This window comes from Colias eurytheme, chromosome 11 (assembly GCF_061535395.1).
Source record: "Colias eurytheme isolate Ceu_HAF_F1 chromosome 11, ilColEury1 Martin Lab GWU primary, whole genome shotgun sequence".
In the NCBI taxonomy this organism is placed as follows: Eukaryota; Metazoa; Arthropoda; class Insecta; order Lepidoptera; family Pieridae; genus Colias; species Colias eurytheme.
The window spans coordinates 11,033,455-11,177,633 of NC_142990.1; the positions used below are offsets into that span (position 1 = coordinate 11,033,455).

Here is a 144,179-nt window from a genome sequence, read left to right on the forward strand (position 1 = left end):
AGCCGGGGCGGGTCGCTAGTAAATTATATACCAAAACCTTTCTCTTGAATCACTCTATCTATTAAAAAAAACCGCGTCAAAATCCGTTGCGTAGTTTTAAAGTTTTAAGCATACATACCTATGGACAGAGAAAGCGACTTTGTTTTATGCTATGTAGTAAAACAAAACTCATAACTAGTATTTGGTATAATATTGAAGTTTATGTCCAGAGTTTATTTGCGAATTGCTATATTGATTCAAAAATGAAGGACACAAAAGAACAGAGACTAATATAGTCAAAATGATTAGCAAGTGCACGTGATAATAATCTAGAGTCTAGACTCGGAATTTGCCAGTTATAGAAGAGAAGTCAAAGACTTCCATCACTCACGCAGTACATTATCTAATGAAAATTTTAAATTAGATATCTTAATCTTAACATAATATTATAATATTTATATATTAAAGCTGAAGAGTTTGTTTGTTTGTTTGTTTGTTTGAACGCGCTAATCTCAAGAACTACTGGTCCGATTTGAAAAATTCTTTCGGTGTTAGATAGCCCATTTATCGAGGAAGGTTATAGGCTATATATCATCACGCTACGACCAACAGGAGTGGAGCCACGGGGGTGAAACCGCGCAGAGCAGCTAGTAATATATAAATCTCGTGTCACAATGTTTGTGCTCAATGGACTCCTAAACCACTAAACCGATTATAATAAAATTAAAAACACCATGTGCAGTTCGATCCAACTTGAGAGATAGGATAGTTTAAACATACGGAGGTACCACGGGAGAAGCCGGGGCGGACCGCTAGTATCTTATATTTTGTTTTATTCCTAATTCTTAAAATAATAAGATCAGCTTAAAGGCTTTGTTTCGACCCTGAAACTGTTTTTTTTCTCAACTGGCACTTATGACTTATATCTAGGTACTCGGTGGTTAGAGACGCCATGGATAAAGGTGCAAAACGACCCATGTAAATAATTATTGCTAAAAAATATGAGACACTTGAAATTAGATTTTAGACAGACAGAAAAACCTGTTAATCCTGATTATTATAAAATAATACATTATATTACGTATAGTCTGTCCACTATAAGAATTGCGCTTTTTGACAGCTCGACGGGTCATACCAGAAGTGATGTCCATTGTGATGTCGATTGTGATACCATTTCAATTATAAATTCAAAATATTATCATAAAATCGAATTAGGTACGTAAATAATAATTACAACGTAAACGTACTAATAAGATATGTGATAATAAGACCGCATATCTATGCATTTTATGTTAAAACTAAACTAAACTAATATTTTATTATAATTTATTGGTTTCTATCTTACAATTTGGTTGTCTTTATGTTTAAATTATATAACTTATTAGAAGAGTTTTTCTGTATCGGATATATTTTACAGAGTATTTCTATCGATTATTATAATCTATTGACCCATCATTGAATAATTCTGTGTAGACATCACTAAGTGGGCGGGGCCTGTCCATGAAGTACAATATTTATTTGTATGACATTTTAACATAGACAATACAATCCTTCATAGGCGTGGCCGTGGATGTGGGCGTGGAGCTGTCAAAAAGCAAATAATAAATAATATAATGGACAGAGTATAGATGAATTTTTAGAACGTTTAGATAAACTGCCATCTATAATAGTTATGTTGCAACTGCATTATTACATCAGAGTTGTATTTGTTAGTAGTTCATGTAATATTCGGTAGATGTCGTTAAATTCAAACTAAAATAATTCATGAATATGATGAGTCTTCCATAGTATGCGACGATTATTTAATTTTAATGAGTTGCTAATAATAAATCTACATTGTAATTTTACGTTGAAAATAAATCCATGATATTTAAATACTCATTGTTTTTTTTTCATTTTATATATTATGTATATAAAAATATATTTATAAGAAACTAGCGGTCCGCCCCGGCTTCGCCCGTGGTACATGTTTACGTTTTCTCTACATAAGAACCATCCTCGTACTTCAAGGAATATAATAAAAAAAGAATTATCGAAATCGGTTCAGCCGTTCTCGAGTTATGCGCTTACCAACACATTTTGCGATTCATTTTTATATATAAGATTTTAGGAAGTAAGTACAAAAAATAGCAATGAAACAGGTATTTTTTTATACTTTTGTAAATATTTAAATTGATAAACTAATTTCTTAAAACTGACTTATTTCAATGAAAACATATATAAATAGATAGATTTATTTTATCTTTTAAAAAACTTTTTGACAAATTTTCCGATTCGAAAATCGTACATTCACAAGGACAAGTTGGTTTTGAAGTGTTTATTTTCTATGTGAAGTATAGACTGAATTTTAATTCAAGGGTACACGTGACTTTATTAGTTTCATTCCGCGTCTTTGCTTGTAAAAGTAGTTTATAATCTTCTGGTATAAAACACTACAAACGTCCATTATTATTTTTATCAGGAGTAGATAAACACACACATAAGTAACTTTCGTTTATTAATAATTTTAGTTACTTACTTTCTCATTTTTCTAAATACTTATTAAAAAAATGGATCAATGTTTTTCAATATCTATAAAGTAACTATATTTGTATTTAAATTAAGTTTATTTGTAAAAGTTAATCAAGACGTATTGCAACTTAGAAGTAAATCAAATAATTTGAATTTTGTTTGGAAAATAAAAATAATATCATAACCTCATCATACCACTATTTTTGTACGACGTTCGTCAATGCTATATTTACATATTAATAAATTATAATATATTATGTTGGTTTAACCTCCTGGGGCCTGCGGTCATATATATATTACATAGACAATAAAAAAATATTTCAACGCCATCTTTTGCGTATATGCGGGAATAATACCTCAAATCGATGTAGTGGTATGTCATCCACTATTCTAAACGGTTTTTGGTTTTATAAGTGACAGTGATTTGAAGTATTCTCATTTCGAAATTGACGGTGGCTGTGCGGCGGCAAACACGTGGTCAGTAATCTTACATTTCTAGTGGAACCATTCGTATATTGCAGTATATCTTTGTTTATCTAATGATAATAGATATTATTTCTGCAACCGCAATAGTTATTTTGTAAGATAAATCTAAAACTTGTGAAAAATATGAATGTTTTCTTTTATGTCATACTGGTAAGACATTTGGTCTCAATTCTTGCCAAATTGGTATTGGTTACTAGGGCCCCATGTATTACCTATATGACATTCTTTAGTTTATGTTACAGATTTTATTATAATTTTCAAGGATTATAAGATACTGAGATCTACCAACACCTGGATGAGTCAAATATTGACCTATATGATGGACCTATGGAGTTTCTGGCCGGTTCTTCTCCATAGATACTGCTTTCCGAATCGGTGGTAAATGTTAATACTATTGTGACGATTCAAAATTGCTTTTAGAAGAAGTCTAATTGAATAAATAAATGTTTGAGATGAAGATAATCCCCCAAATGACACCGATGAAGCCGCCCAAATACCAGAAAATGATTCTTCTTCCATTCGTCCAATGAGTATGAGTCATTTCAGAACAGAATCGTCACTATGTATGTCATCTTCAGATGTTGGGAGACCATCTCGGGGACGCACATGACGTGGACCAAGCATAAGAGGAGGCTGACCGAGAGGATGGATTACAATTAAGACCTAGGGGTGGACGTGGCAATATAAATACACCGCCGCGCCGGTGCAAAATACTTGAACTGGTCGTTTCTCACCCTTAAAAATACCACCCAACCACCAATCTTTGAACCAAGGTACAAAAAATAGATACAGAACAATGGATAGAATAATAAATATTTAGATTCAAGTTTAAAAATATATAATAACTAAAAAAACATGTAGTTTTTCTTCATTTTCATAAACTTATTACACTTGGAACTGGGACCCCCTGTAATATATACATGACATAAAGAAAATCCAAGTTTTCCACGAAAGATTTTTTTTCCCATTTTTTTGAATATCTATAATTGCATTAGAACAGATACAGCTAATTTTTATTAAAAAAGAAAGAAAAAAAAATCCTGGGTCTCAGGAGGTTAAGCCCAAAATTCGTCATTGCATATCTACCATCACTATAATATCACGTCATTATAAATTATAAACGAATCTTGTTGTGTCTGTCTGTATGTTCGCGATACCCTCAAAAAGTAGGTACTGAACGGATTTTCATACGGTTTCCAACAATTTGACAATGTAAGGACATAAAGGTATTCGTTACTAGCTTTCCGCCCGCGGCTTCGCCGGCATTGTCTAAAACCTAATAAATTATATACTAAAACTTTCCTCTTGAATATTTCTATCTATTAAAAAAACTGCATGAAAATCCGTTGTATAGTTTTAAATATCTAAGCATATATACATGTTTTTTGAAGAATTGAAAGCTCTACATAATATAATGTGCTTTTATAGAAAATACTGTAAAAAATAACCTTTACTTTTTTTAATATTATATCAAAATATCATAGATAAGGTTTGTTCCTCTTTAGTAAAATAATTACCGTAGTGGAATCATTTAAAAAATTGCTTTTTATATATTGTATTAATTAATATTTAATATGAATTATGAAATATGTACGCAAGAGTTTAGTATCCGGGTGTTTGTAACTACACGAGCGTGAAAACTTTAATTATGTTTATCGGACTAAACTAGCTGCACTTCGCGGTTTCACACCCATGGATCCGCTCATATTGCTCTTAGCGTGATGGTAATAATAATAAACCACGTTTAAATAGCCTTCCTCGATAAATGGGCTATCTATCACCGAAAGAATTTCTCAATCGGACCAGTAGTTCCTGAGATTAGCGCGTTCAAACAAACAAACAAACTCGTCAGCTTTATAATATTAGTATAGATTAGAGTTAGACTACGTTTAAATTTCCTCAGACAACAGACAAAACCGCAATAAAAAGCTAGTGATGATATAAATATTAATAAACCATCGTATTCCAACTTATTACGTATATACAATTCATTGACCATTATTTAAATTGCAAATGCAGAATAATCAATAATAAAATGTATGACTCTTTTACACTCGGGTGTGGCCCGATTTAAAGCGATTAGAAAAATATCGCGAGATATTTATAACAATTAACAATGCAAAATTAATTCTATTAACAATATTAATATAAAGACTGTGTAAGCAAGAATATTTTGTTTATAATATGAAGTAGGGTTTCATATTATTATAAAAAAACTAATAACTTTTACCAACTTTCCATCTCTGTGAAAGAAATAATGCAAAATAAAACTGTATATTACTTTATTTTATTTTAAATCGATTCTGTTGTACTTTAAGAGTAATTCTGTTGTACTTTTGTCAATTTACTATTCTTTTAAAAATAAAAGGAGCGAGTGAAAAGCGAAAAAATGAATGAACATGCTATACAGGCTGTAAATAGAGACATAGAGACCAAATCGTAGAGTAGGTACCTACGCATTTAATGTCAATGGTCTATAATTCAAACCGCGGTTACTCAAGCCACACAACTAATTAAATAATGAATTTCTTCAATAATTTTTAAAATATTTTATTAAGATGTAAGACCGTGTGTTGTCGCCGAACAATATGGACGTCAATGAAACGAAAATCTATAAATACCAATGGGACAAAGGTGAGTTATAATTATATCTAATTTTAGATTTTGGCGGGAATTTCTTCTGCTAAAAAAAAGATACTATGCATTTAACACTGGAAGTCTGAATGAAATGTTCAATTTGAAAGATTATTACAAAAAAATAAAAATGTTCTAGACACATAAGTCGATACTTATTAATTATTAAAGTAAACACCAAATGACATGCATTTTAGTGCTGTTTTTAATAAGACATTTTTTTAAATTAGATAAATAAATTTAAAGTTTTTATGGCTTTAATTATTCTTTCCTATACTTTTGTGAATATATATATTATATTTATACATATCTTTATATTATATTCTTACATATTATATTTATGCTCTGCCCTATCCCTCTCCTCTAACTAATTTCCTTGCGTACTCCGGTTGTCTGGAAGAAATCGCTATTTAGCGATAAGACCGCCATTTGTTTTAATTTATAATTAGATTAAGTTCATATTTATGTTATCTAAGAGCAATAAAGGATAAATAAATAAATAAAATGAATAAAGACTGAAATATGGTAGTTGTAAATCAGAAAAATTAAAATTTTCTTTATGTAGGTACTATGACCCTGTTTACCTACTGTCCCCAAAATACAAAACAACAGAAACCTTATGAGGTATTTATAATGCTTAAAACAAATTACATTTTTAATATAGATAAAAATACCAAAATATAAAATTTACAATCCATAATAATATTATAAATGCGAAAGTAACTCTGTCTGTCTGTCTGTTACTCAATCACGCCTAAACTACTGAATCAATTTTCATGAAATTTGGTATGGAGATATTTTCATACCCGAGGAAGGACATAGGCTACTTTTTATCCCTAGAAAATGACGCAATCCCGGAAGTCCCACGGGAACGGGAACTATGCGGGTTTTTCTCTAACTGCGCGGGCGAAGCCGCGGGCGGAAAGCTAGTCCGCAATAAAGCAGAATAAAAATGGAATTTTAAAATATTTTTAAGATGGCAGATACAGAGAGAAATTTTATTTACTTTAATGTTAGTTGTTACGATTCATCATACTAGTTACCTAACTATATAGTTTGAAATAATTTAAGATTTTACTTCTATAATTTAATTGATTTTTTATCTCATCTTTATGCCAATATAGTTATTATTTTTAACCATGATCCAACAAAGGAGATTCAGAAAACGATAAAGTAATAAACCACTTAAAATAGTATCTACTGAACCATCAATTTCAATTATTGTTATTTGAAAGCTTCTTATGTTCTGATAAGTACCAAATTAACTTCAAAATTATTCTTATCATCCATAAAAATATATTTATACAAAAATGTATAACGTGGACACTGGACAGACAGGTGGACAATGTACCTACCTAATTATAAAGGTTAAGAATTTCCAATTTTAAATGTAAATTATTATTTAGATTTGAATACTTACTACTTGACTTATTGGATTTATTTATGATCTGACTGACGGAATTAAACAATTGCCAAATTATATAACACTAACTGTCCCTGTAAACTTATACATATGTACATTGTACAGTGTACACGCTAAAATCAATAAGAGCGGCGTAATGCAGTTGAAACCGCGGGCCACACTTAGAGAATAAATAAAAATTTGTGAAGTATTCATTGCAAATTGCGGAATGCGGTCTACTAAAAATATAATAATACCCGAGATAATGTGACACAACAACCCTCATTTTGAAAGTAATTATCGTAAATAGGATGAATAATTATTGTTCTCTGTCTCTAGCTTTATTATTGCGAATGTAAAAATTAATTTAGAGAATGACATGGTAGTCCAGTCTGTGGGGAAATGTAAAAACCTCTGCTCTACAAAAGGTGGCGTAGAAAATGTTTTGAAACAATATTTTTTAGGTATGAAAGGTTAATAAAAATCCAAGTTTTCGACCTTGACGGACCCAGGCGCTAGCCGCCATCTTGAATTAAAGGTGCTAAAATTTGGTATAAATAACTTCTCAATTGTTATTAAATCACAAAAGTGTCTATGAGGGGTTCAAAGAAGACAAAATTACCTACATTTTTTGCATACATGATTATTCTCGTCTTCGTTACTACAAGAACTATTGTATAACACAAAAGTAATGAACAGTGAATTAATTTTGCACGCCTCATAAGCGAAGCGTTGAGGTGGGTACTACTGTCACTTCGCGCAAAACATCTGATTTTTCAAACTTAAAATGTCTTTATGTATCATACATTGCACTTGTAAGATAATACATACACACACATATTAAGAAAAAACATTATTTTTAACGTTCATGATATTTTTGATGTCATTTTTGTTATTTAAACTAGTTAAAAAACAGTTTAAAAAAGTTCTGTCTTGGACGTCCGTGTGTCTGTATGTGCGGATCCTTTTTCTTGTTAACACGATAGCGACCGAAATACTTTACTAATCGAGTCTTTTTTTTTCTCTTACGCTTGAGTATGCTCAGGAATAGAACCCTTTCATTTTTCAGGGTCTGATTCGATGTGGTTTAATTGTTATTAAATAAACAAAAATAATAATTAATAAATAGTTATTAAAAAAAATTATGAGGCGTGCACTTTTGGATTTTCCAAATTATTTCACCTTACGCCGATGTGAATGTAGCGAAATGGCCAAGCCACATATTTTGACTAACGTGTAGAGTTTGTGAAGTTAGGCCTTGTAGAGTTAGGGCGTGTAGTGTTAGAAGCTTGGCTCTACATGAGATCTGATAACTTTTTGACAGTGCGAGTCATATGGGCTCGTCTTGGCAACATTTGACATGAAAATGTTTTTGGTGGGATCTTATTTACGTTTTCAAACCTCAACTCAATTTACAAGTAAAGTAAAACAAATTTTCTACACTATTGAAAATGATTTTTTATTATTATTTTCAGGCAATGGCGTCGACAATTGGTTCCTCATGGGGTCTCCCATACCCGTGATGACGATCATGATCTCGTATTGGCTCTTTGTATTGAAACTAGGACCTATGTATATGAAGAACAGATCCCCTTACCCCCTTATTAATATATTGGGGGTATATAATGTGATTCAAGTAATGATCTCTTTCCTTATATGTTATCAAGTGAGTGAACATTTTTATGATTAGGTTTATTTAATGGGTCCTCTTCACAATGGGCAGCGTTGGGCCAACAAATGCTCGTCGATGTTTGCCGCCAATACGGCGATTATGAATAAACAACTACATTCATGGCCGAGAAAAGACTAGGCTCTCTACACTATCGTGATTGCCTATACTCTCCCAACGCTGCCCATAGTGAAGAGGGTCCATAATTATAGCTGTTTTTATATATGACAGTTTTAAATATTTTCAAATCAAGCGCATACATCAAGAAAAATAAACAAGCACAATAAAAGTTTCAGTTTATATAAAGAATCGTAATGTCGAATGGAAAAATCGACACTGTATGGATGCCAAAAGACACCAACTCATCTACTTATATGAATTTGAAAATTTCTTATTGACTCTTACTGTATATTAATAATTCCACTTTGGTGGAAAACCCTATAAAATAATACAGCATGCAAAAAAAATAGAAACGTGAAATTATTGAAGTGTAAACTGCATACCTAATAATCACTTATAATACCACAAGAGCTTCAAAATTATCGGGTATTTTCCGATAGGTTCGTTGCAAACAAATGAAGGAGTCAAGTTTTTAGTCAAGGTTAAAAAATGACGAGCGCGAAGCGCGAGTGATTTTTCCTGAAAAACTTGACGACTTTATTTGTTTGCAGGGAACCTTGAGGGAAATGCCAGATAATTTTGAAGCTCGTGTGGTATTCGGGAGATTATTTTTCCGTCCCAAATGTCGGCCAATAATTTCACAATTGAATTGAACCTGTCAGTTTGACGTCAATGACCAGAGAAAATTTTCAAAAAATTATCAGTATAATACCATGTAGGTTGTACCACGTGACGTCGAATGGTGCAATTCTATTGGTCGATATTTGGGTCGGAAAAATAATCACTGTCAATTTTTCGTTTTCAGGGAACAACATTTTTGTGGAATACTGGAGTATTGCAGACTGAATGTATAATGGAGAAGGCAGATTTAAAGAAAACTGTGAGTTTACTGTTATTACTACATACTTAGCATAAAACAAAATCTCTTCCCGCTGTCTGTTTGTCCCTATGAATGATATCTTTAAAATAACAGTAAGTAGTAACAGACGTAACAGGCAGTAGGACTAAATTCGTAGTAGCAATGCAAAAAGTGATATTGTGTCAAATGTCCTTTTTACAACCGTAGTTTTGTACCTACCTATATTTAATCACAATATGCGTCAAATAATTCATAGCTTGTAGAATTCTAGTATTACTGGATTGCTGCCTAAATAATTAAATATTCATTAAGTTATGAACAAAGAAAATTAGGATAGCAAATAAATTTTAAACAGTACAAAGTTCAATAATTAAGTATTTACATTAAAATCAAGGTCTAAAATTTAGGTAGAATATAAATCATAATCAAATACAAGCACGGCCTTATTATGAATTATTAGGTACTAGCTTTCCGCCCGCGGCTTCGCCCGCGTTTTCAAAGAAAAACCCGTTCCCGTAGGATTTCCGGGATAAAACCTATCCTATGTCCTTTCTCGGGTATTAAAATATCTCCATACCAAATTTCATGCAAATTGGTTCAGTAGTTCAGGCGTGATTGAGTAACAGACAGACAGACAGACAGAGTTACTTTCGCATTTATAATATTAGTATGGATTATTATTAATATTCAATGTAAAATTGTGCTGCCTGAACTTTTAATATTTTATTTCATTACCTATTATTAAGCATTTCAACTAAGCAAGTTACATGGTATAATTAATTCCAATTGTTATCTTAACCTTTGTGAAAAACGTAAACGCTGTTCAAAGTGATATCTGTTAGAATTGATACTAAAGAAAGATTCGATTTTTTGTTAATTTTATAAGTCAAAAACTACCTACTCGATAGACTAAAAATTATCTTATCATTGTAGATTTATCATGCTTTAATTTTTCAGAATCAGGCTATATTTTATCAAACCTTTTCTTATTCCAGGCTACAATAGGCACATACACATACTTCCTGGCAAAAATAACAGAACTCCTCGACACGATATTCTTCATACTCCGCAAGAAGTACAACCAAGCGAGCTTCCTTCACATATACCATCATTCCTTTACCGTTCTGAGCACCTGGGCAATATTGAAGTATGAACCTAATGTAAATGCGGTTGTCTTCTTGGGGACTATCAATTCGTACGTCCATATTGTTATGTATGCGTATTATGGGCTGTCTGCATATCCAGAACTAGCGAAGTATCTATGGTGGAAGAAGTATATCACTAAAATGCAATTGGTAAGTTATTTGGAATTTAAAATGTTTCAAGAAATAAAAGGTTTCCCGGAAAAGATGGCTTAGAGCCACGCTGATATTTGTACCTACAATTCATTTTGATATAATATTGATAAGTTTATGATTGTAGAACTTAGAGTATATAATATACTAGCGGTCCGCCCCGGCTTCGCCCGTGGTACATATTTCGCAATAAAAAGTAGCCTATGTCCTTTCTCGGGTATCAAAATATCTCCATACCAAATTTCATGCAAATTGGTTCAGTAGTTTAGGCGTGATTGAGTAACAGACAGACAGACAGAGTTACTTTCGCATTTATAATATTAGTATGGATTAGTACTAGCGGTCCGTCCGGCTTTGCCCGTGGTACCTACATAAACTATCCTATCTCTCAAGTTGGATCGAACTGCACATGGTGTGCGAATTTTATTATAATCGGAGTCCATTGAGGACAACCATTGTGACACGAGATTTATATGTAATAAGAAGATGAAGAATAAAAATAATAAATAAATAAAAGTCTGTCTGTCTGCAAACCAATGTAATGTACAGAACTTGTCATGGCTTTTCTTCATTACCACAACGCGTGGGGGTCATAAAGCATTTCAGAAACGACACCAATTGCTCTTTGCGATCTTTCTGTGATTGTTACCAAGCGGCATAAGCGTTTTAATTTAATAAGCCATAACACTAAATTCGTTATGCATCTTACTGTGACCACGCGTTGTGAGCTATTTATTCGAATTAAATATAGATTTAGATTAGATATATATTTATCTTCTCATTAAGAATTATTTTTCATCTTTATATTTTTCTTATTTCTTTACAGGTGCAATTCGTCCTAATTTTAGCGCACTTTTTAACCGAGTACAAGCTAGCCAAATGTAAACCCTCCTACGTAGTTACAACTCTTGTGTGTGGAAATTTATTATTATTTGTTTATTTATTCACTGATTTCTACATGAAGACGTACAAGAATCAATCTGAAGAAAATAATAATAAGTGCTCAAAGAAAGTAGATTAGCGTATTATTAGATTTAAGAAAACATCGCTTTAATATTATACATTTTATTTATTTTGAATTTGTTTTATTTCCCAGGAAAGCTTTATTTCATTTATCCTATTATATTGATCCTTCAGAACCTTCTTAGAAATAAAAAGCAAGAAATATTCATTCGCTTACTCAAAAATACACTAAACATCATACATACAGTCGTCATACATTTTTATTTAAAAAATTGGACGAATTAGAAAAACATATAATCCATATTCTTTATGGTACAGCGGTTAACTCGTCAGCGTAGAACCGAATCCTGGGTTCAAATTTAAGTTGAGACGAGGAAAAAAAACGTCTCGGTCTGGCAGGACGCAAGGCGGATCACCAAGTAGTAGGTCCCTAAATAAATCAGTGTCCTACTAGGACACACTATACTTTACTATGTTCTACCTACCGTTAAGAAAGATTTGTCTGCAAAATTATAACGCTCCAAATATCACTAGTTCTCATCATCATCATCATTCCAGCCTTTCAAGACGTCCACTGCAGGACATAGGTCTCCCCCAAAGATTTCCATAACGACCGATCACCACCGGCCTGACTCCAGCGGCTCCCCGCCGCTGTAGTAGTAATTATACTATAGTAGGGGAGCCCAAGAGGGGATTTTGGGATTTACTCGAGCGCGTCAGATTACTATAAGGGACGGTAAGTACCTTAGCTATTCATTAGTACCTCTAGTCAATATGAGCAGTTATGGTTGGTGGGTGCGCTCAGGGGCCCCGCTGGAAATTTTGAATAATCCATAATTCCCTAAGGTTGAGCTCTAATCGTCAGATTAGCGAAATGGGGACTTCTTATATTGTAATTAACCCCCCCATATATTAATCTGATGCGCTCGAATAATATTACTTTAATTTTTTTCCCTTTCTTCATAGCGATTAAATCGCACTTAAATATTCAGATTAATGTATATTTTATTTCAGTGACGTCCTGGAGCATGCAAAATATCAATATCTAACGCGATTGAGTATTTCCAAGCCAATTTTTTTCTTTTTTAACAAAAAAAAAATCAAGAAACACTTCCCCACCGCTAAAAGTTAAAACATTATAGGAACTTTTTTCTCGCTATGGTCTAATCTACCAATTCTAATAGGTTCCCGTGACGCTCGAGTAAATCCACATTTAGCATCATGGGCTACTACTACTACCTAATTAATTATTTACATTGATGATTTTGCGAATTTCGCTTGTTATTCGTCATTACATAAATCGGCTAGTGTAATCATTTATTTTTGTAGCATAGGTGACAGTCGTAGGTCAAAATAATTATCAGTGAATTTTCTATTAAGTCCATGGTTCACATCCATTTATATAATAATTTTTAAATAGGTAAACATTATGACCCTTGCCTTGCTATTTTTTTATAATTTAACTTTCCGATTTTATATATTACTAAGCTCGGTAGAGTCTAGAGATGAAGATAATATTATATGTATTAATAGAAGTTCTACCGATTCTAAAAGCCACGTTTGGTAGTATCTACTACCTACTATAGAGGCGTTCATTTAAATTAATAAGGATAACAAGTATGCGTCAATTAATGTTGATTGACAATTATAATTTCAAGAGAAACGCAATGGCTCTAGCTCTACCACTGAGCTCTACTATATCACTACATAGTATAAAACAAAGTCGCTTTCTCTGTCCCTATGTCCCTATGTATGCTTAAATCTTTAAAAATACGCAACGGATTTTGATGCGGTTTTTTTAATAGATAGAGTGATTCAAGAGGAAGGTTTTAGTATATAATTTATTATGTTTTAGACAAAGCGGGCGAAGCCGCGGGCGGAAAGCTAGTTTTATATAAATTCTTTAATTAAAATATACGTTTAGTGACATGACTATTATTATATTTTTAAAGTGAAACTTTTATTACATCGTCTCAAACTTTTTGGTCTGTGTAGCGCATGTCGCGTGTATCGCGGCTGCCGAGTAGGTATACCTACTCGGCAGCCGACCGTCACGCGACATGCGCTACACAAAGCAGTGTTCGGAACCGTTCGAACAGTTTCACTTTTACCGTGGTTTCATAAAACCACACAACATTTTTTTCTTCAGTCAATCTAAAATGACGCCATTCATATTTAATTTTAGCGACATCTATTGGTATTAACTCTGTATTACTTATATAAATGCCATAAATGCGAACTATAATACAAATTTGATTTACTATACAAACCTAGATGGCACTTTATGGAAAAATGCTTATGTGATAGAGTATAATTTTTTATATGTATATTTATAAAATTAGTGTTTGATTGATTGACGTAGCACTGCAGTTTTATCTTTAGGCATTACAGTTAGTGAAATTAGAATTAGGTATCCATTTAATCATTCATCATTTATAGATAAGATTTTTTTTAAACACTGAAATAAAATCCAACATAAATACTTGGTTGCGTGAAAATTTACGTTTTTTAACAATATGATCCCAATAAGCGTGTTTTTCTTATTCTTTTTTAATAAAGATTTTGCCATGATTCAAAGTAGTGTATTTTATTCTAATGTCTATTTTACATAGAGGGTAGGGTAATTACTATTCATAATGACTTATAATTACACACCTATAGGTAGATAATATTCCTATACTTTGTTGCCGTTGTCCAGTTTATGTAAGGCCAAAATACCGCTCATTTGTAACAGGGGATCGTAAAACAAAAACAAATTAACTTTGCCAACCGTGGTTGGATAGTCTTGACACAAAACATTTAAATTGAACGTTAGAAGTCGCTAATTTACATGAAAGTATTTATTTCAAGCGACTAAAACATGCTAAAATATCTTTGAAGTGAGAAGCTTTTGAATATCAATGATTATCTGTGTGAAAAGCCGTCATAGGCTTTTGTGCTACCAGACTACCATCCAACTCTATGGCAAATTTTCACAGAAATATGTTCAGTAGTTTTTGAGTGATTATGTTACATACCTACGTATTACATCTTTCCATCCTATGCCTTACATTTAGATATTAAAATATATTATACTATTACACCATTGCCTACTTTGGATCTTTCCTGCTAGGACAATAGACGGTGAAATACATGGTAATAACTTGTATTGAAAATTACTTGATAATATGAGATTAATAATATAACAAACAAGACGGCTAGAGGCAAAGCAGCGGGTAATAGTATGTTGTTTCTGCGTTATATTATTTGAACTAAAATCATTTAACAAAGCTGACGAAACAGAATAGAAGAGACACAAACAAAATTAATTACACGAAAATGTCAGTAATCTAACAACAAAATGTCAAAAGTTGATGCATTATTAAGTTCGTAGTAAAAACGAACAAATGTTTTTGCAAATATTTCGGTAATAATTTGTTAAAAGCTAAGCTTTTTAGAATTTTTTTTTAAACTTGCAACAGTGAAGATAAGACAAAAATAAATAATTTGAACATTTTTATTACACGCTTTATATATTAGCTTCACCTGTATGTTTGTAACCGACTTCTTTGGGCGCGATTTTGACCCACTTTAAACGGCCAGATTTCGTTCAAACTTTGTAGATTTATTTAGGACCGATGACAATACAGTATTTTGATAAAATAAATAATAGTTAAAAAAAAAAATAAAAAAACACGCGTTTTATAGAAAACCGAACTAAAAGCGTGTTTTTTAGTTTTTTTAAACTATTATTATTATTTATTCTTCTAAATCCTGATCCTTTATCTTTAAAAACGTCGAAATTTTAAAGGATACAGTGTTTTTCCATTTATTATCTCTATAACTCTATATTTTAATCTTTATTATATCACACTAATAGTTAATGAAAAATTCCTCTCCCACGTAATACAATTAATAAGGAATTAAAAACATATCAATATCAGTTACCTAATTAATTTATAGTACTTATATTGATACTAGTGGTCCGCCCCGGCTTCGCCCGTGGTACATATTTCGCAATAAAAGGTAGCCTATATTCTCGGGTATCAAAATATCTCCATACCAAATTTCATGCAAATTGGTTCAGTAGTTTCGGCGTGATTGAGTAACAGACAGACAGACAGAGTTACTTTCGCATTTATAATATTAGTATGGATTGATTGTGATAATAATATATAACATCCAATTTGTACTAATATTAGGAATGCCTGTCTTTAAGTTTTTTAATAAAATACAAAGAAAAATTCATATTGAGTTGTATTGGGTTTAAACAAATAAATAGAACAACTTTGTCTTTCCAAAATTGATAATCGCATAATATTAAAACTTAATGTATATTTCGGTTATTAATTATTATGCTCTACCAAAAATACTTAAGTAAATATTTTGGTTCATTTCTGTGATTGTTCATATCTTATAATAAACACGATAGAAAACTGGTTTTCATAATTTAACAGTGCAAGGAATACGCATATCCACAGTCCACACCAACATTTAATAAATACGCAATTTCTCATGCGGTTTTCACCTGCATGCAGTTTCAATCCCAAATTTCCCTATCCTATAGACACGATCTAGTTTATACCCAACTTCACATAGAAATGTGACAAAATATCATTAAAAAGGTTATAATTATGCGCATTTATTTCTTTTGAAACATCGTGTTAGCCGTGAAAACAAGTCTGACTTGACACAATTGCTAAATCGCAAAACAACTGAATCTGTGAGCCTATTGGGGGAAAGGTGCACTAAAGCCCTTGAAAATATTACATATTATTGTATGCATTGGCACATTTTTTGCGAACTACTTGCAATTCTTAAACATGTTTGTTCCGGTGCATCGTTAGTAAGGTAAACACCTACTATTGTTAGAGGCTAGCGCGCAAGAGCAACTTTTGTCTCCGCAACTATTTTGTCTCTCCCATCAACTCTATGGGCTGATAAAAAAGTCTCCCGCGCACTTTCTTACTAGCTAGCTCTTATATTATAATATATAATATACTAGCGGTCCGCCCCGGCTTCGCCCGTGTAATATTTAGGTTTCCTCTCCATAAGAACCATCCTCGTACTTCAAGGAATATAATAAAAGAAGAATTATCGAAATCGGTCCACCCGTTCACGCGTGATGCCGTGACCAAGGAAAACGGGTTTATTTTTATATAATACGTATACATATAGATAGATTATTATCTGTGATCATATATTATAATTGCAAAATACTTTTTTCATTCACGCTTTCGGCTAAACGACAACTCCGATTTCGATGAGATTTGGAATGAAAATATTGGAGAACAAACATTAGCTTTAACTTTGTTGTTGATTTCGATCCCTAAAAGTCTGTAATTAACTATGAAGGAAGTTTTTGCCCGTCGTTTTATCCGTGGTAAAACAGACAAAACAGGGAGGTGATACAAGTAGGTCACCTCTATTGAACTAAAAAATGAGAAAAGTTTAGTTTAGTATACTACTAGCTTTCCGCCCGCGGTTTCGCTTTGTCTAAAACATAATAAATTATATACTAAAACCTTCCTCTTGAATCACTCTATCTATTAAAAAAACCGCATCAAAATCCGTTGCGTAGTTTTAAAGATTTAAGCATACATAGGGACATAGGGACATAGAAAGCGACTTTGTTTTATACTATGTAGCGATTTATAATGACGAAATCATTCTCAATGCATTAAATAATACTATTTATTTACGTAATTAGTTCACGGATAATATACTTAAATCAATTTTAAGATATATCTTCCACATGGAGAGTTCAAAATCCTTTTTTTTTTTTTTTTTTTTTTTTATAGTGGGGAAATCTTCCAAAGATACCCACGGCCCCCGGGGAAGGAGCCGTGGGTTATGTCGGATTCTTACCGACTAAAACCCCACTGTGTTCCGTCGAGCCGCTTTAATGATGGGGCCGCGGGTATTTGTTGGAATTCTTCCGCGACAGAGTTCAAAATCCTACTATGTAACAATCATATCAAGTGCAACACCACTTGCATTTATTTGCATATTTTAAATCTTGGAAACCTGCAATTACCTCTTTCATTATAACCATCTTATTTAGGTAAGACTTAAGATATCTAATTTGGTACCTCTTCACAGTCTAATTGTTATTTGCAAGAGTAATTTCAAATCGGATTATAGAATTTAATTTCTATTGTAGTAGGCACTATATTTCACTAGCTGTGCCCCGGGGTTTCACCCACATTGCTGCGTTCCTGTTGGTCTTACGGTGATAATATATAGTTTATAACCTCTCTCGATCAATGGGCTATCTTACACCGAAATAATTTTTCAAATCGGACCAGTAGTTCCTGAGATTAGCGCGTTCAAACAAACAAACTCTTCATCTTTTTAATATTATAGTATAGATTGACATAATGAATCTAAACGAAGGCCAACGCATTTAATATGTCGCAAAAGATACCTATATATAACAAATATAACCTCTATGTTTGTTTTTGCTCCAGTTAATTCTGCGGAAATATGTCCTTGACAATTTCATTCTGCATACATGCAATGTATGTATTTTTGAAGTGAAACTTATTAGGCGCTTTGAGAGTAAAATTTCAAGGTCGCGTCATGACAATGGTGTCACGTCATTGAGTTAGGTGACGATTTTGGTACCAGTTGGATCTTGCCAAACGAAAGTTACCTACATGATATTAATTAAAAACGTAATAAATTGATTGCATTAGCATTCAAATTCAAATTATTGTTAAAATAATTTATGTTTATTATGTAATGCATTTGTTAATTTGCGTTTTAGAACGAAATTGTTAAGTGTTTTTGCATATAATCCTGCATTGGAACTGGCTCTAAGCTTCCTGTATAAACAAGATACATAATATATAATTAATTATTAATCTAAACAAACAAGGAAAAATCTTAAATAATGGTTGCGACGTAAAAGAAAGACATACAAACTAATTTACTTTCGAATTTATATTAATACTAGCTTTCCGCCCGCGGCTTCGCCCGCTTTGTCTAAAACATAATAAATTATAATATACTAAAACCTTCCTCTTGAATTACTCTATCTATTAAAAAAACCGCATCAAAATCCGTTGCGTAGTTTTACAGATTTAAGCATACATAGGGACATAGGGAAAGAGAAAGCGACTTTGTTTTATACTATGTAGTGATTACTAGCTTTCCGCATACATACACAAGATATAGGGATATAGGGAGAGAGAAAGCGACTTTGTTTTAAAGTTTTAAGTTGTGGTGACTAGCTGTGCCGCGCGGTTTCACCTGCGGACGAACCCACAATATGATGTACTTTTAGTCATGACGTGTTATTCTAATGTATAGCCTACAATACTGTAAATTTTCATCTAATTCCGTTCAGTACTGTCGTGAAAGTGTAATAAACACACATACATCCATCCACAAAAATTGTCGTATATGTAATAAAATTTGTAGGATTAAAAAGGATAATACCCATAAAAAGCCGAGAGTCATATTTCTTTAATAGTAATATTATAATAGTACTAGGTTTCCGCCCGCGGCTTCGCCCGCGTAGTCAAAGAAAAACCCGCATAGTTCCCGTTCCCGTGGAATTTCCAGGATCGCGTCATTTTCCCGGGATAAAAAGTAGCCTATGTCCTTTCTCCTGTATCAAAATATCTCCATACCAAATTTCATGAAAATTGGTTCAGTAGTGATTGAGTAACAGACAGACAGACAGAGTTAATTTCGCATTTATAATATAATAAGTATATAAGTATAATATTATTATGTACATATATATATATAAGTATAAGTATGGATTGATTGTCAAAGTTCACTGACCCGTTGGCTTTTATGAAATGTTTATTAACGACCGTGCACTTTATACCGAATTATAAGTTCAGAGGAATTTCCGTTTCCGTTATGAATCTTGAACTATATAATTGAAATATCATCTTACTTCCTACAAGCTTACTAAAGAATGTAAATTTTGTTTACATCTTTGTCACTCATTCACCTAAAAACCGCACCTAACTCAGGCCCCGGAATCACAGACACAATAGAAAATCTATTGTGTCGTGGACCGATCGGGCCGTTCGGGGCTCAATCGGTTAAGGATACAAACTTTTATCATTTTGAAAAACTTACACAAAATTAAGAGTAGAGCAATTAAAAATATATAAATAACATTAATTACTTACTTATATAATATTTATAAAATAAATATTTTTCATGTAAACTTTTACAAGAGTTTTCGAATAGCCATTTACTTAAAACTATCGTTTCTTCGGAAGGATCTTTCTAAAGATTTTTGGTCGGGATCATCTGTTGGATTAGACAGATCCTTGCATAGACGTCGATAAATTAGAATTAATCATTGATTTTTCTAATTTTTTACATCACTACATAGTATAAAACAAAGTCGCTTTCTCTGTCCCTATGTTGTATGCTTAAATCTTTAAAACTACGCAACGGATTTTGATGCGGTTTTTTTAAATAGATAGAGTGATTCAAGAGGAAGGTTTTAGTATATAATTTATTTGGTTTTAGACAAAGCGGGCGAAGCCGCGGGCGGTAAGCAAGTGTAATTATAATATTTACATTTCATATGCAATTACATACATTTCCAAAAAAACTCAATTTCTAAGTTTAATTATGATTTATAGTTTTCAATAATTACAAACATATACTACTTACTTAATTGTAATCCATTGGATTTTATATTCTGTAATGAACTAATGACGTCAGCTCAAGGCTACTTCTGAAAAAATATTATATACACTATAGGTCCGCCCCGGCTTCGCCCGTGGGGCCGTGGTACTTATTTCGCAATAAAACGTAGCCTATGTCCTTTCTCGGGTATCAAAATATCTCCATACCAATTTTCATGCAAATTGGTTCAGTAGTTTAGGCGTGATTGAGTAACAGACAGACAGACAGAGTTACTTTCGCATTTATAATATTAGTATGGATTTTCATTTTAAACTAAATAGCCCTTGGATTATGGACGATTACAAAAAATATTTAAATGAATATACATTTTTACGGATTGATGGTTTTTATTAAACAAGAAAACAAAAAGCAAAAGGCCTTTATTGTGAACTTATTCTATGCAATTATGTTTTTGTAATGTATAGATTAAAATGCTTATGTAGTTGTACTGTGTACATTTACAATAAAAGTAAATGAGGAATTTACTTTTTTTTAAATCACTGCCATTATAGTAAAACCTTATCCTTTTTAACAGATAATAATATCTTCACTAATATTATAAAGAGGAAAACTTTGTTTGTTTGATTGTAATGAATAGGCTCATAAACTACTGGACCGATTTTAAAAATTCTTTCACCATTCGAAAGCTTCATTATCCAAAGGATAGGTTTTATCCCGGAAATTCCACGGGAACGGGAACTATGTGAGTTTTTCTTTGAAACCGCGGGCGGAGCCGCCGGCGGAAAGCTAGTATTATAATACTCTTGTCTTTGCTTCGATCCTCGGCTAAATAAATCCAACCTTGTAGTAAGATGACCCTAGTCATTGGTTTTTTAATTCAATAACAGAATCCCATAATTCATAGTTTGGGAATATTCAAAGAGTATGAAATAGAGCCATCAATGCGTCATCATCATCATCATCAGCCCATATACGTTCCCACTGCTGGGACACGGGCCTTCTATGAGGGTACAGGCCATAATCCACCACGCTGGCCTAGTGCGGGTTGGCGGTATCAATGCTTTATTATATTATCACAGAGATTGACCGCCGATTGAAATTGAATAAAAACTATTTTATCAATAATGAAAGGTAGTCCAAGTTAAGCAAAAATTTGTGAATATCCGCTGTGCTGAACTCTTTGATTAATAGTCATAATTAATATTTTATTAAAAGCAAGCTCAGTGCCTGTGAGTAATATCAAAATACCACTGTAATAGTTAGCTATTTATTATGGGCTCTCTTCACAATGTAGCGTTGGGCGACCGGCAATCGCTATAGTGTAGACTGTAGAGGGCCTAAATGTCTATGATCGGCCGTCATTGTTAATTTTTTTTCCTAAACTAATCGCCGTAATGGCGGCAAACATCAACAAAAAATTTTGTTGGGTCAACGCCGCCCATTGTGAAAAGTGCCTATTATCAAATTACACCCTCAGCATCCTCGTGCGTAGACTTCAATCTAGTTACTCTTTTTGCCATCTTTTAGCTGCCATTCTCAAAGACCGACAACACTATCTACAATGCCCGTGACTTTTTGTGATATATTTTATACTAGTTCTCCACCCGTGGTATCCCCTGCGTTGTCTAAAACTTGACAAATTATATAAGTACTAAAACCTTCCTAGATTACTGCTCTATGTATAAAAAACGCATCAAAATCTGTTTCGTAATTTAAAAGATCAGCATAGTGTTGGGACAGACAGCGACTTTGGTTTATGCTATGTAGTGATTATTAGTCGCTCTCCGTAAAGGTCCCAATTCACACAATCAATTGTCCGATCACACTATCGATAAACAATTACAACACGAGTGACGTATCCATGACATACGTATGAATTGTCAGCTTATTATGTTATGTTCGTGCGCGCAGGTTGCATTAAGATATCGAGCGCGCGCGCAGCCCCACGGAGGCTCTTGTCGTTCTTGCTTTGTGCCGCAGTGAAGTCAGTGTTTTCATTTGGATTATAAGATGAATGGTGAGTTGAGAGTATCCATAATGAATATAAAATCGAATGAGTTTAGGGATTCAAGAGATTTAAATAGAAAATAAACGAAGTTACGTGTACATTGATAATAAATTTTATTACTATTTGCATAATAAAAAATGTACACAAGGAGTTACGAACGTGTTGTTTTTATCTAGTATGGAAACAATAAAAAGAACAAATCAAATAAATCAAAATAAAAAATCATTTATTGAACAATTTGTGGGTTAGGTACAAACATGTCACATTTGGACCCCAAACTAGGACAGCCTGTATTTTGGGGTCCTTCCTAAATGACTCAATAATAACAGAACTATAGCATAATAATATAATAACTTAAATAATGATTTAGGTAATTTACATAAGGAAAGGTTTAAGTTCTGAAATGCAAAGGATTTTTGCATTGCATTTTAGCTACTTTAACGTTATTAATTAAATTATTTATTAACTATGGCGTACAATAAAGTAAAATACTATTTGGATTACAAAAAATATTTTCAAATAACTGGTAAAATTAAAAAAAATTGCATTGAATCGAATGCCGTAATCACTGCTTTCTTTATTTTAACCGATTTTTTGCAAAAACGACAAAAGTTCAGAGTTCGTACCTTTTTTTTTAATTTTTTTTATTGACTAAGCTTCTTATTATAATTGCATATTACCAATATTAATTTGAAAGTGTTTCGCATGTAATTAATACGTTATTATTAGAGGGAATTTAAATTATTGACCATATTTCATTAAATAGGTTTATATTATTTTTTCTGCTTTATTCTTTATCACGGACTGACCTAAATTAAATATTATTAGTTATAAATAAAATGCTGCATTTTGCATTCAATTAATCAAGTAAAATCATCTCATTTTAATTTTATATTGACACTTGACAGTCAAGTACGAACTTAAAATATGCAATATACTTTTTCTTAATTTTTAAATATTGACTTATTAGTTTATTCTCAATTTCATTTCATGTATTATTTATGGTTTTAGTAACTATAATATATTTACATAAATGTTGATATTGAAAAAAAAAACATGTGATCTGTCCCTGTTCATCTATATTGTATAAAACTCAAAGGTGACTGATATAGTGATCTATCAACGCTCAGCCCAAACCACTGGACGTATCGGGCTGAAATTTGGCATGCAGGTAGATGTTAGGACGTAGGCATCCGCTAAGAAAGGATTTCCCGAAATTCTTGCGGGAACGGGGAAAAACGGAGATGCACGTACAAAGTCGTGGGCGGAAGCTAGTTTTACAATATAAAATACATGGAACACTCTTAATATATATTTCAGGGACTTCTATTATTAAGATCCAGGGTAGATAATAATATTAAAAAATAATTGGTAGTTTTACGAAATATCTTCTTTAATATACGGAACCTATATAATATAAATATAAATATATATAAATATAAATATAATATAAATAATAAATAATATAATAAATAATAAATATATTATAAAGGCGAAAGTTTGTAACGATGTATGGATGTATGGATGTTTGTTACTCTTTCACGTTAAAACTACTGAACCGATTACAATGAAATTTAGCACACATATAGAGGGTAACTTGGATTAACACATAGGATAGGTTTTATCCCGGAAATCCCACGGGAACGGGAACTATGCGGGTTTTCCTTTGAAAACGCGGACGAAGCCGCGGGCGGAAATCTAGTAATATAATATAACATAACATTTATATTTAAACAGAACACACACAAGTGAATGAAAAATTTAACAAAAGTTTTTATTGAATAAAATTCAGCTTGAACATTATGTCGGTTAATACAATTAAAGAAACTGCAAAAAATACAATAATTACTTAAAATGTACGGTTAATGTAAAATATAATAAAGATTAAACATGATTTTATGGAAAAATGTGTTTTATGGAAAAAACTAACAAAGATAATATTATGTTTCGGTTTCATTAAATTTATCTTTTTGTTTACAATGCTTTTTTTCATTGTTTTTTTACGATGCACGTAAAAATCGTAAAAAATGGTTGCTATATCTATACCAATATTATAAAGCTGAAGAGTTTGTTTGTTTGTTTGAACGCGCTAATCTCAGGAACTAATGGTCCGATTTGAAAAATTCTTTCGGTGTTAGATAGCCCATTTATCGAGGAAGGTTATTATAGGCTATATATCATCACGCTAAGACCAACAGGACCGGAGCCACGCGGGTGAAACCGCGGAGCGCAGATAGTTTATGATATAATTAAAAACCATCATAAAAACATGCAATTATATCAAATACTCTTATTTTTTGTAATAATCAGAAGAGAATATGCTCCTGAATAAAAAATAATAGCTTCATTCTTTTTTATTTCAATTTTGTTTATGCATATTCATTTAAAATATAAATTTATAATAAAACGTACTTTGTACATTATAATGTGGAAATATTTAATTATATGTAAGCGAATAAAACTTACTAAAAATACAAATTATGAAAACTGTCTTAATTTTAATAACTGACCGGTTGACTGACCGGTTGGCTTGGTTGGTAGTAGCCCTGCCTTCAAAGCCAGAGGTCGTGGGTTCGATTCCCACCCGGGGCAAATATTTGTGTGATGAACATAGATGTTTGCTCTGTGTCTGGGTGTTAATTATCTATATAAGTATTTAATTAAAATTATATATATATGTATGTTTATCAGCCATCTGGTTTCCATAACACAAGCGAAAGCTTAGTATGGGATCAGATCGTGCCGTGTGTGAAAATTGTCCTGAAATATTTATTTATTTATTTATTAAATAAGCGATATTAGTCCTTGCTGTCTCGGGTTAGTTAATAATTACCAAAAAAGTATGGCATCTGTAAGTACTACGTAATAGGCAATGTAGTTTACGTGTGTTTTAAGATTTTTATAACTTTTGTCATATTATTATATTAGATATTAAAATATGTAAATTTAAAACATAACATTTGTATTAAGCGACTATATTATAATGAGATAAAACTACACTGTCTGGTCATGATGTTAAAAATGGCTTGTTATTAAAGACTTAAGTATACAGTACATTAGCACATTAGAATGCTTGGAAGGATTCAACATTATTAATAAAACTTATAAACAATGCAGTTTTAAAGATTTAAACAAACATAGAGAAAGCGGGAAGAGACTTTGTCTGATACTATGTAATGATATAATAATATTATGAAGGATGGCAGCTATCTATACTAATATTATAAAGCTGAAGAGTTTGTTTGTTTGTTTGAACGCGCTTATCTCAGGAACTACTGGTCCGATTTGAAAAATCCTTTCGGAGTTAAATAGCCCATTTATCGAGAAGGCTAAAGGTATATATATCATCACGCTAAGACCAACAGGAGCGGAGCAATGCGGGTAAAACCACAGGGCATAGCATATGTAATATTTATGACAATTCTAAGATATTTCTAGATCTAGATTCCTGTGCGTTAATTATTTGATGATTAATTGAAAGTATTTATGTTCCTATAAATTAATATAAATTGGATAAACCATAGCAGGTCATTAATTTTCATTAGTACTTATTATTTCCTTGTATTTTAATGATTTGATATGAATAATTAAGTGCATTAACATTATTAATTATTAAATATAAATTCCTTAATAATTTATATTTAGAACTGTTCTCTTTCATATACAATATAATGTATATTGTAATAAATAAATATATAAATAAATATTTCAGGACAATTTTCACACACGGCACAATCTGATCCCATACTAAAGTTTCGCTTGTGTTCTGGAAACCAGATGGCTGATAAACATACATATATAATTTTTAATTTAATATTTATATAGATAATTAACACCCAGACACAGAGCAATCATCTTTGTTCATCACACAAATATTTGCCCCGGGTGGGAATCGAACCCGCGACCTCTGGCTTGGAAGACAGGGCCACTACCAACCAAGCCAACCGGTCAGTCGTAATACATACAGTGGTGGTCACATAATTAAAGACACCCCCGAATTGACCATAAAAGATTTACATTAGGAAGTACAATTATCTGAAAAAGGTATTTAATCTAGTATTATTTTTATTAAACCATACAAGACAATATGTTCTTTAAAATGAGGGACAAAAAATAGTTATATTCCTTGTTAGTTTCGACACTTGCTCTCTGTGGGAATGTAACACAAACTTTGTTAACGTACGTGTAGCTGGCCACTTAATTAAAGACAAAAGAAATGAGTTATTATTTTTATAAATAAAAAGAAACGGCATTGTGCTTTACTTCGTTTTGTCGCGTAATTTCATAAATCGTTGACACTCTAATTTTTTTGGGTATTTTTAACTTTTAAAATTAAAATTCATACGTTTAATAGTTTTAATATCAATTATTATGGTTAAAAACAAGAGTTGCGACTCGTCCACAAGAAAAAATATTTTTAACTTCCATGATACTTAAACTGTTCCAAGGATATGGTTATGAATGCTATAAAACATGTCAAGATGTTCCACACGACCGAAAACGTACTCAGAAAAGCAAAACCAAGTGAAACTACTCGGCCGAAAGATTCAAAAATGGTGTTGTTGGCTAAAACGATCCATTTAAAGGGTCGGAACTGATACAGTTCAGAGTTGTATGGTGCAGCAGGCTTGAAGGGGGTGTCTGCAAGGACAATTAGACGGAGACTGTGTGAGGAAAACTTGCACTGAAGAGTAGGTATCTCGGAAAGTACCACTTTTGAAAAAACAAAATGTGAAGGCAAGATTTCACTTTGCTACAAAATACGAACACTGGACTGAACGAGAATGGAACATGTGCTGTTTTGGCATGAAACTAAGATTAATATGTTTAATTCTGTCAGAAAACAATATGTAAGACGCCATCTCAATAAGGAAATGGATCCAAGATACTCTAAAAAGTAGTCATACATGGGGGTGGAAATATCAAAGTGTGGCGCTGTTTTTCTGGACTTGGTGTTGGACCTATCAAAAAGACAGAAGGCAACATGGATAAATTCCAGTACAAGTATATTTTAGAGCAATCCATGCTGCCCTATGCAGATGAAAATTTACCTGTTGTTTGGACTTTTAAACACGATAATAATCCTAAGCACACAGCAAAAGTAGTGAAGTGCTCGTTAAGGAACCAATCTGTAACTGTTTTGGATTGGCCCCCCTACAGTCCGGATTCAAATCCGATCGAAAACTTATGAAATCAAGAAAGAAAGAAGTCGCGGCAAAGCGATCATCAAACGTCGACTACCTTTGCAAAGCATTTTCGAAGAATGGAACCAATTTAGTGATGCAACTTGAACAAAATTAGTTGCTTCAATGCCCAAGAGATGTAAACCGTCATTACTGCCAAAGAATATGCAACCAAATATTGAAAAGTGTAAAAATGTTTTGTAAATACGTCAGGTATTTTGTGTTGTAAAAATAATCTCATTAAAATAATAATTTTTTATATTTCTTATAAGCGAGTCTAATGTCTTTAATTATATGGCCAGACCTTTGCTAGGTTAAAACTGCTAGTAGTAAGGATGAACCGAATAAAATCTAACAAACCGACAAGTTTTGTAGATAAAATTTAATTTAGCATTAGACAACACATACATGAATATTTTAAAATTATTTAACAAGTTCCAATGGTAGTGTAAAAAAAAATTTTGAGAGAAGTGTCTTGGGTAGTATAAAATGTTCTTAGTGTCTTTAATTATGTGACCACCACTGTATATATAAAAAATGATATAAAATATATGGTGATATAAAATGTTATCAAACTAGTTTATAATGGATTTCTTCTTCTGAAACATTAAAATATTATATTTCATATAAAATTACCAGTACCTATTTTAATACTTTTCTATCCTCACATACTAATTTATGTCTTCCCAGAGATGCTACTACTATTTTTTAATTATCTAGGTACAATTATCTAGATAAATATAAAAAAAGTATAGCTACTTTCAAAAGTTACTAAATAAAATTGCACAAATATACCTCAATTCAATTCTACTTCTTTAAATCTGCACATAAAATTCCATATTCAAACACTATCAAACCCTTTTAACTCTTAAAAAAACTGTGTGCGTGTACTAGTGTACACGTAAGAAGTGAAACTTCTTTATAACCTTATTTTTCAAAAAATAATTTACTATATGCAACTTTACAGAAATACGAATCACGCGTGGTAGGGATAAGAAAAAGATGGCGCGTAACGGAAAAATGTCACGCGTAACGAGAAAATGTTACACTAAATTTTTTTCCAACCCCGATAAAGAAGTTTCACTTCAAAAATCGTGTCCTATAAAGCGTATCGGTAAACATATCTACATGTAATTCAAGCCCTATCTCCGATTTCGGCTTAAGCCATAGTTCATACCGCTCGTTCAGACCGCCTCCTTGGTACAGTGGTTGACGCGTGAGCGTAGAACCGAGGGTCCTGGGTTCGATTCCCGGTGGAGACGAAGAAAAAAAAATGTCTCGGTCTGGTAGGACACAGAAGGCTGATCACCTACTTGTCCCTAAAGAAAATCGATCAGTGAAACAGATGTATGCATAATGCATCTGCCCCTTACCCCACTACGGGGATACGGGACTCCACACATAGTTCATAAGATTATTTACACTTTCCTTTACAATTCATACCAGTAAGACACGGTCAGTGTATTAGGGTTAGTTGAAGGTAATTCAGGGCTAGAGAACAGGTCAATGGATATAATGTACTGGATAGAGCACATGCGATTGTGTGTCGGGTTGAGCGAAATACACTTAAACTGTCGCAGTTCTTTCTGATTTTATAAGGTTTTAATATGGATGTTTAAAAAGATTTAAATATATAATATAATAATATAATAATAATAATATAATAATATAATAATGTATCATATATACGATGTTAAAATATATCACATGCAGACGGCGATTAATAATTGATTAATTATAATTTCATATTTTATTCTATGTTGAAATCTTATTTATCTTCAAAGTCTAATTTACTATCTCACCCATCTAGGTGATGCAAGTAATCATCTGATTACTTGCATTATAACTAAACAAAACAATAAAAAACTAAAAAAAACGTTATTAATATGAAATCCAACTAAATCCAATAATAATCAAATTATCGTAGAGCATGACACGATTTTTTTAATAAAAATATTTTACTTGCTCCTTCTAGTTCATTACGTGATCTTTGACGATCAGCTGTCGTTAGGACAACTGACAAGTAGGTAAGTAGGCTTTCATGCTTCATAACCATTGTACCTTTATTGGAAACGTTAGAAAAGGAATATCTGTTAGAAAGGCTTTCGCTTGTTTCCGCCCGCGGCTTCGCCCGCGTTTTCAAAGAAAAACCCGTTCCCGTAGGATTTCCGGGATAAAACCTATCCTATGTCCTTTCTCGGGTATCAAAATATCTCTATACCAAATTTCATGCAAATTGGTTCAGTAGTTAAGGCGTGATTGAGTAACAGACAGACAGACAGAGTTACTTTCGCATTTATAATATTAAGTATGGATGTAGATACATAATATACAGGGTGACTGGTAATTCGACGTGATCCTTCAAAGGAGTTATACTAGAGGTCATTTGCAACAAATTAAGTCCAGCTAACCAGGGGTCAAAAGTGGATGGTTATTGAGCTATGATCCTTTTCTTTTTGAGGTGATGCAAGTTTTGGGCAAGTTTTTTTTAAAACTACTCGCTCATTCTTCGGCTTTCAAAAAAACATCAATTGAATGTTAACAGTGTAGTAGTTTTTTTATTATAATTAATTGTTTTTGGCAAAAAGGCAGAAAATTTTCATATCAAATTCCGTCATAGCTCAATAACCATCCATTTTTGAGCCCTGGCTAACTGGACTTAATTTGTTGCAAATGACCTCTAGTATAACCCCTTTGAAGGATCACGTCAAATTACCTGCAGTCACCCTGTATAATAAATTCTCGTGTCACAATGATATTTACCATACTCCTCCGAAACTACTGGATAGATAGATTCTCATGAAATTTTGTCTGTCTATTGGGTAGATTTGAGAATCGACCAACATCTATTTTTTCATTTCTCATAAAATGTAATGTTAGGAAAATTAATTTTAACAAAATTATTTGTAGTTTAAAATAATATTATCCTTATTTAACTGAATACCTAAAAGTGGTCAATTACGTGATTGTTTTTATTCTGTTGCTACATTACTTTGTATGTGTGTGAGAGATTGTATGTATGTGTAGCTATACGCCTGGATGAATGTTGTTGCAATATTGTAATTAAATATAATATTATAATGTAGGTAAGTATCACGTACACTAACATGGGTAATATACGAGGAATTTTTATCACAAATTGTGTGCAAATAAATTTAAATCTTTCCTTTTAAACTCAAAAATCGCCCAGTTGTATATATTTTTTTTTAACAAAAAACTAAATACCACCCTCAAATTTTCGAAACTTAACCAATTTTAAATATGAATAGGTACATATGGCAGGCTTTCAAATAAAAAAAGATTTATCAAAATCGATTCACCCAGTCAAAAGTGCTGAGGTAATAGAGCAACAAAAACATAAAAAGAGCGTGTGTGACGAACACACGTGTTAGAAGTGAAACTTCTTTTGCAAGATTCAAGGATACCAAAAACGTCGCCTTACTCCATGACCTGACGGGATTGCCATGACGCGACCTTTATTCGACTGTTTTTCTAAAGTGAAAAATTAAGAACCTCCTCCTTTTTTTTGTCGATTAACAGTGATGTTTAAAACAAGGAAGAAAAATGTTAAAATATGCATATTATATACTGCGCAGTGAATTATCCTATTTGCAATAATACCGATATTTATTATATCATAGTCATACGGAAGATGGTTCTACTATGTTTATATAATACGGTTGATCGGATGTGAAGAACCTTTATTTTTCCACTACCTATTATAATTGAGCTATGACGCATTTAAAATCTAGACTAGTGTTATGTTACTATTGTTTACATCTCGTTTGATTTTTCTTACAAATAGTAGGTATAAATCTTATCTTATCTTATCTTAATCTTAATACTATAATAAAGGCGAAAGTTTGTATGGATGTATGGATGTATGGATGTATGGATGTATGGATGTTTGTTACTCTTTCACGTAAAAACTACTGAACCGATTACAATGAAATTTAGCACACATATAGAGGGTAACTTGGATTAACACATAGGATAGGTTTTATCCCGGAAATCCCACGGGAACGGGAACTATGCGTGTTTTCCTTTGAAAACGCGGGCGAAGCCGCGGGCGGAAATCTAGTAATAAATATTTCAAGACAATTTTCACGCACACACCACGATCTGATCCCATACTAAGCTTTCGCTTGTCAATATAACTTAATATGTAACTTATATCTAACTACATAACATAAACCATTTCGAACATGCAACGATAAGGAAAAATCCTTTAAAAAATCAAGTGTGTCCATAACAATACTCATATAAAAGCACTGTATTCTTTATAATAAGAAAGAAGCCTTGAGATATAGTGTTTCGTAAAAATATGACCTAGAACTTTGCCGATGAAATTGTCGTAAGTTTTTTAATAGTTATTCAGATATATGCGTGATTCATATTGCGTAAAGTCTCATCTGCTGACTATTGCTTGTATATTTACTAGCTGTACCTCGCGGTTTTACCCGCATTGCTCCGCTCCTATTTGTCTTAGTTTGATGATATATTATAGCCTATTATAGCCTCACCGAAATAATTTTTCAAATCGGATCAGTAGTTCCTGAGATTAGCGCGTTCAAACAAACAAACTCTTCAGCTTTATAATATTAGTATAGATGTACCTAGGTGTTTTTTTTACATGCTTTTATTAGCTATACTTGTATGTTTGTGTATAACAGACTCTCCTAGACTCGATTTTGACCTTTTTAAATAGACAGATTTAATTCAAACTTTGTACAATTATTATCAACTAGCGGTCCGCCCCGGCTTCGCCCGTGGTACATGTTTACGTTTTCTCTACATAAGAACCATCCTCGTACTTCAAGGAATATAATAAAAAAAGAATTATCGAAATCGGTTCAGCCGTTCTCGAGTTATGCGCTTACCAACACATTTTGCGATTCATTTTTATATATAAAGAAGATGATCTGTGACAATACAATAATTTCGTGAATTGGTTCGCTTAAACCAGTTGCAAAAAAAAAAGAACAAGCAGGTTTTTTTAGCCTAAGTATCTATATAATATTTTAGTACCTTTCATCTTATTCGTCCATTTATTTAAAACCGAAAGTGAAATGCAAATTTATTCACACCGGTTTAAAAAATTCCGTAGATTTTATTAGGAAGTAGATACAAAAATGCAAGTTAATTTATTGAGGTATAGTATAGTTGAAATGATAATTGTTTAATTTAATAAATCATTGCTTTTGTGGTTTGTTACTTATTGAATTAAATGCGATATAGTATGATTATTTTTATTGATTTTTTATTTAGATTATTATTTGATGATTTTATTTGTTTTTTGGGATTTTATTCTTCTCGTAGACAATTTATCAAGTTTAAGATGTCGGAATGCTTACACTCAATACACATATTATACAGGAACTTAAATAACTTAAACTTTAACAACAAATAATTATGCATGACTTCACCTTTAGTCATATAGGTACGGCATTTCAATCAAGCATTTCATCATTTACTTGAATATAAACAAAATCATATGATAATGAAAAAAAAAACAAGAAATGTTTCATTTCGCTCAAAATGCCCAAACTCTTTAAATGTTAAATGGTACCAAGGACTATTGATAAGTGGACCAAGGTGTTCACCGCTTGGTTTCGTAAAAATTAAATTGCGTAAATATTTACATGAAGTTATTAAAATAAACACAGATAGCAAATAATTAAAGTTTTATCCATAACTAGCTGTGCTCCGCGGTTTTACCCGCTGTGTTACGCTCCTGTTGGTCTTAGCGTGATATATTGCCTATAGCCACACTATAGCCTTACTCGATAAATGGGCTATCTAACACCGAAAGAAGTTTCAAATCGGACAAGTAGTTCCTGAGATTAGCGCGTTCAAACAAACAAACAAACTCTTCAGCTTTGTATAGATGTTTTGCGTAAGTTACATAGCCTCTATGAGCCTGCGTATTTTATACGCGTGAGACTTTGAAAACTATATTTTTTTTTGGTAATGTTATCTTTTGGTATTTGGTACGTTTTGTTCTTTTTAATTTGAGACTGAGGTATTATCATTAATTATTTAAAGCTAGTTTTAATAGTTTAAAAAATTTCAAGACAATGAAATTTTTTATGTGTTGAAATCATTCTCATGATGAGATAAGACATTATTTTCTAGCATGGTTGGAAGCTACAGCTAATGTTAATCTATACTAATATTATAAAGAGGAAAGGTTTGTAATTATATATGTATGGTTTTCACTTTTCACGCATAAACTACTGGACCGATTTCAAAAATTCTTTCACCATTAGAAAGCTGCGTCTTCACTGAGCAACATAGGCTACATTTCATTTTCAAAAAAATTAGAGATCCTTACTAAAAATGCAATAATGTAACCCAAGGTGTAAAAAATTCCTTATTAAAAATTGAGTCATCGCGTGCGTCATTAATTATTCCTTGAAGTACGAGGATGGTTCTTATGAAAATAAAAGTAAACATGTAGGTACCACGGGCGAAGCCGGGGCGGACCGCTAGCACAATAATATAATATAATATACAGGTTATAGCTAATAACCAAAGTATGTAATTTATATATAGGATTGAGATAGTTCTAACTTCTATCGAGGCTTATATAATTATGTACAAATCTGTTCAGTTATTTAGAAGTTCTCGATCTATACTTGGTTATATTTATCATATAAGTTTATAGTATGATATTAATTTTTTATGAAACGTTTTACAACGTTGGTCACGTTCCTATATAAAGTGTAGAGCCATCATGTACATACGATTAAGTATGTTTCAGTAAATGGATTGAAATCTATTTCATGGAAGGATTGTCTTTTCGGAAAAGCCCATGCCTTACTAATTGATATATCTATACTAATATTATAAAGCTGAAGAGATTGTTTGTTTGTTTGAACGCGCTAATCTCGGGAACTACTGGTCCGATTTGAATAATTCTTTCGGTATTAGATAGCTCATTTATCGAGGAAGGCCATAGGCTATATATCATCACGCTACGACCTACAGGAGTGGAGTGGGTGAAACCGCGCGGAGCAGCTAGTTAATAATAATTGATGAATTAGTTTCCAATGGAAAAGTCCGGTGTTTCATCCATTACGTCTTAATTTTTACCGTCTTACCCATCTTTAACCGTGGGAAATTTATATTTACCGTACTTATTAGTCATAATTGATTCTCGGTTAGTGATTATATTATGACATTCCTTATAAACTGGTACATTATTTACCCTACAACTGATAAATTTAATTAGACCATCACTACATAATATAAAAAAGTCCCTGTCGATGTATACCCGTCAATATATGTATGCTTAAATCTTTAAAACTGCGCAACGGACTTTGATGCGGTTTTTTTTAACCCTAGATTACTACCCTTCGTCGATTCGACGACGCGTCACCAAAAAAATCGCTATAACTTTTAGGCGCGCGACCGTATGGTTTTCTAACTTCAGCTAATCTCAGCCGACCCATTGCTCTTGCGATGGACGGTAGTGCTTTGTGTGTGGAAGGTCCACACGCGCTGTACCAGCAACCATGGCTCGTCACATCGACGAAGGTTAGTATTAACGTAACTTTTCGTACTATTTAGTTAAGTTAAAATTATGTTATTTTATCTTTTATAATGGTGCCTATTATTTTATTTTTTAGATACGATTCATGTGTTATTATTAGAAGTCGAAAGCGATGAGGAAAATTCATCTGCGAGAGAGCCTGAAGACCATTTTGAGGCTGATGAGGCATGAAATGGAGTGGGTGATGATGAAGTTTCTATTGTAAATAAAGAGAAATTTCCAGATCAAGATTATGAGGCATGTAGTAATACATCTGCCCACGTGACATTGAAGACAAAAAACGTAGCACTTCAGCTGACCCAAGTGATTTGATTATAAGACCATCACGTACCATTCTTCTTGGGAAAGATAAACACATATCGTCACCACAATAGTCAAGGTCACAAAGCAGAAGGCCTTCAAGGAACATAGAAACATAACACGAGGGCCTGTACGGTTTTTTCAAGATATTTTAGATCCTCTTCCATGTTTTTCAGGTATAATTACTGATGACATTACTGATACTCTGCGGGACTCAATCACATAAATTTTAAACATGCCAGAAAGAAGTAATATGAATGTTATAAATGAGACTGAGCAAAGTAATGATGCTTATGTCCCTCCACAGCAAAATAAAAGAAACATAAATATGCTATATGTCCCACCGCAAAGCAAAGGTAGACTAAAAATAGGTGCACTAAGTGCAAAAAATCGTTGTGTGCGGAACACAAACTTGATGTGTGTCACAAATGTTTTAGATCCTAAGCTATTATCAAAATTATATTTTTTATTAATTTTTCAGATATTATTTTTACAATTAAAAGTTTATTTCGAGCAATTTAGTGGTATATATTATGTGTACGAATTTTTCAAAAATTTTAAGAACTTTCATAAAGCATGTAAACTATGATCTCATTTTGATGACTGTTTGAATAAAAAATATGGTAATATAAGTATTTTAATATTTTTATATGTAGATTAATACATTGTCCTTAAAATAAAAACATAACTACAAATATATTGTTTTAATTAAACCCCTTAATCCCCTCCAATAAAAAGCGTAGTCGAAGCGACGAAGGTTAGTATTAAACGGTGAAAAATAAGGTTAGTGTTCTAGGGTTAATAAAAAGAGCGAATCTCGATGAAGGTTTAAGTTACAACAATTATATAATCGAGTAAGTTTTACAGAAAGTGGGTGAAGCCGCGGGCGGAAAGCTAGTACTTATAATAAAATACATAGTTACTACGGAAAATTTTAAAATATAATGAATGAAACTTCTTTAAGGTCGTATAAGATATTAATCCGTTAAAAACGTTTGATTTCTAAATCCATACGTATGAAGAAACGTATAAATTTTTCATTAACTGCGTAAGAAAAATGTACTCTACTTTAATGAGGCAATCGCCCATTGTTTTATTATTTTCTCACTGTTCCGAATTACCACATGGCGTGATTGACATATATACAAGGCGATATAAGATAATATGCATCTATGGCTTCATATTGAATCCATACTAATATTATAAATGCGAAAGTAACTCTGTCTGTCTGTCTGTTTGTTACTCAATCACGCCTTAACTACTGAACCAATTTTCATGAAATTTGGTACTTATAGAGATATTTTGATACCCGAGAAAGGACATAGGATAGGTTTTATCCCAGAAATCCTACGGGAACAGGTTTATCTTTGAAAACGCGGGCGAAGCCGCGGGCGGAAAGCTAGTAATAATATAATTAACTAGCTGTTGCCCGCAGCTTCGCCTGCATGGAAAAGATAAATTTTCATGGTACAAACTTCCATCACCTATTTTATCCCCTTGGGGGTAGAATTCTTTGTTAGCGGATGCCTACTTCCTAACATCTACCTGAATGCCTAGCCCGTGCGTCCATGCATCCAGTGGTTTGGGATGTGCGTAGTGATCTCACTATGTCAATTGTCAGTCAGTCACCTTTGAGTTATATAGATGATAGTTATTTAGATGATATTAAAATACGATTTTATATTGATTATCACCCGTATCTGACATTGTAAGATTGAAGTTGATAACATAGGTACTGAACTTGTATTGTGATTGTAATAAGTACTTCTAATACAAAGAATACTGAGTTTTGAACAATGAAAATTCGATAAGTGATAACGATTTTTGCACAGGATTTTTTATATCAAACAGAATAAAGTGTGAGTTGATACCACGAGAAATTTAGTTCAAACGAAGGTTCAAAGGTTACTTACTATCCAGAATGTCATATATAAATAAATAAATACCTAAATATTTCAGGAGATTTTTAACACACGGCACCATCTGATCCCATACTAAGGTTTCGCTTGTGTTATAGAAACCAGATGGCTGAGAAGCATACTTATATAATTTTAAATAAATGCTTATATAGATAATATTAACACCCAGACACAGAGCAAACATTCATCACACTAATATAAATTTGCCCTGGGTGGGAATCAAACCCACGACCTCTGGCTTGGAAGCCTGGAAGGAAGGATCACTACCAACCAAGCCTACCGGCCGGCAATTAGTATCCTTATAAAACATGTAAATAAACAAGCATAGATATTATAAAGAATATAGTTATTACAAAAGCTCGCGTCTGTCGCATCTCTTTAGTTATTTAGATGAAGTAGGCCACTTGCGAACTCTATAATATGACTCCAATAATCTTCTTATCTTATATATGAAAATGAATCGCAAAATGTGTTGGTAAGCGCATAACTCGAGAACGGCTGAACCGATTTCGATAATTCTTTTTTTATTATATTCCTTTAAGTACGAGGATGGTTTTTATGTAGAGAAAACGTAAATATGTACCACGGGCGAAGCCGGGGCGGACCGCTAGTCACTATCACTACATAGTATAAAACAAAGTCGCTTTCCCTGTCCCTATGTCCCTATGTCCCTATGTCCCTTTGTACGCTTAAATCTTTGAAACTACGCAACGGATTTTGATGCGGTTTTTTTTAATAGATAGAGTGATTCAAGAGGAAGGTTTATATGTATAATAACATCCATGAAATAGTGGAGAAGTACTGTTATTTTTGAGGTTTCTAATGTGATGTCGTAAAAAATTACATTTTTTCCGCTTATATTGCAAACGCAGGCTGAACCCTACGAGTTTTATCAAAATAATGTACTAAGTATTATACACATTGAAAAGGTCTACAGAAAAGTCCGCGATGGTATATGTCTATCTCTTATGGATAACCCACAATAACATTTTTTTGTCATTTACTTTTTACGACAAATAATAGCTAATTTTCGAAGCGATTTTCACCAATACAGCATTAATCCTTAACCAATTAAATACCTTGAATACATTGTTCATTTAATATAGATCTATATGGCCCTTTACACCGTATGATTTAAGTGAATATTTTCGAAGATATTACAGATTTAAAAATTGCGGGACGTAGCATTTGCGGCGGTACCGGCCGGCCGGGCCGCTATGTTTTTATATACAACGTTCACAGTTTTTCTGTAGTGTATTATTTTAGTATCAGCATTGCTGATTGCACCCGTGCGAAGCCGGGGCGGGTCGCTAGTAATTGAATAAATTGAAATTATTGAATAAGTAAAAGTATTATTAAATTACTGGAATATTGTTCTAACTCACACACAGAAGCTCTAAACCTGTTTACAATCGTTCACTATCGTAACAATGCAAATTTTCCATAAAAAATGTTTAATTATTCGCAAGGGTAATTTCTCAATCCATAGAAAGGTTTAAACTTTAAAGTAAACACGGTTTACGTAATGTTAACCTTGAGAGTGTTATGATGCACTCTGACGGTGAAAGCAGGCGTGCGTAAATCGGTGTCAGGTTCACTGTTAAGTTTTAATGGCATGTGTATTCTTAATTAGTTTTAAAAGTGTGTTGTCGATCTGATCAAAACAGTTTCTTTTAATTCATTTGTTACCTATGCATTATTTTTTTTTAATATGAGCATTTTGCGCTGTTTCTCTATATCTTAATATATATATAAATCTCGTGTCACAATGTTTGTCCTCAATGGACTCCTAAACCACATAACCGATTATAATAAAATTCGCACACCATGTGCAGTTCGATCCAACTTGAGAGATAGGATAGTTTAAACATGTAGGTACCACGGGCGAAGCCGGGGCGGACCACTAGTGTAAGTATAAAGCTTGCCGAATTTTATACTCCCCCCTAAGAGTTATTTTCGTAAGAAGGGGTAGGTACAAAGTTTTTGGATATCGAATTTTGTAACGGACGAGCCTCTAGAGTCTAGCCTGAGGTAAAGAGGTCTTTAACATCTCCATTTTCCTATATTAATAACCTAGACCTATAGACCGATTTAAAATGATTTTACGTATTCAGAAATCATATATTACCGTAGCATGTGTTTGCAACCTAATGTGTCATTATCATACATTACATTTCAGTTTTTATACTGTAACATAGGAAAAAACAAAGGTGTTTTGCTGATTAAATATCGTGCAATAGGCCCAATAAACAATGGACCATTAACTCTGAGGCCAGTGGCTCATGCATAATATTTTATCAGAGAATTTGTTTAAATACGTCGTGTCGCAATATGCAAGGTCAGTACACCGTCGATGACCATTTGGGTGTTTTGATTATTTTTAACGCGCCTTTATTAGCTTCACCTGTTTGTACTAGCTTTCCGACCGCGGCTTCGCCCGCGTTTCTAAAGAAAAACCCGCGTATAAACGGAGAGATTTAATTCAAACTTTAAACACTCAAGGTTCGGTGGCAATACAATAAATTTATGAGCTTAAGCGGTTAATTTTTAACTGTATTAATTAGGCATTAATTTTGTGAGCCACTTCCAGAAAACTAAGAAATAATTATTGTACTTATTGTGAAATTTTTAATGAAATACAATGGAAAGGAAATAGTTGGAATTAGTTACTTTTCACAATCAATCAAAATGATTTAATTTTAATTCAATTTTTCTTTTCAATCATTTCAATGCACATTTGTTTATAGTTTTTATTGTCCAATGTGCCTTGTAGTTGTTAAGGCATGTCTTAAAATGAATTAAAAAGTCCAATTTTCATGGTCTATACCATTTCTTATTAATAGTTTTATTAAAAGTTTTTTAACATAAAACTCTCTTTATTCAATGCATATTTTGTCTAACCACGCGTTACTTAATTCACAAATCACAACAATTCATAATTACCATCGATTAGTATTTTTAGACACTTTTACCAAAAGGCTAAGGCTATAAAAATAGATGTACGTTGACCTCCATTGCAAATCTGCAAGTCATTATATCTTTGCATCATTATCATAGTATTTCGATACACAACACAGTCTGAATGACTCTAATTTGACAATTGACCAGTAGTTTTAAAGATAACTCGTGCATTGACCTACATTTTTCACATTTCTTTTGCAACTCAAAGTTAGATCTTGCTTAAACACTCAAGTAACTGTAGTATTTAAGTGTAAATTAACTTTGCATGCTGATTTAATAAAGTAACGTTGAAGAAAAATAATAGTGGTTCTTAATGTACCTATTAACTTTATCTGTAACTTTACAGAAACATTATGAACCGCTTTAGTTCAGTGGGTGACTCGTGAGCGTAGAATCGAGGGGGCCCTGGGTTCGATACCCGGTGGAAGAAAAAATTTTCTCGGTCTGACAGGACACCCAAGGCTGATCATCTAGGTACTTGTCTCAGAAGAAAATCGATCAGTGAAACATATGTATGAATAATTACCCCATTTGGGGACCTGGGACTTTTACTTACTTTGCAGAAGAATTTTGCCTAATGACGCACCCACGAATGTATATAATACAATTAAATATATTTGTTAATACATATTGACCAAGCATATATCGAAAATATTCAAGGGTAATGACATTGACTGTACCATTGAGTTAAGTAACTAGGCCTTGTGATATTACGTTAGTTTCGAGTCCCCAGTAGGTGCGAAATCCGAAAGACCGTGACATGCAGAAATCAAAGCAAATAATGTGGGAACGATTAGAATCTTTGGCATTCTGAGTAGTTACACTATGAATGTATTTGATTATAGTAAATATTGGATTATCTTTTCGCGAACTGACAAAACGGGCGCAGCTATAAGTTAAGACTTTTTCGAATTTTCCCTGTAATTGCCTGTTTCTTTTTTCTATAAGAATCTTTTAGGGATTAATATGGAAAATAGGAAAAATATACATGAAAATATAATAATTTTGTTCGTTGATAATTGGCCTACCACAGGAACTAGGAATTTCTTTTTATAGGTAAGTAAAAAAGAAGCATGGACTATTTAATAGCTCGTCTGGTAGGAATTTATCACACTCACACTTTTTATTATTTATTCTGGTATTGTTAATTTTCATAAAAATAATAATTTTATTTATTTTCGTTAATTACTTGTAAGATTGTAAGAATTTAGGGTGTTTCACTTAAAGTGAGATAAAAAAACAATCATAAAATCCTATATTAGGTATAAAGAATGTAGAAAAATTAAAATAAATTATTAGAACTCGTTACACAAGACTATTAAATAATAATAATCAATTAATAGTCAGCGCTTTATGAATGATCTCGAAATACATGTGTGTGGAAATATTTACATAAATAATACGTGTTTGTAAACAATGACGGTATAATTGTTTCTTATGGTTTGATATGTGAATTACTCTTCTCAAGGTTGCTTGAAAGATCATGGTATATTTTGCATTTTTATTAGAATAAACATTTACAATCGACTTCAAAAAAAAATCAATATTTTTTTTAACTTTTTGGGTTTGTTACCTCAGAACCAATGAACAAATTTTGATGATTCTTTATTATTTGAAAGTTGTGCCTTCCGGTTGGTTCAATTTTAACTTTTGTTCTGTTCGACAATCGAAGCGGTTAAGTTTTTTGTGCAAATAATAATTATTACTTAATAATACAATACTAATCATAATTTAAAAAGCTTGCTGCATCTTATTGTATTTATTTACTCATTATTAATAGGTACCATATTATTTTTGTATAACAACCTCCTATGCGACTTACCATAATGCTTTACAATATTCGGTCGGATTATACACAGTTTGTAAATAATCTTTCCATATTCGTCGGATTATAATAATAAATGCATTTGTTAAAAGCAGCTGCAGTCTTTGTTGTATTTGCAAGATTTTGTTGATAAATTTTGTTTTAGACACATGTGACAGGCAACCTGTGTTAATGAAATCAAAGGCAATGCTATGTTGAAATTTAAAAACCATTCTGAAGACAAGTTATTATAAAACCATATTATTAGGTTTTTTATGGCATGTATATGCTTATAGTTATAAAAAAACAGGAGATATTTTTAGGGGATCAAATAATATTTTCCCCTTTTTATTTCCTGCAATATTATCGGTATCAGTTTCATCAGTTATTTAGTTCATATTAACTCGATAATTTTATAATCTAAATTAAATAACAATACCTACTAGAATAATTCTTATTCATCCTCATTTACCTTGAGATTTACTTATAAAGGCAATTAATTAATGTTAACAATACGGTCACTAACCTTTTATAGGTAACGGAATGTAGACTATGATACAATATTAATCAATAGTATTGATAATAATGATTCGTTCGAAAGATGATCTTCTGGATTTTTTTTTTTTTTTTTTTACACAAATCGACCTAGTCCCACAGTAAGCTCAATTAAGGCTTGTGTTGTGGGTACTAGGCGAAGATAAATATAATATTTAATAAATACATATATATATATATATATATATATAAACACCCAGACCCAAGAACAAATAATTGAGTTCATCACACAAATATTTGCCCTGACCGGGGATCGAACCCGGGACCGTCGGCTCAGTAGGCAGTTACTTACCACTGCGCCAACCGCGTCGTCGAAAATATAATAATATTCTGAAAAACATTGCATATTTAAAGATTCTGTATAAGTGATCAATTGTTATTAAACATTTTTCAAATCACAACGAAACTGGCATGTTCTTAATTAAAAGTTCGACGACATGTGACAATTCGACTTGGCCAGCGTGGTGGATTATGGCCTGTACCCTCATAGGAGGCCCGTGTCCCAGCAGTGGGAACAAATATGAGTTGACTATGTTCAAGATCGTGCATTTGTTTTTTATTTATCTTTTACAAGTTAGATAGGTTAGGCATATTTAGTGCTATGACATATATGCATAACATAAACAAATAATTAATTCTTTTTATTTTAGAGCTAGGGATGTCTTAGTAAATAAGTAAAAGAACTATTATGATTCACACATGCATCTCAATCTAGGATTTTACTCATTGTTAATAATACTGAGTGAACAATAGGCTCGTTGTATGTATTTATGTCATAATGCAAGCCTGTACTGAGTAGGATCCAAGTGATACTTAACTTTGAAGTGGAATTCCTGATTGTGCCTTCATGATGCAATAATTGTATATTTTGCAAGGAAAAGCTGTATACAAAGGACATTAAAATTTTGGATTTTAATGATAGCCATTTCTGGCTCTTATACACTTTGCAATGATTATTATCTTTAATAAATAGGTTTCGAAATATATTTCCCTAAAATCGTTTGATGGCTCGTAATAAAGATAGACGTTTTTAAGCTATTAGGCCGCCAAATTGTACATTTATTTTAACTTTTAATTAAGTTACCTATCGTTTCTGTAAATGTTGTTTTGTGTGCATAAAGTCTTTTCTATTCTATTCTATTCTAAAGTTTAAAAAAATAAGGTAATTATGAAAAAATATTGAGAACTTTACGGGTCATCGATCCCTTAGGTCATGCACCTAATCTAATTCGACCAGATTTTCGGGTAACTACTTTTTTATTTTTAATGCCAAAATCCTGACTAAAAATAGTTTCATGTTTATTTTTGTATCAAACCGGTGTAATATTATAAATGAGAATCTTATAAAGCGGGATAAATTAAACCTGTATCGATACCGATATCTATAGAAAATAAAACAAAAGCGTTTGAAACGTGAGGTCACAAAAAATTCAAGTTTCATTAATAAATTAAATAGGTCCTTTTTATGGATTTTAGACGCACGCGATGACAGAATTTTTTTTTAAGGAATTTTTTACACCTTAGGTTATACTTATTGTTGCATTTTTGGTAATGTTCTAAAATTTTTTTGAAAATGCAATATAACCTATGTTGCTCAGTGAAGATGCAGCTTTCTAATGGTGAAATAATTTTTGAAATCGGTCCAGTAGTTTATGCGTGAAAACCATACATACAATTTAAACATAATTTAATTTTAAATTATTATAGATTATAGAATTATAGACTTATTTGAAACCGTACTTACCTGTTGTATTGAGTAAGAACTCTTTACTTTGCGCATTTATATTCTTGTAGGTGTTTTTAATAGCTCCATATATTTTGTTTCAAATTATCAAGCCTTCGACACATTGTGTGTTTTCATAATACCACTTAGAATAATATACATAAGAAATTTCGTAAAACTTACTTGTTAAAACTAAAATACACATAACATTATATAATTTGTAGAAGTACTTCACGACGAATAATATTATTACAGTATTTATTAAAATTAACGGTCGTTTATTACCAAAAGGCATGCAATTCGTTTTAAATTTTAATCATTATCAGACACTAGCTGTGCCGCGCGGTTTCACCCGCGTGGCCCCACTCCTGTTGGTCTTAGCGTGATGATATTTATAGCACAGACTAATAATAATATACTACGTATACAAATTATAGCCTATAGCCTTCGTCGATAAATGGGCTATCTAACACCGAAAGAATTTTTCAAATCGGACAAGTAGTTCCCGAGATTAGCGCGTTCAAACAAACATACAAACAACCTCTTCAGCTTTATAATATTAAGTAAGTATAGATAATTAATTTACCACGTGGATTCATTCAAGCTGCATGATCTATTTATGTATATTATATGTAATTTATAAAATCATGAATCCATACTAATATTATAAATGCGAAAGTAACTCTGTCTGTCTGTCTGTTACTCAATCACGCCTTAACTAATTTGCATGAAATTTGGTATAGAGATATTTTGATACCCGCGAAAGGACATAGGATAGGTTTTACCCCGGAAATCCCACGGGAACGGGAACTATGCGGGTTTTTCTTTGACTGCGCGGGCGAAGCCGCGGGCGGTAAGCTAGTCTCAAATACTTTTTAATTTGTAGTCCAACCACACATTAAGTTACTACTCCACTATCATTTACAGAGTAAAAAAAAACAGTGAAAAATCAGTAAATACTTTAATTAAAGAATAAAAACAACGGTATACTCATAATCCACTACTGCATAATTAATCTATAAAAAATTAAAAAGTTGTTCTTGCATCACGACACGACTCCGACACGACTTTCTGTTTTCGGACTTCCGAACGACCTTGCATGCGTGGTGCGGACTAGGCGTGGGTCCATCGAATCTCATTTTGGTATGCGATAATTACCGGATCGACTTTGACACGTATAATATGTGGGTTATTCGGCCGGTTTGTTTTTGGTTCAATGTATTGTATCGTATTATTATCTTGTTATATGATGCTGTATATCGTTATTAAGAATAACTTTTCAATCTTATTTCTAATACAGATACAGTTTTACGCTGTCTTGTTGTTGAATTATACTAGCTGTGCTCCGCGGTTTCACCTGCAATGCTCCGCTCCTGTTGGTCTTAGCTAGATGACATAGGTAATATAGCATATAGCCTTCCTCGATAAATGGGCTATCTAACACCGAAATAATTTTTCAAATGTTCCTGAGATTAACGCGTTCAAACAAACAAACTCTTCAGCTTTATAATATTAGTACAAATTATCTTTGATTAATATTTATTAAATGCCTGAAAATTACTATGTGGATATATAATCAAGCAATATATAACATTTTTCGGCTTTTAGAGATGGAATACAGTATAATAATATAAAAATACGTATACAGGGTGTCCCACTATTGGTATACTAAGCGCGAAGGGACTTGTAGTTTTGCATACACTGATCACGTAAAAAATATTTAAACAACAAAATTACGTCAAAAATTTTTTGCGAAATTTTTCCTGAAAATCCATGTTTTCTTCTCTAGCTTCGCGCAACCGGCGTAAACCGCTTCTCTAATGTGAGCATTTTGTCTATGAAAACATAATCTTAAACGATAGCTCACGTGCTGGTGGCAAAGTTGGGCGGGTTGCTTGTTATGGGTGTACACATAGAGTTTTAAGAATTCGTCTATTTGACAAAAAAAAAGCGCCTGAAATTTTATAAGTATTTTTTACGTACTCAGCGTATGCAGAACAGCTATAACCTCCTTGGGGCTTAGTATACCGTTGCTGGGACACCCTGTATAATCAAGCAATATATAACATTTTTCGGCTTTTAGAGATGGAATACAGTATAATAATATTATGTTATTTCAATAATATAATATTTCACTAATCATATTTCAAAGCTACATTAAATAAGGTTAAAATATTACGAAGCTTTATCAACTGTGGCTTGATATTTAATTTTGTAATCCTAATTGACAGGTACTTTGGTAATGACAGCTTTAAATAATAGTCCTTATAATAATAGCCTTATTCAAACTGGACTTGATCTGTAAAAAACGATATAATTTTATTAGTTACTTAATTTTGTACATAAATAGCGTTTTTTTTAAGCGACACATTTTTTTAAGCGAGTAAAACTCTAATTCGAAATATGCAACAAAAAAAAACAGTAAAAAAAGTTAATAATAAATACCTAAATAAATAAATCGTTGCAACTGTAATAATATAAATCATTTTCAAAGTAATTTTTTCGTTTAGTTATATTTTCAATTACAAATTTTATTTACTTATTTTGTTCTCATAAATAAAGATAACAATAATAGGATAAACGGTTGTTTTGTTTATCTCAAAAAACATATTTTATTTTCAGAAAATAAATAACGAACTGTGAGAATTATACTATTTTTTTTTGTTTTTTTTTTAAATGTTTGTTTTAATTATATTTAACAATGCAATCCGATTAACATTTAAGTATGTTTAAAAATAAAACTCAGTTTTAATCTCATGTATTTTACTTCCAAAAACGTAATAACTTAATAAGAAATTACTTTAAAAATCATAAAATATATCAAAACTTATATTTTTATATCCTAGTCATTTAATCTCTCTTTACTCACCTCAATCTAGTATCTAATCTGTGTCTCAATATTTAAAACAATAATCATCTCCATTCGTATATATTTTTATAGTTTTTATAGCCTCTACGTAAAACCGCAAGAAATTAATTACTCAATAATAATTAGACTCATCAAATAAACGACATAATATTCAAAGAATGTGAAACAGTGCAAAAGGAACCGTCTCTTGAAGGCTAATTATTTCACAATAACACCAAATTACTTGTGCGTTTAAAATATTTTTGAACGTCAGTTTTCGACAACGCGACGGTGGCGCGCGGCGCGTTCTTTTTTTTCTGACGTCCGAAAAAGCGCGCGAAAGTTTTTGATTGGTTCGTGTTTTTTTTTAATTATTCGAGGCTTAAGTGTTATTGTTATTGCATCGGTATGTCATAATTAATTATTTAATATAATAAATTACTTAATATTAATTACACAAATAAAATATGATTTATTTAATTTAATTCAGGATTATATTATTTGTAATTCATCTAACATTTTGAATAATATTGTGTTATTGAACAAACGTGATCACTGACCTCTAGGAGTGAAAGTTATATAAGATTTTGGGTTTGAATGCATGTTGTTTGTCAATAGGATTAACAAAGCTCACGTTGTGTTGGCACGTTTATTTCCGAACGAATAAGTTCTGCAGACGAAAATAATTATAATAGCGGGATACTATACGAATAGTTTCTAAATATAAATTAATTAAATATTGTTTATAGTGAATAATATTGACGCAATTATACAAATACGAATTTAGTGTTTTTATGTAATTAGTTTGATTTTATAATATGTAAATAGTTTATTTTAACTTGCAGTACTAATGACTACCTATTATTGGGTATATAGTATTTTTCAAGGGATTTAATAAAATCATTTTAATATTTATATTTGTGTAAGTATTGAAATATTAAGAATGATACCTGCTGTGAAAGTGCCCTCCGTTAAAATTTATATATTTACTAGCGGTCCGCCCCGGCTTCGCCCGTGGTACATAATAATATGAAAAATAGATGTTGGCCGATTCTCAGACTTACCCGATATGCACAGAAAATTTCATGAGAATCGGTCTAGCCGTTTTGGAGGAGTATGATATACCTAACTAACATTGTGACACGGAAATTTTATACCTTTTTATTACGGTGAATTAACATTACATATAAATTTTGTTTGTTTCAGGCGCGAGTGCGAACACCAACATGTCGATCGTAGATTCTTATAGAAGATTCATGGAGAGGAACAGTGGTAAGTTATATTCTATTCATAACAAATCAGAATAATGAAATATGCTTCATCATTTTTAACTTAAGACACAGGTTTAATATTAGACGTATGTCTGGTCTTAATTGTATGTACCTACTTCGGTTTATTCAATCGTTTTTTTTTTATGTCAGAGCAAGCAAAGGAGCAGATGGGCCACCTGATGTTAAGATGTTATGGTTTGGACGGAAGATAATTATAGTATACAAGTTGATGTGTTTTGAGTTACTGTAATAAATACTATAACATTACCATAAAACAATATTCTTTTACGTATGTTTTATAAGCCAAAGGTCGAGTTGCGTAAAGCTCGTTCCGAAGCTTGCAATAATTCTTTAGAGTATTTTTAGGTGAAAATTTTTCAACTCAGGTATTACCTACTTGGTTCATCGCATGCACATACTTATTTCTGGAGTGGCCCGTTTTAGTGTTGGTACACCATTCATTTGTTAGACTTTACTGTTATTTTATAAGACAAAATATACTTTAAATCTAATCAATACCGGACAAGGTCTTAGAATGTAAATTAAAACAATCCCAAATAATTGAAATAATGGTAGAGTATAATAGAAAATAATGATTCACGAAGCGAAGTCACGAGGCTTGCAACATAGTTGTTATGACTGATTGAAATACGAATTTAATCCAGTAACCTAACCTAACCTTACAAATTATATACTAAAACCTTCCTCGATAAACACTTTATCTATTAAAAAAAACCTACTCAAATTATATTGCGTAGTTTTAAAGTTTTAAGCCATGTAAGCATACAAAGGAAAGACAGTGACAGTGACTTAGTTTCATACCACCTATTTGGTGAGTTGGTGACTAGCTATGCCGCGCGGTTTCACCCGCGGACGAACACTTATATTATGTTATTCTGATGTACATATAAATCCTATAAAATCTGTTCAAACCCAAAATTGCAAACCGTTGTTGTTTACTATTGATTAAGTCTGTAGGCTATAATATTTTATAATAAATAACGATTTTGAAAGGTAATAACATCTGTTAGTGTTACAACATTTTAACTCTAAACGTCTGGATCGATTTTATGGCAATTATTGATGGATTTATCGAGTACCTACCAGAATTACTACTAAATTATCGGTTGGAAGACTTACCTGGACATTCTAAAACGGTTGGAACACTTTACTGGACATTCCTAGAATCCAACTCGGTTATAGGTTTATCTAAAAGTACCTACCTGTGAAGAACTATGAACACTTCTTTAAAATTACCTATATAATAAACGGCTTTTAATTCGCCCCCATTCTAAAAATATGAAGCTAACCTATTTATACAAGTTTCCATTCCTATTTATTACACTTGAACAGCTGAACTAGGTTTGTTAATTTCAAAGGATCTTATGAAAGAAAAAAAAAGAAAGTCGAGTGCTAGTATAAGGTAAATGAAAACTAAGTCAGCGGAGATGTCTTTATTTTTCAATTTATTAAAGGCTAGTCACCTACCTGCTGCAGGGGCAATATTATTCTAAATAATAATATTATCGGTTGTACGGCAGTTGGAGCAATTTCAGCTGTTCTCTAAATTGCCCCTGCTTGCCTACACACATCATAATTAAGGATTCCAATATTGCTCCTGCTGCAGGTACCTTAGTGTGTACCTTACCTTAGCTTACCTTAGCCGGGTTTAGGGAGTACCTATTAGGACAAAATTAAAAACAAGAAAAAATTCAAGAATGATTAAACCATCATTTTTACCATGAGTAAAAAATTATAATCGGTTGCAGCATCTTTCTTAAACAAATAGTTTATGAGATGTAAATATTTCTCCATAGTTTAACTTGTGTTCACGAAGCGACACCTCAACTATTTACTAAACACTTATTCATGGTGTTTCAAATATATTTACAGTATACTCAAATTCCTCTTAAACATTATGTCAGAGATTTTACTTGATTTCTGTAGGGGCAATATCGGATATCAAATTCAATAAAATTATTATAAAGCCCTTGTAAATTGACAAGCTTGAAATCACAGAAATAATATAAAATCATAATACCTTGATTAAAAAAAAAATATTTTGTGTTCATTTTTTTTTTAACAGTGAACTGCGGATTTTTTTCTTCTTTATGTATCCTTACCATTATCTTGATATTTTTGTTTTTGAGTGATTTTGATTAGTAAGTAAAGTGGTAACGCATATAAGTACAATTGCAATAATATTTTAATTTTTTTAAACTGGCTACTCACCTACAAGTCCTTGTACCTGCTGCAGGGGCAACATTGAAACAATCTTGGTTGCACGGCGCGCTACGGCCGCGCCGGTCAGAACAATTTCAGCTGTTCTCTAAATTGCCTATGCTTGCCTACACACATATCAATTAAGGAGCAAATTGAGGGTGTAATTCCAATATTGCCCCTGCTGCAGGTACCTATGTGAGTAGCCGGTTTTAGGGAGTACTAAAACTACTACTAGGACAAAATTATACAATAAATATTATAAAAGTTGTGGTCATCTGCGACAAATGTAATTATTAACCCAACATGTGACGCTCGTACATTTACATAGATACTTATGTTATTTATAGAATGGAGGAAAACAGAAATTTAATTTTAAACATTGTATTTAGCACCAATTAGTTATTTATTATTATTAATAATACTATATTAAATAATATTCGCTCGACTCACCTTATCTGAATATGATATTTCTCGACTCTATGAATAATTTATAATTACAAAGTAATTATTATAATAACATCTTTATTTTATTTGTTATTTTTGGATACGCAGTACGCACATATTGTTTATCCGATCTGCAAAAAAGACGGAGGTATTGTACCAAAACGGAATTTTGTTGTAATATGAGGGAGCTATTTTTTATGTTTAATTTATAATTACGAGAATAAACCATTTTTTTTTCATTCATAATAAACATTGCCCTTGAAATGTATTATATATACTTTTTTCGCCCGCTTTGTCTAAAACCTAATAAATTATACACTAAAACCTTCCTCTTGAATCACTCTATCTATTAAAAAAAACCGCATCAAAATCCGTTGCGTAAGTAGTTTTAAACATTTAAGTATACAAAGGTCACTCTATCTATTAAAAAAAACCACATCATAATCCGTTGCGTAGGTAGTTTTAAAGATTTAAGCATACAAAGAGACAAAGGGACAGAGAAAGCGACTTTGTTTTACCCATACTATGTTATAGAGAAGTAGTTGCCCCGGCAGACGGTTTTCTGCCCTATTGCCCCCTCTTCATGTTTTCTATCCGCACCTTCCTTGTACGAAAACGTAAAAAACTCTAAAGTTCTATGCTTACTAACATATTATTTTGGCGATTCATTTTTATTATAAAGATAAACTTATTTGTTATAAAAATATACGTTGTTTATAAAAGTCATCTATCACCAGAGAATTGTTTAGGCATGCATTATGTACATACTTACATACATCTCATATGTAATGTATTATGCTTGCAAATACAATGCAACAATGCAGACATAAATATTCAAGCAAAGGTTTTAAGTAAGATTAAACTTAGTTATTATTATTTTTTAACAAAATATAACTAAATCAGCTTTAAGTTAGAATTTAAATGGGACCACATGGTAGGCACTAACTATCAAATAAAAAAAGAATTATCAAAATCGGTTCAATCAATCAAAAGTTCTAAAAAACCAAAAAAAATAGACTCGAATTGAGTAGGTATTTATTTTTAAATCAGTTGAAAAATGAACCTATACAGGGAAAGATAATCCATAATGTACGATACAATCTTTATCTATTATTTATATTTACTTATTTAATACATAAAGGTTGAAATTTGTAACTTGCCAATAATTAAACAATCGAGAAAAACCCACGCCCAAAAATAGTTGTTTATTATTTTTAAAAGCTTATGTAATAAATATTATGTTTATTTATCTTGAATCATAACCTGTTTTACTAAAATTACATTTTTGTTTGTAGATAATATAATAAACTGACATATGCAATTTTCCGTTTTCCTTATTGTGTTTGAAATGAAAAACACATTAAAAGACAATGACCTTTGCATAAAAAATATATAATGAGTTTAAATGTCGGCTAATTGATAACTATTGATTGGATTATTAATACTAGTTGTGCCCCGCGGTTTTACCCGCAGTGCTCCGCTCCTGTTGGTTTTAGCGTGATGATATATAGCTTCTTCTTCTGATATATTATAGTCTTCCTCGATAAATGGGCTATCTAACACCGAAAGAATTTTTCAAATTTTATTTTTATTTTATTTACAAAAAAGGACCAATAGTTGCCGAGATTAGCGCGTTCAAACAAACAAACAAACTCTTCAGTTTAACGTAAAGTTCAGTTTAAATATTTTAACGTTCAAATCCGTATAGAATAATTTATTGAAATTATGAATTCATAGGCATTAAATGAATAATAATAGTTTTTGTTTACGACAGGATTTTTTTTGCTCTACTAAAATTGAGTGGATGTTTTCTCGTAAAATTATTAACGGATTTTCCTGAAATTTAGAATGCAGATAGATTATGAAATAACTAAGTCTTTTGTTAGTAACATATAACTATAGTATTTATATCAAATGATAGGTTTTCAAAATATCTTGGAAAAATAAAAATGTTTTCAGGAAGTTCAGATTTATACGATTCGAATTCGTACCGTGGTATTGCCCATCTTTTATGTACAATACCAGTTAGCACCAAATACTAAACTATTTGCAATAGTTTAACATCTATATTTTCGTCACTGAAAACACTGAGTTGATTTTCAGACAGGACTAAAAGGCCGGGTAACTCCCGAAGGCCCCATTTCTGAGATGATTGGAAACCCACTGTATTTCAACTTGACAAAATATCATGTAATATACGTTAATTAAACAAACTTATAGATTTTCACACTACACTAATGTTTTCTTAATCGATTATCAGTTAACTTATTCGTAAAGATCCGGAGTCAATAAACCCACTCAAAATATATAATATATAAATACTAGCTTTCCGCGGTTTCGCCCGCGTTTTCAAGGAAAATCCGCATAGTTCCCGTTCCCGTGGGATTTTCGGGATAAAACCTATCCTATATGTTAATCCAAGTTACCCTCTATATGTGTGCTTAGTTTCATTGTAATCGGTTCTGTAGTATTTGCGTGAAAGAGTAACAAACACACTTATACATCCTCACAAACTTTCGCATTAAAAACGAGTTGACACAACTTTAGCAACGGGATGATATAATACATAACCTTTTAACATAAAATATAATAAATTTAATCGTTTGTCTTTTTTTAACTGAGATCGAATTTTCTAGCCGAATAGGTTCCGTGTACAAAAGTTCCATTCTATTGTGTTTTAAAAACAAGTTTGGAAATTTACGACTATAAAACAGAATTTAATTTTGATTTATCTATCGTTTATTTGGCTGTTAACGTTAATGAATGTCCGTAAAATTATAGGTAGGTACCTAGTATAATAGAAACAAAATATATTTTAAATTATAAACGAATAGATTGCTTGCTCCAGATTCGAACACAAGACTATATTATCGCATAGTATAATTATATAAAACAAAGTGGCTTTCTCTGTCCCTATGTCCCTTTGTATGATTAAATTTATTCTTTAAAACTACGGAACGGATTTTGATGCGTTTTTTAAATAGATAGAGTGATTCAAAAGGAAGTTTTTAGTATATAATTTATTAGGTTTGAGACAAAGCGGGCGAATCCGCGGGCGGTGTGCTAGTTAGTTAATATATTTCTAAAATAGCACTTCGGTGATTGAATACATCAAAAATGATTAATTTGTTGTCTTTTATCAAAACTGCATTCTTGTTTACTCCTATTAACCTAGTTTCGAGAGAAACAGACGAAGTTTAAGTAACACCTAAGTTTTCTGAAAATTTATCATTTTCTACACAATTTTCTCAACCATTTTGCAAGGACATTTGCCAACTTGATAATTTATAAGAAGTATTCAGGAATATAACAAAAAAATATTCATTTTGAAGTGATTATTTTTCTTTGATTTCTTTCCATTTAATTATTTTTATGTTAAGGTAACTTTTAAGTTTTAAATGTATTCTCATTTAAAAGTTTAACTTAAAAATTTTTAAACCTATGTGAATAATTTTCCTGTAGATTTTCTTTACAACAAATTATCTTTATCGTAATATCAAGTTAATACTGTTTTTCTTCGTGTACAACAGATTATCGTATACATGCTAAGAAAACATATCCCCATATAAAACACATTTTAACATGAAGGTTAGTTCCAAGGTTTTTGAAATTATGGGATTTGGTAACCGATGTTGCAAGTTCGAAATAATATATCGATTTATATTTATATTGCTTATAAATTATTATTTTAATAGTTATTGCGATGTTTTTATCTATAAATTTTTAATATCTTTGGATTTATGTAGTTGTGAATTGATTGTTTTTTGTTCAGTTTTAAGAATGTATTTTTTATTTAAGTGCCTATGAAATGTGGCATGAATGTATTTTTTATACCCAAAGTATAATAATATTATGTATGTATGCTGTAAATAGACATCATAGAGTCGTTAATTAACCTAATAAATAGTGTTTTTAACCCAAAAATTGCTATAAAAGCTAAGATTTTTTTCTGTATTTATGAAGGCAAAAAATTTGTTTTGATCCATGTTAAATAATTTAATTTGGAGCATTCACTTCACGATAAAGAAGAATTTGTACAATTCCATTAAATTGCTATGATAATGTCGTTAAAATTGAATTAATTGAGAAGTGTCTCAATAATAACCAAGTAATTAGCAGGACGATTAATGTATAGTGTGAATTTTGTTTATACATATAAGTATACAAATTTTAATTGATAATTTAAAAAGACAAATATACGTATACAAAAAAATCTAAACATAATATTCTGAATTGAGTATAGTTTCAAGTTAATATTATAAATTAGGAAAATGCATTCACATATCCTTCTTCCTTTTAATAAATGTAGGTATTAAAAACTTGTAATTAATACATATTTATATTTCACGATTACATGAGAACAAATCTAAGAAAATGCCTTACTATCTACGTGCTAAGAATCAAATATTTAATGACATCAAAGTTGACTGATCTGAGGTGAGAATAAACACGTAAATGTGGCTTTACCTTTGAAAAACCTTTACACAGGTACATACATTTTGTATACTAAGACTAAAAATATTGTTGAAAATACACTCCGTTGAAAATTAATATCCTATACGACTAGACCACGTTACACTTGCATGGTATACCTACTAAACATAAGTACACTATACATAAGTATTCTACGTATTAATTCAAACAATTTTTGTGTGAAATTGAAGTTTGAATTTAAATTGAATGAAAGATGCTATTTTATGTGAAGGACTTAGAAAATTTTCGCGTGGTATAATATAGTTAAACGTAAGATATTTGATTATACAGGGTGTCCCACTGTTGGTATACTAAGCTCAAAGGAGGTTATAGTTTTGCATACGCTGAGTACGTAAAAATACTTATAAAATTCCAGACGTATTTTTTTTCAAATAGATAAAGTCTTAAAACTCTTGGTGTACAGTGTACAGTGTACACCCCTATCAAGCGACCCGCCCAGCTTTGCCACCAGCACGTGAGCTATCGTTTAAGATTATGTTTTCAATTTTCATAGACAAAATGCTCACATTAGCGAAGCGATATATGCCGGCTGCGCGAAGCCAGAGAAGAAAACATGTTTTTTCAGGAGAAATTTAGCAAAAAAAATTTTGACGTAATTTTGTTGTTTAAGTATTTTTTTCATGATCAGTGTATGCAAAACTACAAGTCCCTTCGCGCTTAGTAGGTATACCAAAAGTGGGACACCCTGTATAGTAAGATATGTTTATCGGCAATGTATAGATACTATAATATAATTTGTAAGAAGTAAAACTTGTTACACTTACATTTGTTTCTATTATGGATTTTCTTGATAACACGTAATACGATATGAGGAAATACCTACCTCAGATAAATATACATACCAATGTAATCTTTGCATTTTACTAAGATTATACCATTATTACTAGCTAGCAATAGAGTAATATTATATTGAAATAATTCATGATGTTTCATTTTTCCCTTTTAATTTTATCCCTTTTGTTGTAATCTAGCCTGCTGAACTTACTTACTTACTTCACCGGCGCAACAACCCAAAGAGGATCTTGGCCTCCGACACCAAAAGTTTCCAGGTTTCGCGCCTTAGCGCCCTGGTGTTGAGGTCTTCTACTTGAAAGATGTCCAGCCCCCCTATGCAAGTGGCTTTCTGTTAGCGTAGCGTTCAGTAGAATAGACTACGAATGTATGAGATTGACGTAAGCTGTAGATACGCGTCAATCTCATACATTCGTAGTCTATTCTATTGAACGCTACGCTAACAGACAGCAACTTGCATAGGGGGGCAGATCTTTTTGGACTTCGTCTCTCCAACAGTGACGAGGTCGGCCGACGGGTCGCCTACCGATCGGCTTGCTCATGTACACCCTCTTCGCAGCGCGATCGTTTGGCATCCTGAACTATACTAATAATTATAAAAAGCATAGCAAAGCTGTATATAAGAGATGTCTGAATATAATTTCAAGCACTATTTGAATAGATTAGCAAGTCCAAAAAGTTTTCATGAATTCATTATTTAATGTCATTTGTGATAAATTGAATATTTTAATTACTTTATCTATTCCTTTCTTGACATTTATTTTAATCTGCAGGAAATAAATTTTGTTTGTGTCGTCGTGTGACGTCGTAGTCTTTTGGTTCCGAACCTCAAAAGGAAAAAAACGGAACCCTTAAATGATCACTTTGTTGTCCATCTGTCTGACAGGCAACACCCTTTTTCCCAGTAACGCGTGGAGGTAGAAAGCTGAAATTGATATCGAATTATTCTGTCTATATAGTTCCTTGATGTTGTGAACAAATAAAACTTATAAGCCAACGCAATCAAACGATTTAGCTGCCGTTTATGCTGCAAATTATCGCAAATTTCGACATTCGCAAGGGAATCAAAACCTACATTGTACTTCCCGTGAACACAGAATCTCAAATTTGGTAAGCACAGATAGAGAAAAATTATTAAAAAATATACCTATTTTAGAGTTATAACATAGTAAAAAGTATGTTTTGTTCGGAGCCCTCGGTGCGCGAGACTGACTCGCACTTTGCCGGTTTTATTTTTTTTTATTTAAAAATGCTGAATCAATCGTAAATTATGTTAATTAACTATTGTGCATGATGTAACCTTTTATTTATTTTGTGTTTGCTTTTTTCGCATAAATAGATTCAATATTGATTCGATGGTCTTTCTTTTGTCTCTGCTAATCCAATAAAATCTTGAGCTAGGTACTTATATAATTAAAAAATGTTTCCAATGCACTTTCCTCTGTTCTACAATTTACAAAAAAGTTTTCATAAAACACGCTTTTTTTACATAGATAAGTATTGTATTATTACATCTTAATCTTAATACTATTATAAATGTGAAAGTTTGTATGGATGTTTGTTACTCTTTCACGTGAAAACTACTCAACCGACTACAATGAAATTTAGCACACATATAGAGGGTAACTTGGATTAACACATAGGATAGGTTTTATCCCGGAAATCCCACGGGAACGGGAACTATGCGGGTTTTCTTTTGAAAACGCGGGCGAAGCCGCGGGCGGAAATCTAGTACTTACATATAAATGTTATAAAATATGTAATTCAATACTTCGCACAAAATTTAGGTTCTGCCTATTGTAAGTCTTGGCTTAAATTTTCCATAGAATTTGCGTTTTAAATCCCTTAATTTATAAAACTTACATAATGATAGAAAAATAATTGTGTTAACCGGTTTTATTACCGGTTTGGTGATGTTTCTGGACTATTCTATTATTGTTTCTACAGATTATAAATAATTAAATATAATACCAGTTTTGAAATATTTTTACAAAATACTATAGTAATAAACAACTTTGACTTACAAAATCGCAGGTCATAAATTTTAACGGCTCGATGCATATTCAAAAATAATTAACTTCGATTCGATTATGAATGCAAAAAATTGAAGTAAAAATAAATTTTGTTAAGAAAAATATATTCATAAGCAAGGAAATACCATTGAAAAATGACTACGACGTAAAAAAGCGTTTGAAAAGGTCCTGATTTGCATATTCAAAAATAGACTTTAATAGATAGTACGAAAATCCAATTTAGTATAACAGAACGAGATAGAAATAATATTATTGTAGTTCATAGTTAATTGGTCGTTACGTATTCTACGATACAATGCACTTTAGTATCTTTGCGTATCGAATGTAAATTATTTATAAGTACCTTTATATTGTAATGGTAACACCGTTGTATAGCTGTGATTTTTATGATAAAGGAAGTAAATATCGCACATCTCACAAAATGATTAACATACTGTTGTATATTTTATTAATATCAAAAAAAAAGTATGAAGTCCCATGTGTTTTTTTTTATTATAGAGGGAAAAAATACTGTTAAGTATCTCAGGTCAAGATCTGCGACCTGGTATGTCGGTCTCGATCATGGTCTCATACGGGGGACGTATAGCATTGCTGCTTTTCTAACGTATTTTCTATGCCGTCAAGCTTTTCGCATCCGTTCTTTCTTTCGTAGGTCTTTCAGAACCTCCGTTGCATAAGCACTCGTTGCTTCCCACGATTCTTTGTTTGACAACATCACTCCGATTCGAAGTCCCATGTGTGGTAAGGGGCAGATGCATTATACATCTGTTTCACTGATCGATTTTCTTTAGGGACAAGTAGGTGATCAGCCTTCTGTGTCCTGCCAGACCGAGACATTTTTTTTCTTCGTTTCCACCGGTACACATAGACTTTTAAGAAATCATCTATTTCAGAAAAAAATGCGTCTGTAATTTTATAAGTATTTTTTACGTACTCAGCGTATGCAATATTATAACCTCCTTTGAGCTTAGTATACGAACAGTGGGACACCCTGTATAGTCTGTGGCATAGATAAAGTGATATTTGCATAATCGTGTAACAATGTATAAAAAACATATTATACATGGCAATTGTAACAGACGCCTATAGAATCGGAAAGATCTAGAATATAGGTTATTAATCAATTATCTCACACGTCAATTTCATTGTTTCAAAGAATCTGAAAACAAATTAACTTGCATTATTATAATTGCGACTCAACATTTACAAGACGTAGAATAATATATATTGTACATTATTCTTTATTATGTAGGTATATAGCTATTACCTAAATACATAAGGATTAGTCTACGAATGTTTGTAGTGGTTGAACGAAAAATAACAATTGTGGTAACGATTTCCATTTAAACTATATAAATATTTATAATATAAATATTATGACCATTGCACATTGGCATCAATTTTTATTTGAAATTCGCGGGTATGCTGTGCATTCCTTCATAAAGTAAAAATATGTTGAGATCTCAAAAATGAATTTATTCTTATTGCCTTTACTTTGTTACAATATACATACATCTTAATCTTATCTTAATCTTAATCTTAATCTTAATACTATTATAAAGGCGAAAGTTTGTAAGGATGTATGGATGTATGGATGTATGGATGTATGGATGTATGGATGTTTGTTACTCTTTCACGTAAAAACTACTGAACCGATTACAATGAAATTTAGCACACATATAGAGGGTAACTTGGATTAACACATAGGATAGGTTTTATCCCGGAAATCCCACGGGAACGGGAACTATGCGGGTTTTCCTTTGAAAACGCGGGCGAAGCCGCGGGCGGAAATCTAGTAATTAAATAAACGACCAGCGACCAGCGAGTACAACAAACTCCAAGCATGTTTTATATACAATATTTTTTCTACGCCATTATTTTTTAACATTCCAACAAGAATTTAAATTAATTTAGTTCTGTAAGCATATCTCACAATACATAATACTTATTTATTATACAAAATATTGCATAACTTCGCAATAATTTTTCATTAAACATTATTTATTCAAGTATGAATAAAACCATATACTTCGATCAGACAATGTACTAATTTATGTACATTGACACAGTGAGAGATGAAGTAAGCGTTAATCTATAGAATAACACGTGGATAACCAACATTGTAGTATAATATTTGTGGCAAATAGGTTTTTTACGACATGTGCGATATCCTTATGAGAGACATGACTTTGTTGGCCAAAATGTACACTTCTTGAAATACAAGGAAAAAAACTAAAAAAGGTTGAAAAGGTTAAGGTACTATAATTATTGAGGAATAAAAACACATTTGTAAATTATGGACTTTGACACAGGATCAGCCCGAACTATCTCGAACGATCTCTACGAATGTATCATGTATGAGATTGACGTAACCTGTAGATACGTTTATCTACAGCCTACGTCAATCTCATACATTCGTAGTCTATTCTATTGAACGCTACGCTAACAGAAAGCCACTTGACTAGGGGGGCTGAAATTGCAAACGACGTTTTTAAGCTATTGCCTTTTAAGGCTATTGCATAGCTTCTATCGCGGACCTTGAGCGCGGGGACCGAATCCAGAAATTCCGCAACGAAAAGCCTCACGCTCCCCACTCCGACGGGCACGGGGTGTGCCGTGTGGCTTGAAGGCATAGCATGCAATAGCTTTACCGCGGCAGTCCCCGAGTGCCACACGTCTTTTTTATCAAGGATATGTGTTATCAAGGATATGTTGAATGACTAGCTCGTTCATTGAATGACGACATTTGACGACAATCAAATAGCAGATTCAACCAGATGACTGCGACATGTATTTACATTGTACTTACACGTACATAATATATTTGAGAGACGAAGTACCTAATGTACGATAATTTTAAAACTATTTTATATTTGTAAAAGGCATGAATTATCACATAGCTTCTTTATATTTTATTTTAAAATGCATTTGATATGTTGTACTAAAAAATGTTGTCTGTAAAGTCGGTTTACTGACGATAGTTGAACGTGACAACGTCCGATTGTGCTTCTTTGTCGCTCGTTCTGCGCTCGCACTTGCACTCCAAGCCACATGGAACACCTCAGGGTGAGGTAACGCCGCATGAGTCATGTTTTTTCGTGCGTGCAGCCGGCTCTATCGAATTATAAGACGTTGTCACGTCAAAAACATAAAGATCATAGTTGATAACCTAGTAAAACTTCAAAAAAAAAAGCGATCCGCCATGACATTTAACACGTCTACCCATTATATCGTTTGTGTCGATAATAAATGTAATAATTATTGTGAGCTAACCTTTTCGGTGGAAAATACTGTTTTTATTCTACATATTTTTTATGAATTTTGCCCCGAAACTACTTTAACGATTTGTAAAATTCAACAGAAGGTTACCTACATTATTCTTCAGTGACTTAGGCTATATTTTATATTGATAGTATCCCGGTTCAATCCAGACAGAGGCCGTCGTTATAAACAGATTTACATCGAATGTATAATCATCATGATTTTAAAAGAGCAATAACGGGGTTTCTTGCCAGTTCTCCGTAAAAACTGCTTTCCGAATCGGTGGTAAATGCTACAACTATGAAAGTGCTTCTAGAAGAAGTCTCATTTATAAATGTTTGAATTTGAGTATTTAACTGAATGTTTTGTTTCAGATCCTCGCACAGAAAACTGGTGGTTAATGTCGGGACCAGGGCCTCTCATCACATTGCTAGCGACATACTTGTACTTCTGTACGTCCGTGGGCCCTCGGTACATGCGAGATAGGAAACCTTATTCATTGAAGAACACGATTGTCGTGTATAATGTGTCGCAGATTCTGATGAGCATCTTCTTGGTTTATGAGGTAAGGTCTATATGTTTTTAGCTCTAATATGGTCTGGTTATGGTGTATTAGCAGTAATGTTGGGACTATCGGATTTTAAGAACATTTCCTTCTTCAGCAATCTTAACAGGCTCATAATTTTATATTAATATATTGAGAAATGTTATTTACTGTGATGCTGTATGATTACAAATAAATAAAAACGCTATGCTCAACAACTTAGGGTTTAAAGTTACTAATGTTTGTACGCCTAACAGTTCATTTAAATATATAATCAAATCATTGGATCATTTCATCTTTAATAAGAATAATATTGTAATTATATTATATGGGGACAGTTTAAATATAAATAATAAGGATATTGATGTAGGATTTAAAAAAATGTTAGATATTAGTAGTAAGACTAAATGTAAATTTATGTTGTGTACCTTGCCATACCTACCTGGTTTAACACAAGAACAAAATAGATTAATTCATAATATGAATTTAAAATTGTATAACCTAACAAATCATCATCGTGATGCATTTATTTTATTTGACATTAACTTATGTATTAAATCTTTTACTTTGACAAAGAATACAGTGTATCTGCCATCTAGATATAAGCGTGAACTTGCTATGCTAATAGCATATAATATTAACCAGTCTGGTACATGTTCGGTATCAGACCATCAATCTACTATAATTTTATGTAGTAGTAATTATATACATCAACCTAGATTAAGTGTAGACAGACAATCTAGCCCTAAGCTAGATTTAAACTAGTATATAAGACAACAGCTAAGCAGTCTTTTTCCATTGTGCATCAAAATATTCAAGGCTTGGCTAGCAAATTGTTAGAAATAGAATTGTTTCTGAATGATAACAATATTAAAATATTTTGTGTAACAGAACATTGGCTTAAACAATGTCAGTCGTTAGTAAATATTGAAAATTACAAATTAAAAAGTATATACTTTAGGACACAGGCTATTCACGGAGGTTCTGTTATTTTTGTACATGATAGTGTAAAATGTAAAGAACGAACTGACATTGTTAGTCTTTCTGTAGAACGGACCATTGAACTGTCCTGTGTGGAGCTGGAGCGTTATATTATTGTTTGCGTTTATAGACCCCCTTCCAGTGACTATAATATGTTTGAGACAGTCATGGAAGAAATATTAAAGCGTCTAAGCAGGAGTAAAAAAAAAGTTATAGTATGTGGTGATTTTAATATTGATTTACTTTTACAAACACAAACGGCTACACGAATTGTTAATTTATTTCAGTCATTTAATCTATATAAACTTTTTAACGAACCCACACGAATTACACCTACTTCTGCAACCTGTATTGATAATATATACTGTGACTGCATCTGTTTAGAGAAAAATATTCTCAATACATTGACTTCGGATCACTGTGGCCAGAGGGTAGTTTTTGAATGGGATTGCATACCTACATTTAAAAGGATTAATGTTAGGCCTATAACTAAAAAAGGCATTAATAAATTTAGAGATAATATTAATAAAAACCTGCCCGTACTGAATGATCAATCCTGTCATAATAATCCTTGTGAAATGTTTAAAAATCTTTTTAATTTAGTGCATAATGAATTTGAAAAAATATTTAAAGTTAAATCTTTAAATATTACCAAGGATTTACCATTTAGTAAATGGGCGACACCTAGCATACATAGGTGTAGGATCGTTCTTTATGAGTTATATGGTATGAAGCAATATAATAAAGACCCATCTTTTCTTAACTATGTTAGAAATTACTCAAAAACTTTTAAAATTGTTTGTTTTACTGCGAAGCGTCTGTATATCAGAGATAAAATACGCGACTCGGATAATAAAGTTAAAACAGTTTGGTCTATTATTAATGGTGAAATGGGTAAAAGCAAATCAAGTAATACCATAAAACTTGTTAATAATGGCATGGTTATTGACAAAAATGTTGATGTTGCGCTTGCATTTGAAGATTTCTTTAGTAGTGTCCCTGCTAGCATTACTAATAATTTAAATTCGTCTTCAGCACTTGCAGAGACCTTTTTGAGGGACCATGTTGCGGGGTGCAGCACATTATTTGAATTGCGACACGTAACTGCTAATGATATTGTTACAGCCTTTAAGACACTAAATTTAAAAAATACTTGTGATCTCTGGGGAATGTCCGTAAATTTAGTTAATAATATAATAGAAAATATTGCGAAAAATTTAGCTTTCATATTTAATAAGTGTTGTGACTATGGTACATTTCCTAATTTACTAAAGCTTAGTAAAGTTATACCTCTATTTAAGAAGGGCGATCAAGAAGACTGTAACAATTATAGACCTATCTCTATTTTACCAACATTAAGTAAGGTATTCGAGAAGTTAATATTAAACCAATTGAGTAGTCATTTTGCATCTAATAATTTACTGCACACCAAACAGTTTGGTTTCACAAAGGGACGCTCAACCACAGATGCTGGAGTTGCACTTCTAACACATATATATAAGGCATGGGAAAACTCAAAAAATGCTCTAGGGATATTTTGTGACCTCTCCAAGGCATTTGACTGCGTTGAACATTGTACTTTGTTACGTAAACTTAATCACTATGGAATTAAAGGAAAAGCCCAGAACCTCATAGCGTCATACCTGCATGATAGAATACAGACTATAGTTGTTAATGGAGAACGTTCTAGCGGTGCGTCAATTAACATTGGTGTTCCACAGTGGTCAATTTTAGGTCCCTTCTTGTTCTTGGTATATATCAATGATCTTCCCTATTATTTGCAGGATAGGTGTGAAATAGTTCTGTTTGCAGATGATACCTCATTAATTTTTAATGTGGATAGGCATGACCCAAATGTTGACGAAGTGAACAGTGCTCTTTTACACATATCTGAATTTAGTTTTTAGTTTACTGCCAATAATTTATTATTAAATGCCAAAAAAACCACTTGTGTTGAATTTTTACTTCCTAATGTAAAAAAGTTGAACAGAGGTATTACCTTGAACGGGGAGGTATTGCATCCTACTGAGTCTACTGTATTTCTAGGGTTAACATTGGACGAGAAACTACAGTGGGGAGCCCATGTCAACACCGCTGCAGGTAAGCTTAGTTCTGCTGCATATGCAGTCCGAAAAATCAGGCATCTCACCGATGAAGATACGGCTAGATTGGTTTATTTCAGCTACTTTCATAGCATTATGTCCTATGGAATTCTACTGTGGGGCAGGGCTGCAGATATAGAAACTATATTTATCTTACAGAAAAGAGCCGTTCGCTCTATATATAATTTACGTGCTCGGGACTCACTAAGAGATCATTTTAAGAATACTGGTATCCTTACTGTACCATCACAGTATATATTTAATAATATTTTGCATGTACACAAAAGCTCTGACTTACACACAAGAGTAGGAGATAGACACGATTATGGCACAAGGAACAGGAATAGAATTGAAATGCCATTTTTCCGATTAGCTAAAGTTAAAAATTCATTTATGGGTCAAGGTATACGCTTATACAATAGAATTCCTCACAATATTAAAGAGTTTAGTAGTTCTAAATTTAAAACTTACATAAAAAATGTACTAGTTCAGAGAGCGTACTACAGTATTCAGGAATATATGGATGATAAAGACCCATGGAGGGTTGTCGCGTAAAAACCACAGGACAGTTCTTTGGCATATTATGTAGTTAGATATAAGTTACATATTATGTAAATTTATTGACATTATTTTAAAAGAGCAACTATGGAGTTTCTTGCCGATTCTTCTCCATAGATACTGCTTTCCGAATCGGTGGTAAATGTTAAAAATACTATGTAATGACGATTCGAAAGTGCTACTAAATAGTAGTCTAATTGAATAAATGAATGTTTGAGTTTGAGTTTGAGTTTGAAAAAAAGACGTGTGGCACTCGGGGCCTGCCGCGGGTGCTATTGCACGCTATGCATTCAAGCCATACCTCCGTGTCCGTCGGAGTGGGGAGCGTGCGGTTTTTTCGTTACGGAATTTCTGGATTCGGTCCCCGCGCTCAAGGCCCGCGATAGAAGCTATGCAATAGCTTAATAAAAAGCAATTCTCATAGGTATGTGAGATGAATTTTAATGAATTTTTTTTCAATGATATTCAGATGAATTTTCTTCTATTGTTATGGTGGCAGTGCACATGTGGCCAACGTGTTGGGCCAACGGGTTGGGCCAACGTGTAGAGAGCTTCTTGGCGGTATGTTGGCTTCATTAGCCTAGTTGGCGCCAATATTGGCAGGCCAACCGAATGTTGTCGGTTTTTTGTGCACATCAAAGGATCTTGGCGCGCTCCGCAAACAGCGTTCACACGTTGGCGCCGATGTGGACAAGCAATGAGGTTTTACAATTCGTAGAATTGTATCCACATGAAGGAATAATTTGGAATCCACGGCATGAACTACTTACACAAAAATAAAAACCATATGACTCAATAAATTAGATGTTTTATTTTCTATTTATTATATTATTCTAGATGTTTTTCTTATCTCACTTTCATACAATGAGATAAAAAATGAATATATTTATAAAATGAGTAAAATAGTATTAATAAGTTACTTGTTCTTAAAAATTAAATAACAATATAGGTACAATGAGCATAATTTTGATCATATTGTGCTTTATTACATAAATAATATTATCATTTAATATAATAATATTATAATCTTTAAAGTTTCGTTTTATAGGTAGTTAATATTAAATTAAATGTAAAATGTACACATTTTAAACATTTGAAAAAATCTAAACATAATAATGTTTTATTTATACAGAAATAAAAAAAGGACAATAGAGATTGGAAAATGGTATCATCGTAGACGGCAGAGTACACTCATTATTATTGGTGCACATGTAAGTACGTAATAATTAAACGCACTGTATAAATAAATTGCCGCGGCTGCAAGAACTTCTACGGACTACGTCCATCTTTGAAGCGCCAATGCAGAATGATCAGTACGCCAATGTGTGAACAGGAACCTTGATATACTTCATTTTTTCCCAACACGTTGGCCCAACGCCTTGGCCCCATGTGTACTGCCGCTATTAGAGTTTGGATCAGAAAAGAATGGCTGGTAAGGGAGTTGGAAGAATAGATAGAATTTAAGGTTTTTGTTTAGATTCGTTTTAATATTTTGCGCGCCTATTTGATATTATATTATAATATATATTTTTTCATTTAACTTAAAATAATGTAAGAATGTAAATTGTAGATTTAAATTACACGCGTAACAACGTAGTAATGTTCGTTATGGTATAAGTATTTTTTGTGTTACATAATAATATAATAATTTTTTTATATCCGTATGTAAAGATCGTTAAATTATTATTATATTTTTCTGGATATGCTCGTGTAAACATTTTTTTTAATTATTTTTGTTAAGTATGGATCATGAAAAAAATTTTGACAAAAAGTTGTTATATAAAAATTAAAAAGGCATACTTAGATGTGTTATAAAAGTTTTATATGCTAATTTAATTTATTTAATTAAGAATGAATTACAGGACCTATTTAATTATATTTAGAATTACTGTGAATTACTTTTCGTATTGCATAAATTACAAATAAATTAAAAATTCAAATCAGATTATGTTGAAATAAAATGATAAAAAGCTATTTTTAAACTTGTACATTTATTTACATAGCATCACTACATAGTATAAAACAAAGTCGCTTTCCCTGTCCCTATGTCCCTATGTCCCTATGTCCCTTTGTACGCTTAAATCTTTGAAACTACGCAACGGATTTTGATGCGGTTTTTTTTAATAGATAGAGTGATTCAAGAGGAAGGTTTATATGTATAATAAGATCCATTAAGTAGTGGAGAAGTACTGTTATTTTTGAGGTTTCTAATGTGATGTCGTAAAAAATTTCATTTATTCCGCTTACATTGCAAACGCAGGCTGAACCCTACGAGTTTTATCAAAATAATGTACTAAGTATTATACACATTGAAAAGGTCTACAGAAAAGTCCGCGATGGTATATGTCTATCTCTTATGGATAACCCACAATAACTTTTTTTTGTCATTTACTTTTTACGACAAATAATGGCTAATTTTCGAAGCGATTTTAACCAATACAGCATTAATCCTTAACCAATTAAATACCATGGATACATTGTTCATTTAATATAGATCTATATGGCCCTTTACACCGTATGATTTAAGTGAATATTTTCGAAGATATTACAGATTTAAAAATTGCAGGACGTAGCGTTTGCGGCCGCCCGGCTATGTATTTTATACCCGTGCGATGCCGGAGGCCGGAGCGGGCCGCTTTATTTTTATACCTATACAACGTTCACAATTTTTCTGTAGTGTATTTAGTATCAGCATTGCACCCGTGCGAAGCCGGGGCGGGTCGCTAGTATTATATAAAGATGAAAGAGTTAATATTAAGAAGATAATTCATATAGTTCCAAAAAAACTAATAAATGAATAGCACGCTTAAAATCATGATTATTGTCAATCTTTGGTAAGTATATAACTCGGGCAAGTTAACTTGACACTTGAAAAATGGTCCTGTCCCTTTCACTCTATTCTATTATCACGTGAGAGTGAAAGAGACGGGTATAGGTAGCCGGTGTTAAGTTGACTCGCGCGGGTTGTACAAAGTATGAATTAAAACTCTCGGTTTAAATATGGTCAAAATCGAATCTAAAGAAGTCAGTTACATACAAATATAGGTACATGTGAAGTAAAAAAAGCGTTTTAGTGTCGCTTACGTATTATGGAAATTTACTAAAGTACTGGCAAAATTTGCGCATTTTACAAATGGCGCATTGACCGAAATCTGTGTCCTTTGACATTTGGTTTTTTTAACAGTCATAAAATATAACATTTAACGGTTATAATGGAATATGAACTTTAAACTAAATGCATAAAGCAGTTATTACAATGCACTAGCCAATCCTGACATTCGCATAGCATTATAATAATTTATACTGTTGTATGTCCGTGATTTACAGATTCGGTTTCCTTTTTTATTGTTTTATGTGTTAGGTACTGGCTGCGCTCCGCGGTTTCACCCGCGTGGCTCCTCTCCTGTTGGTCTTAGCGTGATTATATACATATAGCCTAACTCGATGAATGGGCTATCTAACACCGAAAGAATTTTTCAAATCGGACCAGTAGTTCCCGAGATTAGCGCGTTCATACAAACAAACAAACTCTTCAGCTTTATAATATTAGTATAGATTAACAAAAAATCTTATTTCTTTTACAGGGTTTAGTATCGGGTTGGTGGAATGACTATAATTTCTCATGTCAGCCCGTCGATTATTCAGATAGCCCGAAAGCAAGAAGGGTAAGTTTATTTTTCCAAAATATAAAATTTTAAAGAAAATTTAAAATATTTTAACATACAATTTAAAAACTTTGGGGTTGAACAAACGGTAGAAAATTCATGTATGTTAAGTATTGAATGATAATTGGAAAAGAAAAAAAATACGTTTAAATTGGTAATTCTACCATGAGTAGATTATATTTAGTCGTTTGGGTTGCCTGGAAGAAATCGCTGTCAACGATAAGGCCGCCCTCTGTATATTGTTGAATAGGTCATTGTTTTTTATCCTATATGGTGTACAATAAACAATTTTTCATTTATTCATTCATTATTTAGAACTGTTTTGTCAGTCAGTTACAAACAAAAAAATGAGGGTAGTTGATTTCATCACCAAGGCAATATTGCACATTATCGATATGTGCTTGTGCTTATGAAATACTTCCACAGTTAAAAAATTATAAGGATTACTCTGATTTGAATTAAAAGCATTATTTAAATCGTGTTTTTTACTGCTCTAAGTATTAATGGTATCATGAGTTATTTATTCGGCCATTAAACTGAACAAAGAAAAAACGCGAAGATAATATTATTTCGTTAATTCCTTGCTCATTTCTTGCTACACAATACACATTAAGCCAAATGTTCACTGTAGCTAATCGAATCGAAAAAAATTAAAATTTTATTTCATAGACCGTATGTTACATGTGTGTGTGTGTTTGTTACTCTTTCACGCAAATACTACTGAACCGATTACAATGAAATTATACATACATATAGACATACATATAGCATACATATAGAGGGTAACTTGGATTAACAAATAGGATAGGTTTTATCCCGGAGATCACACAGGAACGGGAACTATGCGGGTTTTCCTTTGAAATCGCAGGCGAAGCTGCGGGCGGAAATCTAGTTTTATAATATTTGTAGCTTTCCGCCCACAGCTTTGCCTGCGTTGTAAAAAGAAATCCCGCATATTTACGTTCTCGTGAGATGTCCAGGATATATAAAGATTCTAAATATAACTATTCTATGTTCTTTCTCGGGTCTCAAACTGTATTTGCACCAAATTTCATCCAAATCGGTTCAGTGGTTGAGGTGTGAAGAAGAGGGAAACAGACAGAGTTACTTTCCCTTTTATAATTTTAGTTAGGATTATGCTTTACGAGAAAACAAAAATATTAACTTTGCATAATCTATATTATATCAAACTCAAAGGTGACTGATATAGTGATCTATCAACGCACAGCCCAAACCACTGGATGTATCGGGCTGAAATTTGGCATGCAGGTAGATGTTAGGACGTAGGCATCCGCTAAGAAAGGATTTCCCGAAATTCTTGCGGGAACGGGGAAAAACGGGGATGCACGTACAAAGTCGTGGGCGGAAGCTAGTAAAAAATAAACTATGATTAACGTTTACACATACGTTATTAAATTTATTATTAAAATTAATTATTAATAACGTTTTTTTCCTCATAGATGGCAGCTGCAGTCTGGTGGTACTTCTTTGCGAAAATAATCGAGTTACTGGACACGATATTCTTTGTTTTGAGGAAGAAAAATAGACAGATATCGTTTCTCCATCTTTACCATCACACTATGATGCCTATTTGTGCCTGGATTGGTACAAAATTCTTGGCAGGTTGGTTCCTCAATATCTGTATTTCATTAATAAAATAATCTTCTTTGTTTAGTTTCAATTGCGACTTATTATATTTAACAAAATAATCTTTTATCTTTTACCATAATGTTACAATAAAAAAAGCAGAACATGAAACGTATTTTATGTAACTTACTAAAACTAGTAAACTTACTTAAAAATATCCCTTAGTTTGCTGACCTTCATGATGCAGTAAAAAAGAATAACGTTTAAAACGTTGTTTTTGTTACTTTGAAACCTTTTGTAAATCTTAATTTCAGACCAATATCCTTATGTTTTCCTGTATAAACAGTAGAACACACTAACATTACATCAATGTATGCAATAAATCAATTCTCAGCCTTTTTGAATATGGTGAAATGTTTACTTTAGCATAAGTAGAGAATGTAGAACTACGGTCAATCTACAATGAATGAATGAATTTAATGCCTTTAATGCAAGGAATTTACAAGTAACAATAATTTAATAGCTTAACTAGGTTTCTTCTGGGTATCTTGCTTGCCTTTCGACAAAAGCCTCCTCCAAACTCTTCCATGAATGCCTTTGAAGTGCTATTCTTCTCCAGGTCAGGTCAGATCTTCGTCACTCCTCCTACAATTTCCTTTAAATCATCCTCCCATCTAATTTTTTGTCTCCGGTCAATCTACAACAAACAAGAAAATGGAAGTACTTGATTGTGTCACCAAGACACAAATAATTCCAGTATAGCTAAATCAATGTTTTCTAAAATTACGTGTTTATTAATTACAGGTGGACACGGAACGTTGCTGGGTGTGATAAACTCCTTTATCCACATCATCATGTACACCTACTATCTGATCTCTGGTCTTGGCCCACAATACCAGAAATTCCTTTGGTGGAAGAGACATGTCACTACCTTACAACTGGTAAGTTCTTCTATCTTTGCTTAAGCCATCCTATTTCAGCATGAACTGTTTTAATATTAATTTTCAGGGAAATATGAATAACAATTAGAATTTTATCAATTCCAGCATTAACTTACTATTATAAGGGTTGTACCCAATGCTCTATTAATGATCAACAATAGTCAATAATTTTGATAGTCAGTTTGAGTTCATGAACACTCAACACAATGACGTGAATGTACCTAATCAATCTAACCTTTTCGTGAATATAAGCAAAGCTTGCAAGCAAAGCTTGCTTTTCTGTGAATCCTAACGTAATATTGACTATATGTTTACTTTGCCTTGAGTTCTACTTATTGATTTATAATCTTCTAACAGATCCAATACATTAACTCTTAAGCGCGTCACACACGGTGAAGATACTATTATATTTTATGTTAGGATTCTCTAATATAAAATATTACAGTATCTTAAGGTATCCGGTATCAGCGTTCTGACCATCATTTTTCTTTTTCTCCTTTTCTCCTGTAGAACCGCCCGCGCCATCCTGTTACAAATGACCCGAAATTTTGTGTCAGTGTTTCACCGTGTGTGACGCGCTTTAGTGTTATTGTTTCGATAATTCGATTAACTGATTTATAATTTCCTTCTTCCAGATCCAATTCTGCATTATCTTCTACCACAACTTCAGTGTCATGTTCTGTGATTGCAACTACCCCAAATTCATCAACTTCTTACTGTCTCTCAACGCTGGAATATTCCTGTATATGTTTGGCAGTTTCTATTACAGAAACTACGTAAAATCTGACGAAAGAGACTTTAAACCTATTACAAATACAAATGGAGTGTCAAATGGAGTGTCAAATGGAGTGTCAAATGGAGTGTCAAGTGGTGTTTCAAATGGTCTTTCAAATTGTGTTGTTAATGGTGTGTCAAATGGTGTTTCTGGTCTTTCAAATGGTGTTGTTAATGGAAAATTGAAAGAGTCTTAGTTATAATTGCTCAATTACATTAAGAATATTGTTATGTGATTTAGTTTAATTATAAATATAGATTTGAATGTAAGACTTAAAGCAATTGACAATGGCATTCACCGACATCACTGCATACTGTACCACCGTATTTTCCTATTTTATTATGAACTAGCGGTCCGCCCCGGCTTCGCCCGTGGTACATATTTACGTTTTCTCTACGTAAAAACCATCCTCGTACTTCAAGGAATATAATAAAAAAAGAATTATCGAAATCGGTTCAGCCGTTCTCGAGTTATGCGCTTACCAACACATTTTGCGATTCATTTTTATATATAAGATTATGAAACATGACACAAAATAGTTACTTGAATATGAACTACTTTTTATGTGACATCAATAAGATAAGTATTATGTCTTCAAAGTTCAAAGCTGAAGAATATACAAACAGTGATTCTGTAGCTTAACTTATTGGAAAATTTTAAGGTCACAATGAGATTTTTTTGAAAGCATAGAAAAATTAAATCACGAAGCGAGATTCGAACCCACTTCTTTCGTCTTGCCCACCCAGCCACCCGCCCGCCGGAGTTTAGTCTATCCTTTCAGTTTTTATGTGTATACAGGGTGTTCACTGTTGGTATACTAAGCTCAAAGGAGGTTATAGTTTTGCATACGTTGAGTACGTAAAAAATACTTATAAAATTCCAGACGCATTTTTTTTTTCAAATTGATGAATTCGAAAAAACTCAAGCCCAACTTGCCACCAGCACGTGAGCTATCTTTTAAGATTATGTTTTCATAGATAAAATGCTCACATTAGAGAAGCGGTATATGCCGGCTGTGCGAAGCTAGAAAAGAAAACATGTATTTTCAACATGGACGTAATTTTGTTGTTTAAGTATTTTTTACGTGATCAGTGTATGCAAAACTACAAGTCCTTTTGCGCTTAGTATCTATACCAATAGTGGGACACCCTGTATATGGGACACCATACAAATGGCAAACACAAAAACGCAGGTTCGAATCCCGACTCGTGATCGATTATTTCTATTCTTGAAAATTTTCTCATTTATACAACTTGAATACTATAAAACTAAATATCAAATAGCATTGACTTTTAAGTCAGTCTAGTTTACTAGAAATACATAACACGTGTAATCACTTGGATAATAGTAATATAAGTCAATTACCTTTGTACCTAGATCAAAGAGTGACTGTACATCATAATTTAAGTTGGTTGATGACTTCAGAAATGCCTTGATGTTGTAATAATTGTAAGTAATATGTAAATTGATCATGGGTGATGAAAAAATAAATCCCCTGTTAAAAAAATGTGTGCGTGTACTAGTGTACACACGTAAGAAGTGAAACTTCTTTATGACCTTATTTTTCATAAAAAATACTATATGCAACTTTACAGAAATACATCGAATCACGCGTGGTAGGGATAAGAAAAAGATGGCGCGTAACGGAAAAATGTCACGCGTAACGAAAAAATGTTACACTAAATTTTTTTCCAACCACGATAAAGAAGTTTCACTTCAATAATCTAGAAAACAACATCATGAAATGTTTGTACAAAGTACATTGGATTTTTTGTAACAACAAAATGGTAGTGTTGTTTACAAACTGAATTAATTTTTACAATTAGGATAATTTATAAGTCTACTAAATAAGAATTATTACGATTGCGGTGATTTTAAATTGGTTTATTTTTTGTTAAGATGTATTTTTTATGTACCAAAGTTGTAAGTAGATAATATTTTATTACTGTAATTGAGGAGAAAAAAACATAAGATACTAAAAAGCAACAGGAAACAGGTTCGTTTATATAATGTAAAATTTCACATGATGACTGTGATATTTATTTTATAGAATATCATGAAAATTACTTACTTAAATATTTTTAATTTTGTTATCTTACTGATATAACATTGTACTGCTTTTTTAAAGCATACTGTATTTGCACAAAATAAACAAATCCAGGACATACATAATATTATTATTTTTTGTGATGGGTGTTGTCAAAAGTTGTTCCAATGCTTCCTTAGATTACATTTTGATAAAGTTTTTTTTTTATTTTTTTAAAACAACGTAAAAAAATAAAAATAATAAATGTTTAAAATGTTTAAAATGTATGTAAAAGTCATTTCTGAATTCTAATGGGCCCTCTACACAATGGGCAGTGTTGGCCCAACATGACCGTCGCATCTAGAAAATAATATTTGCTGCTATTATGGCGTTTATGAATACATCTACAATAACGGCCGATAATATATATTGTGAAGAGGGCCCCTAAGAGACCACAAATCTGTCTGTAATATTAATGCACTCCATATTTGGATTATTCATTTTACTTACCCATGAGAATTTAGTTTTATAATGTGACTGCACCTTTTTTGAAAAAAATAAAAGCAATACAATACAATCAAAATATGTAAGTACTCAAAATTCAAGCAAGCTTATGCAAATTATATCATACCATAGACAAATATAAATTATATTCGTCCATGATAATACTTAGGGACTTAGTTACAAAAATATTAACTATTTTTAAGGTATTATGAGAAATGTGTCTTCCTTTAAATCTCTACTGTAAAAGGGAGTTTTTATGTACTTATATATCTCTATATAGGTCTAGAAGACAAAGTACGATACAATAGGATTCTATGGAGTATGGCCAATTTTAGCCCAAATATTTCAACTTTTAAACTGTATTAATAAGATAGAAAAATCGAAAAATTTATTTATTTCAAAGAAATGTGAAATGAACAAACGAAATCATTATAAAAATGACAGTAAAATAATAAACATTTTGATACAGATATAGACTTTTTAATACACTACAAAAATACCTTTAGACTACAGGCGGGATAGTGCTGAATCTTATAATTTTATGCTCTTAAATCGTTCTAGATAGATCACCAGCCCCCCTAGTCAAGTGGCTTTCTGTTAGCGTAGCGTTCAATAGAATAGACTACGAATGTATGAGATTGTCGTAAGCTGTAGATACGTTATCTAGATACGTTATCTACAGCTTACGACAATCTCATACATTCGTAGTCTATTCTATTGAACGCTACGCTAACAGAAAGCCACTTGACTAGGGGGGCTGGTGGTTCAAATGACCCATAACTTTTTCAACATGGGCCTGTAGTCTACATGGTATTGCCTTCATTGTAAAATAGTCTTTCTCCATTATTGTATATTTTTTCACGTCATATATTCGAAAGATGATAGTATTTTATGGATACTACTATTATATTTTTATTGATTATTGGTAAAAAAGGCATTAAAAACAGGAAAAGGGTTATTGTAATATATCTTCTCATATAAAACTATATAAGTGGTGAAAATAGTCAGAGTAAATGTAATCTCTATGAGATGCATTTTATATTTATTTTACACCTACATAAGACTTATTTTTTATAAGAATAAATGTAATAAATGTAATATTATGAAGTTTGATTTATGTCCTACCCCACCCTGTACCCCAAAGTGATAAGAGGACCGCCTCCTTGGTACAGTGGTTGACGCGTGAGCATAGCACCGAGGGGTCCTGGGTTCGATTCCCGGTGGAGACGAAGAAAAAAATGTTTTGGTCTGGTAGGACACAGAAGGCTGATCACCTACTTGCCCCTAAAGAAAATCGATCAGTGTAACAGATTTATAATGCATCTGCCCCTTACCCCTTGGGGGCATTGGACTTCACACACGCCCTATGACCTATCCTGTTTATTTTATTTTTAATCCAAATATAAGTACTTGTTTTTTTTTATGATTTTATAAAATTTATTTTATATTGAAAGAACTATCTACCTATATATTATATACAAAAAACGACTCCCAAGATTTAACTAAGCTTTGAAAATCGACGCTAAAAATATTGCTTTAAAAAGTTTTAATAGATAATTAATACTTACTGTATAATTTTTATACCAAATATCAAGTAAAAACATTATTTACTTTTTATTTTAATATTTATGACTGGTTTTGATAAACATCAAACAGCACAATTTAGAAAACAAAAACACAATGCATTTTTTAATTAATAAATTTTTAATAAAAATTACGATTGTTCTGCAGTGTTCTATGAAAATATAATAATATCATATAAATCAAATTTAATTATTATACCTAGATTAAATGAATATTAATTTATACCAAAATGGCAAACATAAAGTTAAAATTGAATCGATCGTTTAACAAGTTTTCGAAGATTAATCTGATGATTCTGTTGAATCAGTTCAAACTCAAACTCAAACATTTATTTATTCAATTAGACTTCTTCGAAAGCAGTTGAAACGTCAATACATATTTTTAAAATTTACCACCGATTCGGAAAGCAGTATCTATGGAGAAGAATCGGCAAGAAACTCCATAAAGTTCTACTAGCTTTCGTTATCTTGAGACTAGAATAATTAAAATCTACATGGAAAATTATAAATTTAATAAAGTGAAATAAATAAAATTTCATTCGCCAAAGTTTTGAAGTGAAACTTCTTTAACGGGGTTGGAAAAAAAATTACTGTTACATTTTTTCGTTACGCGTGACATTTTTCCGTTACGCGCCATCTTTTTCATATCCCTACCACGCGTGATTCGACGTACCTATTTCTGTAAAGTTGCATAATATTATATAGTAAATTTTTTTTTGAAAAACAAGGTCATAAAGAAGTTTCACTTCTTACGTGTGTAGTGTGTACACTAGTATGAAATAATATTGTAATACTGTGCTAGTATATACGCACACATTTTTTATTATTTTTTAATAGATAGCATTCCTTGGTATTCCATCGCATCTTCAATACTTCCCTGAAGTCCTTTTACAAGCAAGCATAATTTCATAGTTATTAATTTCGATAGTACTGTATAATGAACATAGTAATTAATTATCTGTTGTACTATCATTCCAAAACATATTTTCCAGGTAGAAAAAAAATAGTTTCCTTACATTTTTAATACAAGCAAGACATTATTTCGTATTCCTTCAACATTGCTAATCATTTATCGCAGGAGTAACAAAATTGAGTAATAAATGGTAACACACATAATAAATCCATATAAATTTACTTGATTTAAATGTTGATGTTTAAGATTAATAATAAAGTCTTTAATATCGCAAAGCGAATACAAATAATTGGTTGCTATTCGCAAATATTGACTTTACGCATAAGTTCCTAATAATAAATTATTGTAGCTACATTTACAGAATGTATCGTATGTTTAAAAAATCGAAAAGAAGTTTGCAAGAGATATAGAGTAAGACTATAATGTATTTACTATTTTGGATAAAAAAAAAAACTAAACGCAAACTCTACAGAGATCGTTCACCTGCTTGCAGGTAACTCAACAAAAACTAAAGATCTTGCTAATGATAACCATTATGTTATCAATTCCAAAATAAGTATTGTACGCTCAATTTAAAAAGCTACAAGTCGCCGGTTGCAGAGCTTGACTTACTTACTTTCGCATTTATAATATTAGTAGGGATATACTTATTCGTTATAAATAACTGACCCATAAAATATTGATGTAAAATTGGGTAACTACTATTTAAAAAGACTACCCAGTACAAATTTTAAATTAATTCTATTATTTAATCAAAATTCTATAAATATTTAAAGGTTACTTAATTCATTTGAATTTTGAACCTTTAAACTTTAAAGTGACAATGTTATAAAATATATCATTGTGAAAAGAATTCGCAATTGTAATGAATACGTAATGTAACATTTATATAACAAAGAAAAAAACAAATAATAAAAAAAATAATGAAATATTCAAAAGTTTCTTTATCCAAGTTACCTGTCATGTGTCATTTTGGTTATCCACTAAGAAATTTAATAGGGAACGAATCGTTTGAAACTGTTCTGTGGTTTGAATCTTCAGTGAAAATAAACAATTATTATCTGTTGCCATTTTGATATTATATTTTGTTATTTTAGAAGTTTTCTGCTTGACTTCCTTCTATAGATTGAAATTAATCCACACACAGCGAGCAGCCTTGCAAGGCAATTGCTACACGAAACAACTCGGTGTGGACGTGACTCGACCGGGGAAATAGCGTGATAATTTAAGAAAATAAAGATTACGTTTTCCCCAGCCGAGATATCTTTGTGTGAATAGGATCTTAAGAACAATTTTATAAAGATACTAGCCGTCTCAGCAAACGTTGTTCTGCCTTACTCTTATCAGTTAGGAAAGTTATGTCATACTTATCAGTATGAAATAGATGTTCCGATACTCAGACCTACCTGATATGCACACAAAATTTCATGCGAATCGGTCAAGCTGTTTCGGAGGTGTTTAACTTCTAATACCGTGACACGATCTTTTTTATAAAGATATGTTACAGTGTAGCATACAAAACAATAAAGCATTTCTTTCGGGAATATGATACGATTGAATTTTGAATAAAAGAAAAATTAATGGGATTGCTCCTTCAAAATTTGATACTTGTGAAAGCGTGATTTTAAACGCATATTACACACTAGCTGTGCCCCGCGGTTATACCCACAGTGATCCTGTTGGTCTTAGTGTGATGATATAATATAGCCTATAGCCTCCCTCGATAATTGGGCTATCTAACACCGAAAGAATTTTTCAAATCGGACCAGTAGTATAGATAAAATAACATTTATAAAATCCTTCTTTACGCAATTGGTTAATTCTACGAAGTTAGTAGTGGAGCGCGTGGTTTTCAAATAAATTATGCATGGAATGTTAAATTATTTTAATTTGTTAAAGTGATTTAATTACTTTTGTTATTGGTCACATTATTTGGTCATTGTCGTGGGTGAAGGAGGGATGAAAGTTTAAAATTGTTTTTATTTAATTTTTATTTTTTACTGTATTTGTTTTAAGGCACAATGGATTCCATTATAAATGCGTATACATATATAAATGAAGACTTGGCAAGTGAGTATTGTTTTAATTTTATTCACTACTAGCGGTCCGCCCCGGCTTCGCCCGTGGTACATGTTTACGTTTTCTCTACATAAGAACCATCCTCGTACTTCAAGGAATATAATAAAAAAAGAATTATCGAAATCGGTTCAGCCGTTCTCGAGTTATGCGCTTACCAACACATTTTGCGATTCATTTTTATATATAAGATTAGTTTATTTCTAGAAATGATAAATACACTAATTTTAATACAAAAGGTTACATTTTAATTTACTTCTAGATAAATTTTGAATGCGTGTTTTAATAAAATGTCATTTCTATTTAAAGAAGTACCTAATGATTCTCTAACATTTAGTTTTAAATATCCATAATATATTAATTACTAGCTTTCCGCCCGTGGCTTCGCCCGCTTTGTCTAAAACATAATAAATTATATATACTAAAACCTTCCTCTTGAATCACTCTATTATTAAAAAAACCGCATCAAAATCCGTTCCGTAGTTTTAAAGATTTCAGCATACATAGAGACATAGGGACAGAGAAAGCGACTTTGTTTTATACTATGTAGTGATTAAGTATATGTATTGATAAAATCACAAATTATGTGTGTATAAAATACTAAGTTTGTTCATCCGCTAATTATGATGCGGAAATTGTGTTTAATTCTATGTATTATAGGTACATAATATTATGTTTTGTTTTTCGGCTACTCTACAACGAAGCGTGTGACATTTGAACTACGATCTTAGACCTTAATATTTAGTTTATTAACCCGAAATTAATATCCACACAGGTATTCAAAATCTAAACAAGACTGGTTTGCTCTAGTTTCTTATATCTTTGTAGTTACATTTATAGAACCTACTAGCGGTCCGCCCCGGCTTCGCCCGTGGTACCTACATGTTTAAACTATCCTATCTCTCAAGTTGGATCGAACTGCACATGGGGTGCGAATTTTATTATAATCGGTTAAGTGGTTTAGGAGTCCATTGAGGACAAATTTGTGACACGAGATTTATATATACTATTAAGATAGAGTAGACGCCTGCTCTAAATTGTAAGCATGCATCGCACGTGATATTATTTAAAAATATTTCAGGACAATTTTCACACACGGCACGATCTGTTCCCATACTAAGCTTTCGCTTGTGTTATGGAAACCAGATGGCTGATAAACATACATATATAATTTTAAATAAATGCTTAAATAGATAATTAACACCAGCAAAAATCTATGTTCATCACACAAATATTTGCCCCGGGTGGGAATCGAACCCACAACCTCTGGAAGGCAGGGCCACTACCAAATACCAACCAAGACAACCGGTCAATCAATTTCTTCATTGTTTTTGTGCACAGAACATCAGTATTAAAAATAGGTACGTGATTATGATAAGAACTCATAATGAAAAATTTAAGGCCAGGAATCTAGGAAATTATTTGCGTAATGCAAACCTTTTAGAGATAAAGTTTTAATTACTTCACTTGAAATTGATATCCATACTAATATTATAAATGCAAAAGTAACTCTATCTGTCTGTCTGTTACTCAATCACGCCTTAGCTACTGAACCAATTTGCATGAAATTTGGTATAGAGATATTTTGATACCCGAGAAAGGACATAGGATAGGATTTATCCCGGAAATCCTACGGGAACGGGTTTTTCTTTGAAAACGCGGGCGAAGCCGCGGGCGGAAAGCTAGTTCCCTATAAAATATGATAGGTATACGTATTCTTTTATACTATGTACAATCATGGGCTGTTAAGTGCCACAATTATGCATAGGTATTTGACCCATTATTTAATAGTGAGTGAGATACAGGGTGTAATCGTTAAGTGTGCACAGGTGATTATGTCGTAACTATTACAGCCCCCCTAGACAAGTGGCTTTCTATTAGCGTAAAGTTCAATAGAATAGATTATGAATGTATGAAATTGACGTAAGCAATCGTCGTCGTCGTCGTAATCAAACGTCAATCTCATACATTCATAATCTATTCTATTGAACTTTACGCTAATAGAAAGCCACTTGTCTAGGGGGGCTGATATCAAAAAACTTTAAACTGATATCGAAAGTACATTACCTGATGTATAAAACGACAATAATAACTTTTTAAAAATCTACTTTCAAATTCAATTAAAATATTTTTATAGATAAATATGTAGGCAGGATAAACTATCAAGAAATTTTTGCGACAACTATTTTTTTTTGTTTGTATAGTAAGGGCTAGATGGCCATACAATTAAAATTATTAAATAACTTACTACCTATCTATTTTTTTACTCTCTAGCTGTGCCCCCCGATTTTACCCGTAGTGTTCCGCTCCTGTTAATCTGATAACAGCGTGATGATCTTTATCACTACATAGTATAAAACAAAGTCGCATTCTCTGTCCCTATTTCCCTATGTCCCTATGTCCCTATGTCCCTATGTCCCTATGTCCCTATGTCCCTTTGTACGCTTAAATCTTTGAAACTACGCAACGGATTTTGATGCGGTTTTTTTTAATAGATAGAGTGATTCAAGAGGAAGGTTTATATGTATAATAACATCCATTAAATAGTGGAGAAGTACTGTTATTTTTGAGGTTTCTAATGTGATGTCGTAAATAATTACATTTTATCCGCTTACATTGCAAACGCAGGCTGAACCCTACGAGTTTTATCAAAATAATGTACTAAGTATTATTGTACACATTGAAAAGGTCTACAGAAAAGTCCGCGATGGCATATGTCTATCTCTTATGGATAACCCACAATAACTTTTTTTTGTAATTTACTTTTTACGACAAATAATGGCTAATTTTCGAAGCGATTTTAACCAATACAGCATTAATCCTTAACCAATTAAATACCTTGAATAAATTGTTCATTTAATATAGATCTATATGGCCCTTTACACCGTATGATTTTTCGAAGATATTACAGATTTAAAAATTGCGGGGCGTACCGTTTGCGGCGATACCGGCCGGCCGGGCCGCTATGTTTTTATATACAACGTTAAAAGTTTTTCTGTAGTGTATTTAGTATCAGCATTGCACCCGTGCGAAGCCGGGGCGGGTCGCTAGTATATTCTATAGCCTTCCTTGATAAATGGGTTACCGGCTATCTAACACCGAAAGAATTTTTCAAATCTCAGTAGTTCCTAAGATTAGCGTGTTCAAACAAACAAACTCTTCAAGTTTATAATATTAAACGTATATATTCCTCTTACTTAATTAGTATTCTAATTATATCAGATGTCTTCGGATGCTGCATAATCTCCAAACGTCGATCGAAAGATTTGTTTTTGTCTTATTAAAGAATACGTCTTCTTGTTACTGTTGGTGGATTAAAATGCATGAATGGTAATTTCTCTAGCCTACTTCAAGTGACCTATTTACTTACAATAATGTCTTTAGGGAAATTGTAGAGTCATGTTTGTTTGCGAGAATTTTTTCTATAGACATCACTTGTTTCTTTTTACGCTATTGCATAGCTTCTATCGCGGGCCTTGAGCGCGGGAACCGAATCCAGAAATTCCGTAACGAAAAAACCTCACGCTCCCCACTACGACGGGCACGGAGGTGTGGCTTGAAGGCATAGCATGCAATAGCTTTACCGCGGCAGTCCCCGAGTGCCACACGTCTTTTTTTCTAAATTTTATAGATAAGAGAAGAAAATGATTAAATAAAATTCCATTATACATCATTATAAACAAAATATTGTCTCACATTTAAAAAATATATTATTTATTTATTTATTTATTTACAAAGGATAGCCAACAATTGTTAACACTAATTATAGACATACAAGGAAAATACAATTTAACATATATTATGTGAGGTTGATTTTAACCTCGTCCTCAAAAAGTCGAATAAATAAAAATTTCATATAGGATAGTATACAGGAGAAACAGTAGATACTATAATATATAGATTTTATAGTCAAATTCCGAAACACAATCTCTTCGCGGAAGAGGTTTATCTTAGGTTTGCCAAAAACCATCGGGCAATCCTCGCAATACATTTGTGACTGAAGTCAGCAGCAGTCTCGGGGGTAGGCGAATGAAGCATAGGCATCGCACACGCATAGCACGTCTCAGCTAGACAAAGACTGACGAAAATTGTTTAGTAAAAGGTTTAGAAATTGTGGCCGAAATATTACATTTATTCGGGCTTCGTAATCGGTTCAGTAGTTTTTACGTGAAAGAGTAACAAACATCCATACATCCTTACAAACTTTCGCCTTTATAATATATATTAGATATTAGATATTAGATAGCCTTCCTTGATGAATTAGCTATCTAAAAGAATTTTTCAAATCAGACCAGTAGTTCCTGAGATTAGCGCGTTGAAACAAACAAACTCTTCAGCTTTATAATATTAGTATAGATTTAACTCTAGTTTAAACAATAAATTATCTATTAAAATAAAAAAATATGACAATGATTTAGCAGAAAGCAACGAAAATTTGCACTCGTGTTTATATTTTGTTGTCATAATGACTGGATGATTTAAATCAGCGATTAACATATGAATACTGAAGCGGTATGTTAAGTTACTTGATTTAAAAATACGAAGCATATTTAAGTTTATTGGAACGAAGTTCCTTATCGCGCGTTGTTGGGGCTAGACGGAAAAAATTCTTACGAAAAGTTGTCACGACACTTTTTGCTAGAGTTTTAAGCCGTGCGGCGTGCGCGTGGTTCTGTGTCTGTCTCTCTCACTTAACACTTCGTTCCATCCGGATGTCCCTTGACATCGCTCAAGTTTTTTTCTATCTGTATCGTGGCTTTCAATCGTTACAATTAATAGTTTGAGTATAAATTTGAATACGACTTTGAATTATTTGGCTTGTTTTTATTTGTAATAATATGATATGAAACCATCTTGTCATTAAATAATGGTTATCAGACTTGCGTGCTTCTTGTTTCATCACTAATTTTATTAGTGTGTTTGTTTGTGTTTCTTTCACATCGCAACGGAGTGATTCCGTGAAATATTTTTTGTGTTCGGCGATAGTTAGAAGGCTAGAGAGGAATATAGGCGGCGGTGAAACGCATATATATACATATTTACTAAATTACTGCGGTGAAATGTAGGCGGGCAAAGCTGCGGGCGGAATGCTAGTAGCATATAAAGTTTTGTAACTTACGAATTTCTGTACTCTTTTAAAAATAAAAAAGAGCATGTGTGCTGAACACTGTCAGAAACTTCTATGACAAGATACAAAGATACCAAAATCGTCTAAACAAATTTCATTTAAAAAAAATGTCTTCCACGTAGTAACTATCACTTATGAAGCATTCAGTTTTAATTTTTCATTTTTTTTCAATTTCAGGTCCAGTAACAAAAGATTGGTTTCTAGTATCAACACCATGGCCAGTTTTAGGAATCGTTGTGTGCTATTTATTCTTTTGCACGAAACTCGGCCCTTATTTCATGAGCAACAAAGAACCATATGAATTGAAAACGGCTATAAAATTATACAATATATTCCAAGTGCTAATAAGCTCGTTTTTAGTTTATGAGGTAGGTGACTTGTTTTATAATGAATATAATAAAATCGAAGAAAAATATTTTTTGATTTATATCAATTTCCTTTATTTAAAGTAGAGTTACACATAGATATTTTTATTGGTGTAAAAATGTATGGTATGAACATGAATTTGATTTTTTTTTTCAGGGATTCATTTATGTATCTCACCAAGATTATGACTTTAAATGCCAGGCACCTGATGATGTTGACTCGCCTAGAAGTCATAGGGTAAATTTATTTTTTGTATCTTATCGTTAATATTTTTTCCTGACCGTGTGTTATTTTTTTTTTGTAAAAAAAATATTTTTCTTGTATTATTAAGCTGTTGACTCTACATAAGCATCAAGCATACTTGGAACTTAATTAGAACTGTCTACTTTCGAAAAGATAATTAGAACTGGTAAAGTGGCAAACCACTTTTTAGCAATCTTAATTTTTTTTATTCGATTTAGCAGCTCTAAATATTTTCATAAATAAAAAAAAATTCCTTCGCTTTATTATAATATGTATGAAAAGCTATTTGTATAATGTGTCTAGTACGAAATGAACAGGTCATTTTTTTAATCAACCCTAGAGTGTTGAAATTAATAAAAAACTTTACACTCAGGGTTTTGTTCGCGTAACAATTAGTTATAAATAAATAAAAGGAGACCATATTACAAAGGATTAACGTTCATTTTCAGATAGCAAGAAACATCTACATATACTTCGCGTTGAAACTAATCGAGCTTCTAGATACAATATTCTTCGTGCTCCGAAAATCATACAGACAAGTTTCTTCACTACATTTACATCACCACAGTTTGATGCCCATGGCTTCGTGGATCGCTATAAAGTATATTCCAGGTAATTTTTCATTTTATTTTTATGAATTATATTGAAACGTATTTTTATGAATTACTAATGGTCCGCCCCGGCTTCGCCCGTGGTACATATTTAGTATCCTGTGTCCTTCTCCTGGCTTTAAACTACCTCCCTGCCAATTTTCAGCTAAATCGGTTCAGCCGGTCTTGAGTTATAAGTGGAGTAACTAACACGACTTTCTTTTATATAATTATATAGGTTATGTAATATTAGGTAGAGATTAAACTAAATAACTTACTAAATTTTCTCTTCAAAGTCAGTAATTTCAATCAACAACAGAAAAAGTACGCATGATTTGTAGCTAATTCGGCGCAGTTGTGTTATTGCAAAATTTTCGAAATCCCACCCTATTTTTCGTATTCATTAAATATACGAAGCCATGGGCATCAAACTGTGGTGATGCAAACACTTCTTAGTGATAAGGCCGCCTCATAAACTATACTGTTTTTCTATGTATAGTTTTATTGAAGAGTAAATAAATAAATAAATAGCAATAGATATTAAATTCGTGGAAATAATTAATGATAGATCAAATATAGATAAAAAAAAATGCTCATAACAAATATCGCTGCTATTAGTCCTCATCATGACGTCTTTCTTTAAAAAACGAAAAAATACTAAACTAACAAAAATTAAAACTTCATCAAAAATGTTTCAGGTGGCCAATGTGTGCTAGTTGGATGGGTCAACAGTTTCGTCCACGTGATAATGTACGGCTACTATCTAATATCTGGATTGGGACCCCAATACAAAAAGTACTTGTGGTGGAAGAAATATGTCACCGTTTTGCAACTGGTAAGCTTTTTATTCAATAATTTATATATATATTTAATAACTCAGGCTAAAACAAAAAAGAAAACTTCATGGCTCAAAAATGACAGGATATAATAATTAGTATACTTACTGAATATAGCTAAAAATAAACTGGCAGGCTGTATGGTGAACCGAATGAATGAAATATACCTTCTTTTTAAGTGGGGAAATCTTGCATAGATGCCCACGACCCCCGGGGAAGGAGCCGTGGGTTATGTCGGATTCTTACCGACTAAAACCCAACTGTGTTCCGTCGAGCCGCTTTAATGGGTCCGCGGGAATTGTGTCGAAGTCTTCCGCGACATGAATGAAGTATACGTAAAGAGTTATAAACGTAACTACTAATAATAATTAATTTGTGCCTTGAAAGGTTCTACACAAAACTTAAATACATAACGATGTTCAACTTTCAGAGTGTTCAAAAGTTAAGGAGGGACGTATACTAGCCACTCATGTGTTAAGATAACTCTCTAAAATAACATTCATTTTAATATCAATTGAGTTGTTTTTGAGCTAGGTCGTAGCAAACAAATAAACAACTATCTTTACTTTTTGTAATATTACCATAGATATATATATATATATATATATAAGTCCTTCCCCAGTTTCTATATCTTGACCTACAAGTGGAATCAAAAGGTTCTAACTGTCAAGTCATTGCTAAGATGTTAGGTGCATTAGCCTGTTTTGATGTACAACTTCGATATTTAATTACGCTATTCATTTCGATCGTTACATTTCTATCGTCAGCAAATCTATTCGTTTGAAATGTTTGCATTATAAATAGTAAACCAATGTATTTCATATGTTTTTTCAAGTTATCTTGAGAAATCCGAATTTTGAGGAGGTTTGATAACAAATGCACACCCGCAAGCAGATAAAGTCCCAAAAAAATAGTAACATTAAAAAATCTGATCTTGCTTTCCTGGAAAAGAATGCACTCGTTTATTATTCAGATCGGAATGCGGATTCGAAGGGCTATAGGTCTAGGTGATCAGCATTTCTTTCGTATACTTATATAAAAATGTTTAAAAATATTTTTATATAATAAGAAACGTGCACCAGAACATCTATTACATACTTCAATCGACAAACTAATTCAATTTCTTTTACAGGTGCAGTTCGCGTTCATCTTCTGCCACAGTATTAGAAGCCTGTTCTACCCATGTGGTTACCCGACTGTGATAAAATATCTAACAGTAATGTACTCCATAGTATTCATGAACATGTTTGGTCAATTCTACTACCAAAGCTATGTGAAACCCAAGAAACAGGCCAAAAAAAGCGAAAAGAACGGAGTGAAAAATGGCGTCAAGAAATCACGGGTAGACTAGGCTGGTTAAATTATAAATAAATTATTAAAATGTGGTGATGTTTTATTTTTTGAGATATGTGATTATTAGAAACATAAAATTTTATACGAGCTCCATATTGTTGTTCCACTCTGAGCTTAGCTACTATTACCTAAGTATTTTTTTTTAATGGCACCCGCCATCACAGGGTGTTCGCCCCACCTCTGGAATATTGTCCAGAAACATTATTTACATTTTTTTATTTATTTACATAATCACAATTTACAGCCACATAATAAATTAAAATACAAAATTAAAGATATCAAATTAAATGTTATACAAACGTTAAAATACTGGGTAAAATAGATACAATAAAATAAAATAAATACAATAAACGACACAAAAATTCAAACTAATATCACAGAATCACTGAGCTAAATCTACGAGCAAATTTTAGAATTATAGAAACATTAGAAACTAGCTGTGTCCCCTGTGTCGTCTGAGGACAAAACATCGAAAGCATTCATCCTCTATTTAATTCAAATAGTTGCTATAGTAATATCCGTAAAAGCAGATATCAGGCAGGATTTAAGGAAAAACATGCATGTTACTCTTACGTTATAGATAAGAATGAATGAATGAATTATTGTATAGATATTAGTTATCCTAAAGGAAAATATGGAATATATTGAGAAAGAACATTTTATCATGAAAACTAAATTCTGATTGACTGCAACAAGCTTAGATGAAATAAACATAATAATTGTGTACCATAATTAGTATCTTATAATTATTATACTTTCCTGGTGATCTGTGATACCGGTTAAAACTTAAAACCCATTTCAGACACCAGCTCCTCCATGTTTTATAATTTTGTATGCATGTAGATCTTAAGTGATTGGGAATTGTGAGGAGGATTAGAATTTGATTAGAATTTTTCACATAACCTCAAAATTTAGGTGAAAAATTCAAAAAAACAAGTTTTTGGTCTTTTATTTTTATCTACTTCAAAATTTATTTTTTTTCTACGAAATTTGGTGGAAACTTACTTTATTATGTCCCAAATACACTGTAATTTATTTGATAGAAAATATTTATTTTTTCGCCTTATTTTGAATTAATACCAAAAAAACAACCTAATTTTCAATCGAAAAGTCACCCGTCAAAATATCAGCTTTTTTCAAAAACTGGGGGTGCCTTTTATTCATTGAAATCTCTACTTTCATATGGTGTAAAAAAAATAAACACCACTATAGTAAATGATCTCAGGAAATGCATACAAACAGTGTGATAATGAGCTTTTACTAAATCAGGCACACTTCTCGATCTCTATAATATCTTCTCTTGTATCGGCTTTTCGGTAATATTTCAAAAGAAAAATAATTACCTGTTCTAAGTTTAATATTTTACAGCATATTCAAAAGCAAATTGATGTCGATAAAAACATTTCAGGTAGTTCGAGAAGTTTGCCTACTCGGCAGCCGCGATAGAAAAAATAGATACGTAACATTATTAATATATTTAATATTCACATTAAATATTATTATCGCTCCCGGAGTGACACGACTAAATGTGGCTTGGCACTAATTACATCATTTGTCTCTTTTTGACGTCTCATCACATCATATTATCGTGTTTGCGTTAGTGTCCCGTTTTTGAAGATCGAATGATGTGGTAACCTATCTACACCGCTTTGCAATATCACTGATTGTACCATGTTTTGGCACATAAATTCCCTTTATTCCATATAAATTGACCCGCATTGACGTCATCATGACGTGGCACATTCCTCACAGATCTACACAATAATGTTTGTCACTCCAACTTGCGCTACTTTAACCTTACGAATAAATTTCAATACATTTGTACCGACAAAGTTACGCATGTGAATTGATTTTTTCGATATCAACAGTTGTTTGGCGTTCAATAATTGTTTTAGAATCGAATGGTAAATGGTTTTTTTTATGTCAGAGCAAGCAAAGGAGCAGGTGGGCCACCTGATGTTAAGTGGTCACCACCGCCCATAAACATGCCGGTCTTTTATGGAAAAATAAGCTCTTTTCTTGAAGGCCCCTATGTCGTAGTTATTCGGGAACACCGCAGGTGGCAAATCGTTCCTCAGTTTCACCGTACGCGGAAGGAAGTTGCGGGTGAAGCGGACAGTGGTGGAGCGCCAAATGGTACTGTTCATTTCTGCAGTTACTTGAAAAAAATATCATATAAGTGATGAGTGATCCTATCTTTAATTCCTTAGTAGAGCAAAGAATCGAGATATTTCTGGAAGTTTTTAATATTATTAATATTATACCTATACACACTTATATAACAAAGACGAAATATTTGATTGTTTCTAAGCTAGCAAGTTGAGCGGTTTGAAATCACCTCTGAATCACATTTAAAACTCCTTTACATAAGAAAGTGCAGATTAATAATAAAGTATTTGTTATCGGCATCAGCTAGATAATGATATATAGTTTTTTTCTTTTTACCCTAGCAGTAAAATGACCGCCTCCTGGGTACAGTGGTTGACGCGTGAGCGTAGAATCTAGGGGCCTTGGGTTCGATTCCCGGTGGAGACGAAGAAAAAAAAATGTCTCGGTCTGGCAGGACGTACAAGGCTGATCACCTACTTGTAAAGACCCTAAAGAAAATCGATCAGTGAAACAGATGTATGCATAATGCATCTGCTCCTTACCCCATTTGGGGACACGGGACTTCACTTTTAGCAATAAAATCATCCAGACCTAACAATAAAATAGAAATTACTTTTTCTTTTAAAAACACAGGCTATTGCCACTATATTTTATTTTCTTCCCCTTTTATATAAATAAATATGTATACTCCATACAGAACCCGCTTAAAAATTTCAAGTCACGCTTGGTCAGTTTTTCAACCTTATCAAAGAAACACGCTAATTTCATAAAATCATCACCGAGTACATTGTATCATTTATATTGATTTTAAGTATTGAATTATTCATTGAATGTATTATTTATAATTACGTAGCTTTTTTCTTTGTATTGAACTGAAATGGTAAACGAAAAATCAATAATGCTCATCGTAAAAAATATATAATATAGAACATAAAACTTAATATTCCTTAAAAATAGCTGCACAACCTGTGTCCTGTTTTCAGCGACTATCATGAATCTACACTAATATTATATAGAGGAAAACTTTGTTTGTTTGATTGTAATGAATAGGCTCAGTGGAGTAAAATACTTGATTCCATGTAAAAAATGTTTCTTAGAACAATCTGACAAAAAGAGTTGACAAAAAGGAAGGCGTTTTAGTTATTTGTATCGATCATCGATACAAATAACTAAAGCGATCATTATTGAGAGCCGAAATGTTCTTTTAATAAATATGTATAAAAAAAATATTATTATGACATAGCTTGGTAGGTAACCAGTTATTTCTTATTGTTTTTATATATTTAGAATTTTCTTGAAATCCGTGAAGATTTCTGGTGCCTACCTACACTAGCCGATGAACAGATAGACTTTGTCTGAAAGCATAAGCTCTACGCATAGATTAAATATGTTAAACTAAAAATAACCTTCGGACGATAAAATACTACCTAAATCACACATAAACCTAACTAAATCGGGGTTATTTAAGTTTTGAGGTTATTTCACATTTTTCTCAATATCTTGAAAACCCCTGTTTTTATCACAAAAAAATCAATTGGTAAAAAATTAAAAATCTTTTGAATATCGAAGAACCCTCCAAAACCACTCTGGCATTGACGCAACACTATACTGTGGTCCATACTTTCATGGGCATTCTCCTTTTACGTACATCCATATTATATTATTGAAAAAAATTCTGTTAGATATACTAATTTGATTTAATGAGTGGCTTAAATATTTCATGAATTGTAACATATTATGTAAGTTTATTTTAAAATATGTTCGTTACGTGTTTATTTAAAAGAGTGAGTTGTATAACATTAAATAAAATGATAAATGTCTGTTCAATTGTTCATATATCTTTAATAATGTGACTTGTTAACCCTTCATTGATCGAATAAAACAAACACTATATGGTTGCCCTGTCTCCGCCTGCGTTGACATGCCAAAGTGGTCGAACGGGATAAAAAGTATATACGCCTTCTGGTTCTAAGCTATATCCCTTCCTTTTTCAGCTAAAAGAAGATCCGCATAGTTCCTTTTCCTGCGGCATTTCCGGGATAAAATAGTTTTTATCTATCTACTATCCTTTGTCGTTTTTCAGGTCTCAGAGTATCTGTCTCCTAAATTACATCTAAATCGTTTCAGTGGTTGAGGTGTGACGAAGAGACAGAGTATCTTTTGCATTTATAATATGATTAAGTTAGGATAATAATGTGTGCTGTTTTCACTGCATTGCATTGAAGTCACACAAATTTAAAAACAAAATGAATAAATAAATCGTTTATTTGCAATTAAACATAATTTATTATTACAACATGTTTAGCCGCCATTTATTAACAGCATGCAAATTTATCTATATGTTGTCACTTAATTATATTTTTTATAAATAAACGAAAAAATCTTTTTTTTTTGTTAAATAAAATAAGAAAAAATCGACATCATCATCACCAAAATGCCCACTGCAGGGACACATTATACAGGTAGTGTCCTATGCATATTTCAAACTCAAACATTTATTTATTCAATTAGACTTCTTCGAGAAGCACTTTTGTAACGTCAATACATAATTATTTAGCATCTACCACCGATTCGGAAAGCAGTATCTATGGAGAAGAACCGGCAAGAAACTCCATAGTTGCTCTTTTAAATCATTTCAGTATTACGTATACGTGGCTCGTTTAAGTTTCATTTCAGTATTATTATGTCCTACTTCCAAGAATTACCAACAGCAGCAAAGTGTTAATGATTTTTCCAATTTGCAATGCAAAGCGAAAGTTTTCGATTTTCATTATTCAAATATGATGTCAACGGATTATTTTAAATACATTTGTAGCGTACTTCGTTCGCGACTGAACGTAGTTGGTTTATTTAGCAAAAAGTGCTTAACTTTTTTTATTAAAATTTTTTTTGAACGAAAAAAGTAAGTAGTAGATACAAATAATTATCTGTTGTGTAATTGATTATTGATTATTATTATTGATTCTTTGATTTTTTACTGTGGAATGTTTTTTTTAAATAATAAGACCTGTGGTGAAGTTTTGGATTTGAAGACTCACTCAAAATAATTTTTCTTTTAACGACTACTTCTTATCCCGTATAATATAAATTTTATTTGTTTGATTAGTGTAACTGCTCTTATTTTCTCAAACATTTTTGAAAGTCAGTTTTGACTTTTGGTGCAAAATTATGTAACTTTATAAAATAACGATGATATTGCAGAAATGGCCACTCTCCTGAAAATGATGTGGAGTGGATACGGCTTCGTTTTCGACGAACTAGCAGGTAATAATCAATATGTAGGTATAATATTAATAGGATATAGAGAAAACATTGGTGTTTATGAATAACGACTAAACATACAATAACTGGCTAGTCGAAATAAACGACCTTTTTTGACGAAAAGGTAGTTTATTACAATCAATTATGCTTTATGGCGAATATTGTAAACAGTGTCAGTTCTATTTGCGCCATAAAAAGCTAAGATTGACAACAAAGAAAGAGTACTGGGAGTGCTGGGGAGAGTTACTGCCCTGCCTTTTCCTGAATGTCACCCCGTGACAAACACACATATTTTATTTATTTTATTTATTTACTACAATAATACAATTCATTATAAATTAAATTAAACTGGCACAAACATAATCTCTTTAGAGATTTACCGCGCGCCAGCGCCGTCGACATAGAAAATAAAGATTCGATAATATAATATTGACAAACAAAAATACATATTAGTTATTACAGACATTCATTCACAAAACTAACAAAAATATCCCGCAACATCTAAGTACAATACATCTTTTATTTAATTATCATAAGAAATAACAAACGTGGGTAGAAACAAAAAAAAAATAATCTACATCTTATCGCAACTGCGGTCTGCACTCTGCACCCACAGGGTGTTGATTTTCGCTTACAGAATTAATTAATTGATAAATTGATTTACATTTTTACATACACAATTATATGTCAGTATATAATGGATGTGTGTATTTTATGTATATATACACATATTCAAATACAAATTATGGCGTTAGTCTAAGATAAGTATACATATACATAATTTTAGTCATGGTCGTACTTATGAATATTTATCAATAATTAATTGTTCATAGTAGTTTTTTAGTTTTATTTTAATATTTTTATCTGTTAGTGTATCTTTAAGTGTTTTAGGTAGTCTATTTATTAAGTTAGGGATTACGTAGTTTAATGTTCTTTTTCCATAAAGGTTATTATAGCTTGGTAACTGAAGAACTGAGAGGTCCGCCCTACGAGCTGAATAATACGAGTGTTCTATTTTGATGAAATTATCTGTAAAAAAGTATTGTTTTAATAACACTAGTTCAACTTGTTCGTGAATAGGTAATATTTTTAGAAAAGAGAATAATTTTCTATAGTCGTCATTGTAAGTTGTTTTAAGATTACTTGGCACAATTACTTTTAGGATACGTAGCTGTAGTGAAAAAATGCTATCGAGATGTGTTTTGTATGTTCTCCCATAACTTGATAGTCCGTATAGTATTATAGACTCCACCAGCGCTTTATAAAGTAACAGTAGCGTTTTGTATGGCACTTTGTATTTGATTAGAGAGAATTTAGCTAATATGGCTCTAAGCTTATCACAAACGTGGTTTATGTGAGCTTTCCAATTTAATCGATCGTCAATGATTAAGCCAAGATAAGTGTGATTGCTAACGAGACTTATAGCGTCACATGAGCACGCATGTATAGCGTCACATTTTTTGGAATGTAGGCAACTATGATTATGAGCTATTAATTTTGGTGAAATTGCGCTGCGGTTATGACTTGAACTAACGTACATTAATTTTGTTTTGCAAGCATTGAGTACTAATCCTGCGTCGTGGGACCACCTAATGAGAGTATCAAAATCACTTTGAAGTTTTGTTAGAGCCTCATCTACACTATTACCAGTTGAAACTAGGCACGTATCATCAGCAAACTGATAGATCTCGCACTGTTTTAATGCATTGGAGAGGCTGTTTACATATGTTAGATAGTGCAGCGGTCCGAGGACCGAGCCCTGTGCCGTGCCTTCCGTAACGTGTACTGGGTAGCTGTCAGCATTGAGGACTCGAACTTGATATGATCTATCTTGGAGATAATTCTCACACCATGTCAAGAGACTTCCTCTAATACCGCTATCATTTAGATTTTTTATCAGTGTGCTGTGCCTTAAGGTGTCAAACGCCTTACTATAGTCAATAAATACGATTAGGACATGCTTTTTACTGTCAAGGTGTTTATAAAGACTATCTGTAAAGGTGGAAAGCAGCTGTGTTGTATTTTTATGCGGTTGAAATCCGTATTGATTTTTTGTTAATATGTCGTTGCGTTCATAAAAACTGTAAATTTGGCTACTAATATACTTTTCTATTATTTTGTCTATAGTAGGTAATATGGTTATTGGTCTATATTTGTCATAATCGTTTCTGTTACCATTTTTATGAATTGGACGAACAATGCCTTTTTTAAGTTCTGTCGGATATTTACCACTTATGATGCTGGTGTTTATTAAATTTGCCAAGGTATTTTTTATTTTCTCACAAAGTAATTTAACGTCAATTGCTCTTATTCTATCCAACCCAGGAGCTTTGTTGCTATTTAATGCTCTAATTATTTTGGCCACTGAATTGGCGTCGGCTCGCTTAAATCGCATGCTTACATTTGCCGAGTGTTCATAGCATTTTTTATCAAGCAATGGTTCCACACATTTCGGGATTATTTGTTTGACACTGTTGTGAAAAGTTGAGGCAAAATTATTTGCAATATCGTTAATTGTTGTCCCTTTCTTAATAAATGCATTACGCAGTATTGAATCAATAGAAGATTTTATTCTACCAGTGAGTTTGTTAAGTATCTCCCACAGCTTTTTTGAATTGTTCTTGTTTGATATGATATTATACTTTGTGTATTTATTTTTTGTTTTATTAATTAATGAATTTACATAATTTCTATATTTATTATATTTTTGTTTAATAATAAAATTATTTGTGTTTTTAGTCCACTGTATAAAAAGTTTGTCTCTAATTTCACAAGCTTGTATAACCTTCCTATTAATCCACTCGTTGTTATTTCGTTCTTTATTATTAGTCTTAATTTTAATAGTAAATTCACATTTTTCATAGCAGTTTTTAAATTGATCGTGTATATAGTTATATATATTAATTGGACATGTCATATTGTCCGTACATGTCCAATCTATTTGTTCTAGTAATGTATTTAATTTTTTATTATCTATCATAGTTTTATAATTTGTATCATCCTGTGTACAAGCCCCGACGCAAGCGAGCATTACGGCCCGGTGATCCGCTAGTGTCGTACCGATCGCTGCTGTGAATAGGTCTTTTGCGTGTGATCGAGTGTAGATGTGATCTATGCATGACTTGCTTATTTTATTATTATATGTTTCGATTCTAGTGTAAGCTGTGATCCCACACAAAAGGCCTAGACCATGCATTGTATTATTATATTTATGTTTTATAGGAGTGTCTGACTGATATACTTTTAAGTTGTAACGTGTTCATATGTTTGTCTATTTGCATGTCGTAAACACATTACACGAGTAATATTTTCAGCTCACGCAGTTGAAAAGTTATCTCTAACTTTTCTCTTTCAGTCGTTTTCTTCATTTTTGTTAAGTTATATATTTGTGCTTTTATTAATTTATATTACCTTATATAACACTATAAAGTATAAAGCCTTATATTCACTGTAACCAAAGTTTGCGAATAAGCAACACAGTTGAATCATTATTCTGCTGTCAACATGTTGCTGGGAATACTAAACTTGATGTTGCAAAGTTGTTAACGGTATGCTAAAAAGTTCTCACCCACAACAAAGTTTCCCGCAACATTCTAACCCATAATCAATAATGTTGATCAACTGTTGCACAACAAATGTTTGCCATGTGACCATTCTTTCAAGCTAGCCGCTTTACTGTGTTAAGCTAGTACCTATAGTATTGTTAATGTTATATATAATAACAATTATTTAATAAATCAAAGCGATCTTCTAATATATCTAATCTAATCTATACTAATATTATAAAGCTGAAGAGTTTGTTTGTTTGTTTGTTTGAACGCGCTAATCTCGGGAACTACTGGTCCGATTTGAAAAATTCTTTCGGTGTTAGATAGCTCATTTATCGAGGAAGGCTATAGGCTATATATCATCACGCTACGACCAACAGGAGTGGAGCCACGGGGTCGAAACCGCGCGGAGCAGCTAGTTTAATATAATTTATAATATATTTCAGATCCACGAACAAAAACCTGGTTCTTAGTTGCGAAGCCTTACCAGGGATTGTGTATACTTGGACTATATTTACTATTCGTCTTGAAAATCGGACCAAACTGGATGAAGAATAGACCACCATACAATGTAGAGAAATTTATGATCATACATAATTTAGTACAAGTTTTGGCATGTGGTTACGTCTTTATAGAGGTAAGTTCTTCTCCATTTTACAAATTGTCTCATTTATTTATTTCATTAAGGATCACCAACATGACATACACTGATACATAGATAAAAGCATTAAAGTAATAACAATCGTAGACATAGTGCTGTCACAATTATAGGCAACCACCACTAATAGACTACAGGCCCGTGTTGAAAAAATTATGGGTCATTTGACCCACCAGGTGACCTATCTAGAACGATATAAGAGCATAAAATAATAAGATTTAGCACTATGACGTCACTTGTAAGCTGTCCACCTGAGTGCAGATGAGAATTCGAAGGTTCAGGTAGAGATTTTCTCCCCTTGTCTCCATGATTTTTGTACGGCGTTGCGGAATAATTGATTAAAAGTAGTATAGAAATAGTATAACACAGATGCCGTACAAAATCAAATGACCAAATTTACCCCGGCAACTGTCGAAAAATAAAAATAAATTCCGACTTTGTGGACCACCATTTTTGTACGGCATCTGTGTCATACTATTTCTATACTGCTTTTAAGCCATTATTCCGCAACGCCGTACAAAAATCATGGAGACAAGGAGAGAAAATCTCTACCTGAACATTCGAATTCTCATCTGCACTCAGGTGGACAGCTTACGAGTGACGTCATAGTGCTGAATCTTATTATTTTATGCTCTTATATCATTCTAGATAGGTCAGGTGGTGGGTCAAATGACCCATAATTTTTTCAACATGGGCCTGTAGTCTATAACAATTAATATAACATTATATCAAAGACACACAGTCTGCAGCCAATTTTGACGGCAAAATAATCAATTAATGTTAAAATAAAACTACATTTGATCAACTGGGTTTTGGTAAAGGTTCAATCGAGAGCAATTCCTTTTTAAATTTATGTACAGTGTTTGAGAAAATGTCAATAGTCTTGTTATTGCCAGAAACTATATTATTATATTCTTTGGTAAGGCAAATAATGGCATATCATTAGGTACTTACAATAACGATTGAATTAATGTCGGATGTGATTGTTACACACGTCAACAAAGTTTTTCCATTTACAATGTCCCTATCAAATATCCCTAGACTTTGTTGATGTGTGTATGTTCAAAACAATTCGTTAGACGTTAAGAACGTAGAATTTTACACAAATAGTTGCCTGTCTGTTATTCTCTAAACGATCTACGTATCAATTTTAATAAGATCAGTAATTTATAAAAAAAATATTTAAGCATCTATTCATGGTTTAGATTTTTAAACGCCTCCCAAAAAGGCTTTTCATTTCGTTACACCATTAATATTATAAGTATAATTCTCTATAAGGTCTGTTTACAGCCGTTACAATTTAACATAAATACTGACTTAAATGTTTAAACTCAAACTCAAACTCAAACATTCATTTATTCAATTAGACTACTATGTAGCACTTTCAAATCGACATTACATAGTATTTTTAACATTTACCACCGATTCGGAAAGCAGTATCTATGGAGAAGAATCGGCAAGAAACTCCATAGTTGCTCTTTTAAATAATGTCAATAAATTTACATAATATGTAACTTATATCTACCTAACTACATAATATGCCAAAGAACTGTCCTGTGGTTTTTACGCGACAACCCTCCATGGGTCTTTATCGTCCATATATTCCTGAATACTAATAATATTATAAAGAGGAAAGGTTTGTATGTATGGTTTTCACGCATAAACTACTGGACCGATTTTGATGAAATTTGACACAGATAATCTTTAGACCCTGAGAAAGAACATAGGCTACCTTTTATTGCGAAATAAGTGCCACGGGCGAAGCCGGGGCGGACCGCTAGTATTTTATAAAGCTGAAGAGTTTGTTTGTTTGAACGCGCTAATCTCAGGAACTACTGGTCCGATTTGAAAAATTATTTCGGTGTTAGATAGCTCATTTACCGAGGAAGGCTATAATAAATATTATCATCACGCTAAGACCAACAGGAGCGGAGGAATGCGGATGAAACCGCGTGGCACAGCTAGTATAATATAATAAAGGTAGAAAGAAAGAAAGAAAGAAAGAAAGAAAAAAAGCTTTATTGCCAACAAAAAACTTAGACTATTTTAACTTAAAAGTAAACACAATATATTAGGCAATCGGAACAGACTCAGCCATGCTGTGGGCTAACACCCGAACAGCGCTGATTTTCAGTCTGCCCGCGTATTTTCCGAGATCCTACATTTACATAAATACTAATTATACAATTAAAAAAAAAAATTACATCCACAACTGTTCCTACCAATAACAGTAAAAATTTATAAATACGTCTACATATTGTATATATAATATATGCATATAAATATTATAAAATAAACAATATAGATATAGATATACTTACATAGATATTAAAAATAATTCAGATAGATAGATATGTGGGCAATGGGCATGTATGTGTATTTATTTATGAATGAAAAAAAAATATATATATATGTGTATGTATATGGATGGGAATATTTGTAATCAATAATTTGTTATTGTATTATTTATGTTATTATATTATTATTAAATAAAGATGATTTTTATTATTTTATTTATTTGTTTTACCTGCGTGTTGATTCTGCTGTCTGTTTGTTCAAGAGTATCCTTTTGTATTTACACTTGAATGATACATAAGACATACTAAGCTTTAAGGGTGGTGGAAGGTCGTTCCAGATCTTTGAAGCAGAATACTTGAATCCACCCTTAAAACCTGACGTGTGGTGTTTCGGTATGATTAAGGCATTGTTGCTTCTACCTCGTGTATTTTTCGTATGGTACTCTTGAGTCCATGTTAGTTTTTTATAGAGGTAGACAGGAGCCCCCGTGTGCACCAGCTTATGTACCAGACCTGCTAAATGTAACTGCCTACGACCCGCCATCTTGAGGATTTTCTGGCTATTCAAGTAAGGTGTGATATGCGCACGCTTTGGTATGGCGAAACAGAAACGAGCGCATGCGTTCTGCACTCGCTGAATTGCTCGCTCGGTTTTGGCGTATAGGCGGGGGCCATAGACGGTATCGCAGTAATTAAGATGTGACAAAACTAATGATTCAGTCAGCATTACTTTAACGCTCTCTGATAGATCCTGCCTAAGACCATACAGTACTTTCAGTCTGTAGAAGGCATTTCTGATTGTGATGCTTATGTGATCCTCATATTTAAGCTGCCCATCCAAGATCAAACCGAGATTCCTAACCTTATCCACTCCAACTAATGGTGCATTATTAATTTTTATATTAAAATTAAGATTTTTTATTTTTTGAATTTGATTTTTTGTACCTAGGATTATGTATTTAGATTTGGACGCGTTAAGTACCAGGGCGTTTTGTTTAGACCATAACGACACTTGTTCTAAATCCTCGTTAATGTGGCGTTCTGTGATTGTAGAATTATTGGGATCTATAGGATAGTATAGCTGTGTATCGTCGGCATATAAGTGAACCTTACCGTGTTTAATGTGTTCAATGAGATCGGCAGTATACAACGTGAACAAAACCGGGCTGAGTATAGAGCCCTGAGGACAACCACGCGGAGTCGGTTCTGTTCTCGAGTATTTCAAACAGCCCTCATTTTCGGTAACGACAAACTGTTTCCTATCCGACAGATACGATTTGAACCAATCACAAGAATTTGAATTGACGCCGTAGTATTTTAATTTAGCTAACAAAAGTTCTTTATCGATGGAGTCAAACGCACGAGTGAAATCCAGTAAAATCATAATATTACCCATTCCGTTGTCACTATCTGATATGATGTCATCCGTTACGTGGGCCAAAGCCGTAGCTGTGCCATGCTTCGCTCGAAAACCAGACTGAACATTTGGTAAAATTTGTTCACACTCTATAAATTTGACTAATTGGTTACATACAACTCGCTCAATTATTTTTGATAGTACAGGTAGTATACTGATTGCGCGTAAATCTTTCAGTTCCTTTACCACAGATTTTTTTGGCAGAGGTTTTATTTTAGCGATCTTCCAAGCATCCGGAAATGTTTGGGTAAATATAGAAGTGTTCACCATTAGCGTAATAATTGGAAGAGTTACCGATAGAGTCATCTGTATCATATCAACAGTAATCGTGTCATGACCAGCCGCGTTAGTTTGAATACCTGCTATTATTTTTTTAACTTGATCTATAGTACATGGTTTAATATCAAATTTATTGAGGCCAAAACTATTATGTTCATAGAATTTAATTAAATTTTTATCTATAGTTGGATCTCCAGGTACTTCTAGAAAGAAATTATTGATTGCATTGGCGTCGTTTAGGTGTTGCGGCACGTTATCTGTTTCCCTATTTTTACCAGTAATCGAAATTTGACGAAGAAAATTCCACATTGCTTGTGGATTACGTTTATTATTATTTACATACTCAGTGAAGAAAGCCGTTTTTTCTCGTCTCATTGCACTAATGACGGAATTACGTAAATCTTGGTAATAGCGATAGTGTGCGGGATTTTTAGTCTTTCGCGCTTTTATTAGAGCTCTGTCTCGCAGTAACATCATTGACCTGACCGTATTTGTGACCCAAGGACGCGGCGATGAATTTATCTTAAATTTCTTCAATGGAGCATGTTTATCGAACAACCTATTTAACAGTTGGTTAAATATGTTTGTCATATCGTTCACATCTTTCGCATATTGTACAGAGTTCCAAGGTAAAGTAACTAAATCTTTATTAAAATCATCTAAATTTATATTTTTTAACAATCTCGTATATTTATATTTGAGTGGCGGTTTTATTTTTTTTATTTTACATTTAAAGAAAATGAAAGCATGGTCACTGAGGTCCTGATTGTGTACAATGTTAATACTTTCACAGATGTCAGGGCTGTCGGTAATAATGAGGTCCAAGAGGGTTTGAGAAGTTTTTGAAATCCGAGTGGGTTCCTTAACTAGTTGATATAAGTTTTGCTGTGTCAAAAATGAGAGGAACTCATTCGCTGCTCCCCTATCTATTCTTGCTAAATCAACATTGAAGTCGGTCAGCAAAAAAATGTGAGTGCAATATCCGAATGAGCTCACAGATTCACTCAGAGCATCGATAGCAGCTGCAACTCTCACGCTCTCAGGTCTGTAAGCAGTACCAATTGCGATTCGCCCCACGCCAGCTACCGTCAGCTCGACCCACATCTGTTCCAACACAGCAGGAGGGTGTGCTCGAGTTCGTACACGCAAGCCTTCACGGATATAGAAACCCACCCCTCCCCCTCGGCCTCCGAGGGGACGAGGTGTGTTTAAGAATTTGTATCCAGGCATGGTGGGAGCAAACTTCTCCATTCCCTCCTTGGTCCATGTCTCATTGAGAGCTAGGATGTCCAGACCATGAGCTTCGAGCATCACCTGTAATTCCTCACAGCCGGTAAAAAGAGACTGCACGTTCAGTAGTCCCAAGATCAAATTAGTGTTCCGTTTATTATTCATAACAACAATAAATCATAAACAAGCGAATAATAGTGAGAAGAAAACAAGACCGGGGTTCTTGGAGTGTATATACAATATGCATTATTATTATTTTTTTAACAGAAACCGAATTAGAACTTTGGTTGATAGCAAGCGTGTGGATGCGAAAATCATCAAAAAGTATAATATGTTGTGGTGACTCTGAATGTGATTTGATGGATTGCAAAAAGTTAAAAATTTTATAATAGAATACGTAAAAAAACTCAATAATAAAGCGTTTAAGTAAAAAGTTGCTATGGCGGTTATTTGATAGGAATAGGAACTTATGTTTTGTCGATACTATTCGAATAAAATGAATGTATATGACGATGTAATACATAAAATAGATACACATATATAGAATAAATAGTAATAGAATGTAACATTTTAAATTAAAACTAAATAAGGTTATATCCAAAATGCTACCTGAAATCATCATTATCATAATAAAAACAAAAGCTGTGGAACTGACCCAAATGTAACATAATAATATCTTAACAACCACGCTACAATGGAAAAATTCTACATTATTATTTAGACGATTTCTGACAGTACGAACATAGTTATAATATAATAATTCCACTAAACAATAATCAGTATAAGTTAAAAGTTTACTTAAAAAGAAAAACAAAATGTAACACAATATCTTAACAACTAATGCACAATAAAAACATTCTGTATTATTATTTAGACGATTTCTGACAGTAAGAACATAATTAAATAGTAATTCTACTAAACAATAATCAGTATAAGTTAAAAAATTACATAAAAAGAAAAACAAAATGTAACACAATATCCTAACAACTACAGCACAATAAAAACATTCTGTATTATTATTTAGAAAAAATCTGACAGTAAAAACACAGACTAATAATAATATACTACGTATACAAGTAAAAACATGAAAAACATGATTACATAAAATTCCTGCCAAAAAACAATCAGCATAAGTTATAAGTTTACATAGGTTAACATTAAGAAAAAATACATTTAGGATAATCACATTGGAATTGATAAATTCAATATTACAACTTTGAACAAGATTACTTTTTAACCGTATATAATTTATTAAGGGGTATATAACGTATTCGATTATAGAATGCAAGTTGTATTTATATCTCAAACGACATCCGACCGAAAAATTTGGTTAATATCTTTTTCAGTTTGAATGCAATACGACTTTGTATTACTGTCGCGACGGGCATATATACGACCACCTCGTGTCCAAGTGTAACGCCAATTCATCATTGAGCCCTTCTGGCGAACCAAATAAAAAAGTTTGCGATTATAACGAGTTAAATGTTCATTTATGTAAAAACGGCGGGGCTCCCCGCTGAGGTTAGTACCGGAGGTGTCGGCCCCGCGGTGTACACGTGCGGCCCGCAGTAAATCATCCCGTAGTGATCGTCGCGATAAGCGTATTACGACAGGGCGCGGGCGGGGGGGGCTATTAGAAGTATTGGATTTGGATAAAACATCCTCTCGAGTACGACGCGTCCCAATTCGCTGCGCACTGACAATGTCGCGTTCCTCCAAAGTAAGGCCGATTTTACGTGCGAGTGTCATAGAAACGTGTATGAGATTTTCACCACCCTGTTCTGGAAGACCTGTTATTTCTAGATCATTGAGTAGGTTAGCCTGTTCGGCTTCATTGGTGCGTCTTTCGAGCTGCGCAACCGTTTCAAGCAAGGTGTTATAGTTATCAGTGTGGTTTTGCATTGTTACCATCCGATCTTCTAAACTTGAAATTCGGTTCTCTGCCTCATCGAGCCTTTTATTAATTTGTAAAATCGCGGAGGATAGTTGTGACATATCCCGGCGAAAATTGGATAAATCTGAACGCAAAAGTTTAATTTCTTGCATCAGTGATGGTGTGTTTTGGTGTGTATCTGCGTCCATAAAAGGATCATCATCCTGAGAACATAAAGTGTCGGCAGGTTTTGTAAGTGTTACTTTGCAATTATTACAGTGCCATTTCGGATTAAGTCGCGATTTAGGACTCAAACACTGTTTATGATATACAATACCACATTTATTGCATTTGACGCCATCTGTTGCCGCGTAGAACTTTCCGCAAGTAGAACACTTATTAGCCATTATTGATATCTTTCACTGATGGTTACGTTGCAGTCCGTTAGATGGTAGTGATACAATGCTGACTTCTTAGTTAATTGTATTTTATTATTTATTGTAAAACTATATCCCCAGATGATTATGAACGTTTTTTTTTAATATAAGGAATATAATAAACTCGGCGTTAGTCTGCTTTGGGAAAGTTCAATCAAAACAAACAAATAGTTGCGGGCGTAACGGCTTGTCAAAATCAGCTGAACGAACAGATGATTTGAAAATACACTTAAGAAGCACAAATCACTGCACACATTTAGTAATTAACTTAGTATACTTAAGTCGGTACCCAGTAACACCAGATTCGGCACTTTATTTAACTTGTAATGTCCAAAATATAAATTATTCAAATAAGAAAACACAGAGACGTACTGTCACTCAAACTGTCAATCTTCTAAAATTCTTCAAGATAGTATTATACATAATGTTAGAGATATTATAATCTTATCAAACAAAATATAACACAATACGTAATCTTATATATAAAAATGAATCGCAAAATGTGTTGGTAAGCGCATAACTCGAGAACGGCTGAACCGATTTCGATAATTCTTTTCTATACAAATATTATAAAGAGGAAAGGTTTGATTTTTTCTTTGTTTGTTTGTATGAATTGAATAGGCTCCGAAACTACTTGGCAGATTTGAAAAATTCTTTCACTGTTGGAAAGCTACATCATTTCTGAGTGACATAGGCTAGGTTTTATCCCGGAAATCCCACGGGAACGGGAACTATGCGGGTTTTTTTTTGAAAACGCGGGCGAAGCCGCAGGCGGAATGCTAGTTTTATTATATTCCTTGAAGTACGAGGATGGTTCTTATGTAGAGAAAACGTAAACATGTACCACGGGCGAAGCCGGGGCGGACCGCTAGTCTTATATATAAAAATGAATCGCAAAATGTGTTGGTAAGCGCATAACTCGAGAACGGCTGGATCGATTGCGATAATTCTTTTTTTATTATATTCCTTGAAGTACGAGGATGGTTCTTATGTAGAGAAAACGTAAATATTATGTACCACGGGCGAAGCCGGGGCGGACCGCTAGTATTTCATAAAAATCAAATAAAATTACTGCTTTTCATGTCCGTTATGTAAATCGAAATAGAGTGAAGGTACGAAGTATTATGTATCAGAAGTTAATGTCCTTTAGACTCGTATAATTGAATAACAATTGTTTATTGAACTTTATAATATTCTGATTATCATTGGATGCTATTATTTTTTAATTAATGCGCATATTTTTAACTGTTATTTATTCCCTTCCTGAACAAATATAACCACGAAAACTTTTAGTTTCATTATTGTTTTATTACGTCAAATCTACGTATATCATTGCTTTTTAACGGTTTACTTACTACGGTTCCGAAACAAGTCCCTAACCTAGAAAGTCTTAGCTAAGCTCATCTATGAGTTAAACCGCGTTTCATTTAGATATCATGCAGTTATATAATATGATGTCCAACATTTTGAAACTTGTTGTTGTTGAACAATGTTGTCCTTCTACGCTCTATATAATATGTCAGTCTTCGATAACAGTGCTCTCTAAACAGACAACAAATCGCGCGTCATGTTGCGCGCCAAGTGGCAACGTCGTGCGCTGTTGGGCAACGTTTTCATACGTCATATTGCGCGTCACCTGTTGTGAGCTACATGTTGCCTGGAGGAAACGAGGCTTAAAATTGACAAATTTTGTATTAATATATGCGCCAAACACTGCTATGATAATATTATAAGTAAAAAGATGTAACTATGTTATTTTTTGCTTCAGTTGTCTTCTTCCTTATGATCCTACTATACCGTCTTATTCTGTGTGCGTTAGTGTGCCATTTTTGAAGATCAAATGTTGTGTTGTTTACCTATCTACACCTTTTTTGCTTATACTGGGCCCCCTGCACAATGGGCAGCGTTGAGCGAGTAGAGACAATCAGGATTGGTCTAAATATGATGATTGGCCGTCATGTTTATTCATAATCGTCGGGCGGCAAACATCAACGATCATTTTTTGGGCCAACGCTGCTTATTGAGTAGAGGGTCCATATTACTATCATTGCATTTTGTGGCATTTGCCATTGTTTAAATGTTATTTTTATTTCCAGATGATCGTATATGCATGGGGTTGGGACTATAGGTGGTTCTGTGAGCCGGTAGACTTCACTGACAATCCGCATGCTATGAACGTAGCTGGCTTCGTGTATCACTATTATATGTTGAAGTATTTGGATTTGATTGATACGGTTAGTTTTTGACGTGACAACGTCTTATAATTCGATAGAGCCGGCTGCATGCACGAAAAAACATGACTCATGCGGCGTTACCTCGCTCTGAGGCGTTCCATGTAAGGCTTGAAGTGCAAGCGAGAGCGCGGAACGAGCGACAAAGAAGCACAATCGGACGTTGTCACGTTCAACTTTCGTCAGTAAACCGACTTTACAGACAACCAATTTTTTATACAAATGTTGAATGACTTGTATGTGGTTGGGAAGTTATATTTATTTTCTACATTATTTTCATAAGTATCTAACTGTGTACCACGATAAACATTTTTCACGTTTATAACATTAGGTATTAGGTATGTATTAGTAGGTATGGATGATTGTTGAATATGAGATGCAGTGGCGTGCTATCCCTCATGTAAAAGGAAGTGAGAGACAGAAAGGCCATAAATTTTTTCGTGCTTAAAATACTTTTTTAAAATTAAATTGACTATTTATGTTTACTATCCCCTAAAGAAATGTGACTTGATTATAATTAATAATTATTGTTCTAAAACATATTAATTATTATGATAGAAATTTCAGATAGAGTTATTAAAAGTAGGTACTACAGTAATTTGGTACATAGGTTCATTGGTTATGCAACTTGATCATAGATAGCGATAGTCAATTTTCAATCCAAAAACACTTCGATCTATAGGTTTGTATTTATACATTAATTTATTGTTTACTCGTTTCAGATAATCTTCGTGTTGAGGAAAAAACAAAATCAAATATCATTCCTTCATGTGTTCCATCACACCGGCATGGTGGCTTTGATTTGGGGAGCTACTACTTATTTACCAGGTAATGTAATAATAATCTTCTTATATATAAAAATGAATCGCAAAATGTGTTGGTAAGCGCATAACTCGAGAACAGCTGAACCAATTTCGATAATTCTTTTTTTATTATATTCCTTGAAGTACGAGGATGGTTCTTATGTAGAGAAAACGTAAACATGTACCACGGGCGAAACCGGGGCGGACCGCTAGTCTTATATATAAAAACGAATCGCAAAATGTGTTGGTAAGCGCATAACTCGAGAACGGCTGAACCTATTTCGATAATTCTTTTTTTATTATATTCCTTGAAGTACGAGGATGGTTCTTATGTAGAGAAAAAGTAAACATGTACCACGGGCGAAGCCGGGGCGGACCACTAGTATGAAATATAAAAAAAGACGTGTGGCACTCGGGGACTGCCGCGGTAAAGCTATTGCATAGCATGCCTTCAAGCCACACCGCCGAGCCCGTCGGAGTGGGGAGCGTGAGGTTTTTTCGTTACGGAATTTCTGGATTCGGTCCCCGCGCTCAAGGCCCGCGATAGAAGCTATGCAATAGCTTAAAAATCGTTGACTACCTACCTACCAAAAAAAAAAGAACTAAAACTAAGTTTTGAAGGACTAAGACTACAATTTTTATTAGACAGTGAACATTTTTTCTATTATTACAGTCCAACTTTATAAATCTTATCTAAAGTAGGTAGGTAGGTACTGATATTCAGACGTTTACATTATCTAGTATCGAGAGTTTACCTCACAAAAATGTACATATTATTCCTTTATGGATATTAATTGAATGTTCTATAATAATACGTGACACAGTACTGGAACGTCTATAAACCATCATTTTCGATATGTACCTTATAAAAAATGCATGAACCAAGTTTACTAAGTAGGTAGGTAATTAAAAAAAGCCACAATTCATCATGTAACTGCCTCTCCACTAAATATAAAAAAAAAATGCTAAATTATAATAGTCATATAACTTGTGTTCGAGCAAAGTGAGATATATTGGAGGGCTGCGTGTATTTTTAACCGGCTTCAAATTCAAATTCAAATTCAAATTTCTTTATTTGCAGAATGTAGATTTACAAAGATGTTAGGTAGGTACATATTACATAGGCTCTTAAACATTCTGGCTCTTAATTGAGCATGCAAATATATTATAAATTACAATAAACAATTTTATATTACACAACACTAGATCCCATTAACATTATATATATTAAAATTATAGCAGCTATTATAATTTTTACAAACAAATATTTCGGTCGAATATTCGGTTCGGAAATTAATTTTTTTTACATAATATAATTAGAATAAATAAAGATACAAAAGTCAATACAATATATTTTAAGCCTAAGCCAAGTCCTCGTTCATCTTACATGTCAGAAATTCATTCACCGTATAAAAGCATTTTTGTTTCAGAAATGAAGTAATCCTCCATTTAAATTTATTAAGATTACAACTCCTTATATTTGGGGGAAAGTGATTATAGATTTTTATAGCCATTCCTTGACAATTGGCACAAAATAATTTTGATTTACACATGGGGAAGCGTAGTCGGGTGGGATCCCTAGTCTGAAACAGGCAGTCTTTCAAACAAAAATGAGGAAGTTATCAATTCAGCCGGTATATTTTATATTTTTTATTTTTTTTTAATGTATGTACACCGATTACTCCTAGGTTTCTGAACCGATTTACGTGATTTTTTTGTTTGATGCGGAATAGTGTCGAATTGGTCCCATAAAAATTTTATTATTATAGGCCCAGCAGTTTTTAATTTATGAACATTTTTGTCTGATCTCGATAACTTAATTGAAATCTAGCAAGTAATTTTGATTCACTCCCCGGTAACCGATAGAGCTGAAATTGAGAGCGGATAGCGATGAAACATTATCATGACATAGAGCTGATTTGATGATGGAATCGGAAGATGGCCATAGGAACTCAGATATTGACTGAACTTTATCGACTTTGGGCTCGTTTGATTCGTGTTGAAAAATACACTAAAAAGTATTAAATAAAAATAACTAAGTACGTTACAAACAACCGACTTCAAAAGCGGAAAAGTTAAAAATGAAAAAGATTTTGTTAGTTAGTTAGGTTTGAAGTCGGTGCCAAGCACTAAGCACTTAGTATTAAGCCCGTGCACATAGTTATTTTTAAACAAAAAAATATCATTCAGGCTGCACATTATGTAGCAACTAAATAAAAAAAAAATCAATGGTTGGACCTATACCGGAACGAAAGAGCGAGCAAAATCATTTTTCAACTTATAGTTTTTATGTATCATCGAAATGCTAAATTTTTGACGTGACGTCTTACAATTCGATAGAGCCGGATGCACGCACGAAAAAACATGACTCATGCGGCGTTACCTCGCTCTGAGGCGTTCCGTGTAAGGCTTGAAGTGCTAGCGAGAGCGCGGAACGAGCGACAAAGAAGCACAATCGGACGTTGTCACGTTCAACTATCGTCAGTAAACCGACTTTACAGACAACCAATCTTTTTTTACATATTTTGTTTTCCAGGTGGTCATGGTACACTCGTCGGTATGATCAACTCCTTCGTCCACGTCGTGATGTACAGCTACTATTTACTGACCGTCGCCATGCCGAGCGTTAAGAACTCCTTGTGGTGGAAGAAACATATCACACAGTTACAAATTGTAAGTCCATATGATTTTAAACGGCTTTGGCATAAATTGGACCAGATTTTGGCTTGATTCTGCGGACGCGGTTCTACCGAATACCCGCGGCCCCGTCAATATAGCGGCACGGCGGAACACAGTGGAGTTTAGTCGGTAGGACCCTGCACTCAGCAGGGTGAGTCCGACATAACCCAGGGCTCTTCCCCCGAGTGCCCTGGGTATGCCTAAATGCATTCTCCACTATATAAAAAAAAAAAGATTTTGGCTTGCTAAAAGGACGCGTACTGCGTCGGAGCGTTAACCTGACGCCGCGCTATGACACCTAAGCGTCAAAGGGTGCTTTCCACCATTGAGATAATATTAATAATGGAGCAGACACCACGAACAAAATCTGTGCGCCAAGATGGCGGCGCGGGGCGCGCGAATGACGGCTAGACAGTCATAGATTATGCGATGTCACTGACTCACCGCTATAGAGGCGACACTTTGTTTCTTTCTGTCTATTTTATTGGGTGCCACTCCTTACATGCACGTTGACTTGAAATTTTCTTTGTACTTACTTAATATTTATTTCAGATATAAACTGACTTTACTACGCGGGGCTAACAATATCTGGCATATAATATAGGATGAGGAGGTTCAATATGGGCTATGGGAAGTTTCATTCCTTACAAATTGAGCCTTTTTTAGAAAAAAAATAAAAGCCGTGTAAAAATTGTGTTTATTTATATTTAGTTCATCATCCTCAGAACATGTTCCCGGCTCAGAAATTGCTTGTATTGTTCCAGTACTATTGTAGCACACCTTCGGCTAAAATAAATATAATAATAATAATGTTAGTGATGGCTAAAATAATATTTTATTTGTTATACAAATCCGTAAAATTTTATTATTATTTCTAACATCAATACAAGGAACAGCAGACTTCTTTAGAATACGCCTTCCCGCTTTTGTGGTATATTTATCCTCATCGCGAAAATGCAATGAACAGATGCTAGTTCTATCGGATGGTAACCAGGTTTCTTCACTGCGGTTGTTTTGGACAAATTTTACCCATTTTTCCCTTTCTTCACGACCCAGACATGGAAACCTTGAATAGAAAAAATATTAATCTCTGAACTAGCGGTCCGCCCTGGCTTCGCCCGTTTTACATATTTTGCAATAAAAAGTAGCCTATGTTTTTTCTCAGGGTCTAAAGATTGTCTGTGCCAAATTTCATCAAAATCGGTCCAATAGTTTATGAGCCTATTTATTACAATCAAACAAACAAACAAAATTTTTCCTCTTTATAATATTAGTGCAGATAAATAAATAATAATTCAATTATACGTTCAAGTCAGTAGCTTAAACAATATCAATTAAAATTGATTAAAATCAATTAACAAAAAAAAAATTAGTGATTAAGTAATTGATTTTCATATTTCATGATTTCACCTTTTTTCAATTAACAACCAGTCTATGCTTTTCTAAATATGTAAAATTATTATTTTATATGTGAAGCAATGGAGAAAATAAAATTGCAGCGTAACGACACACTTATTTATTTTGAAAGTTTTAACAAGAATAATCCACGTTTAGCAATGGCAAGCTAATATATAGGCTTATCCCCTCCGCGTGGCTGGCTGGTAGGCATGGCGGTGGTATGGCGGCTGGCAGGAGGGGATGTCAACATGGCGGCTTGGCTTGACGGAGGTGACAGGCGACGTCACGTCCGTTACCACAGAACACATATTACTGTCCGTTACACTCGGCCATCCTGAAACAGTTGTTCCCACAGGAACAACAAAAATAATTAGCTCTCTAATAAATCAATAAGATCTTCGGTTTCCATTTGCTCATCCGAACTGCTAGCACTATCAGAAACTGTAACAATACTTTTATAGGGCCTCAACGAATCTGCAGCTACTAACCCACTAAAACTCTTATACCCACGTAAACCCTATATACTTCTAATTTGGTACCTATCATTGCCCAATACTTTCGTTACGACATAAGGACCGGAATGCAAGTCGTCAAGTTTAGTGTTAACTTTGGATGCTGAACAAGTAGGTGCTTGACGCGTTAGCAATAAATCACCCTTCTTATATATGTGAGCGGATTTTAGTTTCCTATCGAAGTTACGTTTCATTCTAGCGCTCGCTTTTAGTATCCTGACATTGCACCATATAAAACCAATCCGCTACTTCGAGACGATTCACGTTCATAGTGTCTACTGGATGTCTACTTAACGCATCTACATTCTACATGTTTCATTCGTTCCCCCGGCCTATACTCTACGCTTATATCGTTATCTTGTATAGAAAGCCACCACCTTGCGATACGTGGTATAATGTCACGTTTTGTAAGCGTAGCGCGGACTGCTGTACAATCAGTAACAATCTTAACCTTTTTTTCTACTACACATATACGCGAAAACGACGCAAGGATTCTACAACGGCAAGAGTTTCAAGTTCATAACTATGATACATGCTTTCCTCTTTACTTGTCACCCTACTAAAATATAAAACGGGTCGCAACGTACCATCAATCTGCTATTCCTAATTTACACACAAAGCACAGGATCGTACAAAGCTAACACAGGCTCGGAACACAAACACTTTTTTAATTGTTCGAAACTATTGTTTTGATCACTACTCCATATCCACGAAGCTTTCTTTTTAGTTAAATCGGTTAAAGGGCGGGCAATGATAGCAAAATTGTAAATAAACTTACGAAAATAACTACACAACTCGATAAATTGACGCACACTATGAACATTGGTCGGTGTTGGAAAACGAGACACCGCTAATAACTTTAAATCGCCCGGTTAGGGCGTTTGTCCACTACAAGGAATTTTACGGTCCGGCATTCCGATTTTTTACGGTCCGGTATGGCACGCCATTAATCTATATACTAGCTTGTGCACTATACGTAACTTTACTGTCCGACATTTTACTTTTCCCTATTCCGGATGGTTTTTTGTGTCTACGAGTCGCTGTAGGTATAATTGTTTTCGAATGCCCACTTGCTTGGATTTTACTGTTTTTACTGCATATGCCAATTAAAAGCAAGCTCTTGTTTTACTTTCTTTTAGTTGGCAATGAGATTTGAGAAGTCGGTATTGTTATTTTATATACATTGACCAAGCATTGACCTATAATTATTATCTAAGTAAGTGTTGGTAAGTTAAAGTTCAAGTGGGAATAGCTTTAGCTCCTCGTCACCGATTAAAATAAATAAGTGAAACACGCATTTTAAATCTTTTACGGAACTTTACTTTTTATTATAACGAAGTAATATAATATTTCACCTTCTATATTTTTTACTCGTTTCTTGTAAAATGCAAAAACAATCATTTATGATAGCATTATACCGCCAAACTTCCTTGAACTGCACCGCACTGATCCGAGTAAAGACGGACAGGTGCACAAGCAATTCATCGGTTTTTTCATGCCACACCGGACCGTAAAAAATCGGAATGCCGGACAGTAAAATTCCTTGTAGTGCACAAGCGCCCTTACTCCGTATACTCTTAGCCGATATTTTATGACCTAAATACGTTATTTCATTTTGCAAGAACGAACACTTACTCATGTTTAATTTTAAATTTTCTACTTCAAGTTTGACAAGTACCGCTTGCAAAATGTCTAAGCCTGACATAACGTCATTCGAGGGTAAGAGTAAATCGTCCAGAAATGCCAAAATTTCACGTTTACCATGTTAATTGTTTTTAACATTATTATTTTCAGTTCTACCTACAGATTCAACTATTTTATTTATCAACCGCATAAAAACGGATGGCGCGTTCGCTAAACCGAATGGAATACGAGTGTACTCGAAATGACCCTGAGGTGTTATGAATGCAGAATGCAGTTTTGTGTGTATCTTCATTACTAACACGTAATTATTGATGATGGCCTTGAACCATATATTCTAAACTCGTAAAATATTTGTGGCCCGCTAATTTCGAAACCTGATTGTCTATGTTTGGCAATAGAAATCTATCTTTTACAGTAATAGCATTTAAGGCACGGTTATCAACACACATCCTACTGTCACCGTTTTTCTTTTGACTAAAATGACCGGAGATGCATAACTAGATTCAGACTCTTTGATAATCTCGGCATCTAATAACGACTGAACTACTGCTTGTTCGCTATGCGATAATCGATAAGGCTGGCGGTAAATAGGCTGATCACTAGTAAGCTTTACTATTAGCATTATAATTGGCAAATCTATGGCAAGCAAGGGTAAGTACCTGGCTATTTGGCTGTAGTGGAGACTCCTGGCAGCTTTCAGCCCTGGTTAGGACCTCTCCCGGCGGCCACACGATAACCTCGCAGCCCATGTTGATGACTTTGATGTACCCGTCTTCACCAGTGAGCAGGGTGGATGGAAGAGAGTAGGCCACTCCCTGCAGCTCATGATGCCGAGGCGGTGTAACCGCATCGTTGCCGACCTTATTTCCGAGAACCCGCACTTGAATGATGGAAGAGCCAGGTGGAAGTCTCTCTTCGTTGACTGTGACGACTTTAAAGCGATCATGGTCTTCGATAGCCTTAATATCGCAAATGGGATTGGGATCTTGAGTACGATTAAATTCGACAAGGCCTTTGTTAACTGTCAATGTCATACCTTCGCTGTTGATGACAGGCTGACCAATTAAAAGATTAACATCGGCCATTTTGATGCTAGACAAGTAGGCGTGGCATTTCATGGTTATACCGTCAATTTCTAATTGAAATTCGACTTCACCACGACTCGTTGAGAGTCCACCGGAGAATCCTTTTAAAATGACACTCGTCGGTTTGACATCCAATGACAATGCGTTCGATACTTGATCGTCTAAAACGTTGACTTGACTGCCGGTATCAATGTATGCTTTCACGTGGATGCCATTGACTTTAACGACCTTTTTGTATATTTCATTATAAGGGCGTAGTACATTTACTTCTTTTATGTTGTCGGTTGAGATAGATCTTCTATTTTCCGTGGCAATTGTAGAACAACGTGAAGCAATTATGTGTCCCTTATTTCCACATTTATAACATGTACGTGTGTCAGGTAGGGAGCAATCACGCAGTAAATGACCAGTTTTCTTGCATCTCGGACACGGGTCTGTTTCGACATTGGGTGGCATTGACTTTTTATCCAGGTGAGATGGCCTACTCACCAAATTTTTATGAAACCTTGTGTCGATAGGTAAAGTACGGTAGTCGTCAAGTGCACATAAAAATCCTTCGTAAAGCTCTCCTGGCGTGTGGCATTGGAAGGCTCGAGCGTTAGGTTGTAGCGATAGTGGCAGACCACGAATGATACAGGAAACGCTAGCGCTATCGGATAACTTGCACCGGAAGCACATGGCGATTTTATCTTGATAGTATTTTGTCATCGTCTCTGTAGGTTGCTTTTTCCTTTGTAGTAATTCTTCAAGCATGTTTCCATAATCGCGATATCGAGGAAATGCTCGCAATAGCATATCCTTCCATTGTTCCCACGTGTAATCGTAGTTCTCTAAACGATTATACCACTTCTTTGCTTGACCTCGCAGCTTATCTTGTAGGTAAAATGATTTAGTTGTATCGTCCCATCCATTTATTTCCCCAATTTGGTCAATTTTACGAATCCATGCTTGTACCGTGCATTCCTCACTATCAGGGTCAAATTCCGGGATTAAAGATGCAGCACGATGGACTTTTGACTTATTTGGAGCTTGGGGGTCATCTTCCAGGTTGCGTAAAGCCTTTACTACTTCTTTTTTCAGCAGATTCTTGAGCAACTTCCGTGCAGGCGGTGAAGAAGTACCCTCATCTTCCTCCGACATTGATTCGTCAGGAAGTCGATAAACTTGTGGCCGATGTCGTTTCATCCCGCTTCTGATTTGTGAAGCAATGGAGAAAATAAAATTGCAGCGTAACGACACACTTATTTATTTTGAAAGTTTTAACAAGAATAATCCACGTTTAGCAATGGCAAGCTAATATATAGGCTTATCCCCTCCGCGTGGCTGGCTGGTAGGCATGGCGGTGGTATGGCGGCTGGCAGGAGGGGATGTCAACATGGCGGCTTGGCTTGACGGAGGTGACAGGCGACGTCACGTCCGTTACCACAGAACACATATTACTGTCCGTTACATATACTATAAAAATATACGCCAGCAAATATTACTAACAACACTTATTTCATGCCCAATGTCACATCTTAAATTTTTAATCTATGACAAATGACGCAAATTGTCGCCCGCCAAAAATTTTGTTCTAACTAAGTTTTAAAAATTATTATCTAATTACTTACTGATTGAAAAGTTATTCCTTTGCACTTTTCCGTATTATTTGTATTATTTGTGCAATATCGTAACACACACGTAGGCATATTTGATGCGTTTCACTTTAAAACAAATAAAAAATGAGCGTGACGTTCGCGCCAATGAGCGAGCAAGCGACTGAGTGCAGTTACGCCACATGACGTATGTTGAGTGGAACATAAGTGGTGTAGGCGGTATCGACTCCATATTAATATTATCTCAATGCTTTCCACCAATAATGTGCGAAGGTGCGAAGTTGTATGAATGAATGTGTTTGTAAAAAGTAAAAACCAATCAATCATATCGCTTCATTTCGTTTGAAATTTGAAGCGTTTAGCGTTTGAAGCGATACCACAGTGAAAGCTACTTTGTTTTATTCTCACCCTTCTCAATACGTAATTTAAATTTCTTCATCAAATATTTTTTCAAGCTTAACTATGTACTTACGTGATTGTCATTGCTGGATTAGATGGTTTTTGGATTAGGGTTTTTTATAAGGGATTAAAAATTATCATATTTGTTGTAACTGAATCAAATCACTTTTCTTTTTTTTTAATCTACTTTTAATTCAGTATAAGGCAAATTCCACGGTATCCTGATAGGCTTATTTGTTATCTGTCTTGAAGATTTTTATCCTTGTATTTATTTGGATCCCTTTTAAATAATTCTGAAGAAAGAGATAATTTAGGTACACATTTTTCTATTTCTAATACTAATATTAAAAGAAAGCCGTAAGATATTATAGCTCACATAAATATTTTTGGAATCTTATATTGTTGATAAAATATACTCTAATTTCTATAAATTCTTACAGATACAACTGGCCTGGTGCTGTCTTCACATGGCTGCGTTAATCTTCAAGGAAGATTGTGGCTACCCCCGATGGGTGGTCTTTGTATTTCTTCCCAACGACCTATTCCTGTTGACATTATTCGTCGATTTTTATATAAAAACATACATTAAAAAGCCAAAAGCAAAAGTTGAACAAGTCCAAATTCAAAACGGTGACACCAAAAAGCAATTGTTTGAAGACACGATAGTGCGGCAACGGTTTGAACAAACTCAAACAAATTTATGATTTTAAAATACTTTATTTTATTATATTTATTGTTTAATGTAGTGCATTAATTATATTGAAATTTGTAATTTAATTTTACTAAATTTAAATAGAGGGCAAAATGAACGAAGACCAGTAATTTTATAATTTTGTCAACAGTTAACTTTTTAGTTACAAATTGGTTGATTAGTGTTAGTTTACAAATTTAAGTTTGATTAGAATATTTTATCGCTGCAATATAAATATTTAATTGCACGCCTCATAAGCGAAGCGTTGAGGTGGGTACTACTGTCACTTCGCGCAAAACATCTGATTTTTCAAACTTAAAATGTCTTTATGTATCATACATTGCACTTGTAAGATAATACATACACACACATATTAAGAAAAAACACTATTTTTAACGTTCATGATATTATTGATGTCATTTTCGTTATTTAAACTAGTTAAAAAACAGTTTAAAAAAGTTCTGTCTTGGACGTCCGTGTGTCTGTATGTGCGGATCCTTTTTCTTGTTAACACGATAGCGACCGAAATACTTTACTAATCGAGTCTTTTTTTTTCTCTTACGCTTGAGTATGCTCAGGAATAGAACCCTTTCATTTTTCAGGGTCTGATTCGATGTGGTTTAATTGTTATTAAATAAACAAAAATAATAATTAATAAATATTTATAAAAAAAAAATTATGAGGCGTGCACTTTTGGATTTTCCAAATTATTTAAAATTTGCTGTCGAAATTATTAACTCGACTCGATTTTGACAAATTTTAAACGATCGACGACGAACAGATTTAATTCGATCTTTGTATACTCATCAAGGATAGGTGACAATACACTTATTTTATGAATTAAGTCTTATGAAAGCGTATTTTTGTCTAAATTTATTTATTAAATATAACATAATATTATCTGTTAAATCATATAAATGCGTATATAAATCCTACTAATATTATTTTTGCGAATGTTTGTGAGAATCGATGTATGTATGCTTGTTACTCTTTCACGAAAAAACTATGGGGCGGATTTGTAGAAACCATTTAGTAGGCATAATTAAAGTAAGCAAGAGAAAATTAATTTTGAATCATCGCGAGACTAAGCAGCTAGTGATGTTTAAATGTCTGTCATTATGATTTACTGGGCCCTCTTTACAATCAACAGCGTTGGCCCAACAAATGATTGTCGATGTTTGCCGCCATTACGGGGATTACGAATAAACGGCTACAATGACGGGCGATCATAGCCATTTAGGCCCTGTACCACACCCCGGACACTCCATATAAAATTATCGTTTTGACAGTCGCACTAGCATTATACATTTGTACAGAGTGCAAACGTGTGTGTTAACATACTGTGATCACTATCGTGATTGCCGCTAATCGCCCAACGCTGCCCATTGTGAAGAGGGCCCAAATAATTCTTTACCAATCTCTCCAAATAATTGAGTTTTTTTTGGACACAATTTCATCAAGTCTCTTTTATAGAAGTTTTCGAGTCAAAAAAATAATATGTAGTAAGTAGATAGTAGGTATATCACACTACACACACACACACACATACATACATTTTCCGTTTTATTTAAGTAAAAAAGTTAATATGGCCATTTTACTCATTGATTACTTTCGATATCAGTTTAAAGTTTTGTGATATTATCTGTACATAATGGTTACGAAATAATCGCCTGTGCAGTGTGCACACTTAACGATTACACCCGGTATATCGCTTATTGCACACATATTACAAACTTTTACAAAGCAGGACAAAATATGCAATTGGCAGCTTTATTACTTAAAAGCAATTTCTTTCTTAGTTACATAAACGCTACATGAAAACTTATTGGGTCACATTAAAATTCTTATCCTTATTAATATTATTAGATCAAAAGTCTGTTTATCTCTCTATGATTTTTGCGTCTTATTAAGGTGGCCAAAGTGAGATTTCGGCTGCTTTTAAAGGAACATTTGAGCTCATTTTAATTTGGCTAAAATTAAAACTAGTAAAACATTATTTTAAGTCCTCAAGTTTTTTATTTCCATTATGTAGATAATATTCGCAGTACCTAAATATACTCCTTTAAAATATAATATAAACTATGCAGGTTTTCTTCTTTTCTTTCTTTTTTCTTAATTGAGTGTTAATCTATACTAATATTATAAAGCTGAAGAGTTTGTTTGTTTGAACGCGTTAATCTCAGGAACTACCGGTCTGATTTGAAAAATTCTTTCGGTGTTAGATAGCGCATTTATCGAGGAAGGCTATAGGCTATAATATACCATCACGCTAAGACCAACAGGAGTGGAGCAATGCGGGTAAAACCGCGCGGCACAGCTAGTATAATATAACTGTACTCAAATAAAATTAATACCTAGTACCTATTTAATAATTTGAAAGAATTTGACGTCTACCAAAAAAAGACGTGTGACACTCGGGGACTGCCGCGGTAAAGCTATTGCATAGCGTGCCTTCAAGCCACACCTCCGCGCCCGTCGGAGTGTGGAGTGTGAGGTTTTTTCGTTACGGAATTTCTGGATTCGGTCCCCGCGCTCAAGGCCCGCGATAGAAGCTATGCAATAGCTTAAAAATCTGGTTGTGAAGATTTATATTTAAAAATATTTATGTTTATGTGTCAATAAATAAATTGTATGCCTAATTTCAAGTGGTTTTATTTTTGCTTCTGGTGTGTGCAAGTGTTTCCTTTAATGGCTGGTTCACACTTTGATTAGTGCGAGTGCAGGTGATTAGTGACTACGTGTGGACAGGGACACTGTTTAGTGCAAGTGTTTAGTAGGCTGTGTAGTAAAGTGAATAGATTTAAGCGTGTTCTATTTTTTTGCGAGTGGACTGCGAGTAGCCACGTCCCGCGCGCCCTCCCTTCCCCCTCACTCGCAGTGTGCCTGCCTAAACACGTCTGGACAGGAGTGTTTACTGTTTAGTGTTTAGCGTAGTGTGTAGCGTCGCGAATTGGACACTACTCGCACTACACACCTGCACTCGCACTAATCACCTGCACTCGCACGAATCAAAGTGTGAACCAGCCTAAACTGCCTAAAGTGTGCTTATCCACCAATAATGTGCGAGGATGTGTAGCGAGGAATATACCAATAATAAGTTTCATTTACCTCGCCTCGCTCAGCACAGCTCTGGTGGAAACTGCCCAGCGGTGCTAGGTTTTATTTGTATTTTATTATTCTCTGTTTTTTTCCTATGTGACAAGACATTAAAATAAAATATGTATTTTCTTTCGTTCTATTTTATTTGACATGGATGATGGGCTATTGTCACGCTCCATCTGCCTTTTATTTTGTAATCTAACAATTAATAAATCTCAGATTCTTGGTATAGTGGTATAATCGAGCACTTCGCTTTTACTGATTAAAACAATGAATAAAATTAAAAAAAAGCTTTATTTAATTACGAGAGCTTTGCGGGGAAAGATTATTCACAGACATTATCCATTGATAGGGGTAATTTTCTGTATAAATGGTGTATTGATTTCTGTAATTGTAGGATCGTAGCCGTAAGCGTCAGCGTTATAGGTCACTTTTTAGGTGATGCCATTAGGTCCCACCCATGACAAAGAACCTGTGACAACGAGTGCCTGATCTTCGCGACCTTCGGCGGAGGCTACCTTGCTGTTCTTGTTATGTTCCGTCCGACTGCTCGAAACTATAACAAAAAATAGACTATGTAATTGAGTGAGTTGTGAACATTATTGCACACTGTTCATTCTTCGAAATTCACTTTAAATTCGAGTTTCAGTATAGAACTATAGATACTAAGATGTTTTTATACCAATTTAGGAAATACTAAATACAAGTAACTACATATATTATAAATTTTGTACGAATATTGCAAATGTTTTTCAATTAAATAAAACCTCATGTTTAATGAAATTACATCACTTACGCATAACGGTAGTTGCCAACACCAATGTTGTCATTGTCGTATCGCAGAACCTGCACATCGTTTGACGGCACCGCCGCCCCAGACACGGCTGCAACCGCGATGCACAAAACAATAAGCTGCAACAAGAAATACTAGACCGAAAGATACTGACACAAAATTTCGAGTCATTTGTAACAGGATGGTGGTTCTACAGGGTTCTTAGTACGCAATGACAAAAAGAAAAATGATGGTGTGAACGCTGGTACCGGCGGCTTAGTCGCGTGGGCGTTAGTCGAACTCATCGGAAAATAGCGAAAGTCAAACGATTTGTAACAGTATGGCACTTATTTTTCCTGTAAGTTTGAGGATCAACGAATATAAATACAAAATTTCAAAGATCTAGGTGTTGGAAATCTTCACTTATATAAATTAATAATAAATTTATTTTTCAAGTATGACAGCACTTTTTCCCCCTACTAGAAGTATGGCAAATATAATAATGGTCACATTTTATCAAATACTCTCCAAAAAGCCAAATGCAATACTGGTACAAAAAGATAGGCGAAATAAAAAAATTTTGCAGATTTTCGGCGGTATGGCGACCATTTGGAATCGTCCGAAAAGTATGGCATGGCGATTTTCGTAAATGGCTGCACGACGATGGTTACCTGTGCAAAAGTTAGCTTGGTACAAATGATTGAATAATTGTTTTTTTTAAATCAACACATTCGCGTCGGTATGGCGGGCTGTAAGTCATACCGGAAAAGTATGGCATGACACTACCGCCTACTTCTTTTTTATGGGCTATCGGTAAATTCTAAAATTTTTGTGTTACAAATCGTTTGACTTTCGCTATTTTTCCGACGAGTTCGACTAACGCCCACGCGACTAACCCACCGGTACCAGCGTTCACACCATCATTTTTCTTTTTGTCATTGCGTACTAAGACCCCTGTAGAACCGCCATCCTGTTACAAATGACTCGAAATTTTGTGTCAGTATCTCCCGGTCTATACACACTCACTCTATCTCTAATTATTCGATAAACAATTCGGATACAATAATATTATGTTTATTGAATTTATTACGAACCAGTTTCATCTTGGATGATCAATTTGGGAATGTACCGTATTGGGTTGATTCGCAACTTTTATATCACAACAGATGATTTTATTATTAGACTAGATTAGACTTATTGTGGCCAAAAATAACTGACCTCTATAAATGTATACCTTTAAGAAAATTATACAGGGTGTACCAAAAAGTAGTGATGAACGGAAGCTGAGAGGTAGAGGACCTAAAGGGCTATCCGAATCACCCCCATGTATGTGATGCGATTTTTCGTATTTTCGGAGTTATGACGTTTTTTTCAATTTTTCACCTATCGCCGAGTACGATGATATTTTCACTCATGCTGACGTCAATGATTGCGGAAGATGCTTGATTTTTTTTGTGTGCTAAGCTGAAAGATAGGCCAATTCAGTATGGTAACATTTACTATCGTTAGATCTTTGAATGGAATAAAAAAAAGAATTAAATGGCAAGAAAGATAAAATTACCCAGTATGTTCACCACTTCAAGGGCCCGTAAAAAAATAAAATCACATAAAAAAAGTTTTCCGTTTGACTTTTAAAAACTTGCTCTATCTATCATCTGATAGATAGAGCACATGCCACAATTTGGACGAAATAACCCGGAAATTCATAGTAGCAGAAGAAACCATTAAAAATGATAAAAGGGCATTCAGACATTTAAAAGACAACTTTTTACGGTGATGTCGCACTTGCATTGAGCAACAGCGGGGTTATTTTAAAAATTTCTGGTAATTAAACACCTATTTATTGGTTTTAATGATCATCAAGTTAATTCAATTTTTGCACTTACCACATTTAGATTTAAATTTTTCGATTGAAGCCTTCTGAATAATTAAATGAAATTTTCAGGGTAGCTATCTGATAGATAGAGCAAGTTTTTAAAAGTCAAACGGAAAACTTTTTTTATGTGATTTTATTTTTTTACGGGCCCTTGAAGTGGTGAACATATTGGGTAATTTTATCTTTCTTGCCATTTAATTCTTTTTTTTATTCCATTCAAAGATCTAACGATAGTAAATGTTACCATACTGAATTGGCCTATCTTTCAGCTTAGCGCACAAAAAAAATCAAGCATCTTCCGCAATCATTGACGTCAGCATGAGTGAAAATATCATCGTACTCGGTGATAGGTGAAAAATTGAAAAAAACCTCATAACTCCGAAAATACGAAAAATCGCATAACATACATGGGGGTGATTCGGATAGCCCTTTAGGTCCTCTACCTCTCAGCTTCCGTTCATCACTACTTTTTGGTACACCCTGTATTTGTGATATTTAGATTTTTGCATTCAAATGCTTAATAAATATTATATATTTTTAAAGAATAGTCTGAAAGTGAAGGTTAACTGCTTGGCTTTATTTTTTTTCGCTGCATAGATTTGATTCTATGTTTATACATAGAAAAAAAACTTACGGAGGTTATGTACATTAATAATACTATACTTACATAAATAATAGTTATATCCTGAAAGTTCCTGTGCCTCTAGACAAATAGTGTAGGAACTTGTATTTTCAACAAATTTATGATTTGCTGCATGATTTGAATAGCTGAGTTATTCATTTTCTTTTTTAGGCGCGGGTCAAACACAAGCGGCGCGGGCGCGGGCGTGCCATAAGCGCACCTCTTCAACCTGTCCTGTTCAACCATCCTTCTTCTACATTGTGTATGAAAGAACTTTGGAAAGGCGGCGAAACCGTGGCAGGTTGAAGAGGTGCGGTGAGCTTATGGCACGCCCGCGCCCGCGTCAACTAAACGTCCCCGCGCCCGCGTAACTCTGTCTGTCTGTTACTCAATCACGCCTAAACTACTAAACTAATTTGCATGAAATTTGGTATGGAGATATTTTGATACCCGAGAAAGGACATAGGCTACTTTTTATTGCGAAATATCTACCACGGGCGAAGCCGGGGCGGACCACTAGTATTTAATATTTTTTTCTTACCAACGTAAAGTGTGTGTAAATTTTAGAAAAAAAATATAAAAATGTCCGATAAATTAAATTAATAAGACTTAGGGCTGATTTTTCAATCCTTGGTTAATTATACTTGTCGAGTAACGTATTAAACTACCATTTCAAAAATGTATTCTTTGCCCGTCTTTGACAGTTTACGGGTGACATTTTAATATTATCGTGTTATACTTGATTGGGCGGATAAGTTTTAACCATGGATTGAAAAATCGGCCCTTAAATTATAATGTTAAGAATATCTGAATAAGTCAACATTAATAAAAGTTAATAATCTTTTTGTAACCTTGTTTTTTCATCGGGGCACACTAATTGTACTCCAGGGTACCGTTAATGAAATTCTAATATGGTTACGGTTCTAGGGTTTCTAGGGATAGGATAGGGATAGCAAAGAAAGAAATATAATATTTGTATATACATATAACAAAAAGGATATAAAATCACTTCTTAACTGTTTAATTATGATTTTAGTGTAATAAAAAACTTTTTTGTACTAAGGCCGAAAAAATTTACAATATATTTTAATGAGTATTTTGTTGAGACCGTGTTAATTTTTTATGTAGAAGTTACGTTTCACTAATGCATTGATAGAATATTCATTGTTTTGTTGAAGGTTCTTGAACCGGCAAGCTAGGCGATTGAAAGTAAGACTGAGTTCAAAGTAATCAAGTATTAATAGGAAGTATCAAACGTGATGAGTTTAGGAAAAATACTTGAGAGATAGGATAGTTTAAACATGTAGGTACCACGGGCGAAGCCGGGGCGGACCGCTAGTTATAATCTATATATATAAAACTCAAAGGTGAATGATATAGAATTCGTCCTCCCAGTGACCTGCCCGTATTAGCGGGCAGCGCTATCAACCTGCTGCAGAGGACGAATCGTCCTGAACAGCATCCCCCACGCAGCCTCCTTCGGAGGCCGCGTGTGCGAAGACCACTCGCGCGACTGATATAGTGATCTATCAACGCACAGACCAAACCACTGGACGTATCGGGCTGAAACTTGGCATGCAGGTAGATGTTAGGACGTAGGCATCCGCTAAGAAAGGATTTCCCGAAATTCTTGCGGGAACGGGGAAAACGGGGATGCACGTACAAAGTCGTGGGTGGAAGCTAGTTATATATAAATCTCGTGTCACAATGTTTGTCCTCAATGGACTCCTAAACCACTTAACCGATTATAATAAAATTCGCACACCATACAGTGCAGTTCAATTTTAAACGTTTTTGTCGCACAAAGAAAGGATTTTTTTATGTTTTTACTCACAAAAAAGACGTCTGGGATAGTTAGTTATTTAGGTATGAAAGCACAGATTAGCATACCTAAATACAAATCCAATAAAACATAGTATAATTCGAATTAAGGGAAGTCAGTGACCTTTTTTGTTTACTTTTTATACTGAACAAAGCATTAAGAGCGAAGTAATAATTTGAATTCGTCTGCATTAACAAAGTAATTCAATGAGTCAGTAGAAAAAATTACTAATGAAGTGAATTTATAAAGTAAATGTAAATATATGTAGACTGGGCCGATAAGTCGAACTATTTCTTATTTTTTGTTTAGTACAGCACTGGTTGGCAATAGGAAGGGTGTATTTATAATAATTAAAATTATTTTTCAAAATGGTACTTTTAATTAGGAAGTTATTTGTGGGATACAATTTTTTGTTTGACGAATTGGCTGGTAAGTGTTTATAATTTTTCATATTTTTGTTTTAATCTGCCTCGGAATTAATGCAATTCATGAAAACAAAAGAATCGAAATCGATTCTATTTTGACTGAATAATAAAAAATATCGTGACAAAGACAATCTAATAGTGCAATATTTATTATATTATTTTGCCTTTTTTTTACTGTAGCAATTGTGTGCAAAATATTAGAAGTAGTTATGAATAACAGAAAAAAATCACTCTGAACATAATATGTATGAAATAAACCTTTATTTCAGTCTTAAATATAATATGACACTATTTACTTGTTTTGAAGTTATTTTAATTTAAATATAATCAAATATCGATTATTTTATCCTTTTAAATAATACCAGTCACCGTAGTTAAGTAATATGTACCATTTTTTTTACGTTTTTCAAACTTTTAGCGGTTATTTAGGTAAATCTTAAGCGGAGGCTTTAATTAACCAAATATATAGAGTTTAGATAAAAATTATGACTAAAAGTTTCATATATTATATCTTCGATTTCGATTTAACATAATATCATACTATTATTATGTATTATTATAGTAATTGATGAGAAATTTCTTGAGCCTATAAAATAATAAAATAATTTTTCAAAGCTTTTCTTATTACTAACCATTTGGTCTAGAACCAAGAAAAATTTAGTCAGATGAATGCTGTAAGATTTTATGTTTCGAGTTCCTTAAACATCCATATTTAAGCCTCAAGATAAATATGTTATAGAATTATTTTATATCGTGACATAATAATATAGATTATAATATCATACAAAAAACAATTACTTATTTTGTACTAGCTTTCCGCCCTCGGCTTCGCCTGCGCAGTCAAAGAAAACCCCGCATAGTCCCGTTCCCGTGGGGTTTCCGTAATAAAACCTATCCTATGTTCCGGGGTAAAAAGTAGCCTATGTCCTTTCTCGAGTAACAAAATATCTCTATACCAAATTTCAGGCAAATTGGTTCCGTAGTTAAGGCGTGATTGAGTAACAGACAGACAGATAGAGTTACTTTCGCATTTATAATATTAGTATGGATTTAATTTATTATATATTAATAATTTTTTTTATAATGCTTTATAGTACAAAACATCTATATATAATACCTCTATAAAACTCAATGTTGACTGATATAGTGATCTATCAACGCACAGCCCAAACCACTGGACGTATCGGGCTGAAATTTGGCATGCAGGTAGATGTTAGGACATAGGCATCCGCTAAGAAAGGATTGCCCGAAATTCTTGCGGGAACGGGGAAAAACGGGGATGCACGTACATAGTCGTGGGCGGCTTAAAATAAGAAGAATATGAGAAATGCCCACATTTTGCATTAAATTAAATAATTTCGGCATTCAAAAGACCTTCCGAAGGAATGAATAAATGTTTGATTTTAAGTAAATTATACAAAAAACTAATTAAATACTTATGTTATCTATTTACTGGACAAAATTTGTCATAAAACAGTGTTCAAGATCATTTAAAAGTGAAATGAAATAGGTACATTAAATGCCCGAATTTTAAACAAATAATTTACGTATGAACTATTTACATTAAGTGACTACTATTTTATAGCATTGGCATATATTATAATTTATAAGTAAAAAAAGACGTGTGGCACTCGGGGGACGGGGACTGCCGCGGTAAAGCTATTGCATGCTATGCCTTCAAGCCACACCTCCGCGCCCGTCAGAGTGGGGAGCGTGAGGTTTTTCGTTACTAAATTTCTGGATTCGGTCCCCGCGCTCAAGGCCCGCGATAGAAGCTATGCAATAGCTTAAAAACTTAAAAAGTAAAATAAATATTGATAAATGATAAACATTAAACATATCCCCATTGTTGAGTGGTAAAGTGAAGAAGTAAAATATACAAAAAAGACGTGTGACACTCAGAGACCTCCGCGGTAAAGCTATTGCATAGCATAAAAAGTGTCATCGCTGTGCCGGTCGGAGTGGGGGTGTTAGGTTTTTTCGTTACGGAATTTTTACATTCGGTCGCCCCGCTCAAAGTCTGAGATAAAAACTATGCCAATAGCTTAAAAAAAATGAAACAAGATATTTAATAATCAAGTAGTTATTAGGCTCTTCACTTAAGTTTCACGAAGCATTATAGGTACATACAAATCGTTCAGCTTTTATATGTTTATATGTTTGTCAGTTGTCACCACAGAACTTTCGATAGGGAGAACCATGTTCCGTGTTCTCGTTACTATTTTGTTTATTTCTGACAATTTTAAGTGGATTTATTTTTTGTTATAAAATAATATAATACTTTACCTTGTGTAGATGATATTTATGTACATTTATTAGATTGCTGCCCGGTAATTCGCCAGCGTTTGTAAAGAAAAACCCGCATATTTCCCGTTCCTGTAGGTTTTCCGGAATAAAAAGTAGCCTATGTCTTATTCTGGGTATTCAGCTACCTTCATATTATCATTTACGATTTTTCATTGTAATCGGTTCAGTATCATTTGCGTAAAAAAGTAACAAACATACATCCATCATCACAAGCTTTCGCATTTATAATATACTAGCTCACCGCCCAGGGCTTCGCCCGCTTTGTCTAAAACATAATAAATTATATTATACTAAAACCTTCCTCTTGAATAACTCTATCTATAAATCTAAATTCATTTGTTTGCTTGGTGATATTATGCAAATGTATCTTAAATAGTTTTTAAGCATGAATAGTGAAAATTAATTCACATCATAATATTTCATGTAGATTATTGGTAATTATAAATTCAATAAAACAAAATTGTAACGTATTGTGGAAATTTCTCTGCGTGATTGACCTTTCATACTTTATATATTAGTATGAATAATCATTATTAATTAATGGAAAATAAGCCTCAGTACAATATCTATACTAATAATGTAAAGCTGAAGAGCTTGTTTGTTTATTTGAACGCGCTAATCTCAGGAACTAAACAGGAACCTTACTTGTAAGAAAACCACGATTTAACATTATTATTGATGTTATATGTATGGTTTTCAGATGCCAGAACGAAAGAATGGCCGCTTTTAGCGAAGCCCTACCTTGGAATATCAATGCTGGCCCTGTACCTTGTATTCGTGTTCAAATGGGGTCCTCAGTGGATGAAGAATAGAAAGCCCTTTAATTTGGAGCGGACCCTTATCGTATATAACGCAATACAAGTAGTTGCTTGTGCGTATCTTTTTATAGCCGTAAGTATTTTGTGAAATTTCGAAGTTTGAATTATGAACTGACGATTTTTTTTAATATTATTTGAATTAAAATTATTAATATATGGATGTGTAAGTGTGTTTAAGAGTTATTTTTGGCAGGACAGAAATCTTGCAAATATATTTCGAAAAAACATTTGTGATGTAATTTTGTTGTTTTAGTATTTTTTACGTACTCAGTGTATGCAAAACAACAAGTCCCTTCGCACTTATAATACCGATAGTGGGACACCCTGTATATTTTCATTATATATTAATGAGTGACATTCATAACTCTTGTTATAATCTCAATAATCGTCATTTCAGGGGGTACGGATCTGGACATCTAAATACAAGTGGATATGCGAACCAGTTGATCCTACTAATTCAGAAAGCGCCTTGGCGATGGCCAATTTGGTGTACTATTACTTTCTGCTGAAGATAATTGACCTTATGGACACGGTAAGCATCGATCAGGTATAATGGTGTCTTATCATCACCATCATCAGTCCATATAATATTATGTTTCCACTGCTGGGACGTGGGCCTTATGAGGATACAGGCCATTTTCCACCACGCTGGCCAAGTGCGGGTTGACAGATGTCAAAATAATAGAATGTCGTCAAGCATTTCATTATTAAGGTGCATTTACATCAAACGAACATTGAGCTGGAGCTAGAGCAAGAGCATTTTTTTGTGATCTTTTAGTGTAAACGAAAACTCGTATTCAGTGTTGTTCAGTATTAGAACATTGCATATAGTCTTTTCAAACGCACTAAGAATGCTCTTCGCCTGTTTACACTAAATAATTTGACATTAGAATAGGTAATAATTAAATAATTAAAAAAATATTTAATACTAGCTATTGGTAGAAAATATTTAGTTTCTGTTAAAATTAAACTCAATATTTATTAAGAAATATGTACGATTTCATTAAGTCGTTCATCATTATGAATACGATAGGTGTTTTTCTAAAAATAAACCCCCGCAAAAAAACCCTCTTGAATCGGCACACTTATACTAGCGGTCCGCCCCGGCTGCGCCCGTAGTACCTACATGTTTACGTTTTTTTTTCATAAGAACCATCCTCGTACTTCAAGGAATAGATTCCGCAGCGCACGTGATGACAGAATTTTTATTAAGGATTTTTTTACATCTTGGATTACATTATTGCATTTTTGGTAAGGATCTCTAATTTTTTTGAAAATGCAATATAGCCTATGTTGCTCAGTGAAGATGCAGCTTTCTATTGGTGAAAGAATTTTGAAATCGGTCCAGTAGTTTAAGCGTGAAAACGTTACATACATACATACACTAGCTTTCCGCCCGCGGCTTCGCCCGCATTTTCAAAGATAAACCCGCATAGTTCCCGTTTCCGTGGGATTTCCGGGATAAAACCTATCCTATGTGTTAATACAAGTTACCCTCTATATGTGTGCTAAAATTCATTGTAATCGGTTCAGTAGTTTTTGCGTAAAAGAGTAATTAAACATCCATACAAACTTTCACATCTTCTTATATATAAAAATGAAACGCAAAATGTGTTGGTAAGCGCATAACTCGAGAACGGCTGAACCGATTTTGATAATTCTTTTTTATTATATTCCTGGAAGTACGAGGATGATTCTTATGTAGAGAAAACGTAAACATGTGCCACGGGCGAAGCCGGGGCGGACCGCTAGTTTATAATATTAATAGGATAATAACAAACCTTTCCTCTTTATAATATTAGTATAGAAGTATTATAGATGAATATGTAAACGAAATCGAGGCCGAGTCATGTATTATTATGCAACATGAGTTCATTAACCTTGCACGCTTTGTTTATAAAATAAAAAGTGCTGACGTATATATTTTATTACTAGTTTACTAACGCCTCTTCGTCTGCTCTTAAAAAGATCTTGATTTCGATTTTTGTAACATCCATACTAATATTATAAATGCGAAAGTAACTCTGTCTATCTGTCTGTTACTCAATCACGCCTAAACTACTGAACCAATTTGCATGAACTTTGGTATGGAGATATTTTGATACCCGAGAAGGGACATAGGCTACCTTTTATTGCGATATACGGGCGAAGCCGGGGCGGACCTCTAGTTTTTTTTATATTTTATCCCTTATTTTTGCTCTTATTTGGAAGTATGATATTTTATGTCATAGTTATCAAAATAAACAACTAAAAAAATTGAGTTTCTTATAAGGAAAACAGTTGCAGCTGAGGCTCTGAAAATTTCGGCGTAAATACTTTAAATTCCCATTTTCTATTTAACCACAATATTTTAAACATCTAAAATGTTTTAACAAAAATAATAATTAATTGAAATGAAATGAAATGAAATGAAATGAAATGAAATGAAATGAAATGAAATGAAATGAAATGAAATGAAATGAAATGAAATGAAATGAAATGAAATGAAATGAAATGAATGAAATTATCCATGCTTCCTAAAAATCTGCGCGAGACAATCCGATTTAAAAATGGTCTGGTTTTTAACTTGGCTCAGTAGCCAAGTTATTATTTGAAAAAATAAAGGCTGCGTTTATTTATTAACCAAACAAAACATGCTATAAAAATAGTACAGAAAATTTCCTATACTATACAAGTGCCATGAAAATTAAAATAATTACTTGGAAATAAAGATTTATATACACGAGTAGACATTGTTTGGTAATTGAGGTCGAAATGGTTTAACCCACGGTTTTATACGTTGAAAAATGTATAAAATGTAAATCCCTTTGATTTTGGCCTAGGAATATCTAGAAATATTTGTATGTACAGATGTCAAACTACACTATAACTAATATTGTAAAAAGGATGAGCAATATTTGCAAATATAGATTTATAGACGATATCACTATCACTACAAAGTATAAAACGAAGTCGCTTTCTCTGCAGTCCCTATGTCCCTTTGTATGCTTCAATCTTTAAAACTACGCAACGGATTTGGATGCGGTTTTTTTAACCCTTGGCATGCCTGGTAGGGTCTGTCAGACCCACACCAACGCGCGAACCGTTGTAGTTCGTTTAAATTTGAATTTCGCGCCTCACCGTTTTTAGTAGCTGGCCGTTACTAACCGCGGAATGCCCTCCGCCCACTTCCTCAGCCCGAGGCGAGCTACGGGCGTAAAAGGATGTGCTTAAAGTGCGTGCGGGTCCCACAGACCCCACCAGGCATACGGCGTGACTTTATTTTGTAAGTATTTATTTTTCTTTTTTTATAAATATTGGAATTTGGCGTTAAATAATATTAGTTTGTACATTACATTATCCTATTTTATTGTTTTTTTCAGTTTAATCATGAATAAACAACTAACAGACGAGGATATAGCTCGTTTAATATTCTAAGAGTTGGATGAGGAAGACTTAGTTGCATTTGATTGAGGAGGAAGAAAATGATGCAGGCTCCACCTCTTCGGATACTGAAATGGAGGTGCCTCTGTCCATCCATTAGTACATTTGTGAGACAATTAGTTGTCACATTTGTCTTGACCACTCGATTTTTCCATGCGCAAAGTGTTACCAAACCAAAGCTTTACAAAGTGTAAATGCAAGTGATGAAGACTAATTATTTTATTATTTAGATTAAGTATATGATAGTGCCCTACATTGGATTAAAGTCTGATTATGATCTCATTACTTTTGATACTAATTATATGTTAACAAAGGTATAGTCACGAAATGTTGCTTAAAAATGTGAGTTAAAGTTTAATTTCAAATATTTTAATAAAGTTGATTAATTTCTAATGTGATTTTTATTACTATCTCTTTTTTGCCCTTTAAGCATGCGTCTTGAATCATTAAATCACCTTACATAATAAAATTTATAGAAAAAAATACCATTTTAAAATCGGGGTCTGAGAGACCCACCAGGCATAGAGTGTAACTTATGCCCACCAGGCATGCCAAGGGTTAATAGATAGAGTGATTCAAGAGGAAGGTTTAAGTATATAATTTATTGGGTTTTAGACAAAGCGGGCGAAGCCGCGGACGGTAAGATAACTGTATATTATGAGGAGGAAAATTTTGATTGTCTTTGAGGTTGTTATAATTTGACTCAAAAACTGCTTGACCAAAAAAATATCCTTAAAACCTACACTATACCAAGTAGTATGAAAATTGAATATTATATAAATACAATAGAATTAAAGACTTAACGGATTTTAAACGCGATTTATTCCTTACAAAAAAAAAAAACCGACAACAATATAACTCAACAATAAAACAGGATAATTAGCGCGGGCTGAATTTGCAAACGGTACTGACGGGTCGACGTCGACTACGTCACCAAGATGGCCACGCCAATCGCAATATCAACTTGCGGGGCTTATAGAAAGTTTCAAACCATCTTCTCTATTGAAATTTGGATGTTTTTTATTTCTATAGCCTCGCGCACAAGTCTTGGAAATAATTTATTTTCACTGGCAAAGATTTGTGGTTGGTCAAACCTTATGAAGTGGTTGTTGTCCAGTGTGTGTTCACATACCGCAGACTTCTTGTCACACTGATGCTTGATATCCGCAATGTGTTCCTTCAGTCGGTTAGCAATGCTTCATTTTGTTTGGCCGATGTATGAGAGACGTGCGTACGTATACGTGTAAAATAATATAATGAATAAATCGCGTTTAAAATCCGTTAAAAAGTCTTTAATTCTGTATAATACTCGCGTAAAATCAAACACTAGAAAATACTAAACACAATAAACAAAAAAATTAGAGGCAATAAGTACTATTATATGTACGGAAGCCGTTCTTACCAACAAAGGAAATGTAAAATTATAACTTTCGAGAACATTAAAAATATGAAAAATATTATAACAATTAAAATGTATAAAATGTAAGAACTATGCTTTGTAATCTTCTTTATATATAAAATGAATCGCAAAATGTGTTGGTAAGCGCATAACTCGAGAACGGCTGAACCGATTTCGATAATTCTTTTTTTATTATATTCCTTGAAGTAAGAGGATGGTTCTTATGTAGAGAAAACGTAAACATGTACCACGGGCGAAGCCGGGGCGGACCGCTAGTGTATGAATAAATTAATAATTTCAATACATTTTTTGACGATTTTAACTGACCTCGGCCTTTGCGCATAAGAACTATTTACATTATCTGGGGGCACGGTAGTGCCCCCGCCAAGACAAGCCAAGCGAAGCGCACGGGCACTACCTACCTTTTCTCGAAGCGCTTCGACGTTTTTTTGAACCCTTATAACTTGGGTTTGGATTATGCTAGATCAACAAAATTTTCGGGATATATTGTCAATAGCGGACTTATTGAACATATTAAGTTTTAATTACATTAGCTTTTATACTTCAGATTTTATTTATATCTAAAAAACGCTAATTTCGTCACTGACTCACTGATGATCATCAAAATTCTTAAGGTATTTCCTAATGTCCTAGAAAGCTGAAATTTTGTATGTAAGCTAGTATTAGCACACAAACAACAAAAAAATTATAAAACTTGTAACTTTCATCCCCCAACCCCTTAAACTAGGGGATGGGAGTTTGTATGAGACCTGTAATTTTAAATTAAATTTTGATGACGCTAGAGGTCTAATCTAATAATCTAAAACTTGGTTCCCCTAGATATATATACATATGTATAGGTACTCCTTGTTAAAAAAAAAATGTTACAAACAACCTACAAAAAGAAATGAAATCCCACCAAAAACATTTTCATGTAAAATGTTGCCAAGACGAGCCCATATGACTCGCACTGTCAAAAAGTTATCAGATCTCATGTAGAGCCAAGCTTCTAACACTACACGCCCTAACTCTACAAGGCCTAACTTCACAAACTCTACACCTTAGTCAAAATATGTGGCTTGGCCGTTCGTTACTACAAGAACTATTGTATAACACAAAAGTAATGAACAGTGAATTAATTTTTCACCTTACGCCGATGTGAATGTAGCGAAATGGCCAAGCCACATATTTTGACTAACGTGTAGAGTTTGTGAAGTTAGGCCTTGTAGAGTTAGGGCGTGTAGTGTTAGAAGCTTGGCTCTACATGAGATCTGATAACTTTTTGACAGTGCGAGTCATATGGGCTCGTCTTGGCAACATTTTACATGAAAATGTTTTTGGTGGGATTAATTATTTCATGACTGTTAAATATTACATTTTACAAGTTAACAAAAATCGAATTGAATCATGCCATCTTTTACGTCTAATCGTGTGTGCGTTCGCGTTAGTGTTCCGTTTTTGAAGGTCAAAATATGATTTGTTGGTAATCTACACCTTTTTAAGCCTTTTTACTTCGTGCCACAATGTTTGTCCTCAATGGACTCCTAAACCACTTAACCGATTATAATAAAATTCGCACACCATGTGCAGTTTGATCCAAATTCAGAGATAGGATAGTTTAAACATGTAGGTACCACGGGCGAAGCCGGGGCGGACCGCTAGTATTATAATTATATATATATTAGACCGGTTCAACCGGTTTTTCTAATATAATATATAATATTATATATATTATATAATATTATATATATTATATAATTTTATATATTATTATATTAGACTGACTGGTTGGATTGGTTGGTAGTGGCCCTGCCTTCCAAGCCAGAGGTCGTGGGTTCGATTCGCACCCAGGTCAAATATTTGTGTGATGAACATAGATGTCTGCTCTGTGTCTGGGTGTTAATTATCTGTATATGTATTTATTTTAAAATTATATATCTATATCTTATCTGCCACCTGGTTTCCATAACATAAGCGAAAGCTTAGTATGGGATCAGATCGTGTCGTGAGCGAAAATTGTCCTGAAACATATATTTATTATTAAAAAAAATATTGCCCTAAGCCTTTAAGTATCTGATAACATTATATTCTTATGTTTAATTGTTAATTTTCAGATATTCTTCGTGCTTCGAAAGAAGTTCAATCAAGTATCATTCCTTCACGTATATCATCACACTGGTATGGTAATTCTGTCGTGGGGTGCTGCTACTTATTTTCCAGGTGATTTTATGGCCTTATTAATAGTCATGTTCTTATAGATAAGTGGTGTTAAAAAAATGCGTGCGTGTACTAGTGTACACATGTAAGAAGTGAAACTTCTTTATGACCTTATTTTTCAAAAAATAATTTACCATAATATGCAACTTTACAGAAATACGTCGAATCACGCGTGGTAGGGATAAGAAAAAGATGGCGCATAACGGAAAAATGTCACGAGTAACGAAAAAATGTTGCACTAAATTTTTTTCAAGCCCCGATAAAGAAGTTTCACTTCAATAAATCCCAAATAATTTCCACTTTCAAAAGGCTCTCTTATGAAAAAATATCTCTCAAATTTATCAAAGGTGGCGCCACTGTACCAAGATTGTCATAATATATCTTTTATCTACCCTCCATAATACCTTTATACAATTCTAAAGAACTTTTTATTATTATTATAACGTATGTTTGTCAGATTGCCTTCGTTCCTCTTCAATCCATAGTTGATGGAAACAGTGATTTTATAACGCAAGCGCAAACAAATCCAACCGTATCACTACATAGTATAAAACAAAGTCGCTTTCTCTGTCCCTATGTCCCTGTGTATGCTAAATCTTTAAAACTGCGCAACGGATATTGATGAGGTTTTTTTAATAGATAGAGTGATTCAAGAGGAAGGTTTTAGTATATAATTTATTATGTTTTAGACAAAGCGGGCGAAGCCGCGGGCGGAAAGCTAGTAGATAATAATAGATAGAAAATACGAGATTTTTTTTAATTTTCCACGTATAATAAAAAATATATTTTTTATTTCCAGGTGGCCACGGAACTATGGTTGGCGTGATCAATACATTCGTTCACGTAGTTATGTATTCGTACTATCTTCTAACGGTAGCTTTCCCGAGTGTGAAGAATTCTCTCTGGTGGAAAAAATATATTACACAGCTGCAAATTGTAAGTAATAATTATAATCTTATATAAAATTCTCTTGTCACAATGTTAGACTGCATACTCCTCCGAAACTGGTGGACCAATTCTCATGAAATTTTCTGTGCATATCGGGTAAGTCTGAGAATCGGCCAACATCTATTTTTCATATGTACCACGGGCGAAGCCGGGGCGGACCGCTAGTATTTGTATAAAAAGGAAATTTTAAGTTGATTGTTCACTACAAAAAACAGCGTGTGTGCCGAGCACACGTTTCAGAAGTGAAACTTCTTTGGCAATATTCAAAGATACCAAAATCGTCGCTTTACTCCATGACGTGACGGTATTGCCATGACGCGATCTTGAAATTTTACTCACAACGCACCTAAAGAAGTTTCGCTTCAAAAATCTTAATAAAAATATTGATTAATATGAAAATTATAATATATTTGAGAGTAATGATTGCTCTGTTGACTAACAAAGTATTTGGTAAATAGTTAAACGCATTTACAGGTCAAATAATTATGTGTATGTGCATGTTTCGTATTAACGGCAAAACGGCTGAACTGATTTTGATAATTTTTTGCAAAATGAAACATACATAAGAAGGAAGGATAATCCTGTCGCAAGACGCGAACAGCTTAAATTAGGAATTTTAATAGGGAAAATCTCATGCGTTAAATTGAACGTGCGAAAAACAACTAAAACTGAGCAGAGACTACGTAATTTTTATAGGTCTGGATTTTTTCTTATAAATTTTTATATCAGGTCCCTAAAACGTAACATGTGACCTCTGAATATTTTAATTTATAATTCTCAAAATAATTTCCAAGGATAACAAGCATTAATCTGAGCAAAGTTGTCATGAAAATTCATGTTGGCTTCCCTTTGAGCCTCGCTTTTTAGAAACTATGTCACCGCGGTATTATAAAATTTTTCTTTGACCTTTTGTACTAAGTATATAGTTTAGGAATATAATTATAATATAATTATAAAATTAATTATTAATTATATATAATTATAAAATTTTAAGTATATAATTTAACCACACCCCGGACACTCCATACAAAATTATCGTTTTGACAGTCACACTGTAGAGACTGCAAATGTGTGTGTTAACGCTTTATGGTAGAAATACTTATTTTACATTAAAATGTTAAAAACAACAGGCCTTAGTTAGTGTTAGTGCCTAGTGCCTACTGACCTACTCTTTTTATTCATTTATTTTTATTTTTACACATATAAATTATCTATAGTTAAAGGACATTTTCTTCCACGAAACGTCATAGGATCCGCCCGAACAATAGGAAATTCACAGTTTGTTTGTTTGTTTGTTTGAACGCGCTAATATCGGAACTACTGGTCCGATTTGAAAAATCGGTGCTAGATAGCCCATCTATCGAGGAAGGCTATATATTATCATCTCGCTGAGACCAAAAGAAGCGGAGCGCTGCGGGTGAAACCGCGGAGCACAGCTAGTATTCAATAAATCTCATCTGTTTCAGATACAGTTCTTCCACAACGTAGTCCACATGGGCAGCATCATATTCGTGCCAAATTGTGGCTTCCCGCGCTGGACGGCAGCTCTCTTTCTACCTCAGAACACCTTCATGCTAATCCTCTTCCTCGATTTCTATATCAAGTCGTATGTCAGAAAACCAAAGGCCAAAAAGGAAGAAAACGGAATTGTTGAGAAAAGTGAGAACAATGATATTCAGCAACTGGTAAGGGCTCGTTATGAGGAAAGGACTGCTGTACGATCATAGCGTAGTTAGAAGATTTTATTTTAGTATGTATTGAGACATTGCGACTCGACTTCATATGGGCCCTCTTCACAATGGGCAGCGTTGGGCGAGTAGAGGTAATCACGATAGTGTGGAGGGCCTAAATGTATAATCCGCCGTCATTGTTTATTCACAATCGCCGTAATGGCAGCAAACATCGCCGATCATTTGTTGGGCCAACGCTCTCGATTGTGAAGAGGGCCCATTATACGTTTTTGTGTTCCTTTTGAGTATCTCGATGGTATATTGCACTTCTACTAAGAGAAAGGTTAGAGAGGTTGGACCTTTATGTGTGAATAATAATGTCTAATGCATGAAAAATAACTAAGGAATTTCTGCTTTATTCTAACATCAAATTTTGCATAAACATTATTTTTTAACTGAAATTGGATTATTCGTTTGTTTGATAATGCCTGTGCAATCACAATGCGCTGAATCAAACCTATTCTTTGTTGGATCGAATACCTAGCTAATTATATCGCTGTTTAATCTGTGTTCATCTTTTAATCTTTATGTGCCCTGGTCTCTATTTGCTTTATTGGCCGCTGTACACGGGTAGAGTAGAGCGGTAGGGTACTAACTATCCTACTTACTAATGCAAACACCATTGGTAGAGTAGAGTTCTAAAATTTGGTAAAGTAGATTGGCTAGCACCGTGGCAGTATGACAGTTACTCTACTAAAACTGGAAGAGAACTAAGAACTGGTAGAGTAGTATGCTAGTCCACTCTACAGTTTACTCTACCCGTCTACAGCAGCCATATGAGCTCTAAATAGAGCTTTGCATCATAAAGTCTAAATATAATCCAATCACATCGCACGTCCAAATACTCGAACTATAATATTCTTTAAGCGCTCCACACACGGTGAAGATACTATAATATTTTATCTTAAGATACTGTTATATTTTATATTACAGTATCTTAAGGTATCCGGTATCAGCGTTCTGACCATCATTTTTCTTTTTGTCATTGCGTACTAAAACCCCTGTAGAACCGCCATCCTGTTACAAATGACCCGAAACACTGACACAAACTGTAATATAAAATATAACAGTATCTTAAGATAAAATATTATAGTATCTTCACCGTGTGTGACGCGCTTTAATTTCATCATGCCCTTCGAGATTTACATCATAGTAATCTGGAAATAGACTTCTACTCACATATACTGCTACTTGCTAATTATTATAAAATGCTACTATATTTAGTAGGTAATTTATTCCAATGTGTCTTATGTGTGTAACAATGTATAAAATCTATTTATCTAACTTAAGAATGTAACGAATATTAATAACTAGCTTTCCGCCCGCGGCTTCGCCCGCTTTGTCTAAAACATAATAAATTATATACCTACTAAAACCTTCCTCTTGAATCTATTAAAAAAATCTCACCAATATCCGTTGCGTAGTTTTAATGCTTTAAGCATACATAGGGACATAGGGACAGAGAAAGCGACTTTGTTTTATACTATGTAGTGATATGATTCTTCCTAAATACTTACTCTTATACCTATTATTTATTTAAACACATAAAAATCTCCTGTTAATTAAGTATCAATATATTATTTTGTAATTTTAAGAAATGTGAGTGTGTGACTGTTGTAAGCTTAATTTAATTATATTTATACATTAATAAATGATAAGTGTTTATGCTGTTTGTTTCATTTATTATATAATATGGTAGTAAAATCCATACTAATATTATAAATGCGAAAGTAACTCTGTCTGTCTGTCTGTTACTCAATCACGCCTAAACTACAGAACCAATTTGCATGAAATTTGGTATGGATATATTGTGATACCCGAGAAAGGACATAGGCTACCTTTTATTGCGAAATATGTACCACGGGCGAAGCCGGGGGACCACTAGTAAATAATATTTTAATACCCTTCGTTCTATAATATCGATATAATAGATTGTGCACGCGCTACAATAATTTCTCACAAAGAAAAACTGCTTTTGCTCAACGCGAAGGTTCCTAGCAATTTTGAAGACATCATTTTTCTAATTGTGGTAAAATAATATTTTTACGATTTACATCTTTCTTATATATAAAAATGAATCACAAAATGTGTTGGTAGGCGCATAACTCGAGAACGGCTGAACCGATTTCGATAATTCTTTTTTTATTATATTCCTTGAAGTACGAGAATGGTTCTTATGTAGAGAAAACGTAATTATGTACCACGGGCGAAGCAGGGGCGGACCGCTAGTTAAAACTAAAGCCAAAGCTCAAAAGCAAGGGTCATATTATAGTGTGTTATAGTTTTCTAGAAAAATACATAAGTTATGAGATAGTAGAGTAGATGGTGATGAAACAGGCAGGTAGAAAATAATAAACTAGTTTCACTAATTTTGAAATTTTTTTAATTAATCATAAATGACTATGGGTACCTACTTTGGAAGTTATCATTTTAATAACTAGAAGCATGGACGGATATTTTAAAGAAGCGAGGTAAGTTCATGAGCATTGCTCTCGAAAAAAATATCTGGGTTCGAAAGTATTCGCGAAAATATATGAAAATTAAAAAGGATTAACGCGTACTGACTGATCATCTTCTTTGAAAACGATAGATTTGAAATTTATCGGTTTATAACAGGTTTTTACTGATTATTTTTCCGACCCAAATATCGACCAATAGAATTGCACCATTCGACGTCACGTGGTACAACCTACATGGTATTATACTGATAATTTTTTGAAAATTTTCTCTGGTCGTTGACGTCAAACTGACAGGTTGAATTCAATTGTGAAATTATTGGCCGACATTTGGGTCGGAAAAATAATCCCCCGAATACCACACGAGCTTCAAAATTATCTGGCATTTCCCTCAAGGTTCCCTGCAAACAAATAAAGTCGTCAAGTTTTTCAGGAAAAATCACTCGCGCTTCGCGCTCGTGATTTTTTAACCTTGACTTAAAACTTGACTCCTTCATTTGTTTGCAACGAACCTATCGGAAAATACCCGATAATTTTGAAGCTCTTGTGGTATTATAAGTGAATATCTACTATTATCAATCATCCAAGATATTGGTAGATGCCTTTTTAGAGATAAAACACGAAGATATCATTAAAGCTTGCCTGAATAGCTCTTGAGGTGTAGAGATAAAAAATTTGGATGACAGAAGCGAAATTTAAGCAGCATGTCTTCAGCATGTCCATGTAGATATTTTTGAAAAGAAAATTCTAAAATATTAAACATAACTTTTATATACTATGGAACTGTTGTTTGAATTCAAGAAAATATATTTTTTATTTAGAACATATAATACTAGTGGTCCGCCCCGGCTTCGCCTGTGGTACATATTTAGTATCCTATGTCCTTCTCCTGGCTCTAAACTACCTCCCTGCCAATTTTCAGCTAAATCGGTTCAGCCGTTCTTGAGTTATAAGTGGAGTAACTAACACGACTTTCTTTTATGTATATAGATATAATTGTGGCTCTTTATATAGACCGGACTCTCAGTGGAGTTTCGTTTGCAAAAATCGCGGACCTAAATCTGACTTCTGATATATATTGTATAGATCCCAGACATCCTATAGACAGATGTTGCCAACCAGTTTTGTGGTCCCCCTGCCCGCACCCCGGTAATTAAATATGGCATAAGTACAAAGAAAAAAATAAAAATTTCCAAAACATGCCGTGTGGGGTATCAAATGAAAGAGCTTATTGAGTAGATCACGAATATATAGCATACTATATACATTTCTTACACTTTCTCTAAGATTTTTTAGAAAATTTACGAAAATGGTCCATTTTTGAGTTAACTTAAAACCTAACTATATTACGAACTATTGAATCATAAACAATGGACTATTTTTAATTATTTAAAATAATAATTTAAAAAATATATTCATGAGTTTTCAATCTATAGTGGTTCATCTTGATAC

General features: G+C 33.2%; 6 protein-coding genes across 8 annotated transcripts; 5 read left to right on the forward strand and 1 right to left on the reverse strand.

Annotated features, from left to right (window-relative positions):
• Nucleotides 1-5,544: 5,544 nt before the first annotated feature.
• LOC149904869 (very long chain fatty acid elongase 7-like) lies at nt 5,545-12,034 on the forward strand. The gene is made up of 5 exons (XM_090107404.1): nt 5,545-5,610; nt 8,488-8,678; nt 9,607-9,681; nt 10,656-10,955; nt 11,782-12,034. Exons 1-5 carry the CDS (start codon nt 5,565-5,567, stop codon nt 11,974-11,976), a joined length of 807 nt encoding a protein of 268 aa, XP_089963530.1. The 5' UTR covers nt 5,545-5,564; the 3' UTR covers nt 11,977-12,034.
• Nucleotides 12,035-22,378: 10,344 nt separating this feature from the next.
• On the forward strand, nt 22,379-73,392 carry LOC149904870 (very long chain fatty acid elongase 7-like). Of its 2 annotated transcripts, none has more exons than XM_090106959.1 (7): nt 22,379-22,539; nt 48,585-48,650; nt 62,271-62,461; nt 69,666-69,746; nt 71,207-71,369; nt 72,138-72,274; nt 72,910-73,392. In XM_090106959.1, exons 1-7 carry the CDS (start codon nt 22,533-22,535, stop codon nt 73,243-73,245), a joined length of 981 nt encoding a protein of 326 aa, XP_089963085.1. In that variant the 5' UTR covers nt 22,379-22,532; the 3' UTR covers nt 73,246-73,392. The 2 variants fall into 2 exon arrangements, with proteins under 2 accessions (XP_089963085.1, XP_089963086.1); XM_090106960.1 differs by lacking the exon at nt 22,379-22,539 and adding an exon at nt 47,688-47,784.
• A 6,609-nt stretch (nt 73,393-80,001) lies between these two features.
• On the forward strand, nt 80,002-88,698 carry LOC149904871 (very long chain fatty acid elongase AAEL008004-like). Its single transcript, XM_090107305.1, has 6 exons — nt 80,002-80,145; nt 85,457-85,647; nt 85,802-85,882; nt 86,338-86,500; nt 87,177-87,313; nt 88,447-88,698. The coding sequence occupies exons 1-6, from the start codon at nt 80,097-80,099 to the stop codon at nt 88,663-88,665; spliced, it is 840 nt and encodes a 279-aa protein (XP_089963431.1). The 5' UTR covers nt 80,002-80,096; the 3' UTR covers nt 88,666-88,698.
• Nucleotides 88,699-93,590: 4,892 nt separating this feature from the next.
• LOC149904872 (very long chain fatty acid elongase 7-like) lies at nt 93,591-118,952 on the forward strand. Its single transcript, XM_090107303.1, has 7 exons — nt 93,591-93,678; nt 93,978-94,040; nt 98,032-98,222; nt 107,873-108,010; nt 108,730-108,835; nt 111,347-111,483; nt 118,563-118,952. Exons 2-7 carry the CDS (start codon nt 93,980-93,982, stop codon nt 118,824-118,826), a joined length of 897 nt encoding a protein of 298 aa, XP_089963429.1. The 5' UTR covers nt 93,591-93,678; nt 93,978-93,979; the 3' UTR covers nt 118,827-118,952.
• Nucleotides 112,991-117,465, reverse strand: LOC149904873 (uncharacterized). Of its 2 annotated transcripts, none has more exons than XR_016457219.1 (2): nt 113,987-114,263; nt 112,991-113,221 (listed from the first exon to the last, which is right to left on the reverse strand). XR_016457219.1 is itself a non-coding variant. In XM_090107031.1 (2 exons), exons 1-2 carry the CDS (start codon nt 117,311-117,313, stop codon nt 113,207-113,209), a joined length of 1,626 nt encoding a protein of 541 aa, XP_089963157.1. In that variant the 5' UTR covers nt 117,314-117,465; the 3' UTR covers nt 112,991-113,206. The 2 variants fall into 2 exon arrangements, 1 of the variants encoding a protein (XP_089963157.1); XM_090107031.1 differs by lacking the exon at nt 113,987-114,263 and adding an exon at nt 115,703-117,465.
• Nucleotides 118,953-127,335: 8,383 nt separating the features above from the next.
• Nucleotides 127,336-141,131, forward strand: LOC149904874 (very long chain fatty acid elongase AAEL008004-like). Its single transcript, XM_090106979.1, has 6 exons — nt 127,336-127,433; nt 130,437-130,627; nt 130,952-131,086; nt 137,491-137,596; nt 138,393-138,529; nt 140,008-141,131. The coding sequence occupies exons 1-6, from the start codon at nt 127,373-127,375 to the stop codon at nt 140,266-140,268; spliced, it is 891 nt and encodes a 296-aa protein (XP_089963105.1). The 5' UTR covers nt 127,336-127,372; the 3' UTR covers nt 140,269-141,131.
• Nucleotides 141,132-144,179: the final 3,048 nt, after the last annotated feature.

Bases quoted from the DNA above. Each gene is read 5' to 3' on its own strand.
- LOC149904872 (XM_090107303.1), top strand. From the start codon at position 93,980: ATGGCCACTCTCCTGAAAATGATGTGGAGTGGATACGGCTTCGTTTTC. The intron at 98,223-107,872 runs GTAAGTTCTTCT...TTTTATTTCCAG, and splicing joins GTGGTTACGTCTTTATAGAG to ATGATCGTATATGCATGGGG. The intron at 108,836-111,346 runs GTAATGTAATAA...TTTGTTTTCCAG, and splicing joins AGCTACTACTTATTTACCAG to GTGGTCATGGTACACTCGTC.
- LOC149904873 (XM_090107031.1), bottom strand. From the start codon at position 117,313: ATGAAACGACATCGGCCACAAGTTTATCGACTTCCTGACGAATCAATG.
- LOC149904874 (XM_090106979.1), top strand. From the start codon at position 127,373: ATGGTACTTTTAATTAGGAAGTTATTTGTGGGATACAATTTTTTGTTT. The intron at 130,628-130,951 runs GTAAGTATTTTG...TCGTCATTTCAG, and splicing joins GTGCGTATCTTTTTATAGCC to GGGGTACGGATCTGGACATC. The intron at 137,597-138,392 runs GTGATTTTATGG...TTTTATTTCCAG, and splicing joins TGCTGCTACTTATTTTCCAG to GTGGCCACGGAACTATGGTT.
- LOC149904869 (XM_090107404.1), top strand. From the start codon at position 5,565: ATGGACGTCAATGAAACGAAAATCTATAAATACCAATGGGACAAAG. The intron at 5,611-8,487 runs GTGAGTTATAAT...TATTATTTTCAG, and splicing joins TAAATACCAATGGGACAAAG to GCAATGGCGTCGACAATTGG. The intron at 9,682-10,655 runs GTGAGTTTACTG...TTCTTATTCCAG, and splicing joins AGGCAGATTTAAAGAAAACT to GCTACAATAGGCACATACAC.
- LOC149904871 (XM_090107305.1), top strand. From the start codon at position 80,097: ATGGATTCCATTATAAATGCGTATACATATATAAATGAAGACTTGGCA. The intron at 85,648-85,801 runs GTAGGTGACTTG...TTTTTTTTTCAG, and splicing joins GCTCGTTTTTAGTTTATGAG to GGATTCATTTATGTATCTCA. The intron at 87,314-88,446 runs GTAAGCTTTTTA...TTTCTTTTACAG, and splicing joins ATGTCACCGTTTTGCAACTG to GTGCAGTTCGCGTTCATCTT.
- LOC149904870 (XM_090106959.1), top strand. The intron at 69,747-71,206 runs GTAAGTTTATTT...TTTTCCTCATAG, and splicing joins ATAGCCCGAAAGCAAGAAGG to ATGGCAGCTGCAGTCTGGTG. The intron at 71,370-72,137 runs GTTGGTTCCTCA...TATTAATTACAG, and splicing joins TGGTACAAAATTCTTGGCAG to GTGGACACGGAACGTTGCTG.